The sequence below is a fragment of the Rattus norvegicus genome, chromosome 10 (assembly GCF_036323735.1).
Source record: "Rattus norvegicus strain BN/NHsdMcwi chromosome 10, GRCr8, whole genome shotgun sequence".
NCBI lineage: Eukaryota > Metazoa > Chordata > Mammalia > Rodentia > Muridae > Rattus > Rattus norvegicus.
In genome coordinates this window covers 33,990,547-34,134,725 of record NC_086028.1, presented here as the reverse complement: position 1 = coordinate 34,134,725, position 144,179 = coordinate 33,990,547, and the positions used below count along the sequence as shown (strand labels likewise).

The window sequence follows — 144,179 nt, the reverse complement described above, 5'->3', positions numbered from 1 at the left end:
ATGGCTTCTTGCCTTATTTATCCTTGCATAAGTGTTCCTCATGGTGTGTTTTTATGCACTTTAAATTAAAATACAATTGCATTACTTTCTCCTATTCTTTTCTTTCCTTCAGTCCTTCCCAGGTCACCTCCCTCCAACTCATTTCATGTCCCATTCTCAAATTGATGACTTCTTTGATTATTATTGGTATATGTGTGTACACACAATTTTGATCTGCATTTGTAAGACTCAGCTCACCATCAAACACTCATGGCACCATTGTTATCCTTCTGTACATGCTCCACCATGGCCGTCTCCTTCTCCTCCTCCACAGACATAACTGTTGCTTACTCTGCCCAGCCTCTTCATTCTAACATTATCCAGCATCTCATTCTAGTCTTCCCCTTTCTTAAAATGTGAGTTTCGGGATTCTATCATGTTCTTAGCATTTTCTAGCATTTAGTCAGTTCTTTGACATGCAAAAGATGAGCAAACCAATCTGCTTCCTGTTTTCACAGTGACACCTCATGTAGACCTTGGTGTCCCCTCATGGCTCCCTTCTTGCCCACTCCAAGAAGTTGTTCTTGATGTATCATCAACAGCTCTGACTTGGCTTCTACTCTTTGTCGCCTAGCTATGATGCATGCGCCTTATTTTGCATATTATTACCCTGGCATCCCAGAAGCTAAATTTTTTTTGAGGGGGGAAGCTATTAAGCCAATCTTTACACTTAATGAGGAAACCAAGATGTTTAGCGAGTTCCCTAATTTTATGCAACTGAAAAGTTCATAAAATTATTGTGCAACCTGCTGTGTATACGTGAGTGGGAGGACAGAGAAAGAAAGACTCAATTAGTGCTAAAGTTGCTTCAGTCCCACCTTTCCACACTCAAACCAGGGACACAACAGAACCTTGCATAACTGCCTTGTGCCATGCCTGGTGTTTTCTGGTTTTGTGTGTGAGAGCTGAAATGCCACCAAGTCATTATTCACCCACAATTCCCTATGCCTTACCTTTCTGGATTCTACTGGCATCAAAGGTGAGGTTAACACACCATGACACTGTTGTCATCTACCAGCCAGGGAAAGACACTTGTTACTTCGGACCTTACTCCATCTGTAAAGTGGAGAGCTTGAGGGAGAGTTACCATCCAGGAGAGGTTGTGATAAGAAGTGGTTTCTTCTTTGGGCTCTGCAGGTTGATGAGATTCATAACTTTGAGGGAAGAACCACCACCACCCCTACACTACCTCACTCAAACTAAGTTGGACCCACCTGGCTGTTTTACGACCACATGAGCTATTGGCCCTAAAACTGAGTCCTTTGATTCTGTCCTAGGGGCATTGTATCCTTTAACATTCACAAAAGGGAGAAGGTTTTTATAAGCTAAGTCTCTAGAGGCCTGAAGGCCCCAGTGAGGCAATTAGAATTAACCAACGGCCTTCCCAAGATCTGAATCACAGGCTTCTGTTTTTCCAATTTCCCATATACTGCTTAAAAATAACTGATTATTATTCAGTATCCTCAACAAACGCCAAAGATCAGGAAATACTAGCTCGAAGCAGCCTCACTTGAAATTAATAGGAACTGAACAGCCATTGCCTCTCCCTTAGAAGGAGCATGCTATAACCCCAGTGAACCTCTCTTTAGATACCCAACCTCCATCCTGTAGACCTTCAGGTTTTCAATCCTGAGATTTTAAAGTATTTATTATATTTCTTTCTTTTTTCTTTTTCTTCAGTGTTTGTCTGTTTGTGAGTGGGGTGTGTGTGTGTGTGTGTGTGTGTGTGTGTGTCTGTCTGTGTCTGTCTGTGTGTCTGTGTGTCTGTGTGTGTGCGTGTGTTTGGAGACCAAAAGACAATTCACAAGAGTGCATTCTCTGTTTCTGGTATGTTGCTCCCAGAGATTGAACTCATGTCAGATTTGGAAGCAGAAACATTTATCCTCTGCTCCCTATCCTGAATTCTTAAGAAGAGGCCAGAAGAGAAAGACCAGAGAATCAAGGACAACATATCAGACTTGAAAGCAAACTTTGAAGTCCTCGTCCAACCCACAGAGCTTCTCTGAATCTGTGTCCAAATGTGATCATGCAGCATGATTTAATGTCTCAGGGAAGAGAACCATGCCCTTACATGGTTTTCATCTCTTCCATTAGAAACTTGTCCTTTAAGCTTCAAGGCTTTCTCCTTCATTCTCACCTCCAGTACCACACGGAATGAAGCATGTTACAATTGTCCAACAAAAATGATGGCCAGTAAGAAGGTGGGTTGACAAAGTGTACCTCTAAGGCCAACTGGAAACACTATTCCAGCATCCATAAGAAAAGTTCATTAGGAAGGAACAGAATCTTACATACCCACAGACAGACAACATAAGCAAGATGTACAAAATCATACTCCTTTCTAAAGTCGGTACATTTGCATAAAATTGTCTGCAACCCGGTCCTCAACATGAAATCTCCATCCCTCCTCTCAGGGCTCTGAAGAAGAGGCACACAAAGTATAATAGCCAGAGGGAATGAGGACACCAGAGAACAAAGCCTTCTACATCAGCAGGGTAGATGCATAGAGTAACTCAGAGACCGAGGCAGCATATACTCAAGTGTCTGCACCAGATGGAGCCCTAGAACTGAAAGAAGAAATAGACACATGTCCTCTCCCCTAACCCGGCAGCTCTCTCCAATTGATAACCATTCGCAAATGAAAACTCAGTTTTCTTTAAGGAAGTCTCACTGGAGAAACAAACTGCTCTTAAGGGTGGCTGCATGCCTACCAGTAGATGCCGACAGAAAATGAACTCAATGGCATCTTCGGAGGTTCCTTGTCTTCTAGTTTAGTGTCAGGGTGAGTTTTTCAACTTTACCTTTTATTTATTTTATCATATATGTGTTTGCATTTTTTTCTCTCACAGATTTTTGGCTTTATATATATATATATATATAGGCTTTCAGTTTAGTGTTTTCATAGGATTCCTGAGTTTGTGAATGAGTGGGTCTCTGTTTTGTGTGCATCCTCTTGAGTTCCTTTTCTTCCATTTGTTTCTTTTGTCCAATCCTGGTGTGCTAGTTTTTGTTTTATCTTATTATATCTTATTATTATCCCATAGACGTCTGTTCATTTTCTAATGAGAGACAGAAACGGGGTGTGGATCTGGATAGGAGGGGAAATGGGGAGGAACTGGGAGGAATACAGGGAGGAGAAACTGTAATCAGGATATATTATGTAACAAAAAATCGATTTTCAATCAAAGAATTAAAAGACAAAACAAATCTGTGTACAAGATCTGCAAAAGCAAAGAACGTGTCACAAAGTTGCCTCATAAAGACAACAATCTTGTATCTGCTTTCTGGGATGAGGAAGCAGCTATCCCTGTCACTACAGGTTACACCCAATGAGCCTTACATACCAAAAATCATCACCTATACAGAAACAAATAGATATCAGGTTATTGGCTCCTGAACTGAGTACAGTGAAGCTGTTTTGTTTGGGGTTGAACACTGATCAAGAAGGAATAGAGTGAAAAATTGTTGACTATGAGTTGCTTGCTAGAGTTTGAACAGTTCATAGCCCCAGCCCCAGTACCACCTGTAAATCCACACCCCACTTTCTGTGCTAAAATTTTTGTGGCTTCGATATCTCATGAAGTCTGATTTGCATCTGGGATACATGCACAGGAGCAGTAGAGACCATCAGTAGAAACTCTGTGGTACAATAGCCTCTCAGAATGCCTAATGGGTAGAGTGTTTGAATTACACTCAGCACATATGTTTGGAGGGGGAGGTATTTTGAAGAGCCCAATAGCTCCATTTGATTGACGGCCTTCAAGAACAGCCGGTGGAAGGCAATAAAGTAAGAGGTCCCATTTTGCATGATTTGCCAGAGGAATATCTATCTGGTGGCATCCTTCTCAGAAGTATTCTGAAAGTATCCCAGGTCACCTGAGGGAAACTGACTCAGTGCATTTCCAGGAATGCTCTTTCACAGATGAATTGGGCCTGGGCACTCTGTTTGAGAAGCTGGCTGAGATCCTAAGGTTCAGTGTTGTACTGTGAGATACACTCCTACTGGTGCACAATTACTTCTGAGCAACAGTAAAGTATGCTTCCTTTGTCTTCTCCAAGGGAAAAATATTGTATTATCTTTCATTATTTGGATTGAAAACAAGTGAGAAGGACATTGATCAAAGATGCTCACAGTGTCTTGGTTAGGGGTGGGACTGTGTCTATCTCTCCTTCTCAGAGTTTGGCTGGTTTGAACCTGTGTGGGTCCTGTTCATGCTGTCACAATCTGTATGAGTTTATATGTGTGTCAGTCCAAAGCCTCATCCTTAACTAAGATGCTATTTGCAATTAATACTCCCTGAGAAAGGGGAAATCAGTTTTCCCAAAGGGGTGTTCCTGGGTATATCAACCACACTCCAAGGCAGACTTTACGCCCGGGAGAAGTTTGCCAACATTAAACATACTCCGTGGTGTGTGTGTGTGTGTGTGTGTGTGTGTGTGTGTGTGTGTGTGATGTGCACACTTTTTGTTTTGTTTTGTTTTTGTATTTTTGTCTTAATATTTTTGGTTGGTTGATTTGATTTTGAGTTTTGTTTTGCTTTGCTTAGAGAAAGAAAGAACACAGGTGAGTAAGAGGTAAGGAAGGGGCTGGAGAGATGGCCCAGTAGTTAAAAGCACTGCCTGCTCCTCCAGAGGTCCTGAGTTCAATTCCCAGCACCCACATGTCAGCTGATAATTGTCTGTGATTAATTTCAGTTCCACTGGATCCAACACCCTCACACTGACAAACATGCAGACAAAATACAAATGAATATGAAAAATAAAAAAATAATTTAAAAACATATTTGAAAAAGGGTGGGAAAGATCTGTGAGGAGTTAGTGGAGGAAAAAATATAATAAAAATATATTGTATGGGGGGAGGGCTGGGGAGATGGCTCAGCAGTTGAGAATACTGACTGCTCTTCCAGAGGACCCACGTTCAATTCCAGCACCTTCATGGCAGCTCACAACTCTCTAACTCCAGTTCCAGGGGATCCAACACACTCACACAAACACACATAGAGGCAAAACACCAATGCACCAACAAAAATAAATAAATCATAGACCAATGGAATTGAATTGAAGACCCAGAAATGAACCCACACACCTATGGTCACTTGATTTTTGACAAAGGAGCCAAAACCATCCAATGGAAAAAAGATAGCATTTTCAGCAAATGGTGCTGGTTCAACTGGAGGGCAACATGTAGAAGAATGCAGATCGATCCATGCTTATCACCCTGTACAAAGCTTAAGTCCAAGTGGATCAAGGACCTCCACATCAAACCAGACACACTCAAACTAATAGAAGAAAAACTAGGGAAGCATCTGGAACACATGGGCACTGGAAAAAATTTCCTGAACAAAACACCAATGGCTTACGCTCTAAGATCAAGAATCGACAAATGGGATCTCATAAAACTGCAAAGCTTCTGTAAGGCAAAGGACACTGTGGTTAGGACAAAACGGCAACCAACAGATTGGGAAAAGATCTTTACCAATCCTACAACAGATAGAGGCCTTATATCCAAAATATACAAAGAACTCAAGAAGTTAGACCGCAGGGAAACAAATAACCCTATTAAAAAATGGGGCTCAGAGCTAAACAAAGAATTCACAGCTGAGGAATGCCGAATGGCTGAGAAACACCTAAAGAAATGTTCAACATCTTTAGTCATAAGGGAAATGCAAATCAAAACAACCCTGAGATTTCACCTCACACCAGTGAGAATGGCTAAGATCAAAAACTCAGGTGACAGCAGATGCTGGCGAGGATGTGGAGAAAGAGGAACACTCCTCCATTGTTGGTGGGATTGCAGACTGATACAACCATTCTGGAAATCAGTCTGGAGGTTCCTCAGAAAATTGGACATTGAACTGCCTGAGGATCCAGCTATACCTCTCTTGGGCATATACCCAAAAGATGCCTCAACATATAAAAGAGACACGTGCTCCACTATGTTCATTGCAGCCTTATTTATAATAGCCAGAAACTGGAAAGAACCCAGATGCCCTTCAACAGAGGAATGGATACAGAAAATGTGGTACATCTACACAATGGAATATTACTCAGCTATCAAAAACAACGAGTTTATGAAATTCGTAGGCAAATGGTTGGAACTGGAAAATATCATCCTGAGTGAGCTAACCCAATCACAGAAAGACATACATGGTATGCACTCATTGATAAGTGGCTATTAGCCCAAATGCTTGAATTACCCTAGATCCCTAGAACAAACGAAACTCAAGACGGATGATCAAAATGTGAATGCTTCACTCCTTCTTTAAATGAGGAAAAAGAATACCCTTGGCAGGGAAGGGAGAGGCAAAGATTAAAACAGAGACTGAAGGAACACCCATTCAGAGCCTGCCCCACATGTGGCCCATACATATACAGCCACCCAATTAGACAAGATGGATGAAGCAAAGAAGTGCAGACCGACAGGAGCCGGATGTAGATCGCTCCTGAGAGACACAGCCAGAATACAGCAAATACAGAGGCGAATGCCAGCAGCAAACCACTGAACTGAGAATAGGTCCCCCGTTGAAGGAATCAGAGAAAGAACTGGAAGAGCTTTAAGGGGCTCGAGACCCCAAAAGTACAACAATGCCAAGCAACCAGAGCTTCCAGGGACTAAGCCACTACCTAAAGACTATGCATGGACTGACCCTGGACTCTGACCCCATAGGTAGCAATGAATATCCTAGTAAGAGCACCAGTGGAAGGGGAAGCCCTGGGTCCTGCTAAGACTGAACCCCCAGTGAACTAGACTATGGGGGGGAGGGCGGCAATGGGGGGAGGGTTGGGAGGGGAACACCCATAAGGAAGGGGAGGGGGGAGGGGGATGTTTGCCCGGAAACCGGGAAAGGGAATAACACTCGAAATGTATATAAGAAATACTCAAGTTAATAAAAAAATAAATAAATCATTTAAAAATATGGTGTATGAAACTTTTAAATAAAAATGCTCAAAAAATTTAAAAACATGCTCATAGATTAAGCTGGAGAAATGATTTAAGGCTAAGCTCACACCCAAAAAAGTGTCATTAATGATGACATTAAATCAAACTTATCTTCTTGTGTTACATCCTGCTAACCTATCTTTGCTTAAGATGAGCAAGCTATGGAGTATAAAGTCCTATCTGAGTAGGACTGGCATTTGGAAGGCAGAGGCAGGAGGATGTCTGTGATTCTGATGCCCTACATAGTGAGATAGCTTGCCAGGAAGAGAGAGAGAGAGAGAGAGAGAGAGAGAGAGAGAGAGAGAGAGAGGAGGAAGAAGAGGAAGAAGAGGAAGAAGAAGGAGAAGGGAGTAGAAGAAGGAGAAGGAGGAGCGAGGGGAAGGAAAGATAGGAAGTCCTACCAACACTTTAGATTCTTAAGCACAAACTCATGTTCTAAGTTGTCTGTGACAAGAAATTAGCAAGTAGGGCAAGCCATGATTAAAATGAGATACCTTCTGTTCTGAGCATGAAAATCTTTCCCACTCACTCCTAAAAATATATCCCAATGGAGATAAAATAGAAGAAATGAGCAGTAAGCAAAAATGGCTGTCCCCTGGGGCAGTTTTCTTCTTAATTGCTGTATAGAATTTCATGACATCAAAATTCTGCAGTTTGACTGTTATGTTTTGAGAAAGAAGTCATAGAATCATTTTTTATTATATTGTTTTTTTTCAGACAATGAGGCACGGAAGATGTGTGTGCAGAGCTCCAGTGCTTATGTGAAAGACTTTCTCAAGTTATTCACAGTCAAATCCTAGGAGAGAAGGGGTAGAGATCTTCAATACTGAAAGATATATCATATGACTAGAGCTTGTTTATTAAATGTAATCATTGACAATCCAGACAAGTATATGATACAATCTGATTGCACTCACCCTCTCCACTGTGTGTTGTGTGTGTGTGTGTGTGTCTGTGAGAGAGAGAGAGAGAGAGAGAGAGAGAGTTTGAGAAAAGATACACTAAGCTACTTTATTTTATATTTAACAAGAGGAACAGGAAATGAGAAGGTTTGTTGCATATACACTACACATCAAATGCTGATAATGATTAATATCATGCTCATTTTACCAAAAAGGAAACTGAAACTCAGAACTCCAGCAAGGTGTATGTGCAAATATATGTGACAGCAATTGCAAAGTCCAGGGCTTTTCAGCTTGCAGACCAAGGCCATCAGGGGGAAAGTATGGTAGTCTCAATGAGAACACCCCCCATAGGTACACATATTTGAATGCATGGTCTCCAGTTGATGAAACTCTTTGGGAAGGATGAGGAGGTGTGGCCTTATGGGGGGAGATGTGTCACTAGAGGCAGGCTGTGAGGTTGCTCCATTTAAGTAAATGAACCCATGACTAAAAGTCACATACTTTGTGAAATGGCAGTGTTCAGGGTCTGATCATTTTCTCCAAGTATCATAGTTTTGTTTTGGTTTTCTTATTGTTGTTGTTGTTTGGGAAGGCTATGCAGCCATCACTTACCAACTGTTGAGCAATGACCAGACAGTGACTTAAAACGAACCATAGTAACTCCTCACTTCCAAATTCCCACGAGGAAGGCAGCAAGCCCTGGTGCCTACTGAGGACACGCTTCTTATGTTTGACAGCTTCATAAGTGTACATCTAAATTTTGGTTATTTCATCCCATGTTATCTTTTTTTTATCCCCTTCTCTTTTCCAATGAAACTTTTCTTCTTCACAAGCCCAGAAAGATTGTTTCCTAGAGACCTATGGATGGGCTCAATTATCTTGGAGCCATTGCAGAAAGAAAATGTTTTGTTTTGTTTCATTATCTTTAACTACCTAGAATCTGTGCCTCTCCCTAGCACCTTCCACAGAGCCCCTTTCACATCCTTGTTCCTCAGGGTATAGATCAGAGGGTTGAGCATGGGGGTGACTATAGTATAAAAAAGGGCAACAAACTTTCCCTCATTCTCAGAATAACTGTCATTTGGTTGCAAGTATGTGTAGATGGTTGAGCCATAAAACATAGAAACCACAAGGAGGTGCGAGCCACAAGTCCCAAAAGCTTTTCTGCGGCCAGATATTGACTTGACCTTCAACACAGCCCTAGCAATGTGTGCATAAGATCCTAGAATCAAGGTTGCGGGAAAGACCAAGATGATGGCTCTAGCCACAAACATCTTGGCCTCTGTTCCAGCTGTATCTTTGCAGGCCAACTTGAGGAACACAGGCATCTCACAGAAGAAATGATTCAGCCGATACCTGCAGAGAGGCATGGCCATCATGAGACCTGTCTGGATCAGAGAGTTCACGAGGCCTGCAACCCATGATGAGATAGCCAAAGCCTGGCACAGAAGAGGGTGCATAATGGTTGTGTAGAGGAGAGGACGACACACAGCCGCATAGCGGTCAAAGGCCATCACTACTAGAAGCATACTCTCTGTGGAGCCCAGGGCAAGGACACTGAACAGCTGGGCCACACACCTTCCATAGGTGATGGTTTGGTCATGTCCCTCAATATTGATGAGGAGCTGGGGCACAGTGCTGGTGGTGTAGCAGAGGTCCAGGAAGGAGAGGTGTGAGAGGAAGAAGTACATAGGGGTGTGTAACCGAAGGTCCAGATGTGACAGAACAATGATGGTGGTATTGCCAAAGAGAGTTAAGGAGTAGAAAATCAAAACGTAGATAAAAAGAATGAGTTCTAATTGAGGCCAGTCTGAGAAGCCCACCAAAATGAAGCCTTTATCCAAACTGGCGTTGAAGCTTCCCATACCCTTTGTCCTGCACACTAGCAGAAGACAATTCAATGTATCTGATGAAAAAAATTGGATCAAGACATTGTTCGAAGCCTTTTCCAAGCAATCCTAAATCATCTATTTCATTATTCAATTCTATTTTATCCAGTGTCCCATTCCTAGTTTCTCTTCTATAGACTGAAGGTCTCGGGATTAGCAGTAATGTCCCCTTTCTTTGAACTATAGCTCACCTATTTGTCCCAAGACCCTTGAGTCTTGTGGATCTGATCTTGTTCAAAAGTAAAGGAGTGCTTTGAATGTCCAAGGCCTGCACACATACCATAGCATTCTCCGTTATCTTCCGTTCCTTCGCTTGATCTATTTGTTAGCTTCTTACAGATCTGAATCCAGGCTCAGGCAGATGGCGATCACAATGTTGACCCCTGGGTCCTCCTTGGCCTCCTTCTGCACCATGGATATTGTCAGTACCCACATCCTGGAGTCCCACTCACAGTCGCTGCCATCTGCCACAAAACACTGACAAGCAGTTTCATTTCTTTGGGGGGAAAATAGCAAGAAATGTGTTCCTTGTGACAAGTAAGAACAGTGCCCCTGCTTGACCTTGGTCCTTCAAATAAGATTGTAATTCAACTCCACAGAAAGGGGTTTTTCTTCTCTATCCAAATGCTCATTAAACTATTTCTTTCTAGCTCTCCCTGTTCACTTGATAACATCCATGCTACATGTGTCTGTCCCACCAGGAGCAACTCTGTAATCGAGGACAGACCAAATATAAAAATAAGTATTAGTGTTTTTCCACAAAAATAATGTGTAAACATTGTCACCTGCCTTTATGGTACTGAGGGTGACAAATGAGTGCAACTTTTTTTCTTTTCTTTTATTGGATATTATCTTTATTTACATTTCAAATGTTACCCCCTTTCCCAATTTCCCCTGCGGAAACTCCCTATCCCATCTCCCCCTACCCCTGCTTCTACAAGGGTGCTCCCCTACAACCCATCCACTCCCTCCAGCCTCCCCACCCTGGCATCACACCTTCACAGGAACAAGGAACTCTCCTCCCATTGATGCCTGACAAGGTCATCTTCTACTACATCTGCTGATGGAGCCATGGGTCACTCCATGTGAACTCTTTGGTTGGTGGTTTAGTCCCTGAGAGCTCTGGGGCATCTGGTTGGTTGATATTGTTGTTCTTCCTATGGGGTTGCAAACCCCTTCAGATCCTTCACTCCTTTCTCTAACTCCTCTACTGGGGACCCTGTTCTCAGTCTAATAGTTGGCATTTAAGATACACCATGCTTTTACCTTTTTATCTCATAAAATTGAGTTTCCTCTAAGCCTGCAGATTAATTGCAAACACACTAGTAAGCGAAGGAGGTATGATAGACATAAACTATCACTCTCCTCAAGACAGGAAGCTTCTCATAAACACATGAATTAAATTATATGAAAGCAAGCCAAAGAGAGAAAAACAAAGATGCAATTTCAAAGTCTAGCCCATGATTAGTGGGAAATGTTTTTGAATACTTACCTAGTTCCTTTTTCTGTCAGGTTTAACAAACCAGAATAATGTCATCAATGGTCAAGTACCTTTAGCTCAGGATCATGTCCCCACAGATCAACTCTATCATGGACCAGCTGTGCCTCCTGTTCTGAAATATATGCTTCTCTGAGTCTCAGCTCAGTTATCTGTAAAATAATAATAACAACAACAATAACAATAATGAAATGAAGAAGAAGAAAAAGAAGAAGAGGAGGAGAAGAAAAGGAGGAGGAGGAAGAGGAAGAAGAGGAAAAAGGAGGAGGAGGAGAAGAGGAAGAAGGAGAAGAAGGAGGAGAAGGAGAAGAAGGAGAAAAAGAAGAGGAAGAAGAAGTTGCTCCAAGCAATTTTGGTTGTGATTCCATGAAATATAACGTGCAATGTACATTACAAAACTGCATATTAATGCTATTCTGCCTTCAACAGTAACAGTTAACTCATGCAAATGAGGCTGCAAAACTCACTCTGCGTTGTATGGCCACCACTTACTGCACTAGCTGGAAAAATACTACCAAAGAAAATTACTGCCTGACTGACTAATTGAATGAATGGGGAAATAAATAAATAAATAAATAAATAAATAAATAAATAAATAAATAAATAAATAAATAAATAAATGTATAGATGAATGAATGTGTGTATTTGTAACCCTGGCACCATGTCTGGTGTACATAGATGTCCAGCAATCTGCACTGTTCCTCACTTGTTAGCACAGGGTTTTTATTCACTCAGACTGTATCCCAACAATAATGTTATATCATGGCATGTAGAAATAAATAGCATTTTCTGTTATTTTTCCATTTTTAAATTTTGTATGAATGGGTGTTTTGTCTGCATCTATGTCTGTTCACCCTGTTTATGCCTGGTGCCCACAGAGCCCAGAAGATGGCACTGAATCTCCTAGAACCAGAACTGCAGATAATTGTGACCCAAGGTAGGTGGTAGAAATTGAACCCAGCTCCTCTGGAAAAACAGAAAGTGCACTTAGCCATAAGCACAGGGATCCAACATGATAAAGCTCAGAGCTTTATATCACTGATGATCATTTTAATGAGTGAAAAACTTGGATAATTTTGAAGCAGGGGCATGAAGCTTAATTTTCAACTCTTGGTGTTAGCCAGCTAGATGCCGCACCCAGGACTGGCAATACCTACAAGGAACCAGAGGCTAAATTGGCAGACTCAGAAACTTAGAGGCTCCAAACCCTAAAAAAAATTGGACTTTAGGCTTTAGAAGCCAGCCTCATAGCTTCTGGGGTAGGAATTGGGGTTGACCCCAGAAGCCATGCTCAACTGATAGCCACCTGCAAATGAAAATTTAGTTTCTCCAAGAGAGTCACAGTGGGAGAAGCAACTACACTTGAGGGTAGCCACATGTCCAGCAGGAGATGGCCGACAGGAAATGAATTCAACAGCATATGAGGAGGTTCCCTGCCTCACAATGTCTTGTCAGGGCATTTTAAATTCTTATTCTTATTTTTATATTATTTGATGATTGCAGATTTATTCCTAGTTTTTATCTCACAGGTCCTTTGCATATGTATTATGGATTCCAGGTTAGTGTTTGAAGGAATTCCTGAGTGTGGAAATGAGGGAGTCTCTGTGTTTGTATTGATTTCTTGTGCTTGTCTTTGGCTCTTTTCCTTCTTGTTTTTGGTATCCTATTTTGATGTGTTAGCTTTTGCTTTATCTTATTATATAATATTCTATTATTATCTGTGAGAAGTCTGCTTGTTTTCTAACGAGAGAAAAAATGGGAGTGGATGGGATGGGGTGAGTGGGATGGGGTGGATAGGATGGGGTAGATGTGATGGGGGTGGGGAGGAGCTGGGAGGAGTAGAAGGAGAGAAAATCATCATCAGGATATATTATGTGAGGAAATAACTAAAAGGAGGAAAGAATCCCACCTATGTCTACAGACTGCCAGCTTAGTGCTCTGAGCTTTCACCACCAGTGGCCCTGAGGGAATTCTAAGAGGAGCCACCAAGAGGATGTCCACTGCTCAGGAAGCTAGGGACGAGGAAAGGGTCTAGCAGCTCTCTATTGGGGATTCTAATTTCCCCAGCACCCAACATCTTGCCTATTAAAATAAAAACAAACATGAAAAAGCCTGTTTATCACACATATACCCGGAACAGTAAATAAACCCAGTAGAGTGCATGCCTGTGTGGAAAACAGTAGCTAAAGGATCAGAAGTCGTGAACTTGAGAGGGAGTGTGGGCATGGAAGACGTAGGCGTGAGAAGGGGAGATAGAAATGATATAGGAATATCACTTGTTTATGAAAATCTCAACAAATACACATTTACAATAAAAAATAGTTTTTTAATTGTGTATGTTGATAATTGAGATTTATTTTTAACAATAACAACACTCTACTCTTTAATCATTTTATCTGTCTCCATCACAGATGGTTAGTTGAACTAATGGAAGATACGGAACTTGCAAACTTTTAACTAGGTCACAAGAATGTAAATGACAACTCCAAATAGCCAAATTGACTCTAAGAAAGAAAAACAAAGTCAGATATGTCACACTTCCGAGTACGTTACATAGAAACAGCAATTTTAAAAGCAATAAAGGACACATAGGCCACTGGGAGGGAAGAGAGAGCCAGAAACAAACCTTAATGCACACAGTCAACTGCTGTTCCTCTGGGCAGCAGGAGGACACAAAGAATGTAGGAGAGTCTCTCATGTAAGTAGTGCTGGAGCAATGTATTTACACAGCAAAGCTAAGACTGCCACTGTCAATCACGTGTCACAAAATTCAGTTCAACAATGAGAAAGCGGAAGCAGCCCTTGCAACATCATAGAGCCAACTGAGGGACACTGTGTAAGAGAAATAAGCTGCCAGAATTGGAAACAAAACTCGTATAACCTCAAAGTTACACACGACATGAAAGAATAATATGGTCATGTAAGAGAATAAAATATGACTGCTGCAAATTCAGCTCGGGTGACAACGAGAGGCTCCAGATCACAGGATACAAAATGCAAGATACATAGTCTTTTAAAGTGTCTAGCGGCCTAACGCTAGATATAAAATTGTACTCCCTTAGGAAATTGTACAACAGAAACAGAATACATACTCTTGCCATAATATGAATAGATGTTAGATAGAAAGATAGATACATAGATGATAGATAGATACATACATAGATAGATAGATACATAGATAGATAGATACATAGATACATAGATACATAGATACATAGATAGATACATAGATACATAGATGATAGATAGATACATAGATAGATAGATAGATAGATAGATAGATAGATAGATAGATAGATAGATAGATAGATAGATAGATAGATAGGGACAGAGAGACAGAGACACAGAAACAGGGAGACAGACAGACAGAGAATCAATGTAGAACACTGTGTGTTCACTCGCACAACCATAATCCTACTCAAAGGCACCTCCGATCTCCTGTGCTTGTTAGCATCACCTCAGTGTGCTCCAGCATTGCTCGGCACACGTTACATGCCACCTCAGAGGAGATGGTGATGCTCCATCAGGAGGGAATTTTTCTCTCAGTGGAACATGGTGATGGTGCCAACATTTGAGGTTGATGCAGGTGACGCCTGGTTTGTATGAGTAGAATGCCACAGTAAAGCCTGCACCACACAAGAGACTTTATCACCACCATGACACCCACAGGAATGATGTGGATTGAATATCAGCTGTGCTGAGAAACACTTTAGAGACAGGTTATGCTGTTCTCATCTGAGATGACTGCTTGCTCTTATTAAGTACTGTTAAAGCATTGTGCCTTCACACAGACTGTCCCATCCAACCTACTTTCTGATTTAATTATTTGCCTGCACCACCATTGTAGAGCTTTCTGAGAGTGCTGCTGTGTGTAGCATGTCTACAATGACCGTTTTAGGATGCAGGAGTGTCACATATAAGTACCAGAAAAGTCCCCAAGTCTGCAGACATTCTCTTGCACCAGCTTTCAGAGGTTCATAAAAAAACAACAACAACAACAACAACAAAAAACCTTGTAATTTCAATCAATCTCAGCCCTATTTAGAAAGTGAAATGTGGAGGAAGTCCACTTTCTTAGGATTTTGGACAGGTACATGATGCGTGGGCAAGAAGGGAGGCCCTGTACCATATACTCCATGAGAGTATCCCATCACTACTATAATGTGCTTGTTCACCTTCCTCTGTCTAATCAAAACCTTGATGCTTGCCTGCCCACTTGGGAGCCTTTATTTTTTTATTTCTTTCATTTTTGAAATTATAATGTAATTATATCATTCCCACCTTCCATTTTCTCCCTCGAAAACCTCTCAGATACTCATCCTTGCTCTCTTTAAAACTCAAGGCTCCATGTATTTATTAACTGTTGGGCATGCAAAAATATATTAATGTGGAATATATTCCTAGATATAACCTGATTGGTCTGTATACTACCACTTGAATGGCTGTTTTGTAGTGTTGGACACCAAATTAGAATTTTTAAAATTATTTTTGGATGATTCCTTCTACTTCTTAGTCTCCATGGCCCTGCTGAGAATGGGATGATCTTCAGAAGTAAATATCCAAGATCACCTGAAGTATCCTCTTAAATCTCTCACAAGACTGATATCAAGGACACCCTATGTGTCACCATAGGTGACCTTACCCTTTCTGCATTGCATTCACTCCTACAGTTTAAGAACCAGCCATTGCATTGAGGACACGTTACTAATGCCTCACCGTGTTTCTCCTCCCTTCCCTGGGCTCCTGACTGGAATACCTCACATCCACTTGGACCAATCTCAGAAAGAAGACCTTGGCATAACCTATTCCCTTGAGTCTTCCTCTTCCTAGAATGATTGCCCATTACTCCTCATGTGTACCCAGCATGAGGCTTCTGTAAATTCCACACAGTAAAAGCTGAATTTCACAGGCCAGGAGTGTGTACCTAAGAGGCTCCCCCCTAGATGGAACCGAGTGAGCAAATGGGCTGCACTAGGCTTCATGGAAATAACTCTATCTACACAGCTGAGGGGGGAGACGGTTCTCATGACAGAATCACACATAATAATCTGTAGACTCCTCCTAAAGGACCGGCCTCCGTAAATGAAGGAGACAACTCTGTCAAGTAAACTTATTGAATCCCACGATCATCCAGTGAGGGTAGGAGTTTCCAAATGACCACTTCTTTAAGAGTTTCCCAAATCTCACTCCAGCAAAGGGAGAACGTAATGTCAGGCTGATATAACATGTTCCTGGCTGGCTGGGAAGCCATCTAAGATTAGCAGAGGATACCACTATCTTTTCATATATTTTAAAAAGTATATTCTCCAATTCTTCTGTGGTGGGCAAAGGACTATGATACCAACTAGTTATCTAAAAGCATCCTGCATGAGAAATGAGTGCTTTCCTTGAATATTTGAGATTTTAAAACCAGATGCTTTAAAATGGTGAGGTGGTTTATACATACTTTTAATATCTCTTATAGAGAAGAGATTGTAACCTTTCTTTGTTCTCCACAAAGCATAATGAGGGCCGTGGTCTGAAATATGACAAAGGTCAAACGGTGGCTAAATATCAAGAAAACTTGAGAAATACAAGTAACAGCAGTCATAAAGTGCACATTTTTTACTTTTAAATTGTCTTTTAAAATGTGAACGTTGGGGCTGGGGACTTAGCTCAGTGGTAGAGCGCTTACCTAGGAAGCGCAAGGCCCTGGGTTCGGTCCCCAGCTCCGAAAAAAAGAACCAAAAAAAAAAAAAAATAAAATGTGAACGTTATTGCTAGTCTCTATAAGAAGACTATTTGCAAGTTTGATACTGTAAGAGGTCTTGACTGAGATTACCAGGAGCCTGTGTTCATCTCCCTCTGTGGGTGACTGGACATGTGGAAATGTGTCTGTTCATTGGCCTCCATAAATACTAAACCAGTTTGCAGTGCTAGGAATCAACCCAAGGCTCCCACATGCTTGGCAAGGCCTACCACTGACTTCCACTTTCAGTACTAAAGTACTTCATATCAGAAATGATAAAAATACATCCTTCAACCAATGCACTGAATTGATGGTATTGCCTGAGAATATAGGAACTGACTTTGAGCAATAGGGCAAACATAAAAGCAAACAATAAAACAAAACAAAAATCAAAGCAACAAAATCTCCCCAAAACCCCTATCTGAAGAGAGGAGAAGGTTCAGCAGACCCTTACTGAGCACCTTCATTACTAATGCATTCATCTTTCAACTTGAACTCAGTTCTCTTTCTCTTGCTACACCTCAGGATGTACCCTTCTCACCAGTCTCTGGAGAACTAACTCTCAACCAAAGCTGAGCAGGCACTAAATCGTCCTTGTCCTCATTCTGTATCAGTCTGCACTTCTACACACAGCATCATCCTCTCTTGCCTACAGCATCACGCACTGAAGAGAAATCACACCGCATTCACGCTATCCCATAAGCATAATATTCAAGACTCCTTTGTGACATTTTAATAATAACATGCAAACATCTTGTAGTAAAAGACCATGAAAGAAGATGGGTCTAGTTATCTTAATTACAATTCCAAGTCTGAATGAATGAATTACATTTTAAATTCTGACACCCCACAGAGAACCCTACCTCCTCTCCCATGCTCTGCCTCTTGAATAAACAATTCTTCATTTACTTTCATCAGCTCTGACCATGGTTCGGGCTCTGTCACCTGCTTCTGGTGTCTATAATTTGCTTTGCATCTAAGATCCTAGACATCAAAGAAACTGACTTTCAGAAGAGACCATGAATCCAGAGTATCCCACCCAGTCAGTACTCACCACAGTTCTGGAAAGAAAACTGTGGGGTTGACTTCCCTCAATCCTGCTGGCTTCTAGATAATATGAAACCCAGGTCACACTGGTGTCATCCAGAAGTGTGTGGGAAAGACCTGTTTCTCTTTGGTCCCAACTGCATCTGTGGTACTGAAGGCTGAATCTCAGCTGTGTTGCTGGAGAAATTGTGCTTGTTTGAGGCCAACACCTCCAGCAGGCTCACCTGCTGAGGCCCATAACTAAGGAGCAGAGGAGAGCCTGTACTGTTCTCTAGATCATCACCATCACCAACTCACCCTAGACAGGAGCTGGCATATCTTTCAATCTGACCTTAAAGCAGACTGTACCTTGGGCCTGCTCTTGGGACATTACCTGGGCCTCCTTAATTAAAGTAGAAACATGACTGTTTACTCAAGTGTGGCCTTTGAGATCTCTGGAGGCCATGAGCATATTATAATTAACTGACTGCTTCCATATCTGTGCTCTTCAGCTCTCTTTATCCCCCATACACTGCCTAATCCAAGGTGACTCATCCAGGTCCTCAAACTCATGTTTTAATATAGCTTGTGAAAATCTATGTTATCATATTCCTCATGATTTCCCAACTTTGACCCAAGTCTAATCAGCCTTTCCATCAGACCACATACCAGATCTCACATAACTCATCCATGTTCACCATAATCTAAATAGCTTCTTTTCATGGAATTTTCATCTAAGTTTGTTGCCATGCTTGGGGATTGTCTTTCCAACCAAACATTTCCGTAGTTAACAATCTGACGGTTTGTATTGCTCTTACACAAATTCTAGTTCGTACCTTAGTACTTATTTTATACCCTTGTTTTGTCCACAACAAATTTAAAAATTAAAAGCATTACTTATTTTTTAAATTACTTTATGTCAAATGGACTGTTTAGGCAACAGATAGCCTATGGCTGTGTTGTAAGATTCTGGAAGAATTTAAATCCTGACAACAGATCACAGGAGAAATAGAAAGCCTGTCTTAAGGTGCACAGATATCCTCAGATCATCTAAAATAAAGGAAATAACAGTCACAGATTGTTTGCTGAGCCCAAGATCTTTTTAGCAGCCAATGGAATTTAAGGGCCACAGTGTTAGCTTATAGCCTGTCAGGTCTGAGGGTCTACCTCTAGAAGCAGGCATACCAGGTCAGGATACTGACCTTGATCCTGAGCATCACAAGCTAGCCCAGCTAAAAGCATCATGGGAAGTACAATGCCCAGGAGTCTTGTGTCAGTCAGATAACTCAGGAAGAAAACAGTTGATGGGGTGGTTTCTTTGACCCATGCTGTTGTCCCCAATAATTAAATGATTTGTAGAACTCTTGAATACTGTCTATACTGTAATGCACTTTGCTATCATTTCCTTTTTTTTAATATCCCATTGGATGTTCAACACCAACTGGCACTCATTTGAAATGGACAATATTGGGCCTTCAGATAGCCTGTTCACTCCCTGTAAAAGGGTTTCATCACATATTGCTAAACTCTTGAGCATCTCACTGACTCATAAAAGCATCTGTAAGAACTCTACTGATAGAACTTATAGAGCTAAACAAAACACCACAGGTAACTGGAAAAGACATGCCCAGAGCCCTTAAGTTTGTGGGTAAAAATTCCTATAAGAAAAATGAGTTACGGGGTTGGGGATTTGGCTCAGTGGTAGAGCGCTTGCCTAGCAAGTGCAAGGCCCTGGGTTCGGTCCCCTGCTCCGAAAAAAAGAATAAAAAGGAAAAAAAAAAGAAAAATGAGTTACTTCTCTATGACTTTTGGCCAGGAAATGTACTTGACATCTCTTAGACTATGATGCTATTGCTAATGGTGTTGGTGGATGCTAGAAATAGACAGTGTCACGGTTTGAATATGCTCAACCCAGGGAGTGGCACTATTTGGATGTGTGGCCTTGTTGGAATAGGTGTCTAACTGTGGACATGGGCTTTAAAACCCTCATCCTAGCTACCTTGAAGTCAGTATTCTGCTAGCAGACTCCAGATGAAGATATAGAACTATCAGGTCCTCCTGCACCATGCTGAAGAGTGCTGCTGAAGGGGAGTGGAACCAGCCCAGGAGAAAGGAGTTTGGAACACTCATGTACTCACTTTGATGATAATGGACTAAAACTCTGAACCTGTAATCAGCCCAATTAAATGTTGTCCTTTATAGTCTTGTCTTGGTCATGGTGTCTGTTCACAGCAGTAAAACCCTAACTAAATCAGACAGGAAGTCTTCATTGCTGAAACCATCAATGCCTTTGGCTGTCAGACATCAAAAAATAAAGCTAGGACTAAACTGGTAGCTTTCTCCCTGTTAGTTGCTTTTTATAATGATAGAAGGCACCACATTGGCTTCTGGAGGTGAATTGTCCTCAACAGTTTCACTCAACTATGGACCCCATGTGCCACATTACCAAAATGTCAGGCAAGCTGTGCAGTCAGGTGCAATAATAGCACAACTGTTACAGGTGAACTGCTTTTCAGTTGACTTGGAAGTCACCTCGTAACAGGAACCTCAAATGTACTATAAGCCAGACAAAGGAGGTCAGAGGTTTCGATGGAGAAGCTACTGCTATTATATTGTAAGTAATATAATGCGAGTACCAAATTACACTGAGACACACACACACACACACAGAGAGAGAGAGAGAGAGAGAGAGAGAGAGAGAGAGAGAGAGAGAGAGAGAGAGAATCTATGTGCATACCTATGGACCATAGTTACTATTAGCTTTAATTGTACATGGAGGGAGACTTCTCTTTTGAAAAGAAGATGCCCAAGTATCTGAAACGATATGACTATGATTATGGCATGGTGGACTAACAGTAAATCACAAATGGAGAAAATTATCAAATATTGATATCACCCTCTTCAAGGTTCACTGGAGATGAGGATACAGTAGGAATGTAAGCACCAAAGAAGAGGTAGGATTTCTTCTAGTGATTTCCTCTGCACTAAAAAGTTTCCTCTTCAAAGGTAGAGGGTGGTTCTCTAAGGCTCAGAAAGTAAACAAAACTCACAAATCTCAAGAAGTTCCTGACACTAACAAGAATCACAAGGGCCTTCTCCAAGTTTACACAAGCAGAAACAACTACTTCAGAGTAGAGACTCTGTCTTACTGGATGAGATACCTGTAAGTCAGGCAGAGAGGCCCAGAACTGTGGCTTTCCTAAACTGTGTTGGGCTTTCTGGTAATGCAATTGCCTTTCATCATCCCCTCTCCTGTAAGTAACCAAAAATCAAATCCTTGGTCTGCTAATGTAGAGTTGGGGGAATAATTTGTTTGATTAGTTGCTCTACCTTAGTTCCTAACTCTTTTCTCACATCTGCCCAGGAAAAGTCAGGAAACATCTTGCGAGGTGAGAACTGTATTTTTTCATTGATGAAGGAATTACACAAAATATAAATATAACAAAACTCATGATGTTGAGTAAAGATTAATGATAAGGCATGCAAAATGAGTTACAAAAACAAACAAAATAGATGCAAACTCATCATGATGCAATAGGATTGAGTTAACACAAAATGTATTGCATTTATAAAAGTTTATTAACAAAGATACCTGCACTTTTAGACGTACAAACACCATTTAAATGCATGGAAGTAAGAAAATGGATGGAATTCTGGTGGTTGAGTTAAACAGAGGAAGATGAGTGAAATGGAACCCCAAATCAACTTTTAGATGGATACCTGGTCAAATGATATAGAGTAGCTTTTTCCCTTGTTTCTTTAAATTTTTATTTGGTAATTTTCTTACAAATATGTATTTTTCTATATTAATTTTTGCATCTGGACATATAAAGAGTATCAAATTGTTTAAATTTTTCCTTTTTAGATTCTGCTAATCTAGCATCTGGAATTATATTAATTATTGAGTTCTTGGAATTTTGTATACACATATTCCCTCATCACATTGATGACAGGGAAGGAGTCTCACCAGTTGGCACAACAGATACTCACAGTTCTTCTGGGGGAGCTTTGCTGCCTTGCTTTACTGTAGCAGAAATGGTTCTGCCTTCTCCAAGAGGAAAAACTAGCCCATGTCTCAAGTTCACATGCTAAGTGAAGCAGCTTGGATCAGGATCGACCTGTTTCTTCCACGCAAAGAATGGATAGCACTTTAGGAGGCCTTAAAAACAGGCCCTGAGTTATGATGGAAGTTAGACAGGGTCACAGTACATTAGGAAAGTGGAGCGATATCAAGGTCACACTTTGAGCTGAGGCTCTACACCAAGCATAAGCAGGTAACCCGACACAGACACTGTGGATTTAAACTCTTTTAAAGGTCATAAAACTGTGAGAGCAAAGTGCTGTTGAGGGACATGGGAGAAATTGAAAGAGGGACTGGGGGTGGATTTGATCAAAGTACAGTATCTGAATGTATGGATATTAAATTAAAAATGAAAATACAAAAAGGAGAGATAGAGTGAACTCAAGCCCTCTGCCTTGGGTCACAGTGTCCACCGTATAATACAACACAGGTATGTGACTTTGAGTGTTGCAATTCAAAATTAAAAATCCTCTGACACTCAGACTTGCCATGAACCCAGTCCCTTTCCACAGGCGCTCACAAAATACACTATTCCCAGTCTCCTCCTGTGGAAAGTTGTATCTGTGTCTGCATGTATCCTTGATGAGCAGTGATGACAGACACTAACCAAAGAGAAGGAACATCCCTACTCAAACTCCCAAAGGAGGAAGGCTCTAAAGCCCTATGTCTGCTGAGAAATGTTTTTTTTCAATTTTTAAGATTTATTTGTTACACACACACACACACACACACACACACACACACACACACACACTCATGTATGCAGGACTTGATTATGTTCTTCTACCATGTGGACTATAGGCATCAAACTCAGACCCTCGAGGTTGGCCACCAGTGCCTTAATCCACTGAGTATCTTGCCATCCTAGGACTGATTTTGTTGTTGTGTTGTTGTTTGTTTTGATTTTTTTGTTGTTTTGTCTTCTATTTTCAGTTTTTTGACAGTTTCATGAATGTGCACAATTCATTGTAGATGTTTTGACACTCAATTTCCCTCTCTCACTTAAACCCTCTGAACTACAGAATAGAAACTGTTTTACTGGTCAGCTTTCCCTTCCTACACCGTGGCTGCAGCTCTCCCTAGCACCTTCCACAGAGCCCCCTTCACATCCTTGTTCCTCAGGGTATAGATCAGAGGGTTGAGCATGGGGGTGATGATGGTATAAAAAAGGGCAAAAAATTTCCCCTTGCTCTCAGAATAGCTGTCCTTGGGTTGTAAGTATGTGTAGGTGGCCGAGCCATAGAAGAGAGAAACCACCAGGAGGTGGGAACCACAAGTCTCAGCAGCCTTTCTGCGTGCAGCCACTGACTTGACCCTCAACACTGCCCTAGCAATCTGAGCATAGGAGCCTAGAATGAGCATGGCCGGCACTGCGACAATCACCACTCTCGCCACAAACATCTTGGCCTCTGTTCCTTCGGTGTCTTCACAGGCCAACTTGAGGAACACAGGCATCTCACAGAAGAAGTGATTCAGTCGGTGTCCACAGAGAGGCATGGCCATCATGAGTCCTGTTTGAATCAGAGAGTTCAAGAAGCCTCCTACCCAGGAAGCAATAGCCAATGCCTGGCAGAGAACAGGGTGCATCATGGTCGTGTAGTGCAGTGGACGACACACAGCAGCATAGCGGTCAAAAGCCATCACCACCAGGAGCACACTCTCTGTGGATCCCAGAGCAAGAGATATAAACAGCTGGGCCACACACCCTCCATAGCTGATGGTTCTGTCAAGTCCATGGAGGTTGATCAGGAGCTGGGGCACGGTGCTGGTGGTATAGCAAAGGTCCAAGAAGGAGAGGTGTGAGAGGAAGAAGTACATGGGAGTGTGTAACCGAAGGTCCATTCGGGAGAGAGCGATGATGGCAGTGTTGCCAAAGAGAGTTACAGAGTAGAAAATCAAAATATAAATAAAGAAGATGAGTTCTAGTTCAGGCCAGTCTGAGAAGCCCACCAACATGAAGCCTTTATCCAAACTGGCGTTGAAGCTTCCCATACCCTTTGTCCTGCACACTAGCAGAAGACAATTCAATGTATCTGATGAAAAAAAATTGGATCAAGACATTGTTCGCAGCCTTTTTCAAGCAATCCTAAATCATCTATTTCATTATTCAATTCTATTTTATCCAGTGTCCCATTCCTAGTTTCTCTTCTATAGACTGAAGGTCTCGGGATTAGCAGTAATGTCCCCTTTCTTTGAACTATAGCTCACCTATTTGTCCCAAGACCCTTGAGTCTTGTGGATCTTTCTTGTTCAAAAGTAAAGGAGTGCTTTGAATGTCCAAGGCCTGCACACATACCATAGCATTCTCCGTTGTTATCTTCCGTTCCTTCGCTTGATCTATTTGTTAGCTTCTTACAGATCTGAATCCAGGCTCAGGCAGATGGCGATCACAATGTTGACCCCTGGGTCCTCCTTGGCCTCCTTCTGCACCATGGATATTGTCAGTACACCCATCCTGGAGTCCCACTCACAGTCGCTGCCATCTGCCACAGAACACTGAGAAGCAATTTCATTTCTTTGGGGGGAAAATAGCAAGAAAAGTCTTCCTTGTGACAAGTAAGAAGAGTGCCCCTGCTTGACCCTGGTCCTTCAAATAAGATTGTAATTCAACTCCACAGAAAGGGGTTTTTCTCCTCTATCCAAATGCTCGTTAAACTATTTCTTTCTAGCTCTTCCTGTTCACTTGATAACATCCATGCTACATGTGTCTGTCCCGCCAGGAGCAACTCTGTAATTGAGGACAGGCCAAATATGAAAAAAGTATTAATGTTTATCACAAAAATAATAAACATTGTCACCTGCCTTTATGGTACTGAGGGTGACAAATGAGTGCTACTTTCATGTAAGATACACCATGGCTATTGAAAAGTGCTTTTATCATTTTATCTCATAAAACTGAGCGTCCTCTAAGCCTGGAGATTAATTGCTAACACACAGATAAAGGCAGGAGGAATGATAGACATAAACTATCACTCTCCTCTAGAGATGGATGCTTCCCATAAATACATGAATAAGAGCGAGAGAAACAAACACGCGATTCCAAAGAATCTATCAAGGACCAGCTGTGCCTCCTGCACTGAAGTATATGCTTCTGTGAGTCTCAGCTTACTTACCTGTAAAAACAACAATAATGAAAATAACTGGCTCTAAGCAGTTTTGCTTGTAGTTACATGAAACAATGATTAATGTATATTACAAAATTTTATTTGTTCTCACTGTTAACAGTGTTCTGCCTTCAACAGTAACAGTTAACCCATGCAAATGAGACTGCAAAACTCACTCTGCATCGTATGTCTGATTCTCACTTCAGTAGCTGGAAAATAACTATCAAAGAAAATTACTTCCTGACTGACTAGTTGACTGACTGAATGTATAAATGAATGAATGTGTGTATTTGTAACCCTGGCACCATGTCTGATGTACATGGATGTCCAGCAATCTGCACTGTTCCTCACTTGTTAGTACAGGGTTTTTATTCACTCAGACTGTATCCCAACAATAATGTTATGTCATGGCATGTAGAAATAAATAACATATTTTCTGTTATTTTTCCATCTTTAAATTTTGTATAAATGGGTGATTTGTCTGCATCTATGTCTGTGCACCCTGTGTATGCCTGGTGCCCACAGAGCCCATAAAATGGCACTGAATCTCCTAGGACCAGAGCTACAGATAATTGTGACCCACTAGTTGTGTGTTAGAAACTAAACCCAGGTCCTCTGGAAGAACAGAAAATGCACTTAACCATAAGCACAGGGATCCAACATGATAAAGCTCAGAGCTTTATATCACTGATGATCATTTTAATGAGTGAAAAACTTGGATAATTTTGAGGCAGGGGCATGAAGTTTAATTTTCAACTCTTGGTGTCAGCCAGCTAGATGCCGCACCCAGGACTGGCAAAACCCACAAGGAACCAGAGGCTAAACTGGCAGACTCAGAATTTAGAGGCTCCAAACCCTAAAATAATCGGACTTTAGAAGCCAGCCTCGTAGCTTCTGGGATAGGAATTGGGGTAGACCCCAGAAGCCATGCTCAACTGATAGTCACCTGCAAATGAAAATTTAGTTTCTCCAAAGGAGTCACAGTGGGAGAAGCAACTACACTTGAGGGTAGGCCACATGTCCAGCAGTAGATGGCCGACAGGAAATTAATTCAACAGCATATGAGGAGGTTCCCTGCCTCACGATGTCTTGTCAGGGCATTTTAAAATCTTATTCTTATTTTTATATTATTCGTTGATTGCAGATTTGTTCCTAGCTTTTTATACCACAGGTGCTTTGCATATGTATTACGGATTCCAGGTTCGTGTTTGAAGGGATTCCTGAGTGTGGAAATGAGGGAGTCTCTGTGGCTATATCAGTTTATCATGCCTTTTCTTGGGTGTGTGTGTGTGTGTGTGTGTGTGTGTGTGTGTGTGTGTGTGTAACACTAAATAAACCCAGTAGAGTGCATGCCTGTGTGAAAAACAGTAATTAAAGGATGAAAGGTCGTGAACTTGAGAGGGAGTGTGGGCATGGAAGACGTAGGCATGAGAAGGGGAGATAGAAATGATTTAGGTACATCACTCATTTATGAAAATCTCAATGAATACACATTTACAGTAAGAAAATAGTTTGTAAGTGTGTGTATGTTCACAATCGAGGCTCTTTGTTAACATTAACAGCACTCTACTTTGGAACATTTTATCTGTTGTCATCGAAGTTGGCTAATTGTGATAACGGAGGATACCAAAGTTGCAAAACTTTTAACCAGTTCACAAGAATGTAGATGACAAGCCCAAATAGCCAAATTGACTCTAAGAAAGAAAAACAAAGTCAGATATGTTACACTTCCGAGTACGTTACATAGAAACAGCAATTTTAAAAGCAATAAAGGACACATAGGCCACTGGGAGGGAAGAGAGAGCCAGAAACAAACCTTAATGCACACAGTCAACTGCTGTTCCTCTGGGCAGCAGGAGGACACAAAGAATGTAGGAGAGTCTCTCATGTAAGTAGTGCTGGAGCTTTGTATTTACACAGCAAAGCTAAGACTGCCACTGTCAATCACGCGTCACAAAATTCAGTTCAACAATGAGAAAGCGGAAGCAGCCCTTGCAACATCATAGAGCCAACTGAGGGATACTGTGTAAGAGAAATAAGCTGCCAGAATTGGAAACAAAACTTGTATAACCTCAAAGTTACACATGACATGAAAGAATAATATAATAATGTAAAAGAATAAATATGACTGCTGCAAATGCAGCTCGGGTGACAACGAGAGGCTCCAGATCACAGGATACAAAGTGCAAGATACATAGTCTTTTAAAGTATCTAGAGGCCTAACAGCATAAAACAGGTATAAAATTGTACTCCCTTGGGAACTTGTACAACAGAAACAGAAACAGAATACCTACTCTTGCCATAATGTGGATAGATGATAGATAAATAGATAGATAGATAGATAGATAGATAGATAGATAGATAGATAGATAGATAGATACATAGATACATAGATACATAGATACATAGATACATAGATACATAGATAGATAGCTACATAGATAGATAGCTACATAGATAGATAGATAGATAGATAGATAGATAGATAGATACATAGATAGATAGATAGATACATACATACATACATACATACATACATACATACATACATAGATAGATAGATACATACATACATACATACATAGATACATAGATAGATACATAGATACATAGATAGATACATACATAGATAGATACATAGATACATAGATAGATACATAGATAGATAGATAGATACATAGATAGATACATAGATAGATACATAGATAGATAGATACATAGATACATAGATAGATAGATACATAGATACATAGATAGATACATAGATAGACAGACAGACGGATGGATGATGGATGGATAGTTAGATAGATAGATAAATAGATAGACAGACAGATGGATGATGGATGGATAGATAGATAGATAGATAGATAGATAGATAGATAGATAGATAGATAGGGACAGAGAGACAGAGACACAGAAACAGGGAGACAGACAGAGAGTCAATGTAGAACAGTGTGTGTTCACTCGCACAACCATAATCTACACAAAGGCACCTCCGATCTCCTGTGCTTGTTAGCATCACCTCAGTGTGCTCCAGCATTGCTCATCACACGTTACATGCCACCTCAGAGGAGATGGTGGTTCTCCACCAGGACTGAATTTTTTCTCAGTGGAACATGGTGTACATTTTTAACTTTTAAATTGTCATTTAAAATGCAAATCTTATTGTTAGTCTCTATAAGAAAACTATTTGCAAGTTTGATACTGTAAGAGGTCTTGACTGAGATTACCAGGAGCCTGTGTTCATCTCCCTCTGTGGGTGGCTGGACATGTGGAAATGTGTCTGTTCATTGGCTCCCATAAATACTAAACCAGTTTGCAGTGCTGGGAATCAACCCCAAGGCTCCCACATGCTTGGCAAGGTATCTACCACTGATTGCCACTGTGAGTACTAAACTATTTCATATCAGGAATGATAACAAATGCATCTTTTAATAGATTCACTGAGTTAACGACCTTGTCTGACTGTATTGGAGGTACCTTTGAGCAAAAAATCAATCAAGCCCACAAACAACATAACAAAAAAGAAGACAAGAAAAACCTATGTCAGAAGATAAGAGAAGTTTCAGCAAATCCCTTACTAAACACCTTCATTACTGACACTTCTGTCCTTCAACTTGAACTCAGTTCTCTTTTTCTTGCTACATCATGCACTGGAGAGAAGTCACACCACATTCACTCTATCCCATAAGCATTTAGGGTAATATTCAAGAGTCCCGTATGAAATATTCAATATTAACACACCATTTTGCAACAAAAGACCAGAAAAGGACATGAATCTAGCCATCTTAATTACAATTTGATGTCTGACTCCCAACACAGAACCCTACCTCCTCTCCCATGCTCTGCCTCTCTAATAAACAATTCTTCATTTACTTTCATCAGCTCTGACCATGGTTCTGACTCTGTCACCTGTTTCTGGTGTCTATAATTTGCTTTGCATCTAAGATCCTAGACATCAAAGAAACTGACTTTCAGAAGAGACCATGAATCCAGAGTATCCCACCCAGTCAGTACTCACCACAGTCCTGGAAAGAAAACTGTGGGGTTGACTTCCCTCAATCCTGCTGGCTTCTAGATAATATGAAACCCAGGTCACACTGGTGTCATCCAGAAGTGTGTGGGAAAGACCTGTTTCTCTTTGGTCCCAACTGCATCTGTGGTACTGAAGGCTGAATCTCAGCTGTGTTGCTGGAGAAATTGTGCTTGTTTGAGGCCAACACCCCCAGCAGGCTCACCTGCTGAGGCCCATAACTAAGGAGCAGAGGAGAGCCTGTACTGTTCTCTAGATCATCACCATCACCAACTCACCCTAGACAGGAGCTGGCATATCATCCAATCTGACCTTAAGGCAGACTGTACTATGCCTGCCCCTGGGACATTGCCTGAGACTCTTTAATAGAAGTGGAAACACGATTGTTTACTCAAGTGTGGCCTTGGAAACCTCTGGGGGCCCTGAGTACATTATAATTAACTGACTGCTTCCATATCTGCTCTCCTCAGCTCTCTTCATCCCCCATATACTGCCCAATCCAAGGTGACCCATCCAGGTCCTCAAACTCATGTTTTAATATAGCTTGTGGAAATCTATGTTATCATATTCCTCATGCTTTCCCAACTTTGACCCAAGTCTAATCAGCCTTTTCCATCAGACCTCACATAACTCATCCATTATTCATCATAACCTGGATATCTTCCTTTCATGGAATTTTCTTCTAAGTTTGTTCCCATGCATGGGGATTTCCTTTCCAACTAAACATTTCGTAGTTAACAATCTGATGGTTTATATTGCTCTTACACAAATTCTACTTCATAGGTTAGTAGTTCTTGTTTTATACCCTGGTTCTGTACACATCAAATTTAAAAATTTAAAGCAGTCTTTATGTTTTTTAATTACTTTATGTCAAATGGACTGCCTAGGTGAAAAGTTGACAGATAGCCTAGTGCTGTGTAGTGAGCTTCTGGAAGAATTTAAATCCTGATGGCAGATCACAGGAGAAATTTTAACCCTGTCTTAAGGTGCACAGATAACCTCAGAGCATGTAGAATAAAGGAAGAAATGGCCTCAGGTTGTTTGCCCAGTCTAGAGCCCTTTCAGCAGTCAATGGAATTTAAGGGCCACAGGGTTAGCCTGTAGCCTGTCAGATATGAGGGTCTACCTCTAGAAGCAATCATACCAGGTCAGAATGCTGCCCTTTGGCTGGAGCCAGCCTGAGCATCACAAGCTAGACCTGCCAAAACCATCATGGAATGTACAGTGCACAGTATCAGCCTTGTGTCAACCAGGTGCCCCAGGAAGAGGACAGTTGATGAGGTGGTGTCATTGACCCATGATTTTGTCCCCAATAATTAAGTGATTTGTAGAACCCATGAATGCTGTCTGTACTGTAATGCACTTTGCTATCATTTCCTTTTTAATATCTCACTGGATGCTCAACACCAACTGGCACTCATTGATAACGGACAATGTTGGGCCTTCAGAAATCCTGTCCACTCCCTGTAAAAGAGTTTCATTACATCTTGCTAAACTCTTGAGCATCTCACTGACTCGTAAACTCTCTACTGATAGCACTCAAAGAGTTAAACGAAAACACCACAGTTGAGTGAGAAAAAGCATTGCCAGAGGCCTTAAGGTTTGAGGGTAAAAATTCCAAGAAGAAAAATGAGCTACTTCTCTGTGACTTGTTAGGTAGGGAAGGTCCTTGATTCTATGAGGATAGACTATGGTACTATTGCTGGCGGTGTTGATGCATGGTAGAGCTAAACAGAAAGTTCTTGTTGTTTAACACATAAATGCTTTGGCAGTCAGTCGTGGAAAAAACAAAGATAGGAATAAACTGGTCGTTCCCTCCCTGTTAGTTGCCTTTTGGAATGCTAGAAAGCACCACATTGGCTTCTGGAGGAGAACTGTCACCAACAGTTACACTCAGCTATGGACCCCATGTGCCACATTACCAAAATGCCAGGCAAGCTGTGCTCATGGTGCAATAGTGGCACAACTGTTACAGGTGAGCTGCTTTTTAGTTGAATTGGAGGTCACCTCATAGCAGGAACCTCAACTATATTATAAACCAGAGAGAGGGGGTCATTGGTTCCAGGAGAGAAGGTGCTGCTATTGTTTTTTAAATATTATAATGTGACTATCAAATTACATTCTAACAGTGTGCCTCTGTGTGTGTGTGTGTGTGTGTGTGTGTGTGTGTGTGTGTGTGTATACTTATAAACCATTGATACTATTAACTTCAATTGTCCATGGAGGGAGACTTCTCTTTTGCAACAAGAAGTACAAAGAAGTACAAAGCACATTCATAAGTGTCCAAGCTTCTGAAATAATGTGACTATGATTATGGCATGGTGGACCAATAGTAAGTCATAAATAGAGAAAAATCAAATAGTGATATCACCCCCTTCAAGGTTCACTGAAAATGAGGATACAGTAAGAATGTAAACACCAAAGAAGAGGTAGAATCTTCTTGTAGTGATTTCCTCTGCACTGAAAAGTTCCCTCTTCAAAGGTAGAGGATGGTTCTCTAAGGCTCAGAAAGTAGACGAAACTCACAAATCTCAAGAAGTTCCTGAAACTAACAAGAATCACAAGGGCCTTCTCCAAGTTTACACAAGCAGAAGCAACTACTTCAGAGAAGAGACTCTGTCTTACTAGATGAGATGCCTGTAAGCAATGCAGAGAGACCCAGTCCTATGGCTTTCCTATACTGAGGTGGGCTTTTTGGTAATGCAACTGCCTTTCAGTCTTCCCCCACCCCCTGTAAGAAACCAAAAATCAAATCCTTGGTTTGCTAAGGTACAGTTGGGTAAAATAACTTCTTTGATTTGTTGCTGTATCTAAGTTAATAGATGTTTTCTCACATATGTCCAAGAAAAGTGGCAAAACACCTTTCAATGTGAGAAGGGTACTTTTTCATTGATGAACTACACAAAATATAAATATAACAAAACTAGTGACACAGAGAAAGGATTAAGATAGGTATGCAAAGTGAAACAAAAAGTATGCAAACCTGCAAAGTGAAACAAAAAGTATGCAAACACAAACAAAATTGATGTGAACTCATTATGATGAAACAGGATTCAGTTAACACAAAATTTATTGCATTTATAGAAGTTTATTCACAAAGATACCTGCACTTTTAAACATAAAATCACCACTTAAATGCATGAAAGTAAGCAAATGGATGGAATTCTGGTAGTTGAATTAAACAGAGGAAGATGAGTGAAAAGACACCCCAAATCAACTTTTAGATACTTCGTCAAATGATAAATATAAATAGTAGCTTTTTTTGCATGATTCTTTAAATTTTTATTTGTTAATTTTCTTACAAATATAGATTTTTGTATATTAATTTTTGCATCTGGATATATATAAAAAACCAAATTGTTTGAATTTTCGTTTATCGGCTAGTCTTGCATCTGGAATTGCATTAATTATTGAGTTCTTGGAATTTAGTATAGACATATTCCCTGTTCACATTGATGACAGGGAAGGAGTCTTGCCAGTTAGCAAAACAGATACAGTTCTTCTGGGAGAGCTTTGCTGCCTTGCTTTACTGTAGCAGAAATGATTCTGCCTTCTCCAAGAGGAAAAACTAGCCCATGTCTCAAGTTCACATGCTAAGTGAAGCAGCTTGGATCAGGATCGACCTGTTTCTTCCACGCAAAGAATGGATAGCACTTTAGGAGGCCTTAAAAACAGGCCCTGAGTTATGATGGAAGTTAGACAGGGTCATGTTACATTAGGAAAGTGGAGTGATGTTGAGGTCACACTTTGAGCTGAGGCTCTACACCAAGCATAAGCAGGTAACCCGACACAGACACTGTGGATTTAAACTCTTTTAAAGGTCATGAAATTGTGAGAGCAAAGTGCTGTTGAGGGACATGAGAGAAATTGAAAGAGGGACTGGGGGTGGATTTGACCAAAGTACAGTATCTGAATGTATGGGTATTAAATTAAAAATGAAAATACAAAAAGGAGAGATAGAGTGAACTCAAGCCCTCTGCCTTGGGTCACAGTGTCCACCGTATAATACAACACAGGTATGTGACTTTGAGTGTTGCAATTCAAAATTAAAAATCCTCTGACACTCAGACTTGCCATGAACCCAGCCCCTTTCCACAGGCGCTCACAAAATACACTATTCCCAGTCTCCTCCTGTGGGAAGTTGTATCTGTGTCCACACATATCCTTGCTGAGCAGCGATGACAGACACTAACCCAGAGAGAAAATCCCTACTCCAACTCCCAAACATGGAAGGCCCTAAAGCCCCATGTGTGGCAGAGAACATTTTGTTTCAAGTTTTATAGTTTATTTGTTACACACACACACACACACACACACACACACACACACACACTTGTATGGAGGACTTGATTAGGTCCTTCTACCATATGGACTATAGGCATCAAACTCAGACCCTCGGGTAGGCCACCAACTGCCTTTATCTACTGAGCACCTTGCCATCCTAGGACTGATTTTGTTGTTGTTGTTGTTGTTGTTTGTTTTGGTTTGTTTTTTTGTTTTGTCTTCTATTTTGTGTTCTTTGACATTTTCATGAATGTGCATAGTTAATTGTAATTGTAATTGCTTTGACACCCAATTTTCCTCTCTCACTTAAACCCTCTGAACTACAGAATATAAACTGTTTTACTGGTCAGCTTTCCCTTCCTACCCCATGGCTGCAGCTCTCCCTAGCACCTTCCACAGAGCCCCCTTCACATCCTTGTTCCTCAGGGTATAGATTAGAGGGTTGAGCATGGGGGTGATGATGGTATAAAAAAGGGCAACAAACTTCCCCTTGCTCTCAGAATAGCTGTCCTTGGGTTGTAAGTATGTGTAGGTGGCTGAGCCATAGAAGAGAGACACCACCAGGAGGTGGGAACCACAAGTCCCAGCAGCCTTTCTGCGTGCAGCCACTGACTTGACCCTCAACACTGCCCTAGCAATCTGAGCATAGGAGCCTAGAATGAGCATGGCCGGCACTGCGACAATCACCACTCTCGCCACAAACATCTTGGCCTCTGTTCCTTCTGTGTCTTCACAGGCCAACTTGAGGAACACAGGCATTTCACAGAAGAAGTGATTCAGTCGGTGTCCACAGAGAGGCATGGCCATCATGAGTCCTGTTTGAATCAGAGAGTTCAAGAAGCCTCCTACCCAGGAAGCAATGGCCAATGCCTGGCAGAGAACAGGGTGCATGATGGTCGTGTAGTGCAGCGGACGACACACAGCAGCATAGCGGTCAAAAGCCATCACCACCAGGAGCACACTCTCTGTGGATCCCAGAGCAAGAGATATAAACAGCTGGGCCACACACCCTCCATAGCTGATGGTCCTGTCAAGTCCATGGAGGTTAATCAGGAGCTGGGGCACGGTGCTGGTGGTGCAGCTGAGGTCGAGAAAGGAGAGGTGTGAGAGGAAGAAGTACATAGGGGTGTGCAATCGGAGGTCCATTCGGGAGAGAGCGATGATGGCGGTGTTGCCAAAGAGAGTTACAGAGTAGAAAATCAAAATATAAATAAAGAAGATGAGTTCTAGTTCAGGCCAGTCTGAGAAGCCCACCAAAATGAAGCCTTTATCCAAACTGGCGTTGAAGCTTCCCATAACCTTTGACCTGAACAAGAACCCAAAGGCAATTCAGTGCATCCTATGACGAATAAGGGTTCATACGCCGTTTACAGTATTCCTTAAGCACTGCTAAACCACGAGTTTATTACCTGCTCTGGTATCCAGCCCACTTCCCTCCAACCTCCCATCCTCACTTTTCTCCACTGTAGCCAGACAACCTCTGAATTGGGAATGATAGCATCCTTGTTTGATCCCTATCTCTGGTGCCTCTTTAGTTCCTAGATTTAGCCAAGCCTTTCAGTCCTATAGAGTTGATATTTCTCATACTTGTTACAGTGAGATTTGGACCTAACCCAGCACCATGGAAATTGCTTTAAAACAGTGAGAAGGGGCTTGTGGGAAAAGCAAAAGTAAGGCACACGTCACCACCCCCCCCCGACATCTACAGAACCCCCTCTCTTGCTCAGAAACATCAAGAAATTGTCAGGCTCAAATGTGTCTCCTTTATTGTAAGACTACGTCACCAACTTCCTGTGCCAGCACGAAGAATACAGTATCTGACCTGTCATCCAGTAATTTTATTACTGGCTTGGAGATGGATTAGTGGCACAGAAATTGTCTAGTATTTGGGAAGCTCTGGTTTTATTATCAGGACTGCAAACATATTTCATTGTTTATGGAGACCATTCATACTCAGAGGCACTCACGAACACACAGAGACATGAAGACAGACAGTCACCAGCTTCTGTGATGTAAGGCATCCGCCGTACCAGATATGTCAGTGCGTAAATGCTTGGTGCTTGATAGAGGGGATTAGATCTGCACAGTGTCATTAAGAGATAATTTAAATGGGTAACAGTATATTAAATCTAACCCAATTTCCCCGTGTTTGTTTGCATATATAACCCTCTCCGCCGTCTCTGGAGAGCAACCTCTCCACTGAGCAAGCGCTGAATCATCCTTGGCCTCATTCTGCGTGAGTGTGCTCTACACAGCCAATCCTGTCTTCATAACAACACCAAGGCCCACTCTAGGGTTTCCTGCAAATACACATGGTGGTCTTCAAGACTACCTTATGAAATATTTAATAATAACTCATCAACATTTCATAGTATATGACCAGAAAATAAACCTGGGTGGTGGTAGTTCATATCTTTTATCCCAGCGCTCAGGAGTTATGGGCAGGAAGATCTGAGCTTGAGGTCACTCTGATCTACAGAGCAAGGTCCGGGACAGCCAGGGATAGACGGAAAACCCTGTCTTGGAAAAGAAAAGACAAGAAAATAAAATGAGTAAGGTCTGCTCAATTGAAATTCAAAGTCTGCGTGAATACACTGCTTTTTAAACACTGATTCCCCACATAGGACTTGACCTCAAATTAGGAAGAATCACCTTCCACCCTCTGCCCCTTGGTAAAGTGTTCTTCAGTGAGTTTCAACACTTTTGGCCATGGCTCTGCTTTCTGTCTCCTGGATCTGGCGTCTTCAATTTGCTTTGCACTTTAAGTACCGGGCACCTCAGAAATTGAGTTTTGAAAGAACTGTGAGCCCTGCACAGCTCATCAACTCTGTACCCACTCAAGTTCTGGTAAGGAAAACACTTGTGCTTACCTGCTCCAGTTCTGTCTGGAAGATGACGGGAGACTTGCTCCTCTCTGGTTCTGACTTCGGCTGTGGAGGGCTTGAGGCCCAGCTGATCCTAGCTAAGTCTTGCTAATCTGTGTCTCTCTGCCCCAAGCGTCTCCCCAGCCAGGCACACGGCTAAGAAGACTGAACTGTCCTCCACCGCACTCCGACTCACCTAACAAAGACTAGGAAGGACCTGGCATATTATTAAGCCAACCTTTCCCCTCTGGACACTACCTGTGGCTCTTTAATAACAGTGGCAACAGAATTATTTGTCACCTGTGGCCTTTGAGACCTCTGGGCCCCAATGTGGCAATTATAACCAACTGGCTGTTTCTCCAAGATGTTCTCACTGTCCTCAGGTCCTACAATTCCCTGAACTCCCCGCACACTGCCCAATCTTAGCTCCTCTGTTCCCCACTCGCTGCCCAGTTTAAATCAACCCATTCATGGTCCTTAGAATGCACAATTTCACTTGGCTCATGCAACTTTATATTGCGAGATCCTTCACATATCCCCAACTCAGACCCTAATCCTGGTAGCCCTAAAATTAGGTCATACTCTGTGTCTCCTATAAGCCTACCGTGCTCACCACAATCCAGGTGTCTTATTTCTATAGAATTCCAGTCAAAAGCTCACGTTCTCGGTTACACACATCATTCATGCAACTAAGCATTTATTCCTTTGAGGAAGACTTTGACCTTTCAGGGGCTCTTCAAATTCCATATGAGTTTTAGAGTAGGTGTCTTTCTTTTCTGCTGATAAAATATTTCTCCATTTTCGTGGAAGTTGAATTAAGTCCGTAGAGTGCTTTGAAATGGCGTTTAGCTTTCCAATCTATGGTCATGAGATCTCCATTTAATTTTGTTTCTTTTACTACCGTTTTACAAGTTTTCATATACTGGTCATTTACTTCCTTAGTTAAATGAATCTCTAAATATTTTCTTCGTTGGAGGTAAATGATTTTCTTTCTCAGCACAGAGAGAGAGAGAGAGAGAGAGAGAGAGAGAGAGAGAGAGAGGGAGGGAGGAGAGAGAGAGAGAGAGAGAGAGAGAGAGAGAGAGAGAGAAAGAGAGAGAGATATTCACATAGACATACACAAAAAGATACAGATGCCAACACACAAGAAGCATCTTCCTAGCTTGAGGGCGTCTGTTTTGAAATGTTAGCAACGTTAACCTAAAAAGGAGAGAGCAGAGCTGAGGATATGGCTCAGTGGGTGAAGGCATTGGCTCCCAAGACTACTGACCAGATAGAACTGACTCCCATAAGTTGTCATCTGATTTCCACAGGTGTATGGTGGCATGCACATGCCCCCTAACAAGTAAATAAATTTTACAAGATACATAAACACCTTTTTTAAAAAGAGAGGGTTTCTCTAAGTAGCCCTGGCTGTCCTGGGACTCGATCTGTAAACCAGGATGGCCTCAAAATCAGAGATCTACTACCGCTGCCTCCCCAGTGTTGGGATTAAAGGCGTGTTTAATCACCACCAAACAAATAAACTACTTAAGAAACCTATAGCAGAGTGAAGACTAATGTGACAATTCTAGCCCCTTCCCCTGTCTTAGCTAGCTAGCTTCTGCTGAGCAAACTGCTCACAGGGAGCAGAGTACAGGGAAGGGCAAAAGGCCTGTTTATTTGTGTCTTATTGTTTATGACACCTGTCATCCAGTTATGAAAGGGGAGCTTTCCTGGGTTATCTCCCATCTGGCCTGTGCCTGTCTTCACCACACAGGAAACTGCTTCCCACTCTTCCCACTATCGTCAAGCAGCACAAGGGAGTCCCTCCTTTGCAGTTAGGAAATCAAAGGCTTGACAAGGTCAAGCTATGTCTGGACCACCCAATTCTCTTTTTATCCCATGCAAGCCTCCATCCATCCATCCTCGGGAGTTATGCCTTCTTCAGCATCCCGGAACACCTTCCGACCCTTCTGACTGAAGACTGCATTGGCAACCCAGGTCTGAATCCTGCAACTTCCTATCTAGTTCAGCTCCAATGTGAGTCAAACCTCCTGGTAAGACACTCCTTTCTTGTCAGTCAGCTGCCATTTGTTCTCCTTTCCCGTTCCCACTCACCACTCAGGGTGATCGGCAGAATTTGGGCAACCGGCACCGAGGACTTACTGGACACATACTCGTTGCCATGAAATATGCTCGCAAGTCTGAGCATATTACTTAATCTTCCCAATAACCCAGCAGGAAATTCTTTCATCTGTGAATGATGAAGATGAGGCTCTGAAAGGCTGACTTGCCCAAGGCAGAATTCACAACTCAAACCTGTCAACCTCCAGAACATGCTTCACTTGCCCTGAGCTACGCTGGCTGGCTCTGCCCCCTGAAAGCACTCTGAAGACCCATCCCAGACACGATAACAAATGAGGCAGCGGGGCAGTGCTTCCATCTCGGCAGCCTCGCACCCAGCCCAGCTTCCAGGAAGGCTTTAATGCCTCACTGTGTGACTCAGCCAGAGAACCTACCAGCACTGAGCCCCGAAAGCTGACAGAGTCGCGTGACTATCTATCCAGTCAGCTATCCAGGTAGAGGAAAGGGTCTAGACTGCGGGGCTTCTCAACCTTCCTAATGCTGAGACCCTTTAATACAGTTCCTCGTGTAGTGGTGGCCCTTCGTTGCTACTTCGTTACTGTAATTGTGCTACTGTTATGAATCTTAATGTAAATATCTGTGTTTTCCTGTGGTCCTAGGCGACCCTGAGGAAGGGTCATTCAACCCTCCAAAGGAGTTTCAACCCATGGGTTGAGAACTGCTGGTCTAGGGTGGGGAAGGTACCAGGCATTAAGCCGATGCAGGGAGAAAGGTAATTCCTGGCATGTTTAGATGTTGGTCTAGGTAACCATACCCAAACCAAAAGGTCAGCAAAAGGTCTGCGTGGGTGTTGGGTAAAAAAGGAACCCAAAGTACATCCACTTCCTGGCGTTTCGGTGGTGATTGGATGAGACAGAAGAGTCTGCGCCGTCAACGTCAGTTCGCATGTGTGGACGAAAGTCAGTTCAGGCCATGCTGACCTGCCTTCACTCAGATCCTTCTAAGTTCTGCCACTTAATGTCACCTGCACAGAGGCAAGACAACAGGCACCGCCTTGCGTCCAATATGGCACCCAAAGCTCAGCCTGCCCGCGGGGAGGAAAGGCCTCACTAAGAATATCTGTAGACTTGCTAGAGATAGAACTCCAGCCTGGACACATTCTATGAGGTGAAATGATTACAAAAGAGTCTAATCAGTTTGTTCCTGAAAACCGGAGGGCACCCTGGGCTGCTAGAGAGAGGGTTTCCTCATTCCCCGTTATTGCAAAATATATGAAAAGCTGAACTTGCCTATGGGAGAGTTTTGCGTTTCCTGTATAAAGGTTTTGTTCAAACTGATGATAAATTGTGTATATAGGTTAGGGTGTAGTTCACTTATAGAGCCAGCTTATGCAGCGTCTGAGGTCAATTCCAGGCATAAGTTAGTAAATCAATAAATCCTGTGTATGTGCAGAATACGGTAAAAGGTTATGACAAAAACTAATTCTAGGACCTAATATTTGCCACAGATTTTCCTAAAGGCAAGTAGTGGTTAAGAATTAAGTATGCAGTAGTGTGCAGTGAATTTTCTTATTATGAAATACCAGCAATTAAAGAGGTAATTAGCCACATTATGGTATTTTTTGAAAAATTAAACAACATGCATGAATGGCAATAGAACACACATGCTAACACTGTAGTAGAGTGATTTGCTGTAGGTTTTTTTTTGTTGTTGTTGATTGTCATTGCTGTTTGTGTTTTCCTAGATGAGGTCTCTCGGTGTAGTTTGGCTGTCCTGGAACTCCCGCTGTAGACCAGGCTGGCCTCCAACAGTTTGCAATAGCTTTAAGCAGAAGAAAAAAGGGGAAATTTTCAGAACAAAAAGAAATTTCTTTTTAATTCAAAGTTTTAAAACCCACTCGTGGGTCCTGGGAATTGAACCCAGGTCCTCCAAAAGAGCCAGTTCCTAACCACTAAGCCATCTCTCCAGCCTTTTCATTTTCGTTGTTATTTGATGTTGTCAAGTCTTACCCTTTACAGTCATCTCAAATGGCACTGCACAAAGTGATTTGATGGGTTAAAAGGACAAAACAACAAAATTCCTCATAGAAGCATCAAAAATTTGAATGAGGATAAGACAGCCAAGGGCGTGTTTCCACCCTGGCCCAGCTAACAAGGAAGGTAAGAATTGAGTCCAATAGAGCCTGGTGTGAGCGATTTGGGGATGAGCTGAGTTCCAACGTCTTAGAATGTCTGTAAGGGAGGCCTCTGATAAGGCCGGCAGTCATCAGCAGAGATAAGGGTTGTGTCTCTTTTCCCAGAATCCCCAGTTGGAAGCCACTAGCAGCGAGACAAGTCAGCTGAGGAGAGCAGTAAACTAAACACACATCAGTCCATTGGCAGTTTGGGTTCCCAAGGGAACAGCAGAGCGGCTGGCTGCGGTCCCAGTGAGGGGAAATCCAGGGACACACAAAGCACATCCACCAAGCAATCAGCTGCCGGTCCCCATCAACTCGTTTAGAAGTGGCACATTCCGCTGACCCAGCATGTGCTAGGTCAAAATATTGTTTTTCTCTGTCTGACAGCTTGACATGGATTTGCTTCTGCAAAGGCGAAGTTTGCTAAGGACTTAGTGAGCAGTCTGAATGTGCTTATAGACACTGGCACTTTTGTGCCTGATGTGGGAATTACATAAGCCATGATTTGGGGGATGGGGGTTGGTTTTGAGACTCTCACTATGTAGCCCTGGCTGGCCTGAACCTTTCTACACAGATCAGGCTGGCTTCAAACTCACAGATATCTTCCTGCTTCCTTCTCCCTCCTGCCTTCTGCTTCCTGCTTCCTCCTACTTCCTCCTGCTTCCTCCTGTTTCCCCTGCCTCCTGCCTCCTGCTTCCCCATTCCTGATGACTCCTGATGACTCCTGACTCCTGACTGCTGACTCCTCCTGCCTCCTCCTGCCTCTGCAGTTCTGGGATTGAAGGCACACACCTCCATATTCCAGCACTGAGCTGTTTCCTATCTCTTCTTACTAGTTATGCCTGTGTCCCTAAGAATTCCCATTCTAATTCATCAACACTGAATCAGCCTCCTTGAATCCAAGCCAAAATAAGACCGTTCTCAAAAACCCAGAGTAAATAGAGTGACTCTTAGAAAATAACTTTTCTTTTGTCTGATTTATTCCTTGTGGAGAAAAGGGAAATGAATTGAGAAAAAAATATATGTATATGTATATATATATATATGAATATTTACCAAATATATATATACACCATTTTTACCATATACTATATTACTTATACACTATTTACCATATATATACTAGTTTGATTTCTCTATGGAATCTTGGTTGTCCTGGAACGCATTCTGTAGGCCAGGCTGGCCTTGAACTCTAAGATCCACCAGCCTCTCAAGCTCTGGGATTAAAGACCTGTGCCACCACCACCCATTGATGTATTTTTTAAATTTCATGTGGCTTCTCCCCATCTCGCATCTGTATCAGTTTCTGACTTACATTTGTAAAAATGTTTTAGTGTTCATTGCAGCTTCTTTTCTCACAAGGAGAAGAACCATATAATTAACTCCGCAACAATAACTGTATTCACTTAAGATTTCAATTTTGATTATGTGCTTCTGTGTCTGTGCACGGCATGGGCGTGTAGCTGACTACAGGGTTCATGGAGTCCAGAAAAGAACATTGGATCCCCTGGAGCTGGAGTTGCCAGCAGTTGTGAGCCAATCAATGAGATGCTGAGAAGGGAACTTGGTCCTCTGCAAGGTCAGGACATGCTCTGAACCACTGAGCCAACTTTCCAGTCCCCAAGACATCTTAAAATTCTTCAGAGAAGTGGTGAAAGACAAAAAATGTTACCGATGGTTAAAGTGGGTGACCTTTTACAAATCTTTACCACGTTGTCTCTAATGTGCAAACCTTTTGTTATGATTGAGATGCAGGGGAGAAAGCAGGTTGTTCCTCTCTAGACTTTGAAGGTACTAAAAACCTCCTGATACCATGGTTAAAAATCAAAGCTGCTGGGTACCTGAACCTCAAGGATCCGGCATAAGCCTGCTGGTAATAAACCTTTGAGGGCAGTCAAGAGTCGGTGGTTAAATTAATGTTACCTTACCTTGAATTGTGTGCATTTCTTGCCCCCAAGGGGAACCCACATTCCACTTGAATGATAGGATTCCATCAATACGGTTCTCAACCTCCGCTCTGATCGATTTTTACACTATGTGTTGATAAAGGGTGGGAGGCAGAAATTGTTTCCAGGCAAACTCAGCAGGGACATTGACCTCCCAGCCCCACAGTGGGGTAGCCTGTGCTTCCAACAAGAGACATGCTTTCCCTCTCTGTTCTGAGCTGACGACAGGATTTGGGGGAGAGAGAGTACAAAGAAAAGCATAAACCAGTGAAGGGAACCGGGTGGACGCTGGTGTTCTCCCCTGTGTGAATGGAGACTAGACACGTAGGTGGCCCTCTTACCACCAGATCGCAGACTATTCTTCCTGCTGGCTCACTGTGTCAGCACGGCGACAAACAATTCCCTCTTACTTCCTCCTGACAGGTTTGTCACAATAACTACAATAACTTTATTCATTTATCCCCAGAGAAAGAATTGCTCCTATTCTTGTATACCAACAAATGGAGGGGCATGACAGAACAACTCAGCGTCTGTGAAGTACGGTTGCTGTTTGAACTGCCTGGGAAGGCATTGAGCATCCTGCCTGCAGAAAGTGTGTAGCATCCTGCCTGCGTCTTCCCAATCAATAGCTTCTAAGTGATGTGGCCAGGGTCTTTTTTTATCTCTCTTTGTGAGAAAAAGAAAATATTTTTTTAAGTATTTTAGAATATCAGTCGTAGAGACCTATAAATAAACGGGGATGCTTGACTGTGCTAATTTGCAATAGGGCCAAAGTTGATAGGTTGAAAAATATCAAGAGTGACTTGTATCAGAAGTCCTAGAAGGTATGACGTGTATATAAGACAAGATGTAATGGAGGGAGGGGCAAGAAGGACTAACTGAAGGAGGAGGGAAAAGTAGGTACCTGTGCTAGGGAAGAAAGGTACTGCCTTCAATGTGTGGCCCATCTGACTGAGTTGTAGAGCTGCCAGACCAGGAGGGGAGACAGGCAGCCATTATAATGAATAGAAGTCCTGGGGCGTGGGTCATCAGTATCTTCAGCATTTTCAGAAATTCTTGAGTCTGCTCAATTCAACTAAACCTCAGGAGAGACTTGGCAAAGAATTCCCGTCTGGTGTAATTCTACAAATCACCACTAGAGGGCACTCCTGCCTAATGAAGACCAAAGTCGGACTACGTACTTGTATACTTAGGTTAAAACTTAATCTAGTAAGTGAAATCATGAATGAGTTCCATTTACTTCTAATTTTCTACACTTTACAATGGTATCGAAGTTAACACATTACTTATATGATTACTAAAATATTTATAAGTAAAGAACTATAGCGCCCCAGCATCATCTAATCAATAAATGGGGTGTTGATCTGGATAGACACTACCCCAAGGAAGACTCAAATGACCAGCAGATACTCCAAAATGTTTGAAATGTCAACATCCTTAGACAGCAGGAAATGCAAAGTAGAATTCAGCTGTGCCACTCCTGCATAGAGACCTGAAGGATTCTGGGTCTACATACCTCAGAGACACCAGTACATCCATATCTACAGTAGCTGAGAAATGAGGCAGCCTGGAAGCCCGTCAGAAAGACGGGAGATGTGGTGTGCGCATACAATGGAATTTCATTTAGCTGTAAGAAAAACAATTTAAAGCATAACACTCAAGGTGAAGTAAACAGAGCTGGAGAGTGTTGTGATACACAAAATGAGCCAGGCTCAGAAAGACAAATACTGTCTTTCCTCTTGTGTGGAACATTGACTTAAGTGCGCGCATGCGTGTGTTGAAAGTAAAGAAGACCATGACCTGAGAAAGGAGGAGGAGACCTTAAGGGGAGGGATAGTGAGGGTAATGGAATAGGGCAGCCTTCCTAACGCTGCGACGACCCTTTAACACCGTTTCTCATGTTGTGGAGACCCCCAACCATTAAATTATTTTTCGTTGCTACTTTATAGCTGTAACTTTGCTACTGCTATGAATCGTGATGTAAATATCTGATCTGTGGGATATCGGATATGTGACCCCTGTGAAAAGACCGTTTTCCCCTTCCCTGGGGGTCATGACCCAGAGGTTGAGAATCGCTGAGCTCAGGGCCCATGAAAGCTGAAAAGAGGGCGATTTGAAAGGGGGCAGAGGGGTGGGTGAGTGAAGCAGAGAAGGGGGAAGAGTAAGACCAACAAATGTCATGCACGACGTGTGAGAATGCCACAGAGAAAACCAGGGCCCCATGTGTGAATTAATTTTAAAAGTTATTTTTAAAAGGCTTGTCCTGTAACCTCCTATTTGATGGGACAGATAGAGGAGCGCGGGTATAAAGTGCACGTAGCTGGCATATGACAAAGTATTGATTCTTATATTATCTCAGTGGAAGAAATGTGGGTCACTAATCTTTCCATTTCCCTATGAGTTTAAAGTCTCATAACAAAAGCTTGAAAAAATAGTTCAAATATAAAATTGGAAAAAGTTGGGGGTGAATGAAATCATATCCATATCCATTAATCTAAAGATAACTTCTACCTTCGTAAGAGAGTGAACATCACTGAGAACACCCTTGGGATTCTAATGGGTAAATGTCTGGAAATTCTTATCCTCGAAATATTTATTTAAGCATTCCATTCTGGTTGCAGAGACTTCTCCATTTCAAGGACAGAACACAAAAGCCAAGGACTCCAACCAGCTACTATCTCAACTTATCAAATACTTTCAAACATTAGCAGCTAAAAATAGCCATGACTTTTGCTAGTCGTGGGTTAAGAATCGAGGAAGGGCTGGCCGGCTAACTGTTGCTTCACACCAAGTTGTAGTAGATATTGGACCGGGCTTGGAGTTTCAAAAGGCTTCACAGGACTAAATATGGAAGATGGTTCATTTACACAGCAGCAGATGGCTCCTGCCCACCAGTCATCCCATCTGGCCTCTCTAGTGAGGTGGTCTCAGAGCAGTGAGATTTCTTACAAGCATAGCTTTCAGCCCAAGGTTCTAAGCCAACGGTTCTCAACCAGTGGTCACAACCCTTTGGGGCTTGCATACCAGATATCCTGTGTATCAGATATTTACATTACGATTCCTAACAATAGCAAAACTAGTTATGAAGTAGCATTGAAATAATTTTATGGTTGGGGGTCAGCACCACACGAAGAATGGCATTAAAGGGTCGCAGCTTTACGAAGGTTAAGAACCACTGTTCGGAGCAAACCAGGCAGAAATCACATGAGCCTCTTCGCTTTTGTTGCTGGACATCGGGCACCCTCCAGAAGTCATAGGTAAAAGGCTTGGTCCCCAGAGTGGTGTGCTGGGCAGTGAGGGAGCCTGTGGAGATCTACGGTCACAAGGAGTTGTGCTCCCCAAAGGGAGCTATAGGACCCTGGACCGTCTCATCCATCTGCCTCCTGGCTGGAGATGCGAGCCCTCACACTGACCTGCATCCTACCTCCAGGCAACAGAATGGGCCAGCTGAGACTTGAACCTTCCAAATCACGAGCCAAAATAGACCTCTACTTCCTAGATGGTCTGTGTCTACTGTTTCGCTATGGCGGCCTAAAGGGACTAACGCACCGTCAATAGCCTACGTGTATACACAACTTAACTTCTGTTGCAGCCTTGGGTAGGAGGGAAGCAGCTACCCCCAGTGTGTGCTTCTTTTCTTCTGGGAAGGAATGGAGGGTTATGGTGAGGTCTTGCCACTCACCCCAAGGCCTGCGTGCTTCCTTTTTCCTAAGTGGCAACTTTGAAATATAATTATATTCCCAAGAGGTATCTGGCCGTCTCTCCATACTCACAAATACTGCCTGCCTGCTATCCTCCCCCTCTTCCGCATTAACCGAACACACCAGGGTCGTGCTGAGACTCTGTTCCCCACTTTGCCTGCAACTATGAGACTCGAGCTAAATTCTAGTGAATGGAATGTGTGCATGTGCGCATGCGTGCGCATACATGCGCATGTGGCAGGGGTCATATGGGCACTGGTGTCAGTCTGTGAAGAGCTGCTTGGCCTCCATTCCCCTTTTCTCCTTCGTGATGCCTAGCTCCATCTTGGAAGGCGAGCCTAGAGCCGTATGTTGAAGATGATTCCTTGGTCCATCTGTCTGCCTGTCAGCCAACATTTCTGTAGATGTTGGCCTTTAAGAATACTACTCTTGTGTGAAACTGAGAAAGGCTCGCCACCATGACAGACAGAAGCACAGAAGCCAGTACTGGCTGCAGGAAGTTTAATTTTGCCTTTTCCAGGTCCGGCAGGATTCTTAATGTATAACCTTCACTCCCTTTCTCCCTTGGTAAAGTTTAACTAAAAATCAATTTAGCTGGCAATTTCTTCTGCAATCTCTCCCGCTGATAGCATGCCCGTGTGATGTTAGTGCCCATGAACCTTTGATCGGGCACTGACTGCAGGCCCTCCTCTGGCCTGCCTTCCTTTCTCTTAGCCTAATGTGTGCGGCAGCTGGAACTCTTGCAGCCAAGGAATGGAGGCCTCGCGCTAAGGAGGGTGAGACAGACATAGAAGGTACCCGAGGCCCTCACGACAGAAGCCCTACGCCAGGCCTACATCACCCCCTTCTCCTTTGTTTTTTAAGATTTATTTTAGTTGTATGTGTGTGTGTCTAAGTGTTGTGTATGTGTGTACCACACGCATGTAGGTCTCCTGGGGAAGCGTGAGAGGTCAAATCCCTTGAAACTGGAGTCACAGGTAAGTTTCCTGCTTTTTAGGTGCTAGGAACTGAACTGGCTTGGGCAGTAATTTCTCTTAACTGATCAATCAGCCATCTTTCCAGCCCCTAACTTTCATTTCTTTAGATCTGTATTTCTTGCCGTGGGCAGCTCAAGCCAGTTCTTAGTCACTTCCAGTTTTAGTAGAAAGAGCCTCACTTCAAATAAGCAAAGGGTGGCGGTGGGGCAAACCAGACCTACCTCAGTGCCATGTGGTCCCTCGAACAGCCTCAAGGCTACCGCTCACTTCCTTTAGCCTTATGTGAAGGCGTGAGGCCTACAAGTGGGGGAACCAAGATGACCACTGGGAAAAGGAAGGAACAGATTTCCACAGGACTCTCTTCGTGTCACTTCCACATATTAGATCACCTTCATAAGCTTCCAGAAGATACTCCTGACCTCGTAGACAAAGTGTTGGCAGGACCACTGTGTAATCCACAGTGAGACACCCAGTGCGCCTGATGCAAACTCCATCACATCTGTCTGATCTGTGCCACCGGGCTTGGTCTCTGAGCCTCAGGAAGGAGAACTTGATCCCTCAGCTGAAAAGGCCTCTAACCTCTGCTTCCAAATACAAATTCCCTGCAGTTTGTCCAGGCTTGGCAAATGTGCTGGGTGGAAAACAGGGCCAAGGACTCCTGGGCAGCAAACCACTTGCCCCTGCTATACAATTCCCACCTGGAAGACTGAAACCCGTATTTCTTTAAAATGAGGCTAATACTATGTTGCATAAATTAGTTATATAAACTTATATAAGCTAAGCATTTGCAGGACTTTATGGATTTGTTGATAAATAAGTGCCCTATTTGTGGGAGAAGGAAGTCTGGAAGGATTCCGCACCACAGTGTAAATCTGGTAAAGAACTGGGCTGCCTTGCCTGGCCTCAGTGGGAGGATGTACTTAGTCTTGTAGTGATTTGTCAGAGGGGATGGGGAGGGAGAAACGGGGGGAGGCTCTATATGAGGGCATACTGGGAGGAGAGGGGTCATTGATATCTGGATGTAAAGTGAGTGAATAAATTTTTTAAAGTCCAGTAAAAAAATAAGAGTATAGCTGTTATTACAATCTGTCTTATCTTCATAAAACAAGTATGTAATACGGGGAGAAGACATTCTTGGTAAGAGTTTTCAACCGAACATGGAAGTTACTCTCTTAACTCCTTCCTCTCAGCCTTCCCTAAGAGCATCAGCTCTCCTGGCAACTCACCCAGCAGGGATCAGATGGGGAAGTCTATCAGAAGCCTTGCCAGAGGCCTGTAGACAGACCACCTTGTGTCTATATGGATGTGGCACCAGTCAATAATAAATCTGATGGCCTATAGCTTAGGCAGGAAATAGGAGGTGGGACATCCAGGAGGCAGAAAGGGTTCTGGGATAGCGCCAGGCTCGCTTGAGATTCGCCCAGGAATGAGTGATGAGACAGATGTGTGATGCCTACGCTCAGGTAATCAGCCATGTGGCAGAATGTAGATCAGAATAAATGGCTTAAGTTATGAGCTAATCAGAGAAGCGCCTAGGCATATGGCCAAGTTATCTGTAAATGTATATTGAGCCTAAGCCTTACTTCTGGAAGCATTGAGCTGGGAGAAAGAACACCTAACTTCTACAAAGGCCACAGCCAATACATCTGTCTATGCTGAGGCGAGTCAGTCCACAAAGACGACGTCAATGGGACCTAGATAAGAGGCAAGGGCATACGGAAGGCAGATTTAGCAGTTCTGAAGCCCCCGGGGTCACGAATGGGCATAAGAACCTCAGAGTGACCGTAGAATCTCTAATGTGAAAGGCAGCAGAACTCGATGGTATTTATCAGCTTGCACGGTCTTTTGCAGCGGGCATGCCCACTTGATTTCCACAGAGCATTGGGGTTCCTAGTCAACTATGCACACATGAACTTCAAGAGCATCTTAACAAGCAGCTAGCAGACCCTTTGGGGGCATACTTCAAAAGCAGACAGAATATGAAGAGACCTCCAATTTCAAGGAAAAAAATGAGAAGCCCAGGCTGTTTTTAAGTATCTATGCAGCCTCAAGTTATCCCCTGCCTCCTTGTCTATTTCCTGGGCTCACTCTAACCCAACCAGCATCCAGGGCAGACCACCGCTGCAGAGTCTGGAGTCTGGTATCCCCTGCTGCCTTAGGGTCAGATGAGGCTGGGAGGGGTGTTGAGGAAGGCACTAAAGGACAGAATAGTATCTATCCCTTATAGAACCAGTATCTTGGCTGTTTACAGAATGCATCCCATTCTAATCCTGGGTCTGCCCAACCGTCCCTATGTGCCTGATCAAGCTCACCTCCACTGTACCTGCCTCTCCTTCGGTGAGACCGCAGCAGCACGCTACCGGCAGTGCTCAGAACAAAGCATTTGGCCAGTGACTGCTAAATACATTAAGTGCTGAGACCATGAAGTCCGGACAAACTACTTCCCACCCCATGGTCAGGGATGATGCGCCTTCTCCAATCGGTGTGTTTGTAGCTACAAACAATGGGCCATCTCCTTTTAAAATCAAAATACATGTTAAATAATCCACCTTAGAGCAACAAGGGGAGACAAAACCAAGGCCTCAAAGTGGGAAATGAATTCCACTCTACACTCTGTATCCCTAAGCTCCCAAACAAGGCCACTAGCTCCCACTTCTTCCCTTCTGGATAGAGCTACCACCAGTGGCAAGATCCAAATTTGATTTCATGTCGGTGCCTTGGTTTTCAAGAATCAATGTGTTTAAAATAAGGGGGTCAGGGGAGGGAGGTAGCCCAGATAACAGAGTTCTTTCAATGCAAGCAGGAGAACCTAAGTTCAACTCAGAACCTATGTAAAGACGCCAGTTGTGGCAACACCAGGAAGATGGGAGACTGGTGGGTCGGTCCCTGGGTGGATCATTGGCCAGGCAGCCTAGTAATAACGGGTAAGCTCTCTGCCAGCGGGCGACGTCTCAATAAGGAACATGACGGTATTCTGAGGAATGTTCTAACTCCCATAAAAAGGCATACATTTGTACACACAGACTCACACACACACACACAGAATAAAACTTCCCAGAGAGATTTCTGCCTATGATATGAGTGAAGCTGCAGTAAACGCCAAGAGTGGGACAGACATGCTCCAGTTGTCAGTATAAATGGTCTTCTCACTATCACAACCGGGAGCCTTAAGAGCCGCCACACAGCCTGGCGCGAATCTACTGCAAACCCTGGATTCACGGGCAGCCTGTGGACTTGCCTGTGCCAGCGAAGGGTGTGTGGCATAACTTGGAGGGTTAAGATGCTGGAGTTTTGTTACTTTGGTTTTGCAGACCACGTCCCAGACCTACTTGCCAACTGAGGACTCTGTGAGCAGGTTGAGATTAACAGCAGGCCTGCAACCTAGGACCCTCCGCACAAGCTAGCCTTGCTACCTCATCTGCCCCTGCCCCCTCGGCCCAACCCCATCCTATTTTTCTTGTCATTCTCTTTCCTTGAGGTCTCCACTTGCTTTCCCACCTGTCTAGCTCTTTCCTGTAGACTTTACTCTCTCTCTTCTCCTCTCCCACCCCACCCCCTTTTACCTCCTTTCCTAGGACACACACACAGACACACACACACACACACACACACACACACACACACACACACACACTTTTCAGACAATTCAGCCTTTACTTTATTTTTGAAAATAATTCTGTAGATTCCATTTTCTTCCATGAAACTAAGATCAGGCAACAAACAAAACACACAAATTTCTTTCTCTCTAGCCTGCCACCTGCCCCTCGGCCTGGGAAGATGTGGGAATGCTTAGGAAGGGCCACAGGTGTCCTGGTCTCAGCTGCTGGTGACTTTGCTGAGATGGCCACCAGGAACAAGCCCTGTGGGAGGAGGCTGTACCAACCCCAGGGGAAAGAGGCGTGGAGCCCACTGTCCCCCACTAGGCTGCCACTGAATCCCCCTAAAGAATGCAAAGGGAACTAACTTTCAGAAGTGGGGGGCCATGGGCAAGAAGAGGGGTGCCCAAGTGTAGGCTTTCCGCCTGTCATTGTTCCTGACAACTGCTCCACCACGGGAGAGGTCTTGCTTTAGCTCCTACTTTCCATCTCACAACACACTGCTCCACTGCAGGACAAGAAGAGCACTGGCAAAGTCGGCAGGAAGAGAAGCCAGGAGGCAGTGACCCCGGCAACCCGGCCATGCAATCTAACTCTGACAGTGAATCCCTTTGGTTAGTCTCAGTTGGCCACAAATCTATTCCTTCTTCCATAATCCGGCCCCACCCTGGGGAAGGTGGAGAAAGTGGGGAAGGTACATAAAGTGGGCTCATGTACTAACAGGAGCCAGATCAGGGTGGAGAGGCCTGGTCAGGAGAGCTGGAGTGGCCAAGCTCTCCGCAGATGCCCTTGGAGAGAACTCAGGACACTACAAGCCTGGTCCAACAGGTCCAACCCTCCCCACACCACACAGTGGTTTCTTGTTCAATATGCCCCGAACATACCACACAGTACTCCCTTGACAAGAGGAGTATAACCCTCATCTTATGATTTGTGCACTAGAATGCCACTTGGGGGAAGGCCAGGACAAAAAGGGAAGATCTATAGATCCAAGAGGAAACACTGGCAGAATGGTATAGCCCAGGGCCTGCAGGCTGCCTCGGCTCATCATACGGCAAGGAGACCCAGGAGGGAAAGGCAGGTGCCACTAATTCCAGCTAGGATCATAGCCATTCCATGTCTCTGGGGGTGCCAGGTGGACACGCCGACCCCGGAACTGGAAAGTGACAATGCCACGGTAGCCAGCTCTGGGGACACCAGACTTGAGGTCGTCCATGACACCCAGGGCCTTAGCAAAGGCCTTAAAGCTGTCTCTGCTAGTGTACTGTACCCGCACCTCCCCCAGTTCCTTCCGATCATTGGTCCTCACTTTCTCCACCTGCAGCTGGGGGGCACCATAGACCTGGGCAAGGAAGTCCCGGTCATAGGCCTCCCGCTGCAGGTACGACAGGTCCAACTGGGTGAAGGGCACGAACTGCTGGTTCAGCTTGATGAATTTAAGATGCTGGTCAAAGAACTGCCCATGGCTCACACCCTTGCGACCAAATGTCATAGTTCTTGAAATTTCTGGACGAATACAAGCCCGCCCCTTCCGCTGCTCAGGTCTGCGCATCCAGTCGTCCCAGAAGGCCTTGGGCCACTTGGGCTCTAGTTCTGCCCAGAGATCAGCCAACAGCAGCCATCCAAGGCCAGGAAAAAAGTCTGTTCGATAGAGCAGCTCAGGTTTGCTGGAGTCCACCATCTGCTCCTTACCATTATCATTCCAAGCCGACACACACCAAAGGGAGGGGTCTGCTTTCAGCAGCGGGTAGGTGGCCTGGAAGTACTCGAAGAAGTCCGGCGCCACTTCCAGATCATCCTCCACTACCACAGCAGCCGGGAACTTGAACTTGTTGAAGATCTGGCCTAGCGCCCAGCGGTAGTGCCTGGCAATCTTGTAGTAACCCTGGAACTTACGGTGGTCTGGCTGCACGGCAATGTTACTCAGGTCTGGCTGCCGGATGTGTGTGACAGCGGTGCCATAAGAAGCAATGACCTGTGCTGTCTCTTCATGCCCACAGTCTTGACTGACAATAATGGGGAAATGCTCAGCAGAGGGCCGATAGTGCAACAACTTATCCAGGCAGCGCCGGACAGTGCTGCGGTCACAGGCAATGACCAGAATGGGGATCACAGCTGGTGAGGGGGTCCCAGGCACACGGGGCCAGGCTGGAGGGGCCACGGTGGGAACTCTCCACCTCTGCCTCCACAGAGAATAATGCTCCTTGATCTGCTGCAGTAGTCCCCGCTGCCGCTCCAACTCCGCCTCGGCGTCCTCGGCCAGGTGGATGACCTCACGGGTGAGGCTGGCAGGGTCATCACCAAGGGCACTGTCTGAGGGCAGCCTGCCAGGTGCTGGGCGTGTCCAGAAGAAGAGGAGCAGCAGGGCATTCCAGCCCACAAAGATGATAGCACCCCAAAGCACAAGCCCTGCAGACTGCTTCTTCAGCATCCTGGCCCCCGCAGGGGAGGGCAGGCAAGGGGGCGCTCAAGGCTGCCTGTGGCTTGCCTGGCTCAGTTCCCCCGCAATCTAAGGGTTTATTCTTCTAGGCTGAGAGTGGGAAGTAGCCATGTACCTAAGGAGGAGAGAGAGAAAAACAGTTGTTACCACAAGTTTGTATAACTAACACAGCACTGGGGAGAGGCTGGGCATAGGTGAGAGACTGAGGAAGGAGAGGGTGGCTGACTGCAGGATCAAGTTGACATGCTCCCTCCACCACTTCTAAATGAGCTAATGGGTCCTCAGAAAATGGTGTAACTTTGACAAGGGGGCAGAGAATGATGCTCGTGGACTAGAGCCGAAAAATAATGTAACAAAATGAAAAACTCCAACTCCTGGTTCCCTTGCACATAGGTCTCATTTCCTGTCTCTCATCCAGTCTAGTTCAGAAGGAGAGAGAAGACCATTTAACCCCCATTCCTCAAGCAAATTGCACTAAAATTACTGATTTTTTTAAAAATTAAATGTTAGAATTGACTTAGTAAAGAAACACAGTGGGAGAAAACATTTGTCTCTCTGTGTCTAGGTCATTTTGTTTGATACAATGATGTCAGAAGTAAAGCTAGGCTGCCTACAGCACTCATGTTTACAGAGGCACTTCCCACAATATCCAAGTTATATAATCAGCCTTGGTGTCAGTGACAGATTAACAGATACACAAATGTGGTTTAGCTACACAATGGAACAGTGTCAGCCAGAAAGAACACAATCCTGTCAAAAGAACCAACGATGACAAGTCATTGTGTTCATCAAGTTAAGCAAAAGTCAAACATGAAAAAACAAGTAACGCATTTTGGTAACACTGTGTTAACTGTAGTAACACTGTGGTAACAGTGGTAACACTGTGGTAACTGTGGTAACACTGTGGTAACTGTGGTAACACTGTGGTAACTGTGGTAACACTGTGGTAACTGTGGTAACACTGTGGTAACTGTGGTAACACTGTGGTAACTGTGGTAACACTGTGGTAACTGTGGTAACACTGTGGTAACTGTGGTAACACTGTGGTAACTGTGGTAACACTGTGGTAACTGTGGTAACACTGTGGTAACTGTGGTAACACTGTGGTAACTGTGGTAACACTGTGGTAACAGTGGTAACACTGTGGTAACTGTGGTAACACTGTGGTAACTGTGGTAACACTGTGGTAACTGTGGTAACACTGTGGTAACTGTGGTAACACTGTGGTAACTGTGGTAACACTGTGGTAACTGTGGTAACACTTCAAAGTAGAGAGGACAAGGTGATGCCACACTTTAATTCCAGTACTTGGGAGGAGGCAAGCAGGTCTCTGAGTCTGAGGTGGGTCTGGTCTATAGACAAGTTCAGACACCCAGGGCTACATAGAGAAACCAACAAGGGGTTGGGGGTGGGGGGGAGAAACAAAGTAGAAAAGATCTAGATTATTAGAGAAAGGAATGGAGCCTGAGGTCCAGGAAGAAATGCAAAGGGGAAATAGAGAGGGTGGGTACAACCAAAGCAAAATACACACATCTGTCTGACAGTAATATATTAATTTTAAAAGCCAGGGTATACACAATTTCAATGGTTATTAATCAGCCAATACAAGTAGACTAAATGAAACAAGTGGAAGCTGAAATAAAACTGTTTGATGAGATTGTAAGGGTTTCTAGAAACAGTTACACTATAATCAGTGGTAAAAACAACTAACATACAAATATACTCACATCCACTCTAATAACCAGGAGTAATGGACAGTTAAAATCCCATGAAAACAAGAATACTTAAACTTCAGCATTCAGAAACTTGTATAAAGCAGAATTACGATTTCTGAAAAACAATTCAACAGCTTTTTCCTGGGTTAAGCCATACTGGACCATCAAAAACCTCAATAAAAACGCGTCTGCAGAGGCAGGCAGATCTCTGTGAGTTTGAGGCCAGCTTTATCTACAGAGTGAGTTTCAGGTCAGCCAGGGGGCTATGAAGTCAGAGAAACCCTGCCTTAAAAACAAAAAAACAAAAAAGCTTTTGTATAGAGCTACAAAAAAAAAAAAAAAAAAAAAAAAAAAGAGCTCTCACCAGAGCTCTCAAAAAGAAGCAAACACATTAGAATATCTAGGGAAGTAGTGACAATGAGTGTTGAGGAGGGGCCTGCTCAATAAGATATCAAAACAGTACCCACTGAAGGTCGGCGGTTAGATGGTTATAAACAAGAAGACTGTCTAATGGACTACAACAGGGCTGGAATTACTACACAGGCATTTGGGAAAATGCAAAATTATATCAATATTCAAGAATAATTACCAAGTTGCACCACAATTTTAAAAAAAAAAATTAAAAGCAAAATAAAACAAAACAAAGACACAAAGTAAAGGACAGGAGGAAACATGCTGCACAGAAAGGCTTTCTAATTATGACTCAAAATCTTGGTGTAACAAAAGAACGCTGCTATTCCTTACTTGAAGGACTGTTACATGGGTAGAAATAGAACAGGAAAGTCAAAGAGCAAACTGAGTGCTTCTGCAGCACCAATCACAGATACACAATATCACACTAGGGGGAAATTTAAAAAAAACTATGGAAAATGAACCAGTAACGGTAACTCATAAGATCTACAGTCCTTAAACTTATCAAAAATGTTCAACTTCAAGCATAAGCAAAATGCAAATTAAAATTATATTGAGATGATATTACTCATGAGACTGACAAAAAAACTTAAAAAATTAAAAAATTAAAATCTGATTTAAGTCTCTTAGCAACTCCTGAAGTTCTCAATTTGGGGCTTGAGGAAACCAGTGAGGTTTAGGTGAGTGGATATACGCATTGTCTTGATTATGGTGATAGTTTAATGGGTGTATATGCATCAAAACAAACGCTACCTTTTAAATACATGTGTTTACTGTGTGTCACTTTCACTCCAACAAACCTCTTCTTACAGAAAAGACACTAAGGGTCTGAGAGACGGCTCAGTGGTTAAGAGCACTTGTTGTTCTTAAAGACCAGAGTTCAGATCCCAGAGCTCACAGGTGGCTCACAACCATCTACAAGTCCAGTCCCAGGGGATCTGACACCTTCTAATCTTCAAATAAATGCTTACATACAAGGAGGCAAAACAGACACCTAATATAGAAAAAATAAATTAAAAAAATTTAAGTCACTAATCATAAAGTAAAATTGGATGCAGACCATATGTTAAAGGGTAGATAGAAGCTGATAGCCATTGGGGTATGTAAGAGAGAATATTCCAATTCTCAGGGAATACACACTGAAATAGTTAGAGGTAAAGGCCTATGAAAGATGCCCTCAAGTAGTTCAGAAAAGAAATTACCATAGCTACACAGACTGAATTGAGCAAAACATTACCAACAGGTGAACTTGAATAGTATCTATATGTCACTCTGAAGGACCATTTTTATTCCTGAAACTTCTTTTTTTCCAAGTAAGTTTCTTAAAAAAATAAAATAAGGCAACATGGAGTCCATCTCTGAGTAACTTCACACACTAGCATTGCCCCGGCTGGGCACGTGCAGTAAGGGAAGTAGAGATGAGCATGTTTACCTGGAACCCTCAATCACATACCTGTTCCTGCTAGACTCTTGGAAGGGCCAGGACTCCAGAAGCCTTGCTCTGCACCTACCCGCATGCTCTACTCTAGCTAGGACCTCGGATCCCACATCTATTCTCTACAGCCCTGTCTCTCCAAGCCCCTGCCTGCCCCCACCATTGGTCTTCCTCCTAAAAGCAAACACCTCCCCCCCACCCCCACTGCATACACACACACATTCCAGAATGCCATATAGCGGAAACCTTGGGCCATTTCCACTCAGCTATGTCATTACACTACTTTCATGGGTGTCAGTCCACTTCAGAATGTGGTCAATGTTAAACTTTCCCTGAATTCCCATGGCCAGGATTTCAGGTACCCCCAACTTCCTGCTTTCTAAATAGGTGATCAAGTAGGAAAAAGTCTTTAAAACAAAAGGTTGGGAGAAAGACAAAGAAACAGAGCGAAAGGAATTACCTGTCTGTCTTCTGGGATAGGGGCGTGTCCTTGACTTGTCACTTCAGGTCTCCCTGCAAGTTCTCAGAATGGTGGCAAATCCTCATGCCTACTTACCCATCATGTGACTTTACTGTCAAATGATATCGTTTTCACTGGATGTTGAAATAGGTGCAATGCACCCAACTAGCGTGCAGATCAAAGCAAGCCTGGATTGCCTGTCAGCAGGATTTTTAGCAAGTCTACAACCACTTAGAGTGGCTGGACGGCCCACAGAAAAACCTCTCTTGGGCTCTTCGTATCTTCCTACCCTCCTCCTCAGCCCTTCTCCATGAACTCCCCAACAATACTTGATTCTTTTGCCACGAGAATGCACAATCCCCTGCTGAAGGCCTAGCTGCCTCTCCACACAGACCCATCAAGAGTCCCTGTGTCATGTTCCTACATGCTCTTCAGGGCAGGGCGTTCATCCATGTCCGGATGTCAGTAGTGTATGAACGCAGTGACCGTAAGCGGTGCTCTCTACAGCAGACGCCATGTCTAGAGGTGTGATTCTTGGCTGGCGGGGTGGACAAGCTCCTCCAGGGAAACCTGCTCAGAGTCCCCTCAGGCATCATATGAAGTTGGTATAGACTTATAAGTAATAATAACAATAGTAATAATAAGCAAAGCCAGACACCCAAGAAGCAAGGTTGGCATCCGCCTGTGCCTTTCTCCATCTGTAAGCCTCCATCTCCTCACCTCTCAGATGGAAAGAGAAACTGAATACCTCAGGAAGTTGCTTCAAGGACTGGATGAGATGATCCACAGCGTATTTAAACAGTACAGCTATATAACAAAATAAATGCCAAGATATTCTTTCTTGATGCCTTCAGATCATAATAATGCACCTGCCCGTCACCATCCACACCAGTGAAACCGGCCAAAGACAACACAAGTGGGACCAGGGCCATGAACTGCCAAGCTACTTCAGCATCTGATGCACCTGCGACCTAAGCAGCGTCTCCAGTGTGGGTGCCACAGGTGCAGAACCCCACCACTGACACTTCCAATCCACAATGCACTGAAAAAAAGTTTCCAAAACCCATTTGATAATAAAATCTCATCGCCCCTCATTTGGTAGCATCTGATCTAATTTGATGTGAGGCTATTGATCCTCTCCATTCCACTCGGTGTCTATTCACATTTCGCTACAGACAGAAACATGGTAGAGCATGGTGCACTGTTCTGATTTTATAACAGAGTACACACACCAGATTGATTTTTTCTTTAAGAATTTCATGTAATGTATAAATTTTGATCGTATTCACACATACAGAGAGAGAGAGAGAGAGAGAGAGAGAACCCACCCACCCTGTCCTCTTGTTTTGCACTCCAATGTATGCTGCCCATACACTCATGGGTGTGGAGCCATTCCCTGGAACGGGGTGGACCTACCAGGAGCGACATGTGTTTTCATTACTTTTTCATTCATTTAGATGACTTTCACAGCTCCCCTCTCTCCTCTCCTGCCATTCCCACCCTACCATCCCCTTTCCCTATTCCTTCCTCCTCTTCTCCTCAGAGAAGGTGCACCCCTCTCCTCCCCTCCCCGCCCCCGGGAAACAACCTGCTCTGGCACATGAAGTCACATCAGGACTAAGCGCATCCTTCCCCACTGAGGCCAGACAAGGCAGCCCGGCTAGGGAAAGGGATCCAAAGGTGGGCAAGAGAGTCTGTACCAGAGAAGTACCCACTCCAATTGTTATGGGACCCACATAAAGGCCAAGCTGCACATCTGCTACCAATGTGTAGGGGGCCTAGGTGTAGTCCACGCATGCTCTTTGCTTGTTGGCTCAGTCTCTGTGGGTCTTTTTGTGCTGCAGGAACCACATCTTTGAAGAAAACTCAATTTTCTCTCCCGCTGAAGCCAGCAGCTGTCCACAGCTCCTGTCAGGGGTTGGGGCTCACAAACCCCTTCCCACTCCGTTCAACCTTCTAACTTCAAAATGTAAGCAGCCCCAGAAGCCTCAGTTACGCCTGGGTTGAAAGTTACCCATTCACTGCTGACAGTTAACCTGAATTATTTATTATGAACACTGTTTCAAGATGGACCCTCGGATGTAGCTCCCCAGCTAACCTGACCTACCTGTGGCTTTTCTCTAAATAACCTTCTGATAGCAACAGAATCTTGAACACATTAGTATCAAAAGCCATCAGAAGCTGTCACTGCCCACAGGGGGGGGGAATTAAAACATCTTAGTTGGACAGAAATGGGCTTCACAACAACATATTTTCATCCCCATACAATCTCATTTCCAACCATGGAACATGGATGAAATACAGTATGTTATTTACTTCCCCAGTAACTACTGTTGTAGACTGTTGTCTTTGCTCCTGAAATGTTACCCAGTACCCCACCTAAGAACATTCACATTTAGGCCGGTGACATGCCAGATACAACCACGCCCCTCATGACTGCTCTTCACTGCACTCTCTATATCGTAACGTATCCGAGACCATGCTTCCTTAGCTCTTACCTCACTCTTTAAGAAAAGCGGCTCTGTGTCCTCTACGCCTGCTCTGGGGCTTGGTCCATGTGCACAGTGTGATGAGAGATTGCATGAAGGACCATTTGTAGCATTAACTAAAGCAGGGAGAATGAAGATAGACACAGCAACAAAAGTGAAGAACTGTGCTTTCCAGAGATGACTGCCACACCTCCCCTCCTGTAAGCTCCTAATTCAAAATGATAGATATTCTTTCCTTGGGAGGGCGGTTCCACATTCCCTCTTTGATTCTGAGACCTAGGACTCCGGAAGTGAAGCCCTGTGACTGCAGTAAGTCATCCTAAAGGACAAGACAGCTGCGTATGACGGAGCACACCTACAATCTCAGCGCTCAGGAGGCAGAGGCAGGAGAATCCAGGCTACAGATCAGGGCAGGACATTGAAGGCATTCCAACTGATAGAGTCAACCACAAAGTATGAAAGGGAGCCAGCCCCACCAGCCTGCAACACGAAAGCCCACAAAGTTTGAGATGACTCATAATAGCAGTCAGTACTGAAATCAGAGAAAATGGAACGGATACCTGAGAAGCAGGCGAGCTCTTCTGACCTGCTATTCAGGTCCTCAGCCCCAGTTTAAGACTGCCGTACTTACACCCACTTCTTACCAGTATTTTTTTTGGCAAATAAATTATTTCAAACCTGATTGAGGTAAAACTGCAACAATTATCTGCTTCCTTATCCAATGTCAACAGCTGACGAATTTAGAAAGTGAGGCAGTACAGAGAGAAGGACCTGGCTGTTTTATATTGGGACCTCTGGTTGGAAGACTCAAAAGCTGAGGCTAGCCTCCTGTAGATGCGTGTTCCATAACACATCTGTAATCTGATATTGATGTTAACTGGGACACTGGCTAGAACACCATCGTGTGTTCCTTCCATGTGGCCCAGTCTTCCTATGAACTCAGTGGCTGGGTCCCAAAGAGAAGGAAGTGCTCCAAGATTCAACAACAAGGTCAGTGAAGCCTGTTCTTTAGGAAGCCTTGGCTCACTTTTGCTTTAATCAGACCCTATGGAAACTACTAGTCCCTACCATTCCTAGGAGACAGAATGAGGCTGCAGAGCTGGCTTAGCTGTTAAAAGCACTAGCTGCTCCTCTATAGGACCCAGGCTCAACTCCCAGAACGTAAATGACAGCTCGTAACCCTCAATGACTCCAATTCAAAGGTCTCTTTAGGCCTTTGAGATCCCCAGGCATGTAAGGCTGTACAGACAGACATGAAAGTAAAACATGAATGCACACATTTTTTTTTAAAAGAGAGAAATGAAAATGGAAAATCCTACCAGTGAGTGGGAAGAGGACAAAGTTAAACTACAACGATATGTGGAATGGGAGATTTATAAACAAGGCTATCGGAAAAAAATATTTTGCCATATTTTCCTTTTAAAAATAGAATATCCTAGACTGGGCATGGTGGACATGTTTGATCACAGCACTCCAGAGACAGAGAGGCAGGTGGATCTCTGTGAGTTCAAGGCCAGCCTAATCTACACAGCAAGCTCCAGGACAGCCAAGGTGACATAGAAAAACCCTGTCTCAAATAAGTAAATAACCAAACCCAAACAAACAAACAAAAAAAGCAAGCAAACAACAGCATACAATATTTATCATCCCTGACCTGAGTTTTTAGTAACTCGTTTCTAAGATTTGCCTGTAATGTACACACTCAAAACTTGCTTTCATTTCGAGGAGATTAGCGGGTGGACCCACATCCCAAATTTGCACCACGCTGGGGTGAGAACTGAGTCTCAGCATCCTGGGGCCTACTCCCATTCTAATCTGAAGTACTTCCTAAGAGCAGATTCCTTTCTACATAGTGCAAGCTTGCCCACAGCTGATGATTCTCCTGCCTCAGCCTGCAGAGTTCTGATACAACAAGCTGCCAAGACCAGATCCAGCTCCTAACACTCTGGACTCCATACTTGCCTCTCTCTGTCAAAAGTGACAGGTAAACAGCAATGGTCAACTCCAACCAGGAGCGGGAAAGCAACTGTTATCTCTAGCCTTAAAGCTGCATCCCGAGGCGAGGCGGAAGAAACGTTAAGGAACTGTCCCCTCCTGTCTCTGCTTTACCCGTAAGATAAAAAGCACAGCTCAGAAGTGCAGAGCACACAGTACCCATTACAGATAACAGCTATCTCAGCGAATTACTTTCTGTTGTTATACTCTGTGTGATAGACCAGGCTCCATAATTTCAGAGGGACAGAGGAACTGAGAAGAAGACCGAGCAGATGTGCTAAATAATTCAAGGATAAAGAAGGTAAGACCTAGGAGGGATGCAGGCTCTTCACCTGGGGAACTGGTCAAAGAGATGCAGTACAATGCTACACAATGCCTGGCAGGCGCGCCAGGCAGGAAAGCCCTGAGTCAGTTACTTAAAGAACCACTGCTTCAGTTCCTCCTCTGGAAACAGACAAACTGACTTTAGGATGAGAATGTCAATACCCTGATGTCCTACGTAGAAAGTTAGTTTAACCTGTTGCAATGACACGGAGTTTGAACACACTGTAATAGAGCCTTCTAAGAAACAGAAGCAGGGATGTAATATTGCCATTACTGGTGATTTCCATACTAAAAAGCCAAGGACTGGTGACTGGAAACAGGAAGACCCTAGAATCTAGAACACTCTAGTCTAAATAGTATTAGAAATGAAGACAATAAAGCTGGCCAACAATATTCTCAAGCACAAGAGCCATTACAGTAGTAAAGGTTAAGGAAAATAAAGCTTCACCAGAAAGCCACTCTTCCATGGAGACACGACTGGGTGGGCCACAGTCCCACTGAACCACATTTTGTAAAATGGGGGACTCTATACCTCTTGGGAGCCCCCTGTTCCAACTATATTAGCAAGGAGGCTAGGAAAAAAGTTTTCTTGCCAAATTACATATTTTAACATTGAGTCAAATTTTCCTTGTGTCTGAGCAAAAAAAAAAAAAAAAAAAAAAACCAGCCTTGGTAACTAACTACTCTGGGGTGAGGTTTGCACAAAGTCCACTTTCTACTCCAGCCCCCCACTTCTTCAGGGCGACCCCATCTCTCCCTTGCCCGCACCCACGGTGCCCTCCAACCGAGTTTCACAACAGACTCCTCCGGGAGAAGCCACCCTCCCTCCAGCAGCTAAAGGCCGGGAATCCTGTGGCTGTGCGTTAAGTTACCACTTCCCCACGCGGGGGAGACTGCGCGCTGCGCGGCCCCGGGCGGGCCGCCACTCTCACCGCCCCGGCTTTAGAGCACACTCGGGACTCAGACCTGACTCCCCTAGCTGTGCGGCCTCCCTCCTCCAAGCTCCTTGCCCTCCTGGGACAATCCCCAGGACTGAAGACGCTGGCGTCCCCGGCCCAGCTCACCCGATCGTCTCAACTCACCCTGCCCGGATCCAGGCTAGCCCCGGACCGGCAACACCCAACGCTGGAGCGGCCTCCTCCGGTCTGGCTGGCCTTCCTGCTAGCAAGCAATGTGGTCCTTCCCCGGGAGGGCGGGGCGGCGCTCCCCTAGCCCCGAGGCCCCTCTGTTGGTCCCCGCCCTGCCGCGGGCGAGTCCGCGCTGGCCCCTCCTTCCGGGGCCTTCCTCTACTGCTGACTTCCTGATCACCGGTCAAGATCTAAACAACGGGATTTCCCAAGTCCCCAAACTTAAGAAGGCAGTGGTAGCAAAGATGTTTGGGGGCCCTTTCCCTCTCAGTCGCAGCTCCTGTGTAGATGAGCCAACCCCACTCACACCCTCAGGCTTGTCCTGTTCAGATTTTTCCCAAGTGTCCCTTGTACAGCCCAGTGAATCTAGAGCTTCACCAACTTTGAGGGGTACAGCACTTGGTGGTGTTAGAAGCATTTCCTCAGCAAAAAGAGCGTTCACTAATCCCAGTAAGAACCTGGGAACCATTCTCTATATGCAAGGGAAGTTGCAGGCTATTAATTTGAAAAAGGCAGCAAGAGAGGGGTGAGGGTGTGCAAGCAACAAGTATGAGATGCAAAAGGGAAGCTAGGGAGGAAACACCTGCTGCCCAAAGTGGGTAAGAGCCAGCTGGCCGTTTCATTTCTTTCTTTTTCTTTTTTCTTTTTCTTGGGGTGGGGTGGGGCGGGGGTGGGGGTGGGTGCCCCATTATGGGTGGGGAAACCAAAGTTAGGCCTGTGTGCGGGGGTAGAAGCTCAGTCCTAAGGAGGGAAAGAATCACAAGCTTTTGTGGTAACCCTAAAAGTGAATAGGGGAGTGCCATGTAACCCCTGCAACTGTATTCCTTTGTACTTCAAAGCAAAAGAAACATGGAGAGAACTGGGAGGAACAGGGAGACTCATCAGGAACCGGCTGAACAGAGTTCTAAACAAGGAATACCTCAATCAGCTTCAAGCAGCCTGAGAGGGAAAGGAAAGATGAAGACCAAGAGCTTCTGGGCCTGACTTGGATGTCAGCAGTGGCCCCAGAGCACAGACTGTTTTTGAGATCTAAGCCCTGCATAATTAGCAACTCAGAGCAAGCCACATCTCACTGGTTGGACCGTTTTGTTTTTTGGTTTTTTGTTTTGTTTTGGTTTTTGGTTTTTTTTTTTGCTTTTTTTTTAATCCGAAAGTCTTCGAATCCATACCTTCCACTCACCTCTACTATAGTCTCACTCCCTCCCACACCCTGCTGTGCCTGAGCCTTTGCCTAAGCCTTGGCTCCCACCACCCTTGGATCTCTCACCCAAGAGGGGAGCAGGAAACCACAGGCCACTCCCCAGAGGGTACTGCCAGTTGATTACTTGATACACTCAACCTCAGCCAGACCCTCCTACCCACAGACTTCACCGGGTGTTCCAGAGCCCAAGGTAAGGAGGACCTGTAGGTATGTGTTTACAGAGTGATCATTCACTAACTTGTTCCTACAAGACACCAGGAATGATGCAGAAAGTAGGGAGTGTCTTAAGGGCTCTGTGGGCAGAAGAGGACGTAAAACAAAATTGTAAGGAGACACTAGGTAGAGTTGCCCTTCTTTCTAAGCCTGCTTTCTTGACCTTTTTATACACTCTCCCAGCATCTCTGCAGAGCACAGAATCAACCCGTTCTTCAGAGGAGTCTGAGGCTCTGCGTCTATGTAAGCTGTATATGTATATATGTCTATGTATATGTAAGTTGTCACAAGTCATGGCCAGATTTTAGATGTAGGCATTCCAGCTTCCAAACCTGGCACCCACGTCCTTGAGAAGGACTGCTGAGATGGCTTTGTGCCCATGTGACAGGGACACAGTGGGGCAGTGGAGAAACCTTTACCTGAAGTAGAGGAAAGGGCTGGCTGACACTCAGTGAGGAGGACACACCACACTCGGGTGTGTGGGTGTGGTTTGGTGTGTGGGTGTGGTTTGGTGTGTGGGTGTGGTTTGGTGTGTGGGTGTGGTTTGGTGTGTGGGTGTGGCGTGTGTATGCCCACCACTTCCAGTTTAGCTGACTGCACAGACTGTGACAGGAAACTCAAGCCCATGTTTATGTACTTCAGGCCTCTTTAAGGGACTTACAACCTTCACACTCAGTGCCCAAAGTGTGAGAAAAATGACCAAGTTCCCCGGCAGTGTGAAAAGTTGGGAAACTGGTCTGTAGATACCCAAAACATAAGGAGCACAGATCGCTATCCTGAATAAACACATACATAGTGGGTGCTGAAGATCGTAAAGACTAACCAGGCCAGGCCATGCCAGATTGATTTTCCTGCCAAAGCAGTTAGACAGGAAGCCGGTCAGAACACAGTAACTCCCCACCACATCTATCTCTACAGACCTTTGTTTAAATTCCAAGGCTCACAAGATGATCCCCAAATGCAAAAAGGCTACCCCCCCCCCGACAAAAAGGGTACAGCATAGAATTGGGATTGGGTAAGTTTTTACACAGGAGTAATAGAAAGCATTTGGTCTAAGTAACAAGAACATGTCAGGACTGAGACCTCAGGTTCTACAGAGGTTACACTGGGGAAGAAAGTAAGAAATGGGAGCTGGGTGTCTGGACGCTGGGGATGAGCCTGGGATCAGATTATGTGCAAATGGAAAAACAGGAAGATCAAGTCACAGGATAACAGAGAATTAAGACGTCATATACTTGCCTGCCTACTGTTCCACCACCAAAAAGTAAAAACTTCCAGGAAATCGCCCCTCACAAACTACAACTTAGATACCTGAAAGTGTTTACAGTTTGGAAAGGATTCATGCTCTGAATGTCTGAAGAGATCTTGGCTTAAAGGCATAAGAGGAAGCAAGACCAAAGTGTTAAACTAGCATTTTAGTATCCTTTGTCATTCCTCCTAACATGTCTGTCCCAAACCAGTGATACGGAAAGGAACTCAAACTTATTAACAGTAGACCACTGAGCAATGCCTCTGAAACCCTTCATTAGCTACCTGCGCTTCCTTTTAGAATAAAGTAAGGTCTAAATAAATCCAGTTAAAAATCCCCATACAATGTGTGATTAAATTTATCACCAGTCCTGGCTAACAGCCTGACCTACTTGAGTGTGGTACCCTAGCACTCTGGTGACCTCATGAGAAGGTTTGAAAGAAATGTCTGACAGAAGAGTCACCAGGCTCTGGCAGGTGAGAGACTCTAGCTCAAGTTAAAGAGGAGAGGACTTACCAGAGAGGCTGTCAGGGCACCTAGTTTCTCTCTCCCTGGCAGGCTGATGGTGAAGTCAACTCAGCCCTCAACTGCACAAATGCTATCAACATATGCCATACCCCTTAGGTGAGCTCTTCCAGCTCAGGGCTTCCACGGCTCCTCCCCAAAGTAGAAAAACATGCTCTTCCTTAAAGGCAGAAAGCAGATAACAGACCTGACACTTTGGATAGCATACTCACAATCAATGTAACACACCTCGGTGGGCCAGGAGGGTCTCCTCAGTAGGATGAAGAAAGTCTTCTAGAACATATCACACCCTACAGGTGGCTAAGGAGGCATTGCCATAAGAAATCACGATTCCCCTACATAAGCAAAGATTGGCAACTGTGCATTTATTGAGGGAGAAGGGAGGGTGACACATCCAACTACGATTCATGCGTAGAAGCCTGGTCTGTCCAGACAAGAGAAAGCTCGGAGCCAGAAGACCTACTCAGGGCAGACAGCCCAGCCTTCAGGCCACTGAGAAAAGACAGGGACTCCTATGACAAGAAGAACAGTCATTGTCATCGGTGACTTCGACGTCTCTCTGTAATTGACTTGAAGGCTCAACGAGTCTAGCTAGCCTTGGCCAACACACGCTGCCTCAAATTCCTACTCAGTCCCTTGCCTTTCGCTGTTGACTTTACCACTAGGAAAAGCAGGCACCTTAGTATAAGTAAACTTTAAAAGAAAAAAAAAAAACATTCAAGGAAGGAGCAGGTGGGTACTTAGATGACTAAGGACAAACTTGCTTGGGTTATGAACAACCTAAAGAGAAATAAAAGCCCAAGAGATATCAGTTTGGAGGCAGTTGTCACTGCCTGACAGCAGACTGGGATATGACAGGGGAGAAAAGGTCCAGCACCCACTCCAAGAAATACTTAAAACGTCTATCTCCAAAGCTCACAGGATCCCTCAATTTGTTTCCCTAAACCTGTCCACCTTTATATAGCATGATGAAACAATCGCCAGGCGGTCTCCTTTCATCAGTTATGTCTGCTATGGCTCCAGCCAACATGTTCAGTCAATACAAGAACGAACTTTCATCCAGGGCTTTTCTATGTGTTACAATAAACAAGAAACCAGGAAAAGTCAATGTTGCCGTTTTATATGTACAAGGCCCAGGGTACTTTCAAAATGCAAAATTATTCCGTTTGTTCCTAGTAGCAACCTGACTGAAATATCTTCTTGTGTGAAAAGAACAGGACAGAGATAATTATCATATCTCAAGTTGCACATTGACCAGGAACGTCTGGGCTAGACCACGGATTTTACTGTTCCCCAAACTCAAGCTCTGTTTTTTTGTTCTTTCCATGAGATTTCGTGACCTAAGCTTTCTTACTGGGGAGGAAGGAAGCGAGATCATTTAGTAAGTTATCTAACCATTTCCTATCCTCCAGCTCCCCTCTCCACCTCCCTTGAAAGTCTTATTCTGTTAACAGATTCCCAAAACAGAGCAGTCAGCACCGGCCAGAGTCATCCACTTCAGCCTTAGTCCAGACGGATTTGAAATCCTATTATCTCACTGGAGGAAAGGCTTTTAAAGGTAACTAATCCAACAGTCCTCCAGAAGCCTGATTTCCTTGCAGGCTCTCCTTGACCTAACCTCACAATCCTTTACCAGCTATTCTCTGGAGCCTCAGTAAGGAACGGGAAAGAACGACTCTGCCACCCCCTGAAAGAGTGAAGTAGGGTGCCGCTTCCTGTGCACCATCAGGATAAGGGTTTGTTCTCATCAGGACACAGGAGGTGCCATGACTTCCGACATGGCTGCGTTCCCATTCACATTTCCTGCACAGCAACAAGGCGCTAAGTGAGACAGTAACAAACTTACCTTTCTTTTCTTCTCTCTGTTGCTTCCCTGGAGATCAACGCGCAACCCCCCCTCCCACCCCCCTGCCTAATACTTCATTTCCAAAACTGAGAATCAGATCCACCAAAGTACAGCTTCTCTCCACTTATCCAAGTCCAAGGTCCATGGCCGTGTGGACCGTGATGGGGAGGAGTCTGGGGGGGAAGGGGTGTGTCCGGGCCCCTCCCCCCCCACGGCTGACTTCAGTGTCCCTCCCAGGTGCGCGTTACATCCCTTCATCCAGCTGGCTTTTAAAGCTCAGAGGCTAGTGGTTGACAGATTCCAGGGACTGTGGCATCCCTTGCTGAGGCAAGAGAAAATCATCCACTGGTCCACTTGTGTTCTGCTGGGGATCAGAAGAAACAGGCTTTAACACCGACACGGCCCAGGCGGCTGATTTCTGTGTGAACCTGCGGAACATTTAAACAGTATGACACTCTAATCTAATACATGCACAAATGGACTTCTAAGACTTCCATATTTACTACACTCCTTTACCATGTTCAGTCAACAAACTCTAACTACTCCACACAATTTGTATATAGAGTATATACTGTATCCCCAGCATTTCGAGCATGTGTGTTTATGTGTTTGTGATATGCCTATTCTCAGTACAGAAATGTTAACCAAAAATACTGTCAGTATGGGAAGACTGTCTTCTAAAAAAAAAAAAATACAGAAAATAGGGTCTACTGTTCTCTAAAACACCACTTACTAATCCTATCTCTCAAGCTCCTCTGGGAGTTCAGTGTTTTAATCTCCTACCTCCTGTCAACTGGACTAAATCCTACCCAGACCTAGCCTCAGGCATTCTCTGCAACCCTCACCTCCCCCACTGTTTCCAAAACTATGCCAAGGATGTAATTCCCAGTTTCTTTCAAACTCCTTCACAGGGCCACTCCTGAGAGCACTCTCCTGGAATATTGGAGGCCTGTGTCCTGCTTGTAGTAGCCCTAATTTCTCAGTTTGAGAGCCCTCCCTGTTGCCCCATCCCCTATGAGTGTGTACACACACACACACAAACACACACACATAAACACACACACACACATAAACACACACACACACACAAACACACACACACATAAACACACACACCCCTCTTCCTGTAGGGGCGTGGCAGACACATGACACCCCCCCCCCCGAACTTAACTCCTCCCACCCTTCCCTCCCGAACCCCGCGCTCACTGCTCAGCTCTCAGCGTTCTTACAGCACGGTGACACTGAGACCCTCCCTATACTCAGAAACCTCCCTTCCGCTGCGGCTAGGACTCAGTCCCTTACTGCAGACTGCAGGGGCTCCTTACCTGGGCCCCGCCCATCGGTCCCGGCTGGGAGCCTCGGCCCTCCCGGCTCCAGATCCAGGCCGGGGCCGGGTCCCAGCCGCCCGCAAGCCCCACCCCCTCGACCCCCTGCGGCCCGGCCCTCCCCCTCTCGCTCCTTTTCCCCTCCCACCAGGCACCGCAGCCACTTCCGCCTGTCCTCCGGAAGTAGGTCCTGGGTAACCGCTGGTTCCCCACTTCCCCGCCCCATTCGCCAGGTTCTTGCCCGCCCATCACCAACGCCGCCAGGGCAGCACCAGTTCTACAGGGTTCTCAAGGTGAAGGGCCGGCGTGGCTGAAGGGCCCGGTGAATATGTAGCGGAGGCTCAGGGCCGGAGCGGTACTCCGGGGGGCGGGGCGGAGGCTGAGGCCTAGAGGGGGAGTGTGCGTCACTCAGTGCGGCGCGGGAAGTAGCGCGCTTGCGCCGCCGGTTCTCCGACCAGTCGCTCACTTTGATGCTCCTGCGGCCGGAGGCGGCAGGAACTAGGGCTGGAAGTGGAGGCGGAACCTGTGCGGGCTGCCCTGCCTCTTACCTCAATGCAGGAAGGTCGCCTAGCAACTGTCTAGTTGAAGTAGCTTCTGAGGTCACGGACCCTTTTTAGGCCTTCTAGGCACTCTTTATGCTAACAGCCAGTAATCGACAGCCTGTTATGACAAACCAGTTACTGAGCTGAGCTTCCTGAGTAACAGTGCCAGAAAAAGTTTTAATCATCACAATTGCCCACTGTCTCACTGGATGAGGTAGGACATCTCTAAAAGGAAGGAGAGCGCCCGGTTACTGTTTACAGAGCATGAACTGTGCTGAGCTCTTTATAACTAGTAACTGAATATCCACAGGTCAGACTTCCAGATATGGTGTACAGGAGCCACAGAGTTTTAACAGAGGTTACAGAGATGTTAGAGCTGACCCAAATCTTACCGGATAACTGACCAGATCTGTGACACTTGGTCACGTGGTCATGCCTCTAACAAGTGCCACCTGACTTAAAAAAGAAAACCTACTCTTAAGGCTGGAGAGAGGGATTAGCAACTAAGAATTCTTGCTACTCTTACAGAAGACCTGAATTTGGTTATCTGCACCTACATGGTTATTTAAAACCATCTGTGACTCCAGTTTGGGGGAATCTCATACCCTCTTCTGCCTTGGGCCACAAGGTATGCATACAATTCACTTTTATGCATTCAGACAAAAATTCACTCACATAAAATGAAAATCTATTAACTGTACTCAGAACCACTGGACTTAAAAGACCAAATTACACAGTTGATTTTTCTGGAAACATAATACCCTTTACATGTAAGGATTCTGGTTTTATTTTATTCCAGTTCTGCTAGCCACCAGGTATGATACGTGGAAAAGTTGCTAGACCTTCTGTACACCAATTTTCTCATAACTACACTTGGAATAATGAAAGTCCCTCACCTTGCTTAGTGTGATCATTAAATGAATTAATGCATGACAAGTGCTTAGAACTTCCCAGTTCTGTGTCCTAAGGGCTCAAAATGTCTGTAACCATTCTTATGATTTGTGCACAAACATTTCCATGTAGTAATTTTGTTTTGTTTTGTTCTTTTTTAAAATAAGGTTTCTCTGTGTAGTTTTGCTGTCCTGGAGCTCACTGTGTAAACCAGGATGTCCTCAAACTCAAGAAGATCATTCTGCCTTTTGGCCTTCCTGTAATAATCTGACTGTTTTTAAGAATATCTTTTATTTATTAGATAATTTCACACATGTATACAGTGTGTCTTGATCATGTCTACTCCCAACTCTTATGCTTTCTGGGCCCTCTGCAGCCTGTCACCTTCCTACCTCCATTGTCTTTCTGTGTGTTTCTTTGTAACTCACTGAGTCCAATTAGTGCTGGAATGTTTGCTGATCTTGTTGGCTTGATCTTGAGCAGGTGACTCAGAATACTCAAATCCAGTCAGAAAGTGCTAGATTACCCCCATAAGCTCCATGTCACTATTGAACCAGTGAGCCTAATTATCAGACTCTGTTTCAGAAACAGTCTTATGAAGGGCATGATTTGATTTCTTATTTAGTCTCCTTTTTCCTGATCATCCTGTCTTCCCAAGACTCCCTTATTCATAATCTCTCTCTGAAAGTTTAATTTATTAGTCATCACACCATTTTCTACAGTCATTCCCTTCAGTAATTCCAGGTGGTGAGGGTAGAATTTTCTAGAAGACTAAATTTCCCTCTATTCTTTTTTTTCATGTTCTTTGTAGCTTTTAAAAAAACGTTGATTTAGCTGGCATTTTCACTTCAAATGTAAAACAACAGAGGACAACAAACCTAGACACATCACAAGAGCTGAGGTGTAAAGCTAGAGACCACATAAATGCTATGAAAAATCTGAGTAAAATCAGAATATTAAGGAGCATCTTGGGAATTTCACCCTTTGGATAGGATTGAGGCTTAGAAAGTGAAACCTCTTGACTCATTTCACATGAAAGGTCTATTTACTCTTTTGTGTCTTTTCCTGACTTATTTAATCCTTAAATTATGATTTTTAACTTAGTCTACTTTGGACCCTTCTCCTAGCTAAGTCACATACTTCTTAAGAGTAGACATCCTATGTACCTTAAAACCCTCACCCTATATTTGTTTAATTTAATAAATATTTTACTGGCCCGCTCAGATGCTGTCATCTTTGTTTGTGGGCTTAAGAGATTTGGTTTCCCCATCACCAAGGTAGGATATGGAAACCTAACCTTTACCTTGCCAGAAGGTCTCATACAGAACTGATGGAACATGAGTGTGGAAGAGAGTCTTTTAAAACTAGAGCTTATAAATATCTATCATAGTTGGGAGTTCACAGACAGTAATCAGAAGTGCCAAGGTGCTGTGTACACTGAGGTTTGCCGGGAAACACTTGCAGTGCTTTTCCTATTTGCAAAAAGAGAGAGACTTGAGCATCTGCTCTCTGTTGTCTATGACCTGCCTTCTATTCTTGAGTTCTTAAAATGTAAGTGATAGAATAGAGAAAGCCAAGTATTTCTTAAACACATTTCTTTACTCATATAATATCTAGCTATTCCATACCTGTTTAAGTATGAATTTGCTCATTTCTGTGTTTCCTTAGACTGGCCCAAATAGGAGCTGCTCTAATGATACACAGTGAATAATTGACGTCTCGGCTAAGGACACTGACTTTTCTAATACTAACTTTATACTTGTGTAGAAGTTTACAGAAGGGAGAAGTTAGGAGAGGGGATAGACCAATCAAGCAACACCATCAGAAACAGGCACACATTTTGCCTTCAGAACACTTTAGTTCATGTGAAGAGGGGGAGGGGAACTCATTCTCAGAAACTGACAAAAATGTAAAAAGAGGTAATGTGAAGAAGTGTGTAGAGGACTGGACAGAGTTCATCACCAGCATTGCCTTGAAGGATAATACCTCAGGTTTGAGAGAAAGAAATACACCCTTTATTTCAAATACAACAAACTCGAGTGAAAATAGTTGTGTTTCTTAAGTTGCAAGCTGGTTCTGATTCTTAAATTCAAGAGCTTGGTTCTGTTCCTGAGTCCAGTGAACAGGGTATCATTTGCCCTGATCGAATCACTTCTCTGCTTCTCTAAAACATCTGCAATTTGAAGAAAATAATGGCAACTCATAACCTTGTCATTCATCTGTTTTGAAGTATCTTTTTTAAAAGCCAAAATAACCATTTTTAATTGTTGAAATATTTATGTGATTACTGTCTTAAGCAATAGTCTTTATTAAGCATATAGAGAAATACGTTTGCTAATCTTCCCCAGGACAATTTCTGTTCTTTGCTAGGTGTATGATACATTCTTTTCTGTCTTTACTCTGAGACAAAAATGTTAACCATATCAGCCCTCTCAGAGCAAACACTAAACTCCTTCAGAACAATGTGAAAACATAAGTTAAAAGTGGGTCAGCAGTCCAGATTGTGAGGTGGAAAAGCCACAGGCTACATAACAGTTCAGTGTACCATAGTGCCTGCCACCTTATAGTGGTCTCACTGATATGTGACTCTGTGTGTGTGTGTGTGTGTGTGTGTGTGTGTGTGTGTGTGTGTGTGTGTGTGTGTTGACCGATTTATTCCTAGGAATTATTAAATAGCTTGCTTTTTCAGATGATTGGCCTTCTCAAGCTTCCTTGCTTACATTCTGACATGCTTTTTGAGTGGTTGAAAAACACCTGCAACTTTGGTAGAGAATGGGCCAGAGCTCTTCAGCTATAACTGGAGGAGAATATCCCTGGAGGTTGGGGTGTTGCTTTCCTTTCCTTGGGTTAATATTGGAAACAGCCTAGCTTCATCTCACGGAAGAGATTGTTGGCCTGAGGCACCCAAAGACTTTAGACCCAGCTCCTTTCAGCCTTAGATACTGCCTCTCCATTTCCTGAAGTTACCAGATTTTATTACCGATTTAAATGCGATCCTCCTCGAAACTTCATTGTGTTTTTTTCTTGCTTGTATTAAAATTCACTCTGGACTAGTTCCTTTCTACATTCCTTAGATCCATAATAACCACAGTAATAACCAGAAAAGACTTGGAAAACTGAGCAGCATTTGAACTCAAGGCTACAGGGACTAGGGTGCTCTTATCCTCTGTGCCATAGCTCTTCCAATACAGGCTAGACTCCTCCTCTCCCACATTTCCTTTTTCCACACATATAAGACTGGAGCAGTCATGGAAGACACTTGGGTTCTAGTGATTCACTGTGTAGAAATCTTCCCAGGACGAGACTATGGAATGGAATCAAAGCTAAAAAACAGGAGTAGAAAGAGAAAAGAATCTAGATACCAGGGAAGAAGCAGAACTTGAAGCTAAAATATGAGTGAGTTTTACTGCCTTCAGGAAAAAAAATTACTAGAAAATAGAATGCAGCCAAGAAAACTTTTTAAAATTGATTGCACATTGCAGAAATCTCAACCAAGAGAGCCAAATTTGTGAAATAATGGAAAATAGAAAATAGGTAATCCAAGAACAAAATATACATTGTCCTCCCATTAAAAAGTAAGGAGACGTGGGAGAGCAGGGGTCTCCTGTACAGGGAGAGCTATGGCAAAGATGAGAGCACACTAGTCCCTGCGGCCTTGAGTTCAAGTGCTGCCACATCACAAAGCTTTGTATCGATGGACAGACTCTTGCCCCCTCAGTGCCCACGTTTCCCCACTTGCCAAATAGGAAAGTGGCCAGTGAGGGCTGGAGAGATGGCTCAGCCGTTAAAGGCTAGGCTCACAACCAAATATATAAGGAAAGTGGCCAGTGAGAAGTGCTATGAAAATGAAGAGTGGCCAGGAATGATGCTGTGTTATACAAAATTCTAGCTTCAGTTACTTGAAAGAAGGAACTTTTAGAATAACTGTACTTGCTAGTTTCCTGTGTCAACTTGACACAAGCTGGAGTATTCACAGAGAAAGGAGCCCCAGTTGTGGAAATGCCTCCATGAGACCCAGCTGTAAGGCATGTTCTCAACTAGTGATCAAGCGGGGAGGACCCAGCCCATTGTAGGTGGTACCATCCCTGGGCTAGTGATCTTGGGTTCTATAAGAAAGCAAGCCAGTAAGTAACGTCCCTCCATGGCCTCTGCATCAGCTCCTGCTTCCTGGCCTGCTTGAGTTCCAGTCCTGACTTCCTTTGGTTTGATGAACAGCCATGTGGAAGTGTAAGCTAAATAAACCCTTTCCTCCCCAATTTGGTTTTTGGTTACGATGTTTGTGCAGGAATAGACTTAAGACAATAACCTTATTAAATTCTAGGATCCCATAGATGAGCACATTGTCATTGTAGAATCTATTAGTTGTTTTAAACTGAACTTACTGTCTACTTTGTTTTCTGGATCATTCTTAGGTAGCTTTCATGTATTTAATTAAATCTTGTCTTTCAGTATGATTTGTGGATGTAGGAACTTGGGTCTTGGTCTTGTATGTCTCTTAAAAAGCTAAGTACAGAGAACATAATCATAATAGTTATTGGATTTTTAAAAAAAAATAATTTGGGATGTGTCTGGTTTTTGTGCTTTAATTTTAATGCCACTTTGAAAGAACCAAGTGAACCTGGTTGAAGGTTCCAGTAAGTTAACAGAAGGAACAATTTAGGAAAGGGATATTTTAAGCCACCTTCGATTACCTTCTTCAGCTGGGGTAAAGAGAAGGGCGAAAGAGCATGCCCAGTGCCTCATGGTGGGGTCTTGCATCAAGCCAGAAACTGGAAGATAAGAGTATAATCTTGACCTCTACGCAAACCTCAGTTTCTTTTCTACAAAATGAAGATACTAAGAAAGGAACTACCACGCACTGCTGTTCAGAACATCATATAAAATTCATGTACAAAGTAGTCCGTATATGAGTTTTGGCTGTAATCACTTTTTTTTTTGCAAGAGATAAATCACACTGTCTCAATATGAAAGTCTGTACATTTGGAGAACAGCCTTTAGGATGGCAGAACCTTCATAAGGCCTGAAAGTGTTTCCAGGTCCCCTTTGACATTTATGTTGCACCATATTATATATATTGCTTGTTGAAGCTATATTTCTAGGACCCAGATCCATCTCATAATGCTAATCTAAGCAAAAAGGTGCTAATTTCAGGGTACTCATAACTCCTAAGCTTCCTGTGGCAACCCAGGATGAGATCTAATTTTAGTAAGAGAGCAATATTATTGATCATTCCGTCTTCCAAAGTCTGCTGCATTGGGCACTGAGGGTGGCTACCTTCTAAAACTCTACTAGCTTGGTTTCATGCTCATAAATAGCTCCCCACCACTTCAAAGGTTGCCAGGAGCCACCTAGGAGAAGCTAAAAAGTAATTTTCCTAAAATTGTTCCACCATGGACTGCAAAGTTATGATGTATTCCCTTTTTTTTTTAGGCAAGACCTAGGAGATTACATTTAGAAAAGATTCCTGCTATTAATATGCTTTTCCTGTTTTCATTAAATATATATAATAATCACCAAGTATTAGCCCTCCCTTTTGAGCAGATTTCTACAGAACAATGCAGTCTGTCTTGTAGTGTTGCTATATAGACAAAAAATGATTTTTTAATTTTTAATGATTCTATAAAATTTCCTAAAATTATTAGTAATCATAAGCTCTTTTATAATAGACCTGTTATTAAGTTGTTTCTGATGTCAAAACTGCAAAGAGAACTCTGCCAGTCTTCAAGTGTCATCAGTTAATTGCTTCTGAGATAGAAAGCAGACATCTACATCTTAGAGAACATTCCAAGAGGTTGTAAAATGATTAACCAAAGGTCATAAAAAGGGAACTAATAATTTATTGTATGTGTAAGGACAGGGTTTATCTACAAAACTTCATTGATAACTTATAGTCAGTTGTTCACTCTCCATGAATCTGTAGAGCTAGTGACAGATAATGTTTAGCCAGATAATTACTCTTAATAGATATGCATGTAAACATTCTCTGTTATAAACTTCTTATTCAATTTATGATTTGAATTTAGGTTTGAACTTCTAGTGAACTTTTGTTAAAAAGGAATGCTTGGAATAACCATGTGACCTGCTCTTCTAAAAAAGGTACAAAAAAAAAAAAAAAAAAAACTAGGAAAGATCACATTGCATAGCATTGGGAGCAAGGGCCTTATTGTTAGAGAGCAGGAGAGAGCAAGGTTAGGAGAAGAGATCAGAGAAGAGCATCTTTGGAGAACTTTTAAGAAAACTTTTTTAAGAGAACTTTTAGAGAGAGAACTTTGTGAAGAAGAAGAACTTAGAAATAAAGATTAAAATCGCTTTTTAAGGTGTCCCTTTTTCTTCCTGCGATTTTCATTAGCAGGCTGAGAATCAGAGCCAAGAAGTTCCTGCAGAGAAGGGACAAAGGCTACTTTTTCTTACCCTCCTCTGCTTTACTATGAGTGCTAAACATCAGACATTGCAGCTCTGGCCTTAGAGGAACTCAGACAGGCAGGTCAGCTACAGTAGCAAAATGACTTAGACTTAAGATAGGTAAATGTTTTATTAAACAGCAATTCTAAATATCTCCCAAGACCAAGTCTTGCCCCATCAGACACTCTTCCTCCCTCAACTACCTTCAAGAGAGAACCAGAAAGAAGAACTTCTGGGGCTAACCACTGGCAAAAAGCACTTTTATCTTGGTAAATACTACATTTTAACATCTTAGCCAAAAAAATACAATTAAATAGTACCAAGTACATTCATACTTGTGTGTAACGAATCTCCAGAATTGCTTTCATCCTCTAAAACTAAAACTCTGATGGTAGGCCCAAGCAAAGAGCCACTATTTACTTTATATCCGTTGATATGGCTGCTCTGTGCACTTCTAAATTTTAGTGAGATTATGAGTTCATACCTTCAATTATCATATGTATGTTGAATGCCTCACATATCTACCTCCAGTCCAGATGTCTTTACTGAAATCCAGACTCACTGGAAGGTCTTCTAGCTAATGTCATTTCACCATTTCTTCCTTAGGGGCTCTATTCCTAGTCCTTTAAGTGGCCTTCTAACTTAGACTTATGTGACATAAGTAATCTATAATTCTCAGCCTTTCAGAAAATACTAATAGCTTTATACTCATTAATTCCTAATTCACTGGATTCCCACAACTCTTAGGTTTGCCCTTCTAGCCCATTCATAGTTTTATAACACCTGATGACCTGCAGAACCACTCTACCAGGGATACCCAGTGCCACTGGGACTTGGGAAAGTGACCTTTTTTGGACTCTGTTTCAGTGTTTCAGCCCTTCCCACCTACCTCCATTCTCTGCAGACTCTCTTGGTGCAAAACCATGGTTCTCCTAGTTCTTTCCTGCAGCCCCTTTAATTCTTCTTTTCTAGCTTAGTTCCATTCATTTGTGACACCTGCTGACCCACAGAAAAGCTCTCTACTAGGGAACTCCCCCCAGCCATCACTTAGCTAGAATCCAGAATGGGCAGCAGCCAGAACAGAACATCAGCCCAACAAAGATGAGACCCTATATCAAAACCAAGAAACACTTCAAACTCCAGATGCCTAGATTACAGCACATAATAGTAATTAATAATAATAAAACTATGAATGACCAAGACATATGCTTTCTAGCAACTCTATTGCAGTTAGGCCCTAAGAAAAGCAGTTCAGCTGAAGCATGGGACTTCAAAAATAGTTACTATAAATATGTTAAGGGCCATAAAGAATATATTTAAATGTTTTAATGAAGGTTGTGAGAATATACATAAAGAATTGAATGAAATGATGGGGGAAAAACTCAAGACAGGAAAGTAGAATTTTAGCAAAAAAGAGAATCATTAAAGAAAACCCAAACTAAAGTAAAACTGAAAATGCAGAACTCAAGATGTCAAGCAAAAACCTCAGAAGTAAGCTTCAACAACAAATTAAAAGACATGGAAGAGAGAATTTCAGGTCTTGGCAAGTAGAAGAAATGGAAGCTTAGTTAAAGAAAATGTTAATTCTAAAAGAAACAGTCAGAGAAAATACTAAATCTAAAAATAATTCCAGGCTAAAAATAACCAAGTTACAGATAATTTCTGCAGCTTATCAGAGCTCCATAGTTAGGACTTGTTCAGACTCTACTCCAAGATTCTGTATGTGACTGTAAACCAGTCTGCTGCCTCATAATTATATAGAGAGTTGTAGATTGGTAGATGTTTCCTGAAAGACCACACTACCCATAGCCTGCATGAATCATAAATCTTCCCTGGAAGCAAACAAAAATATCTGATCATTTCTTGCCTTAGTTTTCCCAAAATTGCCACATGGTAACTCTGTTAGGTTTGTGTCAATTTGACACAACCTAGGATCATCATCTGGGAAGAAGAAACCTGGATTGAGACAATGTCCCTATCAAGTTGACCTGTGAAAAAGCTTGTTGGCATTTTCTTGGTTAGTGATGGATATAGGAAAACCCAGCCCACTAGGGTGTTCCCACCCCTGAGCAGTTGGTTCTGGGTTGTATTAGAAGGCAAACTGAACAAGTCAGTAGGTGGTGTTTGTCCTTGCCTTCTGTTTCCATTCCTGCCTAGAGTTCCCTTTCATGATAGATTACCACTGTAAGCTGAAACAAACCCTTCCCAAGTTTCTTTTGGTTATGGTGTTTATCACATAGCAAACTAGAACAGTTATAGTAACCAGAGGAGAATTAAGACACAAAGTTCAGGAAAACGTGATAGCAGGGAGGGCTGGGAGAAAAGAATGGTCCTGCTTCCTGGATAAACATGACCATCATTACCAGCCTTCATCTTCTTCCTTGGTAAGAAGCCATTACACCTCCAAGAGAAGATCAGTGTCACAGAAAGCACAGTTTATTTACTATCCCAGTGGTTTGGCTGAAATGGTAAGACAGTTTAGAAGTCTCAGTGCATTAACATGTAACCTTTGTTTCATGCAAAGACTCCATGGTGAGACTTTGCTACATAGGACCTCAGAAGATTTCTGTTCTTACACCATGCTGTCTATGAAGCCAAGGAGAGCCTGGCAGGGGACTTCATTGTAGTTTACCCCCTTTTTATTTCCTGCCTCAATGTTTTTTCCCTTCAGTTGCTTTCATAAGACTGTACAACTCACAATGTATTAGCATATAAACTATTGTTCACATTTCTGTTTCTAGGCAAAGGCACTTTTCCATAGAAACATAGCAGTTCCTTTCCCAACCAAATTATTATTACACATCCCTTGTGGAAGATTCTAAATTATTGGCTTCCTGACATGGTGCCTATGAAATGTTCTTGGAAAACCGTTAAACCCAGACCTAATCAAATCTTTAGACTTCATTTGAAGGGTGATAGTACTTAAACATAACACTGGAAAGCAACAGATAAGTCAAGAATATGCAGCCTTCTCCCCAGATTCTTCGAGGGGATTCCATACCATATGTTAAAACCATAAAGTAGGAATTGTGGGGGAGATTGATCTCCAAATGGAATCCTCAGAACTTGGCTGCATCATAGATGAAAGTTCCATTAAAATCTTTAGAAGACAATTATAAAAATTTAAAAATGACTTAGAGAGAATGGTAAGATAGTTCAGAAGGTAGGGGAGCTTGCCACCATACCTGAGAACCTAAGTTGGATTTCTGGAACCTACATAGTGGGAAAAGTGACTTCCTCAAGTTGTCCTTTAGCATCCCCACATGCAGTATGGCACAAGTACCATGCACATACACAGCTTTAGTGACTTGTATATTAGTGGTGGTTACTAATAGAATAATTGTTACGTTCCTTTGATATGATAGTAGTATATAACTCTACAAAATATTGTCTTTATTAGGTGATTCATACTGAAGCAATCATTGTGCTGTATCTACTTTATATTCTCAAAGTATTTATATCCTTGTGTTTGTGGAAGGAAAAAGGGAATTTACATTTTGTAAAATATTGGCATTACTGAATGTAAGTTGAAGTCTTTTATAGTTCCAGTCTATTGACACCTAACTGCTTAAAACTTTTCATAGCCAAAAGTAAGAAGACAAATACCCTGGGGAAAGTGGGTCAACGTTAGGATATGCCCTTGTGGGAAGAAATGTGTTAATCATTTTCCTCAGCCAGTTTCATGTTAGCAGCCAATATGAGATCAGAGGCTATTATGTACCTCAAAGTGGATAGTCACACCCAAATTGCTATCCTCTCAAGAGTCTTTTACCTTTCCTGTCCGGCAGTTAACCAGGTAGGGGGAAAAATCAGTGTCATTTCTGCATATACAAGTTCTTTGTTGGCAGAATAATTAGCAAGGAGTTCAGAGAGTTCCTTCTCATAAAAAGCTGCATTCCGTTTGAAGGAGTTGAAAGCAATGAAGCTCTTCAGAGAAATTGTTTTTTACAGATAAATTTCAAGTGATGATACATACAGCCTCTTAGTGACACACGTGGATTAAGTAATATTCTTAAATGCACTTCAGGCTTCTGATATTAGCACTACATTTTTGCTCAAGGTGGAAACTTTCCCAACCTAGTTTGTTTTGACCTAGTTTTCCATCATTTACCTGGCCTCAATCCCCAAGATTCTTCCAGGCAAATAGACTTCTGCTTTGTCCCTGAACATCTGACTGACCAATCTGTACTCTTTCCCATTACAGATGGAAAGCATGCGTGTGTTACACTTATGCAGCCAATCTGGCCACCTATGCTCTGAACTCCAAAAGGATATTCTTCAAGTAGAGTTCTTTTCTGTTTTGTCTTGGGAGCAGCTTCTCTCATGGCTGTGAAGTGCTTACAGTTCACAAATGTTCGTTCTTCCTGTGTATATTAAAAGTAACCTTGTAATCAAAGGCTGAGCTCATGGCAAGCAGCCCCCAAATTTTAGTGGCTTATAAAAACATAGACACTCAGTAGTCCCGTGTCAGCAGCAGCAGCACTGCTTAAGGGTATGGACAAATTTAGAGTTGTCTTACTTACCTCTGATTCTCTTCACCAATGGTTACCCAACTGAGATTCAACTCATGAAGGTGGCAGGAGTGTCAGTGGCAAACAGAAACAAAAATCCTTGGATCACATCAAGATCTTAGATCAAAACTGACACGCTATCACTTTTGCTCACATTCCGTGGGTCAGAGCCCAACATCGATGAGGTAATTGGTGAACCTTGCAAAGGGCTAGGAGAGAGAGAACTGTAGGCAAATTTACCTTAGCTTCCCTTGAGCTTGGTTTGTACTTGCAATTAAGTTCTGGCTAAGAGAATGTAGAAAGATGTGATACACTGCCTCTTGCCCTTGCTGGTCTAAGACCTGTCTTCTCCTGCATGCCAGCTAGGGACATGTAGAACTACAGATACTGATGTCATGGCTATTCTGCCAACCCTACCTCTATCCTGTTACAAGTATCTTATTCATAGTCCTGGGGTTGTGCATTTCAGTTACAGTGCCTTAGAACCATCATTAATTTATAGTTCATTCAGGAACTATTCACTAGGGGTCTTTGTGCCATAAATCATGCTTGGCCTTGGAGAAGTGACAATGGGCAAAACCTACTTGGCTATTTTGTATCTTGAATGACAAATCTTGACATGAATGAGTTGTATTGAACTTATAAAGTTGTATAGAATTAAGTCTCTAGTAATGCAAGGAAAACTCGACACACAATGTACAAGATCTTTGGGCTGTAACAATTTTGACTTACTATGTGTGACAGTATACTATGATTTCACAAGATGTTGCTGCAGAGAACTTGGTGAAAGGTTCACAGGATCTCTGTAGTCTCACATCTACCTTAATATGTATAAGCTCAAGCCAAAAAAAAAAAAACCAAAAAACAAAAAACCCAAATACCCTCACGCCCTTGGTTTCATGCCTATGCCCTAGAATTAAGTTATAAGACTAAAATATCAAAAAGGTCATTGATGATAACTTGAACTGGTAACAACTCAACTTCACCCATGCAAAAGACAGCAATGCCCTGACATAGTAGAGTGGTTATTTAAATGAATTAAGCAGAGAAATGCCAGGCAAGAATACTTAGCCTAAACCATGAAGCAAGGGCAATACAAAGTACCTTTCTCTTTAAATAAACATCCATATAATTTATCACCCAGCCAGAGGCCCTTGAAAATAGTCACATTGAAACAACTTGTGCAATGAACTATGTTGGCCACTCTACCTTTAATACATTGTATTGTTCTTTGTTAGAGCAACCTAGCTTCTTCGACTAGTATGGACATCAGTGACTGTTTTGTAAGCTGAGGTAAGATATACAAGTGTGGGTAACAAATAATTCCCAAACTTAAGCAGCTTAAATGTACCCAAATGTTTATTTCTTGCCCATACAAAAGATAATAAGGTGTTTGTAGTCTTGTGTCTATTTAACTAATTTGGATTATAACCTTCCTGGGTTGTTAGAAACTGGAAACAAAAACCAAAAGGGGGCATGATTTTAGGGGCCAATCCACTGGCTTCAACAAGACAAGTGTTCATCTTGTTCTCCTTCAGATAACAGTTCACAGGTGAGCAGGTGGGTGGTCCAGAGCATTGGTTGAAGTGCCTCATAAGGTTATCTCGGCACCAGTGTCACTTTTCCTCAGCAGTCTATAGCATCCACAGTTCAGTGAGACTCGTTGGCAATTTAGGATGTCCATAATTTAGATCTAGATACTAAATTATGATATTCTAAGTTACAATTTGTTGCAACCACTAACTAGAATTAGTACTTAAGCTCTATGTGGACAGATCTGTTTCTTTCCATGAGAATATAAACTGTGCTAAAGGCTAGGCTGCCTTGGGAAGACTTCAGTGTTGTGACAAACCCTCTGGGACAGGATAGTAAAGATGAGATGTAAACATGCAGACTGTTATTTCCAGAAGCAGTGAGTAGGGGCTAGTGTAACTATTGGTTTCCTACACAGTACTGAAGGCCTCAGTGAGAAGGCTGGATAAATCAACCACACTGTGACTGTAACTAACAGCTGAGTAACTAGGAAGCCCTTAGAAAGAATGCAACAAGATATGTGTATTTTCACAAGAAAGTGAGTCACTATATAAATGCAAATGTGGTAATGTCATATATGCTAAGATTCCTTTTGTTAGAAAATCAAAACCATATGTTTGGAGAGGAAAGTGCCCATTTGGAGGCATGGTGCTGAGCAGCAGTTAAGAGCAGTGCCACGCTGCTGCTTTAACTTCCCCCACATGTAGTCCTAGTGATGCTATGGCTGTTTCAGGAACTAAGAGAGGTTCTTGTTTGAACAAATTCCTAGAAATATAAATGGGCAGATTATTAATTTAGCTCCTTCCAAAAATTATGTAATACTTGAGTTTAAAGTGATTGTATTCTAACAAGAAGGGAAGGAAATGTTGTAGCTCTGGCTGGCTCCTACCTTCCTAGGCATCTCAGGCAGCAGAGCAGAGTTCACTGTTGGGAATTTGTTTCTTTTCTGCCACAGCTGCCATCTTACTTTCCTGAAACCTTTCAGTCCTTGCCTAATCAATGAAGAGCTTGGTCTAAGCATTGTAAAATCAGCATATGGTCTCTCCATCTCCAGTCTACCTACGACGTTGTAGTTATGGAACTGGCTGAAAGAATACGGTCAGGAAGGTGAGAAGTGAGCTAAGGGTGCCCATGTAGGCCCCATAGGGGATGGCATGAAGCTGCTTAGTCACTGAGACCTTGCTCTGTGAAAAAGTCGAGAGTTGATATTTGTCCACTGTCCTGTGCTCCTGGCTGACTGCTGAGACATAACAGAGACTGGAATGAACTTCAGGGCACATCCTAATTTCTCCTAACTGCCTCAGCCATGATGGGACAATCAACTTCAAGGTAAGCTGAAGATTTGTGAGGACAAAAAAGACTCAGAACATGCCCTTTCAAAAGTTCACCAGGGTTAGCTAGTGTACTAGTCTATTTTCTGTTGCTACAACAAGGTAATTGATGCTGTATACATTATAATGCAGTCTATTTAGCCCATAATTTTAGCAGCTGAGTCATTCTAAACAGCATTGTGCCAGGGTCCTACCGAGGATTACTTGGCTGCATCACAGCATGGCAGAGAACCTGAAAGGGAGTCAGCCATGTATAGAAGGAATAAAATGCTTTAGGAATGTGTGGTTAGCACTGGCTTCCTAACAGCCTGATATTTTAAGAGCTTTAGTAGCTTCAGGAGACCAGTATTAGGTCTCCTAGGGCCCTTTCTAGGGGTGATGGCCATTACAACTTAACCACTTGCTACTAGATTGTCTCTTCTGTTTCCACTATCTTAACACCCCTACACTGGGAATGAGGGTTCTGGAACACACACATACACACATACACACACACACACACATACACACACACACACACACACACACACACACACACACACACACACACACGTTGTGGTGGGGTGGGAGGGTCTTTAAGTTATTTCCAAGCTGTAACAGCTAGTTCCCAGAAAAAATCCAAAGGAGATAGTTTCCAGAGTTCTAGATATGGGAAGAGGTGAATGGAGAGCTCAGTAATGACGCAACTTTCCCCATAAAAGTAATTTTTAGAGTTCTTGTTAGCAGGAGCGAAATGGCGAAATTACAGGAAGAATAAAGATTAGTCAGTGTTGCGGTTATAGAATTTCTGTTATAATAACAGGCTTGGCTTCATCTTTGATTTAAAAGAAGCATCCTGATAAGAAAACAGGAACATTGGACATTCCTTGCCTTAGGGTTGTTTGTTTGTTTGGGTTTTTGTTTACTTATTTTAATGGTATAATCAGAGAACAGAGCCTAGGAACAAACTGCTCAGTAAGTTATTTGAGTAATTTAGAAAATAGAAATTAAAGACACCAATCTTTTTCTTTTCTTGATATAGGTTCTCACTATGAAGCCTTATCTTGGGACTGATAATGTAGACCAGGCTGGCCTTAAACTCATAAAGATCCACCTGCTTCTTCCTGAGTGCTAAAATTAAAGGCATGTGCCACCATACCTGACTAAAATACTGAATTTAAATGACCTTAAGATGCCATAACTATTAATACATAGTAAATTTCCTCTATCTCATATATTGTTTGAAAAATGGTAATTTTTGTGTTAGAGACAAACAGAAACAAAATGGGGAGAATGACAGTGACACCCACCCACCCCACCCCAGCCAACCCAACTTTACTGAGGCCAACAGACTTTAAGAAGGATAGATTTTGTCCAGTTGAATTCACTTTAGAATCTTGATTTTAGAACAAAACATAGTTAGTTCTTGAGCTAAATTCCTTATTTCTCAAAAGTAATAAACTATCAAGAAGGTCTGTGAGCTGTGAAAGAATTCTGTAGGAAGTAAGGCTAAAGGTCACAATCTTCCAGAGTGTAACCAGATTCCAAGAAGGAGAGGAAAAGTCACTCGTAAGTACTTGGGCAGAGAAAATCTAATGTCATATATATCAGCGAGTACCCAGAAATCAGCTTCAGAGAAAGGAAAGTAACAAATACTATGACTGGGAAGAGGGCTCAAGTCAGTAAATTGCTTGTCTTAAAAGCAGGAGAACCTGAGTTTGATCCCCAGGAGCCACATTAAAAACAAAAAGGCTAGGAATGGTAGTATGTGCTTGTAGTCCCAGGGCTGCACAGGCTGTCAGGCAGATCCCTGGTACTTGCTGACCAACTAGTCTATCTTACTTGGCGTGTTTCAAGCTAGCGAAAAACCTTGGCTCAATAGAAGATGGACATTTAAGAATAATACCCAAGATTGCCATCTTCCCAAAACAACAACAAAATGAAAAAAGACATACAAATTTCAAGGAAACTAAAGCTAAGTTTATGAGACTTCTGTTTACTATAAAAGGGAAGCAAATTAAAAGCCTGCAACAGCAGGGTTGGGGATTTAGCTCAGTGGTAGAGCGCTTGCCTAGCAAGTGCAAGGCCCTGGGTTTGGTCCCCAGCTCTGAAAAAAAGAAAAGAAAAAAAAAAGCCTGCAACAGAAACATAAAATTTCTAACTGAACGCTCAATATGTATATTTAGTGGCAGATTAAATGGCTCAGAGAAACCAATGGACTGGAAGACAAATTTGATCCAGAATGAAACTTGGAACAAGGTGGAAGTCTGATAGATGGGAATAAAAGGCCAAGAGACACAGGAGATCAGCGAAAAGGTGATATATATATTAATCCTGGAAGGAAGAAAGAAAAGAGATTAATATCTCAGCACTAGTTTACTGAGACTTAAAGCCACAACTGCAGGAGCACAAAGAAACCAAGATAAGATAACATTTGTCCACACTAAAATATGTTGTAATTAAAGTCAGGTAAAGACAGAGAAACAAACCTTAAGCCTTTAAAAATATGCTAAACAAATACATGGCCAGATGGTTTGATGTGACAAAAAAAATATGAGACCTATCCAAGAAATGTATAATAACAATATTCTAAGTTAGGTGTGGTAGCAAATACCTGTAATCCCAGAAGCTAAAAGGCTGAGGCAGGAAGGCAACAAGTTATAGGCTAATCTATGGAGCAAGCTCTAAAAACACATTTTAATTTAGACTAAGACAATATGATTTTCAAACTAGAGGGGAAATAGAATAATTATAAAAGAATTGTAATAGAATAATTCTGATATAATCTAAAGACAGGAAATAACTGAAACCAAGTGAAATTAAAAATAGTAAGATTTAAATCTAAAACAATAAGCAATTATGCATTAAAAACATTCCTGTTAAAATGAATTTTTAGACTGAATTAAACAGTACTGTAGGCCATTTCCAAGTAGCACATCCAACATATGAAAAAGCACAGAAACACTGAAAGTAAAAGGATGGAAAGAGATACACCATGCATCACTAATTGGAAAGAAATGAGTCTACTAATGTCAGAGAAGAGACTAAGCAAAAGGCATCACTAGAATCAGGTTTTCCTCCATAAAGTTTCAATGAGCCTGTTCTGTATGGCATCGGTAAAGTGAAATCCTCAGTAAAGGACTAACTCAACAAACTACCACTCATTAGTAACAGTGATGTGTGATACATTACAAAGTTAACCTAATGACTTCATGTCGGCGACTATACCCAGCATCCGCAGAACCTTTTCCAATGATGTAAGCATCATTAAAGCAGTGCAGGCTGGGCCTAAAGCAAGTCTCAGCATAATTTTAAGGACGGCAAATACAGACTGTTTTCTGAACACAATGAAATAATAAAATGGTACCTGGGACACCCATATGTTAGCATGTCTAAAAATAAACTCCTAGCCCCTTATCGGATATATGCTATAATTTCCTCCTTTTCATCTCTCACTTAGATTATTTATATTGGGGGCTCTTGTTTAGTCACCCCAAAAGTTCATCAATTTTCCTACACTTGCGAGCCAGCCTGGACTTTGCTGATCACTGTTGTACTGTTTTGTCATTAATGTTTACTCTCCTCTTCATAGCTTTCAGCTTTTGAAAATAAGAACATTCGTCAATTTAACAGTAATGTTTATATAGTAATTTTTTTTAAGTTCCAAGGCAGTATTACTAGAGTTTGAAATAAAAACAACAGGAAAGGTGAGTTGAAAGTCTTGGCAGCTGACAAGGAATGGAAGAGATGAAGAGAGCGAGCCGTGCCTATAGAATTAGTGCCCAAGAAAGCAGGCAAGTTTAGCAATGGATGGCCCAAGGCAGCTAGCTGTATGGCAGAAGTGGGGGCACTCTGGGGAAAGAATAAGAAAGACCACAATGTCAGGGCAGTATGCTTGGCCTTTTGACAAATATGCAAAAAGAAAGATGGAAAAGGGAAGATTACACTTTCTGAGTTAGAGCTCAGGGGGTGGGGGGTGGGGCGAGCATGCAGTGCCATGTAACGGACTCTGGAAGCAGCTGTTTGTATGGTATTTTTAACAGAAAATGCAGGCTTCATTGGGAATGGTAGTAGTACATACTTCCAGCACCTAGGAACCAGAGGCAGGATTGCAAGTTAAAGGCCAGTCTCATTTATAGAGCAAGTTCTAAATCAGCTAAGCAAACAGTGAGAGCTATTTCAAAACAAGGATGGAGATGGCTCAGTGTGTAAAAAGTGCTTGCTGCCAAGCCTAATGGCCTGAGTCCAGTTCCCAGTGTTAGCATTCTGTCTAAGCTCTGCCCCACAGTTACCTGGCAACAGCCAGGTATGCCTGACACTATCAAAGGGGCTGCTTGCCCCACCCTCTCTCTTGTTCTCTTGCTCCTCTCTTGCTCTTGCCTTTCTGCCCCCACTCTCCCCATTCCCTTCCCCTCTCTCTCTCCACGTGCTCATGACCAGCCTCTACTCCCTCTCTTTCTCTGCCTTTCTCTGCCTCTACTACCCTCTTGCCTCCCCTCCCCATGCCATGAATAAACTCTATTCTACACTATACTGTTATCTGGCTGGTCCCTCTGGGGGAAGGGATACCTCAGCATGGGCTGGCAGAGACACCCCCTCCCTCAACACCTCACCACACCTCCACAGAACATATCCCCCCTCTATCTTTTTAAATACATCACACAGGACATCCACATATGTGTGTGGTGGGTGGGGCGAATGTGAAAGCCAAAAGACAGTTGGTCAGGTTGTTAGGCTTGGCAACAAGTGCCTGTGCTCACTGAGCACTTTGGCTGCCCCTTTTCACTATTCCTTAAAGAACTGTGTTAGTGGGTTCCCCATCCATTTTACAGGTAAGAAAATTGCAGGCAAGATAGGAAACAAACTCATAACTGTTGCATTGACTGAAACACTGGTCCTAAGTGTGTATCTGAGACCACAGGAACTGTGCCCTCCTCAGAGTCCCTGAGAACCCCAGGATCTCCCCTTATCTTTTCAGATTTTAATGGGCACTTACTAAAAACAGCCATAGTTAAGATGGTGAAGACTTTGGCGCTCACTGATTCTTCTTGTATAATCTCTAGCAGATCTGTGAATAACCGAGTTTAAAAAAAATCACAACTACAATAAAAGCCAAAAAGGAGGAAGGGTGAGGCATGGGAAGCAAAATGTACATAGCATGGGTGTCTAGGTTGCTTAAAGCTGCCTCAGGCTGGAGGCTCTTCTTGCTAAACCCCTCTCTCAAAGACAAAGCATGCTTGCTCAGAACAATAGGCTGGTTATTTAAAGCAAGATTAACACTGAGAAAAAGCTTGGTTTCCTTACCTCTTTTCTCATTTTATCTGAATATGGCATGGACCATGGGAATTTCCTTGAGTTTCAGTTAAGAATTGTCTACTATCTTCTATCTTCTATCTTGAAGATCCAAAATGCCTGGATAAGAACCACTACTTGGCCAGCCTTTCTTGATACATCCTCATTTACATTACTTTCACTTCAGGTACTCACTCTTTCTCCATCTACAATTACACTGACTTTTCTTTTTTTTTTTTTTTTTTTCTTTTGGTTCTTTTTTTTTCCCGGAGCTGGGGACCGAACCCAGGGCCTTGCGCTTCCTAGGTAAGCGCTCTACCACTGAGCTAAATCCCCAGCCCCTACACTGACTTTTCTTATCTCACCTCCAGGAAGACGGGTTCACTTTCAGACTAAGGTGCTTCTCCTTTCCAGAATTCGTACCCCACAGTGTAGTCCCAGGAAAGCAATGATGAGATTCAGTTGTGTCTGCCTGCCTTTTCTGAGGCCTTGTCTTCTTTTCTGAGGAGGGACTCAGATCCACCTGCTTCTACCTCCTGAGTGCGGGCTAGATGAGATTTTTAGAATTTACCTTTTTACATTCTTTGGGATTTTCTATTTGTAAACTTCACAAATTCTAGAAAATTCCCAGCTCAGTTCCCCTTATTCCTTCTTTCATCGTTCTCCTTCTGAACTATGATTAAACGTTAAAAATAACTCCATTCACTGAAAAACAAATCCCAATAGAGCTTCCCAGACACCTACATTCCCATTTTGAAGCTACATTTTAGGCAACTTCTTCACATATCGTTGAGTAATTGTTTTCTCATGTGTTCTATTGCCAAGAGTTTCTTTAAGTATTATAATCATCTTTAAGAATTTTTATAAATATATTGCATTCACTATGGCAAAACTATTGGGTATGTTTCTTTTTGCTGGATTTCACTTATATTGTCTTTTCCCAATATATCTGTTTATCTTTGCTTGCAAATTATTTATGGGAGCTGGACAAAGAGGCACATACCTTTAACCTCAGAACTCTGAAAGATAGAAGCAGGATTGTGATTTTTTTTTTTTTTTTTTGAGGCTAACCTGGGATAGTGACTTTGCTACAAAAGGAAAAAAAAAGGGTGTGTGTGTGTGTGTGTGTGTGTGTGTAGTGTTAAAGAGATTAAATTGAGCTAGTTCTCTTCTGTTTGTCTACCATGTCTCAGGCTGTTACTTAGATCTGAGTAAAACCAGGGATATTTTCACTTTTTCTTCTACCACTCTACCTATTATTAACAAGGTCATTGTCTCTCTACACTCAGAGGGAAAGGGTTAGCTCTGACTTATTTTGCTGTAAGCAACTTAGGAACCCAACTTTAACTTTTCAAAGGTCTCCTATTCATCACCATGGTGGGACTGATTCTGAATTTCTCTGACCCAGAGAGCATCAGTATTCCACAGAATATGGTGGGACTGGCTCTGAAGTTCTTAGCCAGAGTCCACAGAACAAGTTGCATTTTACCTTATCATAGATCCCATTTTTAAAAGGTTTATATTATTTTTTCAGAGAGAGAGAGAGAGAGAGAGAGAGAGAGAGAGAGAGAGAGAGAGAACGATAGATAGAACTCATTAAAGCCAGAGGCATTGAAAACCCTTGAAGCTGGAGTTATGGAAGGTTGTAAACTTCCCTAGTGGGTGCTGAGATTAAAGTAAGGTGGAGTACTCATGTATGGTATTGGTGCTCCTTATTATAAAGGAGGCTCAAGAAAGACCCCTTGATCTACACATAGTGCAGTAAGGTCCCTTCTATGACCCAAGAAATGGATTCTAAACAGATTTACAAACCAAAGGTGCCCCATTATTACACTTGTCACCCTCCAGGATTGAGAAATAGTTATTTTTGAAATTATTCCCTTTACAGTTATTTATAGCAGCCAAATGAACTAAAGACAGTATACTATGTGCCTTTAAAAAACAGATTTTCATTTTCAGTGGGAAATACCTAAATATTGTAGCCCATCTTTACCAAAACCGAAATGTTAGTTTACATTGGTTTTTCATCTCAGATTTTAAACTTTATCTTTAGCCTATTAACACTTGTCTATGACACCTCCTATGCATATGTGACTTTATAAACATCTTGACCATATTCCTAGAGAAAAGCATTTTAGGCCACAGGTCTTCCATATTCCAGTTTACTTTTCACCATGCCAATTCTCTCTTACCTTGCTAACTTTAAAAATGTATTTTGATTCACTTACAAGTTAAGGTTTTTGCTTTTTGTCTTCTTGTGTATCATTTACTAGAAAAAAGCAAAGATGATCACTAATCTCTTCATATCCATAGACTGGTCCAAGCAGGCTAAGTCACATAAACTCATTGAATCTGCAGCATGGTGTCCATTATGGGACAACCAGGAGACCCATACACATCTGAGTTAAGCTGAATTTATCTCACCCTAGATATAATATTCAAGGCCAAGCCAAAAAGCCACTAGCCTATTTATGTCTTGTCTCTGACTCTATGGAGGTTGTAGTAGTTGTCCCCAGCATGCAGTACACTGGGGTAATCAAGATACCAATCTAAAAGGAGGCTAAAGAGAGGTCTTAGCAGTTAAGAGTACTGCTCTCAAATGCAAATTCGGCTCCCTGCATCCATTATCAGGTCAGATTACAACTACCTAGAACTCTAGCTCCAGCTGATTCTTCCAGCTTCCTCAGACGCAAATTCACAAGCACATAGCCCCACACATAATTAAATATATATTATATATAATTTTTAAAGTGACCACAGAGCCAGAGATGTACCTCACTGGTAGAATTTGCAGAATATGCAAAAATTCATTTTGTCTGATCCACAGTATCACAGGGCTCACAATCTTTTCTATAAGGTGGCCAGCTTCAACATTTTTACTTTTGTCATCCCTGAAACTAAGCAGTGCCATAGATCCAGTTGGAGCTTACATGGGGAGACACGAGTGTGAAGGGAATAGGATTCAAGCCACTAGCTGCTTTGGGTATAGGCACATGGAAACCTCAGGATTGTCTAATAAGCTAGAAGTAGTCTTTAGCAAATGCAACCCCTTTCCTCAATGGCTACTGGAATGGATAGTCTGTGGTCTTTCTGCTCACCACAAAACAGCCACTCAGGACGATTACTGAACTGTTCTGATGTCTTTATTCAGGATAGTCTAATTCCTACTCCTCAGAATAGCCCAATATCCACATCTCTTTTCCGGGTTGGCTGATTTTCTCTTAACACTTAGGTGTGTGTGTATTAGTGTGACTTTGCTCATAGTCTTAACTAATTCTTGCTCCCATCTTTCAATACCTAGGGCCCAGGACAGTAGTTTGTACCTAGCAGATTCTCCACAAATATTTGCTGAGTAAACTACATGTACAGATAGGATCAAATTAACCAGTGTCTCATGCAGTATAACAGTCCAAGTATGGACATTCTACTGCAGAATTGAGTGGCAAAATTGTATTCTCCCTTTTTTCACCTCATGTGTCAAAACCTACTGGTGGGAATTTGGAAACAGAAACAAAGTACTCTGTAGTGTTCCCAGAGGGAGACATGGGAATTATTTAATTAGAGACTGGAATCCTCAAAGTGATGGATATGGCTAGAGATTGTCTTTTGTAATGATTGTAGGTCCTGAAGTCAGAACAAACTGAGAGTTCACCTGGTACTGATAACTTCTCCAATTACTATGGGTGGAGCTCAACTCAGAAGAATCTGCTTTTACTATTGAAATGCCTAGTCTTTACTGCTATAGTTACTAATATTTTATATTAAGTTCTGTTCCTAATGAATTGTATGGTGACTGATCACTCATATAGCCTACCCACTCTAACAAATTATAATCCGGACTAATATCACAATCAGATTGCTTACCCAGAAGATTTGCATTATCTTCAAAAATGTATCTATTTTCCCCTGAGATAAGTATGATCTAACTTCTGGTGAATTCTAAGATACTAGTTTAGTAGATGAATATTCACAGATAAGACAGAAGCTTCTCTGGCTTAGATTCTGTACTACTTACAAGGGAACACACAAATGGCTCTCTATGTTTGTCCATCTAAAATAAGTCACAGCCTATTTACATTTGAGGCATTTATTATACCCCCCCTTACCTTGCCATAACTATTCAGCCTTTATGGCAAAGTGAGTTTTGAACATATTCATATTTTACAACAGACAATATACACATGTATGTAGTACATAAAATTTTTACACTTTCTGAAACAATATTGGTTTTTTTGTTTTTTGTTTTTTTTTTTTTTTGGTTCTTTTTTTCGGAGCTGGGGACCGAACCTAGAACAATATTGTTTTTAAGACATGAATTTCTTCTTAATTACTGGTACTTATTTAGCTCTTGTAATAAAATGCCTTCCTTTGAGACTTTTTTTTAATTCATAGGAGTCCCTGAATTTTTCCTGTAAGGTGCAAATTCATGTTGAAGATGTGTTCCCTTACTTAACTGAAGATACTGAAATCCTTCCGCTCTCTCAGTATATGTGAATGCCACCTCCCAGGTCATCATTTATTATCTCTATTACATATTAAGGGAATTGATTTGAAACTCTAGTCTTACCAGTTCAGTTAGTATAATAGTATACTCCAACTAATATGCATTTTAAAGTGATTATGTCACAGATTTGACTATGCCTTTTCCTAAGACATCTAAATTGTTTCAGAAGTTGTGATCTTCCTACCACAAACCATTATTGTTAAGTCTATAATTTCATGACTACTAATAAACTGATATTCCCTGAAACCATCCTCTCCCTGAATTTGCCTATTAGAGGCCCTTCTTGGATCTTTTTTCCACTGACCAAAGTATAGAGGTCAAAATTATACCAACTTTCTACATTCTTATTCACTTATTTATCCAAATAGGATCTTTGTAGTGGTGAATAAGATTTCTAACTAAAGACCTTTATCTTTATGTTCTATGTCCAGACTACATTTTTTAAGAGTTCCATCACTTTGAAAGGTTTTATATCCAGTGGTATTTTATATTCCTAAAGGGCTCAACTATTGTGACACTAGAACTGTTCCTGCTATGACTGAATCACGTGGAAGGAATTGCTCATGATCACTCAGAATTCTTTCACTCACACTATGATTATTATAAGCCATGACTAAAGACCTCAGAAATTCTTACATTCATAAAGTTTTTCTTCTATTTGATTCCTTTGAGACTTGGCAGGCTCTGCCTCCCACATAGGCATCTGCATCCTGGTCCCATCCAGAGCATTCCCTCCCTCATAGTAGATCCTCTTCTGGAATGTGCCACTGTGACTTTCCATATTTGCCATATTTAAAGATTCCTCCCCTGTATGGATTCTTTTGTGCTTGGTAAGGTTTGATCTGATATTAAATGCCTTCCCACAATCATTACATCGATATGGCTTCTTTCCAGTGTGGATCCTTTTGTGCTGGTCAAGGACGGATCTGTAATTGAAAGATTTCCCACACTCACAATTATAGGGCTGCTTTCCACGGTGGACACTTTTATGATTGATAAGACTTGAGTGTGAAATGTATGCCTTTTCACATTCATCACATCCATAGGGTTTTTCCCCTGTGTGGATCCTTTTATGTACCGTGAGGCCTGAGCTGTTCCTGAAGGCCTTCCCACACCAGTCACATATATAAGGTTTCTCCCCTGTGTGGATCCTCTTGTGTTGGGAAAGAAGTGAGCTGTAGCTAAATGATTTCCCACACTCAACACACTTGAAGGGTTTTTCCCCAAGATGGACTCTCTTATGGCTTATGAGAGTTCTGCTTGAGAAAAATGCTTTTCCGCATTCATCACATGTATAGGGCGTCTTGCCAGGGTGTGTACTTTTATGGTTAATAAGGCTTGAGTGTGAGATGTAGGCTTTTCCACATATGTCACACTCATACGGCTTCTCCCCAGTGTGTATTCTTTTATGCACTTTAAGGCTTGAGTTGTTTCTGAAGACCTTCTCACACCTGTCACATTCAAAGGGCTTCTCTCTAGTATGAACTCTTTTGTGTTGAGAAAGGAGTGAGGTGTAGTTAAATGATTTCTCACACACATCGCATTTATAGGGCTTTTCTCCAAGATGAATTTTTTTGTGGTTTAGAAGGGTTCGGTATGTGATGAAGGCTTTCTCACACTCATCACACTTAAAGGGCTTCTCCCCAGGGTGTACACTTTTATGATTTATAAGGCTTGAGAGTGAGATGTAGGCTTTTCCACATTCTTCACATTTGTAAGGTCTCTCCCCTGTGTGAATTCGTTTATGTACTTTAAGGCCTGAATTGTTTCTGAAGGCTTTTCCACACTCATCACACCCAAAGGGTTTCTCCCTTGTATGAATCCTTTTATGCTGTTCAAGGGCAGAACTGTAGTTGAAAGATTTCTCACAATAGCTGCATTTGTAGGGCTTCTCCCCCAGGTGGATTCCTTTGTGATTTTTAAGGCTTGAGCGTGAGATATAGGCTTTCCCGCACACATCACACTTATATGGTTTTTCCCCAGTATGGAGCCTCCGATGGACTTTGAGACCTGAATTGTTCCTGAACGTTTTGCCACACACATCACATACATAAGGTCTCTCTCCAGTATGAATGGTCTTATGCTGAAGAAGAAGTGAGTTATAACTAAAGGACTTGCCACAGTCTTTACATTCATGGGCTTTCTTGCCAGGATGAATGCTTTTATGGACTGCAAGGCCTGAACTATAGCTGAATGCTTTGCCACAGATATCACACTTGTAAGGTTTTTCTCCTGTGTGGATCCTTTTATGCACTATAAGGCCTGAGCTGTTCCTGAAGGCCTTCCCACATTCATCACATTCATAAGGTTTCTCACCAGTGTGGATGACTTTATGCTGAATGAGGAGAGAGCTATAATTAAAAGATTTCTCACACTCATCACATTTATAAGGTTTATCACCAAAGTGGATGCTTTTATGATTTAGGAGTGTTCTGCAAGTAATGAATGCCTTCCCACATTCATCACATTCATAGGGCTTTTCACCTGTGTGGATCCTTTTGTGGACCCTCAGGCCTGAACTATTACTGAAGGTTTTCCCACAGATATCACATTCATAGGGCTTCTCCCCTGTGTGGATTCTTTTGTGGACTCTCAAACCAGAACTGTTCCTGAAGGCCTTTCCACACTCACCACATTCATAGGGCTTCTCTCCGGTGTGGATCCTTTTATGCTGGTCCAGAACAGAACTATAATTGAAGGATTTTCCACATTCATCACATTTGCAGTTCTTCTCCCCAGAATGGGTGCTTTTGTGGTTTATGAGGCTAGAGTAGGACATGTAGGCCTTGCCACACTCATCACACTTATAGGGCTTCTCCCCAGTATGAATGCGCTTATGGACTCGAAGGCTGGAGCTGCTCCGAAAAGTTCCCCTACAGTCGTCACACTCATAGCGCTTTTCTCCAGTGTGCATGATTTTATGTTGTACAAGACGAGAATTGTACTTGAAGGATTTTCCACACTCATCACACTTATGTGATTTCTTATCAGCAGCAGAATTCTGCTGTGGAGTAGGGTGTAAGCTTCCATTAACATTCTCTGTGTGTTCACCTTGTTCAGTACATTTTGGTTCCGTGGGGACAGTCTGGTGCATGGTATCTGTACTTGAGTAGAAACTTTTCTCAGATGTCTCGTCATCCTGTTCTATTTTTACATTTGCTGTGTTCTTAGGTTTGTCAATCTTTTCTCTGATGCTACTTTTGTCTTCCTTCATTATTTTCCATTTAGGTCTTTCCAACTGCTTCTCTACCCAACCAAAAGTGTCATCAATATTAGAATTCTGCATATGATCCTTGTGAAAAATTTCCACATTTGGGCACTGAGAGTCTGCACTTGAATTGTTTTCATTCTTTTTAGCTGAGTCCTCATCCTCCATGCTTGTCTTCAGATGTGACACTAGACCAAGAAAATGAAAATGACATGTTTATTTAGAAAAAAACCCTGAACAATAACAATAGCAAATAACAAAACTAACTTATCTATTTGACAGGTATTTGCTTATTAATATGTACCAGGTTCCATTTAAAAAATAATCTTTAAATATTTTTGAGTGTTTTGCTGGCATGAAGGAAATGTGTTCCATGTTCATGTCTGGTGCTCAATGACTTCGGAGGAGGTAGTCAGATTCCCCTGGACCTGGAGTTAGGCATGGTTGGAGGCAATCATAGAGTGTTGGGAACTGAACCTGGGTCCTCTGCAAGAGCATCAAGTGCTCTTTAACTGATATGTAATCTCTCCAGCCCCACAGACACCATTAATTATTGGGGCTATGATGGGGGACATTAAAACTAGAGTCAAGATTGTTAATGATCCAAAGAGCTTTTTCATTTCTGTGTTAACCTAGCATGAATATATGATAAAAATGGGTTCAACTGATGCATTAAAACCACAGCCAAAACCAATCAGTTTCAATGTGACCTCATAGAAAAATAAGAAAAAAAGAAGTCTCTGAAAAGCAGATGAAACACAAAAAGAAAAAAATGTTGGAACAACAAAGACATTACTTTTTCTTTGAAAAGTTAATCAGGAGAGAGTAGGAAAAACTGAAGAGAAAGATAAATCAGTACCCTAGAAGAGGGATAAGGCAGGTAGTTGTAGTTATAAGATTATGTGGACAGTGACTAAGAAATGAGAAAGAAATCTAAAGCTACTATACATCAATCTGGCCTTCTTGACTTTTCTGTGTAAGGAAACACTCTTTGGAAAGTGGCTAATCATAGAAGAACTTATATGCTCCAGCCTGCCAAGGAATACAGTTTTCATTCCTATTTATGAATAAATTAGTCATATAGAAGATTACAAACAGCAAAGCATAAAGGCTCAATCTTGTTATTCTTGCACTTTGGAGGTTGAGTCAGGAAAGTTACTGCATGTTCCAGGACAGCCCGAACTATGGTGTAAGATCTTTGTCTCAAGGATGGTGAAACAAAGATGGCAATACCTCAAGCCACTAAGCAAAGTAATTGGCCCTCCACAGCTGCAGATTTTGCATCTACAGATTCAGCCAACCACAGACCAAAAAAAATTCAGAAAAACAAAGTTACATTTGTGCTGAACATATACAGCTTTTAATTTTTATCATTATTCTCTAAATAATATAAAGATTCACACTGCTTTTAGGCACAGTAATTTGAAAATGCTTTAAAGTACACAGGATGATATGTAAAGGTCATATGTAAATACTGTTGTTTTAAATAAGAAACTTGAACATCTGTAGTAGACTTTGCTATCTGTGAAATATTGAAACCAACCTCTCACACAGATCAGAAAATGACTAGAATAACAACTAGGTTCAAATACCTACTTATATGACCTTTGAGATAGCTATTTAACTTCTTTGTATAGCAGTTTCTTCACCTGTAAAATGAAAGTTATAGTGTCACTGTGAATATTGGATGATAGCCATCTAAAACCAGTAAGAACAAACTTGTTCCTTGGTCAGGGCAAATGTTATTACTATTTATTTTATCATTATTAAAAGTTAAGCTACTGATCACAGTTAAAATGTAAGGGTTTTGGAAAAAGCACATGATTCTAAATAAATTAATGAATTGAATGAATGAATGAATGATAAACTTCCCAAAGCAGACTTTAATACTCAAGCAGGGATTCTGTTCTCCTAAAGGCACTTTACATGACTGGTACCCAATCAATATCATTTTCTGACATACTGACTGCTAAAAAGATACTGTTCAACCTATTTCAAGAAAATGAAGCATTATAGTCAGATAAAATGTGATCTTTCCCTCTTGCCTTGCATAACATTTCAGGACATTATCGTGGAATTCTGTGAATCTTACTTAGAAAGCTATGTATGTAACTGTGTGAGAAAAAAAATGGTCAATAAAAGAAAAATACATGCTTTAGAGTGAACAGATATAAAGAATCATACTACCAACTTTTTTTATAGGAATAATGACCACTTATAAGAACAGAAAATGCTAGAAATTTAGGAGACTATTTAAAAGATGAAGAATCACCCAGCAGACATTAGAGCAAAAGTTGGTTCATCTGAGGAAATAGTATATAAAATTAAGTCCCAAATATGAGGTAACTGAAGAATGGTAGACCAGACTAGTTCCCTGACTCCCTGTATTACTCTGGGTAGAGCGGCCCACAACACAAAACACAGAACTGGTAAGTGGGCTACAGCAGTTCTAGAAACTTTAGCTGCAGCATACCTTATCTATATTCTGCCATTCCCACATACAACAGATTTTCCATCCATTTACTTCTCAATTTTAGCCCTTCCATCTCAACTTCCTCAGAAAAAAAAATGTTAAGGTTCCTACAGCCATAAAAAACAATTTCCCAAAATAAAAAGTTGCTAGGGAAGAAAAAGAGCTGTGAGCAACTACTAGCTGTAGTGACTATTAACATATGCTATAATTTAAAATGTGCTTTTATAATTTAAATGTGTTACTAGTATATAAATAGACATCCAGAAATTATTCCAACTACACACAGAAATTGATGATGAGGATGGTATTTCTGGGGGAAAGACAGTTTTTAAAAATAGTGCAGCAAATATAAAGCCATCTGGGGAATAAAAAAGATAAAATTAGATCTTTTATATCACACAAAGGGATAAACACCAAATGGAACAGGGCTCTAAATATAAAGAAGCTCAAAATAATATAACAGACACAAGAATAACAAATACTAGAAGAAAATATGAATTAATGACCTGGGTAGAGAACGCTTCCTAACCTTAACCAAGATGCAATACAAGACTGATGTTTAACTACATGCAAGTACTTTAATAATAAAAACAGTACAAATTTCTACCTCCACTCCCAAAAGAAAATGGCAGAAACACTGTCAAAACCGTGGTGAGAGGTGAGGGAGAAAGTTACTCTCCCAAGCAACTTTCCATCTTCCAGCTTTTCAACCACAGTAGAGAAAGGGTTGTCAACATAACAGCTATTACATGTTGGAGACACTAGTTTTCCAGGAACATCTTGTTTCTGACTCTTAGAAGTCACTTTCCTAGGCCCTTTCCCCAGATATTACTATGGAATCTGCAAAGTCTGGTAGAAAGTAGAAAGAAACTTGAGCATTCTCCACAGTCTGTTTTGGGGTGAACCAGTCCTGGGGCAGGGGTGCTGGGTAGAGAATGAACATGCTGACCAAAGCCACGGGTCACCTGCCTTCAGGCCCTAAGGTTGTATGACAAGGTGTCTGGGTCTGTCCAAAGCTTGTTTGGCTCACCAAGAGCTATTGATTTTCCAAGCCTAGCAGTGAGTGGCACAAAATCTCCCTGGAACAGAGCTCTCAGCTTAAAGAGACACTGAAGTAGCAGGATCAGCAGCTCTAATGGTTATTGGGACAAAACATTTGTCATTAACTGGAATACACCCAAAACAGAAATCTAGCAAGTCAAGTTTCTGTGTGCCTGGAAAGACCAGGCAGTTTAACCCTTAAGCCAAAGAACTTAATATCCTGATCTTTAAAGCTCACATCACTGTTCTGTACAAGACCATTCTGATTCCCAAGTACCTGATAACACTTGGTAGTTTATCAAAGATCAGCCCTTAGAGAAAAATAAATGATATTCCAGAGGCAAGAGTAAATCAAACTCTAGCACTATAGCTGTTCTTTTTAGTGAATGGCTTCTTGGAAGCAAAGCTGGCTCTGGTCATCATGTTCATTCTATACCCAGCACCTCTATCCAGGACTGGCTTATAGACTTCGGAGAATGGTCAAATTTCTTTCTGCCAGACTTTGCAAATTCCATAGTAATATTTGGGGAAAGGGCCTAGGAAAGTGACTTCTAAGAGTCAGCAACAAGATGTTCTTGGAAAACCAGTGTCTTAAACATGTAATAGCTGTTATGTCATCAGCCCTTTCTCTACTGAGGTTGAAAAGCTGGAAGTTGGAGATGTTTGATCAAAATGACATGGACCGGTCTTGATTGGGTTTGGTGGTACTCAAGGAACCACATGAATTAAAAGAAAATAGTGAATGGCAGTTGTGAAATCATTGAGAATTTAAACTCATTCCAGTTGTTTGAGGAGTCTTACAGTGTCAAGGCCAATTATTGTACTAACTCTAGGGTAACCCCTAGTCAAACAATGTAGATATTAGAAACCTAGAAAATCTGAGGTGCTTGAATTACAGTCTTGGAGGCCATGAAAGTACTGTCCATTCTCAGAAACATCAGGACCCATACACAATAAAATGTGCCTTGGTTGAACTTTCAGAAAGAAGGGAAGAGGAAGAAAGAGAGGGCGAGAAAAGAGAGAGAGGAAGAGAGGGACAAGGAAAGAGAGAAGTGGTGGTGGTGGTGGTGGTGCTGAAAGTAAGCTCTATATGGATTGGCTTCTAAAGAAAGAACAGAATAAGATTTGATTCCTTCCAAGTCATAAGGATTCAGAGTACTAGGTTCTCTGCAAAGAAAGAAGTCCTAAAGAAATGCCTACTACTGGAAATAAAGCTGGCAAAAGTTTAAGAGCCCATTGCCACTTTCTGTTGTCCCTTTTAACACTGTTCATATGGGGATTACCAGAAAAGGAGGAAAGAAACCTCAGTTAACAGTAACTATTTTGAAAGAAAGTAGAAACATTTCTTAATTCACTCTCTTAAAAAAGATAACCAATCTAGGTTGGTTAGTCCCCCATCATTTCATCTCTTTGCCTGTAGGCAGCCTGAAGTTGGTAGAGATTGCTGATCATAGCAAACTCCTCTCAGATGTGAAGGAATAGAGTCAAGCAGCTTTTCTGCAGACCATCACACATCCTCAAGTTCAGTGACTGTGACTTGACAACACAATCATGGTATACTCTGAGGACTTAGTTCCTTTCCTTTCTAATTTTAAAATAAGGAAGAAAAAGCATCAAGTGATATTTTGTAACAGAAATAAGTTGTCGATATGGTTCAGTTTTTTCCTCTAAAAAATAAAATTTAATTTACGTCTACTAGAAACAGCTTCCTGGTGCACAGACTTCTATGACAAACACTGTTATTTGAAAAGTAGAATATTTCTGTGGTCAAAATATACAATGTTTTCAAGCTAGTCAGTTTCTGTCAGCTTCCTTAACCTTTTGATTGCCCTTTAGATGTTCTCTCTCCTTTTTTTTAAAAAAAGATTTATTTACTTATTATATGAGAATACTATAGCTGTTTTCAGACACACCAGAAAAGGGCACCAGATCTCATTACAGATGGTTGTGAGCCACCGTGTGGTGGCTGGGATTTGAACTCAGGACCTCTGGGAGAGCAGCTAGTGCTCTTAACCAATGAGCTATCTCTCCAGCCCTAGATGTTCTCTTAATCTGGGCTTTTTTATAGTAGTCTACAATAATTATTTTGTTCAGTGAATATATAGGGTGTTTCACACAATAACTAACCATGCCAATAGTGTTTTTCCTTTAAAAATAAAAATCAAGACAGTCATTAAACATGTAAAAAATAAGTATATCACTAATAAGAAAAATATTCATCAGAACTTCAATAGTGTTTTTCACATGTTACACTGACCAATGTTCAAAGCATGACCATATACCTCTGTTGATAAGACACTGAAGAAAACAAATATTCTTGTAATAGATTGCTCGGAATCTATTATAAACTTACATAGTGCTTGTGGTGGGAAAACTGTGCTAACACACACATTTCCCCTTCAATTCACAAGTAACAATTCTAAACATACACTTCTAATACCACAAGTGTGTGTATACTCATAAGAACATGTGTATTGATTACAGAATTATTACTACACAAATTTTAACTGAAAGTCTGGGAAATTACCTAAATCTCCAACACAAAAGACTAGTTACATAAGCTCTGTAAGTATTACATAGGAGTATTAGAAAAGTAGACTATCTAATTGACGAGGTAGTAATTCCCAGGATGTACAGTATTATATTATCAGAAAGTGAAAAAGTGAAGATGTCAAGAAAGGAAGAAAGAAGAGTAGTGTATGTGCTTATCCTTATGGTGATACCACGAAACAATTGATATTTGCAAAGGGTGGAGAACAGGGAATAAGAGAGTGGGGAGGTGTAGTGACACTGATTATAGCACTGTATAGTTTTATGGAACTTATGGAAGTCTAATAGTGTTCTGCATAATCAAAGAATAACATGAAATCAGTTAAGATGAGGGAAAATTGCTAAACAGGAAGTAAACAAAATAGTGAACGCATCTGTGTTTCACAGGGACACTAAAACCATAGGAAGAAAATAAGCAAACAAAAAAGCCTAATCTATATAACTTAGGAACACAGCATTTGATTTCATACTTGTCTGCATTCAGTCTTCTGTAGGCTGGTGGGGAGATACAGGGGAGAATTCCAAACAAGTTGAATTATTGTTAGTAGTAGGCGCAAAACAATTCTGAAACAACTTGGAACTCAACTGTGACTTTTGTTAGGAGCCAGGATTCTTATGGGAAGGAAGACATACAAATATGGGATAGGAAAAAAAAAATCAACAAAGAACTTTATATAGATAAATTAGAAGCACTGTGTAAACTCATCATTTCTAGACAATTTATATGTGTATATAAGTATGGACATACATACATTTTTACTTCTTCATAGATATATCCCTTAGCTCTGGTTGCCAGCGAGCCAAAAAGGAAAATATCACCACAGTGATATAAGCACTTTAAGTTTTGGTTTCTTCTATTCAAAAGAAAGTCTACAAAAAAGTGGCTAGGAACAGAATTGTAAGAGGAACTGTGTCACCAGTATGGTGTTTACCAGTAAGGAAAGTACAGAAAGGTGAGGCGCTCTCTAAGACCACAAAAGACAGCTTGAACATCCAGCTTAGGAACAGTAAGTTAGCATAGTACTTACAAGCCACAGAAAACAGGCCTGCACCAATCCCCACAGATAAAAAAGCCAGGAAAAAAGGGAGACCTCTTGATTACAATAGAATAAATTAGCATTCTATAACTATCAGAGTAAAAAATTGATAAAAAAAATTCACCAATGAATTCTAAGTCTGGGGAGAAATTCTGAAAAAGAGCGGGCTATTTTCTGAATTTAAATACTTCTTCTCAGAATGCTTATTAGAGAGAAAACAGTAATGATGCATGAAATCAGGCAAGCTTTGACAGATGTTCTACATTAATATTTCTAGTGAGAGCAGAAAAATATCATATGCTTCCTGAGAAGGACAGAACCTATGAGAATTTATTATATGAACTGAACCACAGGAAAATAGGTTAATTCAAAATGAAGACTATTCTATTAAAAGTGTTGTGGAGTGGGGGTTGGGGGAGACGTATTCTTCAAACCTATGTAAGACAAAGAGAAGTTCTAAAAATGTTACAAGCTAAAAAAGGCCGAACATTTCTTTTTAAGTGGCAGAGCTGGGTATGGTAGCAAACCTTTTATCCCAGCACTTGGGAGTCAGAGGCAGGCAGATCTCTGTGAGGGCAAGGCCAGCTCTACATAGTGAGATCTAGGACAGCCAGAGCTACACAGTAAGAACCCTTCTCAAAAAGCAAACAAACCCAAAGAACAACAACAACAGAAGTGTCAGCTGACAAAGTTGGAAAATAAAATATTAACTTTTTTACTGAAACTGACAACTGTACTGTAGTTAGGTAAAAGAATATACCCATCCTTCAAGAAATATATTGAGGTGGCTCACCAGGCCTTTCGATATGACAGGAGTAACCTGGAGAAACAAACAAATTTCCACAATTTGTCTACTGATCTCCATGGATGCTGTGCACACATGTATACATACATACAAACACATAACTGAAATTTAATTTTTAAATAAAAAACCATATGCAACAAGGTATCTACAGTTAATGGACTATGATATATTAATTATCCTCAACTTAAAATATTTATGAGAGCAAGAGGAAAACATTAAATAAAATACTAACTATGGGTGAATATGAATAAAAGTTTCTTTCACTATTTTTTAATTTACTTTTATGTGTATGAATGTTTGCTTATATATATGTGTGGCTAGTGACTGAAGAAGCCAGGAATTTGATACCCTGGAAAGGAAGATAAAGACTATTGTGAGCACTTTTAGGTGCTGGAAACTGAAGGACCAGTGCTCTTAACAGCTGAGCCATCTTCCATCACCCTTTTTTTGCTATTGCTATTCTTAGAATTTTTCTGTATATTAATATTCTCAAATAAAGTTTTAAAATATCTACACTTAGAAATCTGTCCGTTCTACTTCTATGTGTTACTCTCACCATCTTTGTTTAGTGACAATCTCCAAGCCTCATCTCCTCAAGTGAGTTTCTCTAACTCAGACCACACTGTACCAGATTTTTCTAGATAAGGTTCTTCCTTCGCAGAGTTGCTGATCCAGATGCTCCCAATTCTTTCATTTTATCTTTCCTCTTGACTCTTACCACTGGACAGACAGCTATATATGACCTCCATCACTCTTAAAAGCTGTTAGAGGGGTTGGGGATTTAGCTCAGCGGCAGAACGCTTGCCTAGCGAGCGCAAGGCCCTGGGTTCGGTCCCCAGCTCCGAAAAAAAAAAAAAGAAAAAAAAAAAAGCTGTTAGAAATTTATCTTTGGCCCAAATCCTTTTATCCAAATACAGATAGTTCCTATTATCCACCCCACTGTCCTCTTTCCCTAAATCAGAATCTTACTCTTCTACTTCTCTCGTCTACATGCAAAAAAATCCTGTTAAGACTGATTTGATCGTATGAACATCAACTTCTAGGCCTTCCTTCAGTCCTCCACAATTCTCATCTAGACTACTACTCTCTAGAATCTCTCTGCCTTCATTCTTATCCTCATCCAATTCTTCTCTAACAGCAGTTAAGAATTTTATAAAATGCATATTTGATCATTTTCTGCTATAGTTTAACACCTATTAAAACAAAATTCATGCTTAATTGCCAATATAATATTAAGCAGGTGTTTTCTTAAAATATTTTGTTTTGTTTTTGAGACAAGTCTCACCATGTTACCAGGCCTAGCCTTGAACTTGAACTTGAACTTGAAGGTTTAGCTGGTCAATTATCTGGGATTACAAAAGTGTGATGCTGTTCCTGGCAGAAGGACACAATAAGACCGTGGAGACACTGTCTTTATGTTACAGTGTATTAATGCCATTATTGTGGGGATGGGCTCCTCATAAAGAACTCTTATTAAGGCTCTCTCTGCTTTTCTGTTGTATGGTGCCTTCCACCATGTCAAAACAAAGCAAGAAGTTCTGAGGAGATGCCATTTCTTTCCTCCCCACTGCTGGGATTTCAGATATATGGTGTTACAGGCTGATTCTTTTTTTTTTTTTTTTTTCCTGGAGCTGGGGACTGAACCCAGGGCCTTGTGCTTGCTGGGCAAGCACTCTACCACTGAGCTAAATCCCCAACCCCGATATATGGTGTTACAATGCTAGACTTTTCACATGGGAATCAATCTGAGCTCTGGTCCTTATAATTATGACAAAAAGCCATCTCTTCAACCCCATCATTAATTGCTTGACAGACTGAATTATTTTCATAATCCTTAGTCACTTTATTTCCTCAGGGACTGTATGATTGGCTAGTAACTGGTCTCAACTGCATGAACCACAAATACTTTATTTGCCTCTCCAATCTTGTCAGAAGCCAAAGTTTCCTTAACTCCCTGTTTGGGTACCGACTATTTGGCATATCCAATAGTTCACTCAATATAGGCAAAAGTACATCTAGACAGCAGTGGCATGAATGCTGTTAGCATGTAATGCAACTGTAAACATGTAGTAAGATACACTGCCATCCTTACCAACACACTGGGGTACATTTGAGGACCATGGTTATCTAAGTGAATGGTACACAAGGAACTTAGACAATGACCCATAATGATTGGTTCTTTCCCTACCCACAGGCTCTGAGATAGTCCAGAATGAAGGGATCTATCCTACAAAGCATGAGCACAGATAGGGCGCAAAGTGGGAGGCTAACCTCTGCCATGAAGGACTAAAAACTTTAGGAAAGTACACTTTAGACATCCGGAATATAGAGCAGCAAGTGAAACCAGACAGGTAAGTAACAAGGGTGCACCCAAGGTCTGACTCAAACACAAGAGTATTTACTCAGGAGTTTCAAGTAAAGGAGTAGCACAGGCATTATAAAATCTGGGACTGGGGAAACTTTTCTATAAAGGGCCAGATAAGTATTAGTTATTTTAAGCCCTTTGGACCATATTGTTGATTACGAACATTCCATTTGAAGGGTATAAGCCCTTCTTGGCTTATTGTAGACAAATGACCCAGTAGTCTGCCTACTGCTACTAGATAATATAAAAAAAAAAATCAAAGCTAAAATAGGCTGTTATGTAATGATATTATAGATGTTAGGAGTACATATACACTTTTAATGACAACTAAAATAGAGTAAAACAAAATCCAGTGTCAGAAATTTGCTTTAAAATGCTTCAACCAAGAAAAATAAATAAATGGATCAGAATCCTCAAACTATGGGCATACAATTTATTGTAATACCTTTACTTGGCTTTTTTTCTTGAGACAGCACTGTCTGGCCTTGACTCACAGAGCTCCACCTGCCTCTGCCTTCTGGCACTGCTGCCACCACCACCACTAATCAGTGGGAGAACAGAGAACCAAGAACTAGAGTTCCAAGAGGAAGTTGTTATAGGTAATACAATCAATAGGAGGGATGTGGTGGCCATCATGTGTCCCGTATAACACAGAACCAAAAGATCTCACTTTCTCAAAACTAGATGGGCAATCTCTTGAGCCAGTTTTTCATAGCATGACCTTAGCTGTCTAGTAACATCAGTGAAAAAGCCAACCACAATAAAGTCTCTATCCCTCATAAGTTACTTAAGACTTACAACCTCTGGCTATTTCTGTGCTTGTTTGAATACTACTACTAGATTCTACAAAAGTGCATGCATATATGAAGAACCTTCACTTTACTACCTGTTCTGGACTGTGAGGAGTTATTTCTCAAAAGTTGAGACAACTCACAAGAGGGCACTCTTGGTTTAGTGGAAAATGATTCCTACAGTGTGGCTGTAAGAAGAAACGGGTGCAATACACCTGCAGCCACTCTACATTTCTGGATTCCGACTGTATCCCACAAGGTAATACCCTATGTATCTCATGTGTGGTCCAGGGCTTCTGTACTGTAAGCTCTGAGGTACTGTATTTGATGACTAGAGAACGTGGGAGAACGTGCAAACGGAGGCTAGAGCTATAAGCAATACACTGGAAAGAATAGGATTTGTGCTGCAGTCATTTTTGCATTTAACTTATGAAAAGCATATGCAAATGGTTAACAAGATTTGTTTCTATTATTTAAACATTAGGAATAAGGACTGCAGGGATTTTTATAATAGAATATTCTCATAGTAGCGGAGGAGATACTTTTAGCTACTCCAGAAATAAGGGAAGTCAAAGAGGACAGTGGAGAGATTTTTCTGAAGCTAAGGGCTCACTCAGAGACTAGCTTGAAGCAAGTAATATAGTACATTGAAAGACTGATTGTAAAACAAAACAAAAAATACTTTATTAACCTCAGTCCCTCTTAATTTCATAATCCTTATCCTAAAATAGATTCATTCCACATAATACTATTTGACATAAAAACACTAGAAACAACTCAAAGATTATCAACTGCAGTCTAAAGATTTATCTAAAATATCCTTTAAAATGGCCAATCTACTACAGGTCTGTAACATAAACAACACACTCATTTGTTTCCTTATAGAATTCTGTAAAACAGATTCAATAAAAGAAACAAGGAAGCAGGATTTATTATGCTACCACCTGTCTGAATAAAAGAGGAACGACATATATTTGCTAGTATTTGAATGAAGTCCTTGAAGTCTACTCAAGAGCTTAACAAAAGTGTTTACCTTTTAAGGTAGAGCCTAGGACAACCTTTGAGAACAGTAAAAGAAAATCTTGTTCTCATATTTTGCATTAAATTTTTGTTCTTAAAAATCGTATTTTAATGTGGTCACATGAACATTACATAGTCAAAAATTCATACACACACACACACAGACAAGAGCTTCAGACGTACACAAATGGTTCTGGCCATCTAGACTGACCATCATTAGCCCAGGGACGTCTCCACCTGACCTCTTTATCTTTCTTTTACATCACTGCCCCAGGATTTTCCAAAGGATCACTTGAGTTCTGGTGCCTTCACCTGCTTTTCCCTAAGCCAACACTTTCTCAGTTTGCTGTGGTGGTGGGTGGTCGGGGGGGATGGCCTTCTCTGGTCGCACCCACTATTGATGACTTTCTCCTGGGAGAGGCCCCGGAAGTGGACAGTCTGCTTCCACAGCCGCAGGTGTTTCTCGATACCTCTCCACCACCAAAAGAAAGGGGAAGGGTGACCGAGTCAGGTCACCTCCAAGTCTCAGAAACAAACTTAACCGCAAGCAGGGCAAATTTTTAGGCGCTAATAATCGGGGTTCTCCTCCCTCTAAACCCGAAATGGCCATGACAGTCAAGGAACCCCGGAACGGACTCTGGCCCTTCCTTGGCCCAGGGCCTGCTCAGATGGCAGCCTGCCCGCGGGGCTCGGGCCTGGGCTCTTCCTTCCCCTTCACTCCAAGAGGACGCTTCCCAATGCGTGTGGAGAGTCACGCTCTTCCCCAGGACCCGCCCGGGACCGGAGGGCAAAGAAGGGAAGGGCGGGGCGGGCCGGGTAGAGGCGGGAACGCCGGCAGCGGGACTCACGTACTGGCTGTGGCGGCGCCGCGGGAGCCCGGCCGCCGGCGGGACAAAAGCGCGGACTGCCCGGCCGGAAAGACCCGCGCCGCAGGGGCACTTCCGAGGCCGCTCTGGGAGGCTGGAGGACTGACTCGATGGTCGGGCTCTGTTAGCACACGTGACACGCAGTTTGCGGGTGCTCTGTTGGCCGCCTAATCAGGGTCTTTCAGCACGGATGTCCGGAGAGGAAGGGGTGCTCTAGTTGTCTTGGACTTTTATTCCAATTCCGGGGTGGATTGGGGGCGGGTAATGAAATAATCAAGTGGTATGGCAAAATAGATACTTCACTTCCTGCTTGTGAAGCTGAGCTCATAGTTAAGTGAGGCTGGGGAGATTCTTGGAGGGAGTGCTGGTTCCTGAGAGAAAGCGGAATATGAGGGTCCCATACCCCCTATTTCTAAAAGACCCCCCCCCCCCAGCCAAGGCCCTTAGCTGAGCTTAAATTTCCAGGAACCCTGCCATTTAGAGACTGCAGAAGAAAAGTAACCCTCCCTCTCCTAGATACCCAGCAGCTTCGTGTTCGGTTTCAGACCCAGGACTAGGGACAGAGATGTGTATCTGCATATCAAAGCAGACCTGGCCTCCAGGTTTTCCCAGCATCTCTCAGTCCCTACCTAGCATACCCTGCCCCCAACCCTGAACTTCCCAGCCCGGGGCTGGACTGCCCTAACCACTAGAGGCTCCTCCTTAAAAAGTCTACACGTTTTGGCCTCTCTCGCTCTTTTTCCTCTTCCTTATTTATCTGAGTGCACAACTTTTCTCTCCCCCAACCCCTTCCTCGTGGCGACTTTCCTGGCCTCGGTCCTTGGGGCCAGTAAACTCATCCCCCACCCCCCAGAACATCTTCCTGCCTTTAATATAATCTAATCTGGTTTGAATTGGCTCATTTCACCAGGGGCGGAGAAATAACTTATCATTTCGAAAACGGCTACCTTTCCCATTCTGGTTCTAAGAAAATCCCCTTCGCCCTCCCCCATCCTTAACTACAAAACTCCAGTTTAAAGCCTGTAATCTGTACCAGTCTATGCCTGTTTTTCGTATCTTTGTGGGCAAGCCCAAACTCACCTCATTGACTTGGAAATGGAGAGGGAATGGAAGTTTTAATGCTCTATCCATCTCCAAGGAGGCCAAGGCAAGTGGAAAGAATGCTATGAAGTCCAGCAGAGTAGGACAGTTGTGGAGCCTAGGAAGGAGCAGAGTCCTAGGTTCTTGTCGGGCCAGGAAGCAGCAAGTTTTGGAGAAGAATGTGGGCAAACTGAGGATTGTGTGAGGATTCTCCTATAACCCAAACAATAGCAGAGACACAGTTACAGAGTGCTTGAACTGTGACCAGTGCCACTGAAGATCCAAGTGTTGAATTACATTTCATTGAAATAGCCACATAAGTGCTAGGACCCCACTTATGGGATAGTCCAACTCTGGGAAAAGTTTTGGGCGGTTCTTTCAGTTGTCCAGAAGAATCCATAGTCTAAATTAAAGGCTATCACATTAGGCTGGCCTCCTCACATTCCAAGATTTTGGAATTTTTTGTTGTTGTTTTTAGACAACTACGTATAACCTTAATTATATCCGGGCGCCTGGATCAACAGTTCTCTGCACCCAAATCCCATGGGAGGGAGAGCTAAACCTTCAGAGGGGCAGACACGCCTGGGAAGCCAGAAGAGACTGAAAGAACCTCGCTCAAGTCTCGGGGTGGCGCGCCCCGGGAAACATGAGAGACCGATCTTGATATAAAAGCAAGAGGCTGTTTAATAATAATGGAGCTCTGAGCCAACGCGTATCTCAAGCAGGAGACAGAGGAGTCGACCCTGAAGCTCAAAAGTCAGGGGTTTATGTAGGGAAGGCTAGGGAGTTTGGCGAGGTTACACACAATTGGGTAATTTCTGGCGCGGCTATAAGTGATTGGCTCATTTAAACATGGCAGTGAGATTACAGCACAGCAGGAGAGTACGTATTGACTGGAGCGTACAGGATTTTAGGAGCTAGGCGCGTATCAGGGTTTGAAGGACATCTGGTTAAGGTGTGACTCTGAGTAAGCTGCGGGAGGTGCCTTTCTGCCAGATGGTTTGGGCCAGTCCTGGTTCCTGCATTCCTTTTCTTTATCTTTATGGTCTGTTAGTCCTAGCAGCAGGGCGGGGCTGCCGGGACTTGCTTTTCACAGTATTTAGCCCTGGGTTCGTGGATTTTGAAACTTATTATTTTAATTTTATTTTTTTAAACCTTAAATCTGTATAATTTTCCTTTCAAGACTACACTCTGCCCACATTTCTGACTCCAGAGGAAAACACCCAACACCATCTGGGACCCCAGTGGACTGTGGCCCTGAAAAGGCAGCACAAGCCCTCCTGGTTGCCGCCATCACAGAGAGCTCAAAAGCAGTCCCCCACGAGCAGCTTGAGCCACAGGACCACAGGTAAGACAAACTTTTCTGCTCCAAGCAACCTGCCTGGATGACTCAGGACACAGGCCCACAGGAACAGCTGAAGACCAGTAGACAGGAAAGACTATATGCCCGAAAGCAGAACACTGTTCCCATAACTGGCTGAAAGAAAACAGGAAAACAGGTCTACAGCACTCCTGACACACAGTCCTATAGCACTGTCTAGCCACTGAGAGAATTAGCAGAACAAAGTAACACCAAAGACAATCTGATGGCGAGAGGAACCAAGCACAGGAACCAAGCAACAGAAACCAAGACTACATGGCATCATCGGAGCCCAATTCTCCCACCAAAGCAAACACAGAATATCCAAATACACCAAAAAAGCAAGATCTAGATTTAAAATCATATTTGATCATGATGCTGAAAGACTTCAAGAAAGACATGAAGAACTCCCTTAGAGAAATGCAGGAAAACATAAATAAACAAGTAGAAGCCTATAGAGAGGAATCACAAAAATCCCTGAAAAAATTCCAGGAAAACACAATCAAACAGTTGAAGAAATTAAAAATGGAAATAGAAGCAATGAAGAAAGAACACAGGGAAACAACCCTGGATATAGAAAACCAAAGGAAGAGACAAGGAGCCGTAGATACAAGCATCACCAACACAATAGAAGAGATAGAAGAGAGAATTTCAGGAGCAGAAGATTCCATAGAAATCATCGATTCAACTGTCAAAGATAATGTAAAACAGAAAAAGCTACTGGTCTGAAACATACAGGAAATCCAGGAGTCAATGAGAAGATCAAACCTAAGGATAATAGGTATAGAAGAGAGTAAAGACCCCCAGCTCAAAGGACCAGTAAATATCTTCAACAAAATCATAGAAGAAAACTTCCCTAACCTAAAGAAAGAGATGCCCATAAACATACAAGAAGCCTACAGAACTCCAAATAGATTGGACCAGAAAAGAAACTCCTCCTGTCACATAATAGTCAACACACCAAATGCACAAAATAAAGAGAGAATATTAAAAGCAGTAAGGGAAAAAGGTCAAGTAACATATAAAGGCAGACCTATCAGAATCACACCAGACTTTTCGCCAGAGACTATGAAAGCCAGAAGATCCTGGACAGATGTCATACAGACCCTAAGAGAACACAAATGCCAGCCCAGGTTACTGTATCCTGCAAAACTCTCAATTAACATAGATGGAGAAACCAAGATGTTCCATTACAAAACCAAATTTACACAATATCTTTCTACAAATCCAGCCCTACAAAGGATAATAAATGGTAAAGCCCAACATAAGGAGGCAAGCCACACCCTAGAAAAAGCAAGAAACTAATCATCTTGGCAACAAAACAAAGAGAAGAAAAGTACAAAAGCATAACCTCACATCCAAATATGAATATAACAAGAAGCAATAATCACTATTCCTTAATATCTCTCAACATCGATGGTCTCAACTCCCCAATAAAAAGACATAGATTAACAAACAGGATACGCAATGAGGACCCTGCATTCTGCTGCCTACAGGAAACACACCTCAGAGACAAAGACAGACACTACCTCAGAGTGAAAGGCTTGAAAACAACTTTCCAAGCAAATGGTCTGAAGAACCAAGCTGGAGTAGCCATTCTAATATCAAATAAAATCAATTTTCACCTAAAAGTCATCAAAAAAGATAAGGAAGGCCACTTCATATTCATCAAAGGAAAAATCCATCAAGATGAACTCTCAATCCTAAATATTTATGCTCCAAATACAAGGGCACATACATACATAAAAGAAACCTTACTAAAGCTCAAAACACACATTGCACCTCACACAATAATAGTAGGAGATTTCAACACCCCACTCTCATCAATGGACAGGTCATGGAAACAGAAATTAAACAGAGATGTAGACCGACTAAGAGAAGTCATGAACCATATGGACTTAACAGATATTTATAGAACATTCTAACCTAAAGCAAACGGATATACATTCTTCTCACCACCTCATGGTACTTTCTCCAAAATTGACCATATAATTGGTCAAAAAACAGGCCTCAACAGATACAGAAAGATAGAAATAACCCCATGCGTCCTATCAGACCACCACAGGCTAAAGCTGGTCTTCAATAACAATAACGGAAGAATGCCCACATATACATGGAAATTGAGCAATGCTCTACTCAATGATAACCTGGTCAAGGAAGAAATAAAGAAAGAAATTAAAGACTTCTTAGAATTTAATGAAAATGAAGGTACAATATACCCAAACTTATGGGACACAATGAAAGCTGTGCTAAGAGGAAAACTCATAGCGCTGAGTGCCTGCAGAAAGAAACAAGAGAGAGCATATGATAGCAGCTTGACAGCACACCTAAAAGCTCTAGAACAAAAAGAAGCAAATACACCCAGGTGGAGTAGAAGGCAGGAAATAATCAAACTCAGAGCTGAAATCAACCAAGTAGAAACGAAAAGGACCATAGAAATAATCGACAGAACCAAAAGTTGGTTCTTTGAGAAAATCAACAAGATAGATAAACCCTTAGCCAGACTAATGAGAGGACATAGAGAGTGTGTACAAATAAACGAAATCAGAAATGAAAAGGGAGACAGAACTACAGAATCAGAGGAAATTAAAAAAATCATCAGATCCTATTACTAAAGCCTATATTCAACAAAACTTGAAAATCTGCAGGAAATGGACAATTTCCTAGACACACAGGTACCAAAGCTAAATCAGGAACAGATAAACCATTTAAACAACCCCATAACCCCTAATGAAATAGAAGCAGTCATTAAAGGTCTTCCAACCACATGTGGCCCATACATATACAGCCACCCAATTAGACAAGATGGATGAAGCAAAGAAGTGCAGACCGACAGGAGCCGGATGTAGATCTCTCCTGAGAGACACAGCCAGAATACAGCAAATACAGAGGCGAATGCCAGCAGCAAACCACTGAACTGAGAATAGGACCCCCGTTGAATCAGAAGAAATCAGAGAAAGAACTGGAAGAGCTTGAAGGGGCTCGAGACCCCATATGTACAACAATGCCAAGCAACCAGAGCTTCCAGGGACTAAGCCACTACCTAAAGACTATGCATGGACTGAACCTGGACTCTGACCTCATAGGTAGCAATGAACATCCTAGTAAGAGCACCAGTGAAAGGGGAAGCTCTGGGTCCTGCTAAGACTGAACCCCCAGTGAACTAGGCTGTTGTGGGGAGGGCAGCAATGGGGGGAGGGTTGGGAGGGGAACACCCATAAGGAAGGGGAGGGGGGAGGGGGATGTTTGCCCGGAAACCAAAGAATTATTATTAAGTATTAAATAAATTAAAATAAAATAAATAAAGGTCTTCCAACCAAAAGGAGCCCAGGTCCAGATGGGTTTAGTGCAGAATTCTATCAGACCTTCATAGAAACTTCATACCAATACTATCCAAACTATTCCAGAAAATTGAAACAGATGGAGCGCTATTGAATTCCTTCTATGAAGCCACAATTACTCTTATACCTAAACCACACAAAGACCCAACAAAGAAAGAGAACTTCAGACCAATTTCCCTTATGAATATCGACGCAAAAATACTCAATAAAATTCTGGCAAACCGAATCCAAGAGCACATCAAATCAATCATCCACCATGATCAAGTAGGCTTCATCCTAGGCATGCAGAGATGGTGTAATATACGGAAAACCATCAACGTGATCCATTATATAAACAAACTGAAAGAACAAAACCCCATGATCATTTCATTGGATGCTGAGAAAGCATTTGACAAAATTCAACAGCCCTTCATGATAAAAGTCCTGGAAAGAATAGGAATTCAAGGCCCATACCTAAACATAGTAAAAGCAAACCAGTCACTAACATTAAACTAAATGGAGAGAAACTTGAAGCAATCCGACTAAAATCAGGGACTAGACAAGGCTGCCCACTCTCTCCCTATTTATTCAATATAGTTCTTGAAGTTCTAGCCAGAGCAATCAAACAACAAAAGGAGATCAAGGGGATACAGATCAGAAAAGAAGAAGTCAAAATATCACTATTTGCAGATGATATGATAGTATATTTAAGTGATCCCAAAAGTTCCACCAGAGAACTACTAAAGCTGATAAACAACTTCAGCAAAGTGGCTGGGTATAAAATTAACTCAAATAAATCAGTAGCCTTCCTCTACACAAAAGAGAAACAAGCTGAGAAAGAAACTAGGGAAACGACACCCTTCATAATAGACCCAAATAATATAAAATACCTCAGTGTGACGTTAACCAAGCAAGTAAAAGATCTGTACAATAAGAACTTCAAGCCTCTGAAGAAAGAAATTGAAGAAGACCTCAGAAGATGGAAAGATCTCCCATGCTCATGGATTGGCAGGATTAATATAGTAAAAATGGCCGTTTGACCAAAAGCGATCTACAGATTCAATGCAATCCCCATCAAAATATCAATCCAATTCCTCAAAGAGTTAGAAAGAACAATTTGCAAATTCATCTGGAATAACAAAAAACCCAGGATAGCTAAAACTATCCTCAACAATAAAAGGACTTCAGGGGGAATCACTATCCCTGAACTCAAGCAGTATTACAGAGCATTAGTGATAAAAACTGCATGGTATTGGTACAGAGACAGACAGATAGACCAATGGAACAGAATTGAAGACCCAGAAATGAACCCACACACCTATGGTCACTTGATTTTTGACAAAGGAGCCAAAACCATCCAATGGAAAAAAGATAGCATTTTCAGCAAATGGTGCTGGTTCAACTGGAGGGCAACATGTAGAAGAATGCAGATCGATCCATGCTTATCACCCTGTACAAAGCTTAAGTCCAAGTGGATCAAGGACCTCCACATCAAACCAGACACACTCAAACTAATAGAAGAAAAACTAGGGAAGCATCTGGAACACATGGGCACTGGAAAAAATTTCCTGAACAAAACACCAATGGCTTATGCTCTAAGATCAAGAATCGACAAATGGGATCTCATAAAACTGCAAAGCTTCTGTAAGGCAATAGACATTGTGGTTAGGACAAAACAACAACCAACAGATTGGGAAAAGATCTTTACCAATCCTACAACAGATAGACAGGGCTTATATCCAAAATATACAAAGAACTCAAGAAGTTAGACTGCAGGGAGACAAACAACCCTATTAAAAATGGGGTTCAGAGCTAAACAAAGAATTCACAGCTGAGGAATGTCGAATGGCTGAGAAACACCTAAAGAAATGTTCAACATCTTTAGTCATAAGGGAAATGCAAATCAAAACAACCCTGAGATTTCACCTCACACCACTGAGAATGGCTAAGATTAAAAACTCAGATGACAGCAGATGCTGGCAAGGATGTGGAGAAAGAGGAACACTTCTCCATTGTTGGTGGAATTGCAGACTGGTACAACCATTCTGGAAATCAGTCTGGAAGTTCCTCAGAATATTGGACATTGAACTACCTGAGGACCCAGCTATACCTCTCTTGGGCATATACCCAAAAGATGCTCCAACATATAACAAAAACACATGCTCCACTATGTTCATAGCAGCCTTATTTATAATAGCCAGAAGCTGGAAAGAACCCAGATGCCCTTCAACAGAGGAATGGATACAGAAAATGTGGTACATCTACACAATGGAATATTACTCAGCTATCCAAAACAATGACTTTATGAAATTCATAGGCAAATGGAGGGAACTGGAAAATAGCATCCTGAGTGAGGTAACCCAATCACAGAAAAACACACATGGTATGCACTTATTGATAAGTGGATATTAACCCAAATGCTTGAATTGCCCTAGATGCACAGAACACATGAAACTCAAGAGGGCTGACCAAAATGCGAATGCTTCACTCCTTCTTTAAAAGGGAAACATGAATACCCTTGGCAGGGAATAGGGAGGCAAAGTTTAAAACAGAGCAGAAGGAACACCCATTCAGAGCCTGCCCCACATGTGGCCCATACTTATACAGCCACCCAATTAGACAAGATGGATGAAGCAAAGAAGTGCAGGCCGACAGGAACCAGATGTAGATCTCTCCTGAGAGACACAGCCAGAATATAGCAAATACATAGGCGAATGCCAGCAGCAAACCACTGAACTGAGAACAGGACCCCCGTTGAAGGAATCAGAGAAAGGACTGGAAGAGTTTGAAGGGGCTCGCGACCCCATATGAAAAACAATGCCAACCAACCAGAGCTTCCAGGGACTAAGCCACTAGCCAAAGACTATACATGGACTGACCCTGGGCTCCAACTGCATAGGTAACAATGAATATCCTAGTAAGAGCACCAGTGGAAGGGGGAGTCCTTGGTCCTGCCAAGACTGAACCCCCAGTGAATGTGATTGTTGGGGGGAGGGTAGTAATGGGGGGAGGATGGGGAGGGGAACACCAATATAGAAGGGGAGACGGAGGGGCTAGGGGGATGTTGGCCCGGAAAACGGGAAAGGGAATAACAATCGACATGTAAATAAGAAATACTCAAGTTAATAAAGATAAAAAAATTAATTATATCCGGATTGGGACACTTTGTTCAGAGAGGGATCATAAACTCTAAATAAATCGTCTTGATTAGGTGATTTTTATTGTGGATGATTTTTTTCCTCCATGACTTGTTATTCAGCAGATACTTCTTTGGCCTTGTATATCCCCCCTCCTCTCTCTCACACACACACCTACACACAAACATATAACCATAGGCACACATACACAGACTCATAGAAACAGACAGACACAGAAACATAGACACAGACAGACATACACACAGACATTCAGACAGACACACACACACACACACACACACACACACACACACACACACAGCCCTTTTCAGCATTTGCCCCTTGAAACTGCTACCAAGACAGCGTCTAGACACAGATTACCTGTTGTAGAACTACTATGCATTTGGTGGCTACTAAACCCATGAAATATGGTTGGTCTGAACTAAGACACATTATAAATGTAAAATTGACACTGGATATATCCAAACTAAGAAAAAAGAGAATGAAAGTATTACTTTTATGCTGATGACAAGCTGGAGTCATAATAATTGGGTTCTATTTGTCCCCAGACAGCTGGCTGAGAGTTCCCACCAGAATGGGAAGCATGGGTGGGCTTTCAAGTGCTGGATCTTGGGGATTAAACTTCTCTCAGTGTGTTCAGCCAGGAGCTCTAGTGTCGCAGTCCCCGTGCAAGCTTTGGCTATCCACATGTTGGTAGTAGTCACTGTTATAGCCCTTTATCTAGGGATACCTTGGCCCTGAAGATGGTGCCTGGCATCCTTCTGATGGTCAGACGCAACTTCTCCTCTTTGGCCTCTTTTTGCCTTTCTTTATTCAGCATCAGGGCTCCTTCTTGTCTTCTTCCTGCCACCCCTGTACTCTGGCTAGTCCCAAACTCTCCAGTTGTTCCTCACCTGTCAAGCAGGTGACCAGCTGTCTTAGTGCTTCCAGTTTGGTCTGCCAACTTCTCTGCTGTCGCTGCCTGTGTCATTCCACTGTTGCCACTCTCTGACGTCCCTGCTGCTCCCTTCTGTGTTATTAACCCACTACTAAAAGCAGGCCAGATCGTTAAAGAGCGTGCTTTCACCGAGCCAGCTGTTGCCACATCAGGGGGGATGGAACAGGAGAGTGTCAGTAAATGGGCCTGAGCCGCCTGCATATATAGCCCGAGAAGAGGTTGTTCAGACTAAGCACAGCTATTATTTGGGGGGCAATCGCAGCCTTGCTTCTAAGCACAGCTACTTTGCCAGATCACCAGAGCAACTGCCTCCTCTAACCAAGGTGGAGAGGGATGCATCTAGAATTTACTTATGCTCGAGATAGCAAGAACACTGTGGTAGATGATTTTGAGTAGTCCTAGTGAGGGCTGCCTCGGCCAACCTGCTATACTTTTCTCAGGGTGTCCATATAGTACTTTTTATAGGTACTGACATAAGGACAGGGGACTTGACTGTTAGACTGTTTTTGCTCAAGGAAGCCAGGGAAGAAAGAGCAGCAAGGGAGAGTCAGCAGCTCCTTATTAAGTAGTCACATCATTCCTTGACTCCAATGTATATGCGCCTAACTAACTCCAGGAGGGTGAACATTAGACGGGCTGCTTTCAATACAAGTGTAAAGAATTTGTTAGTAAGTGATCACAACAATTTAAACACCCACTTAATAGAGTTTAAAAGTTATTACTGTCTCTGGTAAAGGTGGGTCTCACACTCAGTGGACTAAAATATATCGTTGAAATGAATTTCATATGTCCCCTTTCGATTTAAATGTACCAACTAGAAAATCAGAGATTTCATACATGAATCCTGCTACATATCCATTGGAAATGAACAGGCATCTTCAGAAAGCCAGTTAGTGTTGCAACAGTAATGTCCCGTTTACTCTGATTAGGAGCAAAACCTCAATTCATCATGTAAAACTTGAAACAAGGAGGAAGCAATTATTTGCCATTGGGCTGCTGCTTTAGTTAGCTTTGCAGTGCTGTGTGATAAGGCACCATGACCAAAGGCAACTTAGTCCATCATCTACCTTACAGATTGTAGCCCACCATTTTTTAATTGAGGTTTCCTCCTCTCAGATGATTTGACAAAAACCCCAAACGGGATAGTTACCTAGTGACAACCACCACTAACATCGTTTTTTTGTTTTTTTTTTTGTTTGTTTGTTTGTTTTTTTGGGGGGGGGAGCTGGGGACCGAACCCAGGGCCTTGCGCTTCCTAGGTAAGCGCTCTACCACTGAGCTAAATCCCCAGCCCCTAACATCGTTTTAAAGATCCTCTCCCACCACCACTTTTTTTTTTTCTTATAAAGGACAACATTTAATTGGTGCTGGCTCACAGGTTCAAAGGTTCAGTCCATCATCATCATGGCAGGAAGCCCAGCAGTGTCCAGACAGGCATGGCACTGAAGGACCTGAGATGTTGATCAGATGTTGATCTGAATGCCAACAGGAGAAGACTGTCATCCAGGCAGCTAGGAGACAGGTCTCAAATTTCACCCCCACAGTGACACACCTACTCCAACGAGGCCACATGCCCTAATAGTGCCAGTCCCTGGGCCGACAAACCACCGCACCACATTATCTACAGAGTGCAGCAGGTGATGGGTGTCTGACTGGAAGCTCAGAGCCTACGGTCTTATGGCTTTGGCCCTTAGCTCAGCGATGGCTGGCTGGAGTAAAAGACCGCCTGACACACTGCCCTACAAAGCCTCTCTTTAACATTGTTTGTCTGTATTTCTCTAGCCAACAGCTTGTATACGTTAGAACATTTCCTATAAACCATACAGCCAGCATATGCTGAAAACAAGTCACATAAATGCTCTAACCTTTTGAGGATAGGCCCTGGGATTTTATGAGTAAAGGCAGCCCCATTCTGAACTGCCGCCACCGATCTCCGCCTGTATCTCCCGTCCATACCTCATGCTTGGTAGGCATACAGATGTGGACTGACCACTGTCTTCCCACAGCAGCTCTGACCATTAGAATCCCTGATTTCTTAATGATCGTAATACATTCTTTGTCACCTATCTCTAAAAACTGAGGTGTTGTTTAAAACCGATCATTTTCCTTGACCAGTTTCTGAGTCATACTGACCCTTCCTCTGTACATCAGTTAGGTTGTTCCTTCTCGTATGTCCCAAGTCCTGCTGAAGGATGACTCTTTAGAGACAGTTCATGCTGCAGATATTGCTGTGGTAGAGAACTTGCCCAGCACTCCACAAAACAAGTTTGGTGGTCCACACCTATAATCTCAGAACTCAGAAAGTGGAGATTGGAATTTCAAAGTCATTCTGGGCCACATAGCATATGTGAGACTATCTGGGCTATAGGAGACTATTTGGAGAAACCCCCTCCCCCTAAAAAGAGAAACCAAAACAAGCTTAATCTCATTCTACTGTTAATCTCATGTCTCTGTTCAAATATTTACAGTGATTTCCAACTATTAATTCATCTATAACCGCTGTATCTTTGTCCTGTTTCTATGCTCCTAAAATGTTATAAATCTCAAAATACTATAATTGTTTCCTTGAATATTTAATATCTTTAAAGAAAGAAAAAAATAGTCCTTCATTTTACCTATGTTTTTACTCCTCATTCATTTCTGTAGAAACAAAATTTCAGCTGGACCCAGCAGCATAGCCCAGGCCACATAGTGAGATCCTATCTCAAAAACAATTCGAATATGATCCCTCAGCATTTAAAAAAATTTTTTTTCAGTTACTACTGTACTTTATTCTGTTCAACCAAATCACCATGTTACAAAAATAGCAAGCTGCCATAATAAAAAATAAGGCTCCTCTATCCAGCACCAGATAGCATCATTTTACTTTCAAGCCTAGAAATTGCACACTTGTATATAAACCAACCGAAGATGAGGATTGAGAGTTCATCTTGGTGGATTTTTCCTTTGATGAATATGAAGTGTCCTTCCTTATTTTTTTTGATGACTTTTAATTGAAAATTGATTTTATTTGATATTAGAATGGCTACTCCAGCTTGCTTCTTCTGACCATTTGCTTGGAAAGTTGTTTTCCAGCCTTTCACTCTGAGGTAGTGTCTGTCTTTGTCTCTGAGGTGTGTTTCCTGTAGGCAGCAGAATGCAGGGTCCTCGTTGCGTATGCAGTTTGTTAATCTATGTCTTTTTATTGGGGAGTTGAGGCCATTGATATTGAGAGATATTAAGGAATAGTGATTATTGCTTCCTGTTATATTCATATTTGGATGTGAGGTTATGTTCGTGTGCTTTTCTTCTCTTTGTTTTGTTGCCAAGACGTTTAGTTTCTTGCTTCTTCTAGGGTATAGCTTGCCTCCTTATGTTGGGCTTTACCCTTTATTATCCTTTGTAGTGCTGGATTTGTAGAAAGATATTGTGTAAATTTGGTTTTGTCATGGAATATCTTGGTTTCTCCATCTATGTTAATTGAGAGTTTTGCAGGATACAGTAACCTGGGCTGGCATTTGTGTTCTCTTAGGGTCTGTATGACATCTGTCCAGGATCTTCTGGCCTTCATAGTTTCTGGCGAAAAGTCTGGTGTGATTCTGATAGGTCTGCCTTTATATGTTACTTGACCTTTTTCCCTTACTGCTTTTAATATTCTTTCTTTATTTTGTGCATTTGGTGTTTTGACTATTATGTGACGGGAGGTATTTCTTTTCTGGTCCAATCTATTTGGAGTTCTGTAGGCTTCTTGTATGTCTATGGGTATCTCTTTTTTTAGGTTAGGGAAGTTTTCTTCTATGATTTTGTTGAAGATATTTACTGGTCCTTTGAGCGGGGAGTCTTCACTCTCTTCTATACCTATTATCCTTAGGTTTGATCTTCTCATTGAGTCCTGGATTTCCTGTATGTTTTGGACCAGTAGCTTTTTCTGCTTTACATTATCTTTGACAGTTGAATCGATGATTTCTATGGAATCTTCTGCTCCCGAGATTCTCTCTTCTATCTCTTGTATTCTGTTGGTGAAGCTTGTATCTACAGCTCCTTGTCTTTTCTTTTGATTTTCTATGTCCAGGGTTGTTTCCATGTGTTCTTTCTTGATTGCTTCTATTTCCATTTTTAATTCCTTCAACTGTTTGATTGTGTTTTCCTGGAATTCTTTCAGGGATTTTTGTGTCTCCTCTCTATGGGTTTCTACTTGTTTATTTATGTTTTCCTGGAATTCTTTCAGGGATTTTTGCGATTCCTCTCTGTAGGCTTCTACTTGTTCTCTAAGGGAGTTCTCCACGTCTTTCTTGAAGTCCTCCAGCATCATGATCAAATACGATTTTGAAACTAGATCTTGCTTTTCTATTGTGTTTGGATATTCCATGTTTATTTTGGTGGGAGAATTGGGCTCCGATGATGCCATGTAGTCTTGGTTTCTGTTGCTTGGGTTCCTGCGCTTGCCTCTCGCCATCAGATTATCTCTAGTGTTACTTTGTTCTGCTATTTCTGACAGTGGCTAGACTGTCCTATAAGCCTGTGTGTCAGGAGTGCTGTAGACCTGTTTTCCTGTTTTCTTTCAGCCAGTTATGGGGACAGAGTGTTCTGCTTTCGGGCGTGTAGTTTTTCCTCTCTACAGGTCTTCAGCTGTTCCTGTGGGCCTGTGTCTTGAGTTCACCAGGCAGGTTTCTTGCAGGGGAAAAGTTGGTCCTACCTGTGGTTCCAAGGCTCAAGTTTGCTCGTGGGGTACTGCCTAAGTCCTCTCCGCGGCGGCAGCAACCGGGAAGATCTGCGCCACTCTTTCCGGGAGCCTCAGTGCATCAGGGTTCCAGACGGCGTGTTTGGTGTTTTCCTCTGGCGTCTGGATGTGCGCAGAGCGCAGTCTCTTCTGGCCTCCCAGGCGCGCCCGCCTCTCTGAAGGTTCAGCTCTCCCTCCCACGGGATTTGGGTGCAGAGAACTGTTTATCCGGTCTGTTTCCTTCAGATTCCGGAGGTGTCTCAGGCGCAGGGGTCCTGCCGCTCCTGGGCCCTCCCCTACGGGAGCCCAGAGGCCTTATACAGTTGCCTCTTGGGCCAGGGATGTGGGCAGGGGTGGGCAGTGTTGGTGGTCTCCTCTGCTCTGCAGCCTCAGGAGTGCCCACCTGACCAGGCGGTGAAGTCTCTCTCCCACGGGGTTTGGGAGCAGAGAGCTGCTGCGGGCCAGGATCCGTGGGTGTGGGACTTCCGGTAAACACAGGAAGTGCACTTTTTTTTTTTTTTTTTTTTTTTTTTTTAACAGAGTCTTACTCTATACTTCTGGCTGGCCTCAAACTCACTCTGTAGACCAAGCTGGCCTTGAACTCACAGAGATCTGCCTGCCTGTAACCCATACTGCTGATATTAAATGTGTGTGCTACCACACAGAGACGGATGTTTTTGTAGAGTGTTGCAGTCATACTACCGATGCACTTTTTAAAAATGATTTAAAATATAGCCTTATACATTATGATTTCCCATAATGCTGTTTTCTGTGCTGCTCTGTTGAGTTAGAATCTCATTAACCATTCTCCTCTTGTTCATGGATAAAGTGCTTCCTAATTAAGTGTATAAAAACTAAGTTAGGCCGATAATAAACAATACTGTGCAAAGGTTTTTCTGTAAGCTTCTTGGAATAGTTGATAAAAAGAGGACATTATTAAGAGTCTTAAAATAAGGACAGTAGGGATTGAGGTACTAGAGAGCGTAACAGGGGAACACTGAAAACAATGAGAGGGTCAGGAGAAGACGCTACCAAACCATCACTATCATTATTTCCTGTTGCAGCTGGATAAGGAAAAAAAAAACATAAAATATAAACATTGCAAAGCAAGCATATAATTATCCTACTTTCAGATAATGAGATTTTATTTTTATAGACCCCTAAGGGAATTAACTTGGAAAACCAGAATAAACAATAAGACAACACTGTAAAGCATGTGTTTTCAAAATGAACACAAAGAAAGCAATAGTTTCCTTATGTATAAACTATAATTCTAATAAATGAAGCAAAAGTACATTTATAGTAGGAACCAGCAAAAAATGAGATAGATACTAGCAATACATGTGCACAACCTATAGGAAGAAACTTAGCAATGTTCCCAGGGACGCAGAAGTGCACCTGAACTTATGCAAAGTTTCTTGGATTCCAATGAGAGGAATGACTCGGACTCAGGATGGTGCCTTTTTGTCATCTGTAATGACTCCCATAGCTTCAGCGACAACCTTCTTTGCAACCCACCATCGATTCTGAAGTTCACATGGACAAATATGAAAATGCCAGAAAATGCCTCAGAAAAAGAAGTAGAGATGAGGGAGGACTACTGAAACTTAACAATAATTAAGTGGGCAAGGCACAAAAATGTGATTACTGGAGTTCGGATCTGCAGCACAAGTGTAAATAAAAAGACAAACATGGCAGGACAGGTGTGTTTGTACTGCAGCACCCAGATACAGAGACCAGCAGCTCTGTGTGGCTGGCTGAACCCGTGAGCGTCAGGCTTAGTGAGGAACCTTGTCTCAAAAGTAAGGTTGATTAGCGTAGACGTAGACAGCCATTGTTGATGTCTGCTCTATCCACCCATGCACACACATGTGCATACACATGCATATCCATAAACAAAGTTGTCTTTTGGGTTTTTGTTTGTTGGCTTGCTTGCTTTTGTTTGGATGCTTGGTTTGGTTTGGTTGGTTTTTTGAGATAGGATTTTTCTGTGTAGCCCTGACTGTCGTGGAACTCTCTTTGTAGACCCGGCTGACCTTAACTCACCAAGATCCATCTGCCTGCCTCTGCCTCCCGAGTGCTGGAATTAAAGATATGCACCACCACTATCCAGCTCACTCACAAAGTTTAAAGGAAAGAAAAAAGGTCCAGGCTTATCTCTTCCTGAGGCCTATTATACAAAATCTACTCTACAACTCCTGCTTAGCCCCTGGTGGCTTGCTGAAAGTCTTTGGTGTCCCTTAGCACATGGACATGCCATCCTAATCTCTTTGTCTTCACAGTGTCCTACCTGCATTTGTGTCTCTGCGCACATTTCTTTTACAAAGAAACCAGTCATGTGGTAACCTTTTTCACCATGACTTCAATTTAGCTGCTTATATCTGAATCAGATTAGATTTTTGGGTGTTGGAAGCTAGAATATCAAGGTATGAACTTTGAGGGGAACACGTTCAAACCAAAGCACCATACTCCATTGTGAAGAAGAAAGAGGGGAAGCTCTTTATAAAGTGGAACGAGCCAGGTGCTGTGGTATAGATCTGTAGTTCCAGCTGCTCAAGAAGCTGATGCAGGAGGATCATTTGAGTCCAGAAGTTTGAGCAACATAGTGAGAAACGCTTCCTCAAAACAAACAAGAGACAAAAATTACAAGAGTATCAAAGAAGGATGTGTCTTAAGAAACCAATATTTAGGTGCTGGAGAGATGACTCAGCGGTTAAGAGCACTGACTGCTCTTCCAGAGGTCCTGAGTTCAAATCCCAGCAACTACATGGTGGCTCACAACCATCTGTAATGGGATCCAATGACTTCTTCTGGTGTGTCTGAAGACAGTGTACTCATATAAGTAAAATAAATAAAATCTTAAAAAATAAATTAATATTTAAAAAACCCTCCAATATCCCAGGCTTTAATACTCTGTAATTTATATAAGAAGGGTAAATAAACACGGTGATAGTTAGTTGGGTAGGCTCATAAAAATATCCCAAAATATTTGCATCGGAAACAACTAAGACTGGCTGAGCATGAGGAGGGGCCTTGGCTACTTAAAGATACATGTGGGAAGGAGAGTTTTCAATGCCTGTCCCAGACTTTGAACTAGGAGACTATTTTATCTGTTTATTCAAATTTCAACATAATGAGGTAGCTGGGAGGCATGAAAGAGTTCACCTCCTCTAATTATACCAGCTTACTCCATACCCTACCCATAATACACAGTATAACTAGAGTACAATAGTCACAAAAATATGAGTCTAGCCCATACTTGCATACATGACACAATGCCCCCCATAGATAGATAGATGATAGATAGATAGATACATAGATAGATAGATAGATAGGTAGGTAGGTAGATAGATAGATAGATGATAGATAGATAGATAGATACATAGATAGATAGATAGATAGATAGATAGATAGATAGATAGATACATAGATAGATAGATAGATAGGTAGGTAGGTAGATAGATAGATAGATAGATAGATGATAGATAGATAGATAGATAGATAGATAGATAGATAGATAGATAGATAAATGTAACAGCTATTTATTTTCTAGAGTAGTTGACCTTTGCTTTCCTAATTTTGAGGGCGAACTCTTGGAAAATGACACCCTGGTCCAACGCGTTTCTTTTCACTCTGTTCAGGGCTCTGGATTTCTCTTATGACTTCATAACTAAGTAGCCTCAGGTTGATAACATCCTTGCATCTTAGTTTCCTCATTTGGATAATAGACAGTGATAGTAGCTGTGTCATAGGATTATTGTAAAAACCAGGTTGACATATGTGAGGCACTTAAGACAGGGACTGTCATGTTACAAGCATTGTAAAAATATTAACTTATTTCTGACTTCAGTTCTCTCTATGTTTCTGTCTCTATGTCTGTCTGTCTGTCTGTCTCTCTCTCTCTCTCTCTCTCTCTCTGTGTGTGTGTGTGTGTGTGTGTGTCTGTCTGTCTGTCCTCTATCTGCAGAAATCTTATGAAATTATATAAGACTTAGGTCCTGCCAGACCTAAGATACCCAGAGTAGTCAGTGGTAGACTATTCTCTTAACTTTGAGGTCTTGTGACGTATCATGGCATCATGGCCTGGTTTGGGTTGGGCTCAGGAATGAGTGGTTTGCTCTGGAATCTTGGCAGAGCCACCAAGGCTGATAATCAGTCTTGTTACAATCCACCTTGACAAGTATCAATTCAACCAGGCATGGGATCCCCAGCAAGACACCGTCTCTCTAGGGACCACTGCAACAGGAGAAAGAACACTGCCCTCTAGCAATTCAAGGGTTACTTTTAGGACATAATAAAAAAGAATTGGGAAAAAAAAGCCAGGGAGCCCATCTCTGTAAATGTCATTAAGTTTATAAAAATCTAAAACCTCAACTGGGCCAAGAATTGAGGAAAAGACTGGGGATCTCATTTGTGAACTATAGCTTGTTCTGTTACCTATCTCTCCCATCATGGTACAGGCCAAGTTCCCACTGTTTCCTGGTGCCGAGATCTAGGATTTGCCTTTGTTGCCTACATCAGGCTAATTCCATAAGCAGGGGCCAGCACGCACCCTCCCTTTCAAATTCATTTCTTCTTGTTATCTGAGACTGATGATGGAGAGCAGGGAGAATCCTTCCTCTCCTCCCACTACTGCTCACTCGGATGAGAAGCAAGGTGACTAGGGACGCCTCTGTTGCTGGGATGAAGGTAGCCATGAGATTTGTCAGTTGCCTTGTTGTTTATTCCGTTGGTTTCCAGCCATACTGTGTTCTGCTTTCTCCCTGCCACACTCCTGCTACTTACTGTGTGTGTATTCTTAGGCAGAGGAGCAGGGAGACATGAACCTTACACAGACCCATGTTCTTAGTGCTTATACTGTTACTCTGTCATCCATTTATCCACTCAGCGAATATTTATCAGACTTTGGGGTAAATATTTATTAGACCCTGGGGTATCACAGAAACAGTGTGTGGAATTTCACCCTCCCACAATGTTACTTATGTGTGTCTCCACCTGGCACACGTCTTACTCTTGTTCACTCAGCTTAAAAACCACTTATTTCACACAGAAGGTGCATATGTCACTTGCAGGAAGTCCTGGCCGGATAGCCATTCTCACCTGTCTTTGTTAGGGTTTTTCTGTTGTGAATAGACACCATGACCAAGGCAACTCTTATAAGGACAACATTTAATTGGGGCTGGCTTACAGGTTCAAAGGTTGGTTCACTCCATTATCATCAAGGCAGGAACATGGCAGGGTTCAGGCAAACATTGTGCAGGAGGAGCTCAGAGTTCTTCATCATCATCCGAAGGCCACTAGGAGAAGACTGGCTTCCAGGCAGCTAGAATGAGGATCTTAAAGCCCACATCCACAGTGACACACTTTCTCCAACAAGGTCACACCTACTCCAACAAGGCCATACCTCCTAATAGTGCCATTCCCTGGGCCAAGCATATTCAAACCACTACATCACCTTAGTGCTAACTTAGCAGTAGCTCTATAGTTTGCACCTTCCAGAACAGAATGTTTTCACAGTTGACTTCCAATTAGAAAGAGTCCTGTCATTCCTTTCATTGTGTCTTCTTTAAACCTGGCTCAGCTTCACCAACTTCCATCATGAGAAATGTCAGTGGTGGCATCCTGCTGCCCTGCGAGTCTTCAGAAAGGTTCCCTCAGCCCATAGTGAAGTGGAAGGATCATGTAATTTACTCCCAGAATTCACTTTTGTGTAAAGACATGAAACGCCTATTTCTTGTGGAGTCCTCTCTCATGATTCAAGAGAATGTTGTGAATGCATCACGGCCCATTCAGAACTCCAGCCTGATCCAGAAGGAGGAATCCAGAGTATAACAAGGAGGTGAGTTGGGAAGGGAGAATGAGGGCCAAATGCAAATCTAAGCCAAAGGAAAGTATTTCACAAGTGTCTTATAACTGATGGTGACCGAGTCAGTCTTCCTGCAGAGGAACATCTGTTTAGTAGAAAAGGAAAAGTATCACAGACCAGAGGAGGACCTCAACAGGGATGTGTCTGGGAAAGAAAAAAAAGATTTAAGAAGGAAAAAAACCCTGCCACTGTCAGATGTATTTCATAAACAGAATTCATTCACAATGAAAAACACTGACATCTAAAATATTGATCTCTCATGATATTAATACATCTATAAAACATGTAAAACAAGTGTGGCATAAAATAAGAAAATTGGGTGTGGTGCTCTCTCTAAAAGTGATTGCATGCACAGACTATGATACACTGTAGAAATGTGAATTCGTAAGCCTGACCTAGTGGGCAGTTTTATTAAGAGTGGTGCCCCTCAGGAATGATTTTGAGGCACAAGCTGGACCTTTATAACATTATATACACTCACCAGGTGGGCTGCATGTGGTGACTTTCAAGAATTTTCGAGGGATTGATGCCATTCAGACAGAGCTCAATAATCACCCTGCAGTTACACTAAGTGACAACAAGGAGGAGAATTTTTAAGTCATCTGTTTGAAAAATACAAAAATTCTAAAATAACCGAAGGAGTCATTAAAATCATAGTGGTAGTTTATCAATTCTCAGAATCGGACTATAACAAAATGGTATCCATCCTTCAAATTGAATTATAACAAAAGGATATCATTGGTTATGAAAAGCAGCTAATATTGCTTTCTGAGTCAAAGTTATATCCCTAAGTATTCATGGTAGAAGTGGAAAGACTGTAGAGATGTGTGTGTAGTTATACAAAGAATGTTGGCTTTTTTATACATGGAAATATTTTTTATATTTGTAGTTAGCATTTAAACATCTTGAAATGTTAATTTTTTTGGAACAAGCTGAAAGGGAAGGGAGGATGGAAACCATAAGGACAAGTTCAAAGTAAGATGGCGAGGAGTACCAAGAATCCCCCTGAAGCCTGTTGCATGGCCCTCCTAATATGTCAGCCACGGAGGTACACGTTTGCTATTCATTCACTAGAGAGGCCAGATCATGAAGAATTAGGAGTTTTCAAGGTAAGTCTTAGATATATAGCAAACTTGAGGCCAGCCAAGGCCACACAAACTCCATCTCACAAAAAGAAAAAGCACAGAATTCTATGGTTACCAATGAGCATCCAGCAACAAAGATCAAAAACCAAGAGAATGGCCTGATTGCATTGCACAGGAAACGAGGGAGGAAATACAGATGGGGTGTGTGTTTAAACTGCTTGAAATAACTTCACGTTTGAATGTGGCTGACCAGACATGTCATGGAAACAAAATTACAAAATAGAAATCTGAGTCAAAGAAAAACATTTCACAATTGCCTTGTAACTCCCGTGAGCTTTTAAATCAGTCTTGCTTCAAAGATGACACCAACGTCACACTACTTTTTTTAAAAAAATGAAACCAACCAAATGTTTAAAGAGAGAAATAGACACCCTCTTCCATCAGACTTTTAGAAAGCAGAATAAAAATGTTAGATCCACCGTCGGATTAATATAATGGTAGTGCCAAAATAATCAAGAGCAGTGCAGAAAGAGCTAACACCTTGGCAAGCTTACTACAAACAAAAAACGTGAAAGAATGTCAAAATTTTGCCTATCCAAATAAAAAAGTATGCACGATTATAACATAGGCAGTGGCTGAGTAGTTTATTTTGGAATGTTAAGTTAGGGCAACACAAAAGTACAGGATATTATAACACACAGTGACTGAGTTGAGTTTATCTTGGAATGTTAAGTTAGGTCAACACGAAAGTGCACGGTATTACAACACACATGACTGAGTTGAGTTTATCTTGGAATGTAAAGTTAGGTCAACATGAAAGTACCCAGTATCGTGACACACAGCGACTCAACAGAGCTTATTTTGGAATGTTAAGTTAGGTCAACCCTGGGAGAGATGGAAAAGAAATCCTTACTCCAAATAGTTCAAAGAATAACTCACGTCTGCCTCATGAAGGTCTCTCCTGCCTGGCAATCCAAGTGGTTCGCTGGCACTGAGCAGGAGTCTGTGCAGAATCTGTCAAGGCCCAAGATGCAGGCCACAAAACTCAAAAAGGTCAACAAGCTGAAGGGCCCAAGTGAGGACGCCTCACTTCCACTTGGGAGGGGGAAGAAAGAAACCACATGGGGGCAGGGAGGGAGCGACAGGGGAGGAAGAGGGGATGGGTGGGGGAGAGGGGAACATGATCTGGTATAGTGTGAGAGAAAAGGACTGAAACCCGAGGGCTAGCAGAAAGGATGGAAACATGTGACCTCAGGAGGAAGGAGGTTGGGAGGACCCTCTAGAATATACCAGAGACCTGAGAAGTGAGTCTCAGGACTCAGGGTGGGGGGGACCCTAGATGAAAGGCCCTGTGGTGGGGAGAGGGAACTTGAGCCCACCTCCAGCAGAAAAAGACAGGGCATCAAGTGAGAAACGGGGCTGCTATCCCACAGCCAAAGCTCTGACCCATAATTCTTCCTGTCTGAAAGAAATGCAGGGATGGAAATGGAGAAGAGCTTGGGGAAAAGAAGGTCCAGCGACAGGCCCAAAGTGGGATCCAGCTCAAGGGGAGGCCCAAGACCTGGCACCATTACTGAGGCTATGGAGCACTCACAGAAAGGGACCTACCATGACTGCCCTCCAAAAGACCCAACAAGCAGCTGAAAGAGTCAGATGCAGATATGTGCACCCAATTAATGAACAGAAGCTGCTGACCCCTGTAGTTGAATTAGGGAAAAGCTGGAGGAAACTGAGGAGGAGGGCAACCCTGTAGGAGGACCAGCAGCCTCAATTAATCTGGACCTCCGAGATCTCTCAGACACTGGATCACCAAACAGGCAGCATACACCAGCTGAGATGAGGGCCCCAACACATATACAGCAGAGGACTCTCAGGTCTGGGTTCAGTCAGAGAAGATGCACCTAACCCTCGAGAGATTGGAGGCCCCAGGAAGTTTAGAGGTCTGGTGGGCTGGCTGGGGTGGGGACATCCTTGTGGAGATGGGGACAGGAGGGGTGTGCGGGCGGTGTGGGGGAGGTATGGGATGTGGAACTCTTGGGTGTGTGTGTGTGTGTGTGTGTGTGTGTGTGTGTGTGTGTGTGTACTGGGAAGGGAATAAAATCTGTAGTGTAAAAATAAGTAAATAAATTTAAAAGGGGGGAGCAAGAAGCACTGATCCCTAGACTCCAGGAGGAATAACAGTGCTTGAAAAGGGAACGGGCACACAGAGAAAGTCACCAATGTGCCCCAGTGAGACATTTATGATAGTTCACAGTAAGGGGCAAGCCAAGACTGAGGGAAAAGAGATGCACGCAGGGAGAGGAACTTGGCCTGTCAGAATGCCCATCAGAAGCAGGAATTTGGAGCAGAATCTTGGGAAAGACATTCCCCTCTCCCACTCAATTAATCAATACTTAAATGAGTACACAAGCTTTTGTGAAAATTTGGACATAGGTATGAGTAAAATAAAAAGCCAATCACCTTATAATTTTTTAGGATATATTATTACTCAGTAATTAATTTTCCATCCTCCTCTCAGCTTAAAACTTCCCAAACAATATACCCTCAACTACTTTCAAAACAATGTATGGCCACGTCGTTTGGGAGCACTCTTCTGTACCCGTTACTATAAGGATTGGCTCTGTTCTTCACGGTGCTTTCCAGAGACTCAGTTAAGTGCTGTAAGAAACATAACACCTGAAGCACAGAGAGCTCTTGGTTTATTAAATAACACTGTAGCAAATACGGTAGTTCATGGAATTAATCCCTCTTTTTGTTATCAATTATTTATCCTTCCTCCTCACCGCCTGTTGGGATGGTGAGTGATGCATGAAATCTATGCGTGCTGTAATTCTCTGCAGTGATCTGCAACTCCTTATTTATAAGAAAGTATAGACTTGACAGCAATAATGACAGATCTTTCTTCATATATACATACACATTTATATACACATATAATATATGTGACAGTGATCATAAAAAAACGAGGTCACGGATTTGAGGGGATTAGGAGGACATATGAGGAGTTGGAGGGGAAAGGAGGGGGAAAATACAGTAGTCATGTATGTAATTTTCAAATAAAAATTAAAGGAAAAAGGAGGGATATGTTACGTTAATTTCTTTTTTTAAAATTTTATTCGTGAGTGTGTGTGTGTGCGTGTGTGTGCGCGCGCGCAATGTATTCGTATGAGCATGTCCACAGCACAAGTGTGGAAATAGAAGAGAATTTGTGGAAATTTGTTCTCTCGTAACACCCTAGGATCTAGGCTTTGAATTAAGGTCATAGGGTTTGATGGTAGGCAGTATGACTCAGAGCTGTCTCGCAACTCAATGCTGTGTTCTTTTGAAATCTCATTTTGTCACTTCACATAGCATCTAATGTATAATTTTGTCTAAGCAAGTGAAACAAAGTACAAATAAAAAATACAAATATTTGATAGAAATAGTTCTTCATATTATTTAACCTAAACAAAAGTTTTGCTTAAGTTAAACTAACTTTCTTTTTTTTCTTTTATTAGACATTTTAAATTTTATATTTCAAATGTTATCCCTTTTCCCAGTTTCCCTCTATCCCATCCCCCCTCCCCCTGCTTCTGTGAGGTTGTTCCCCCACCCACCCACCCCCTCTGGCCTCCCTGCCCTGGCAATCCCCTACACTGGGGCATTGAGCCTTGGTCCTCACAGGACCAAGGGCTTCTCCTCCCAGTGATGCCAGACCAGCCCGTCCTCTGCTACATACGCAGCTGGAGCCATGGGTCGCTCCACGTGAACTCTTTGGTTGGTGGTTTAGTCCCTGGGAGCTCGGTGGGGGGCGGGGTCTGGTTGATTGACATTGTTGTTCTTTCTATGGGGCTGCTAACCCCTTCATCTCAAGAAGGACAGATCTTAACTTACTGATAAGGAGCCTGCAGCAATGGTTTTCAACCTGTGGGTTGAGACATTTTGGGGGGGGGGGTGTCACATATCAGATATCATGTGTATCAGATACATTATGATTCATAAGTAGCAAAATTACAGTTATGAAGTAGCAACATAAACATTTTATGGTTTGGTCAGCACAACTAAGGAACTGTATTAAAGGGCTGGAGCATTAGGAGACTTGAGGGCCACTGGCCTACAGGCATAGTTGTGCCTCTCAAATGCAGGCTGATTGTTCCACACTGGTAATCATTGGCAGATAACATTAGCACGTTAATCAGGATCTTTAGATAAGCAGTATCCTAAAGATCTTCTTTTAAGGTCTTCTGAAGGGATCCCATTACATTTAGGTACCTAAAATGACATCTAAAAATCCCGTAGAGATTGCTTCTAATGTTCTTGCAAATGGATCTTCAAAAGGACAAGGAGCTTTGTGTTTTTTATACAAATTCCACACACTCCACACAAAGAAGACTGTACCTACCCCTGGTTGTACGCTCAACAGTCTGAGCTCGCCATAATCAATCAGCTTTTATTAGATGTTTCTTGGCCCCTGAGTATTTTAACTGACTCTGTGTATTGTGCTCAAACTGTTTCTCTTTTAGAAACTGCAAGCCTTAACCCTATTACTAATGTTTCTTCACAGTTATTTCTCTCCTTTCGGATGACCGTAAGACAACCAGACAACTTTCATAACCTATATTCATGTTCAATCTAATCTGCCAGGCCCCTTAATATCTGCCAGTGCTCAAACCTATGTACTAACCTGCTCCCACCTCTGGTGCTTTATTCTCAGGCTGCTCAAAAATCTCCTGAGCTTCATCAAAAACAGGAATCATCCTTTTATCTAGCGAGCAAGCTTGGCAGATCGTCCTTCTTCTTGCACACTGCTGCCATCTGCTGGCAGGATTTATGCTCGCGGGTAAAAACCTAATAACCTTTAGGCAGACATTATATCTCAGTATCTGGGCGTTTAAAATATGTCCGTGTAATAGTTGATACTTTTTCTAATGCGACTGTTGCTTCTGCTTACGAGGGTGAAACAACCTTAGATGCCATTAGCATTTTCTTTCTAAGGCTCCCACTACAGCTAGATTCTGACAATGGTCCTATTTATAAAGGTAAATGTTTTAAGAAATTTTGTTATGGGCTGGAGAGATGGCTCAGTGGTTAAGAGCATTGATTGCTCTTCCAGAGGTCCTGAGTTCAATTTTCAGCAGCCATATGGTGGCTCACAACCATCAGTCATGGGATCTGATGACCCCCTTCTGGTGTGTCTGAAGACAGCTACCCCATACACAGAAGAAAAAATAAATCTTTTTTTTTGAAAGCCCCCATTTTTTAAAAAAAGAAATTTTGTTATTCATGGAATATTAATCATGTTCCTGGAATCCCTTACAATCCACAGGGGCAAGCTATTGTGGAAAGACACCATCAAATACTTAAGTGGCAAATTTTAAAAATAGAAAAGGGTTTTATACGCCCACCGAAATCCCCACATAATATGTTACATTAAGCCATCCTATCTTTAATTTTTTTAAAGGAAAATACTTCTGCTGACCAAATAATTTTCCCTAAAGGAGATGAATCCTAAAGGATGTGTTGATTGGAAATTAATCAATGGAAAGGTCTGGGTGTCCTACTAACATCGGGGTGAGGTTGTTTTTGTTTCTTCCTAGAAAATGAATAAAGTCCCAGATGGCTTCTGCTCTGGTGCGTGAGACCGGGACAACATCCCAGCCACCCATAGACGAAGGGAGCATTGGAAGGCAGCACACAAAGCCACCATGGGAGACAGCCCAAGAGGAGAGCAAGCCAATGACCTGGGGAGACTTCAAGACTAACTCATCAAGCCAAGACCTCAAGGAGACAACAAGGACACAATACTATTGACATGGAAAATGATGGTCTTATCTGTTTTTTATTTGTTTGTTTTTTTATTGAGATTTCAAATGTTATTCCCTTTCCGGGTTTTCCTGTCCATAAACCCTCTGTTCCATCCCCCGTCCCCCTTCTTCCAAAAGGGTGTTCCCCCACCCAACCACCCCTACTTCCCACCTCTCTGCCCTGAAATTCCCCTCCACTGGGGGTCCAGCCTTGGCAGGACCAGGGGTTTCTCCTCCCTTTGATGTCCAACAAGGCCATCCTCTGCTACATATGTAGCTGGAGCCATGAATCTGTCCATGTATAGTCTTTGGGTAGTGGTTTAGTCCACGGGAGCTCTGGTTGGTTGATATTGTTGTTCTTAAGGAGTTGCAAACCCCTTCAGCTCCTTCAATCCTTTCTCTAACTCCTCCAGTAGGGACCCCATTTTCAGTTCAATGGTTGGCTGCAAGCATCTGCCTCTGTATTTGTCAGGCTCTGGCAGAACCTCTCAGGAGACAGCTATATCAGGCTCCTGTCAACATGCACTTCTTGGCATCAGCAATATTGTCTGGATTTGGTGGCTGTATGTATATGGGCTGGATCCCCAGGTGGGGCAGGATCTGAATGGCCCTCTCTTCAGTCTCTGCTCCAAACTTTGTCTCCATATCTTCTTCTATGAATGTTTTTGCTCTCCCTTTTAAGAAGGACTGAAGCATCTGCACTTTGGTCATCCTTCTTGAGCTTCATGTGGTCTGTGGATTGTTATCTTGGGTAATTTGAGCTTTGGGGCTAATATCCATTTATCAGTGAGTGCATACCATGTGTGTTTTTCTGTGATTGGGTTACCTCACTCAGGATGATTTTTTTCTAGTTCCATCCATTTGCCTATGAATTTCATGAAGTCATTGTTTTTGATAGCTGAGTAATATTCCATTGTGTAGATATACCACATTTTCTGTATCCATTCCTCTGTTGAAGGGCATCTGGGTTCTTTCCATTTTCTGGCTATTATAAATAAGGCTGCTATGAACATAGTGGAGCATGTGTTTTTGTTATATTTTGGGGCATCTTTTGGGTATATGCCCAGAAATGCTATAGCTGGGTTCTCAGATAATACTATGTTCAATTTTCTGAGAAACCTCCAGACTCATTTCCAGAGTGGTTATACCAGCTTGCAATCCCACCAACAATGGAGGAGTGTTCCTCTTTCTCCACATCCTTGCCAGCATCTGTTGTCACCCGAGTTTTTGATTTTAGCTATTCTGACTGATATGAGGTGGAATCTCAAGGTTGTTTTGATTTGCATTTCCATGATGACTAAGGATGTTGATAATTTCTTTAGGTACTTTTCAGTCATTCAATATTCTTCAGTTGAGAATTCTTTGTTTAGCTCTGTACCCCATTTTTAATAGGATTATTTGATTATCTGGAGTCTAACTTCTTGAGTTCTTTGTATATATTGGATATTAGCCCTTTATTGGATGTAGAATTGGTAAAGATTTTCCCCAAACTGTTGGTTGCCATTTTGTCCTGATGGCAGTGTCCTTTGCCTTACAGAAGCTTTGCAATTATATGAAGTCCCATTTGTCGATTCTTGATCTTATAACATAATCCATTGGTGTTCTGTTCAGGAAATTTTCCCAGTGCCCATGTGTTCGAGACTCTTCCCCACTTTTTCTTCTATTTGTTTGAGTGTATCTGGTTTTATGTGGAGGTCCTTGATCCACTTGGACTTGAGCTTTGTACAGGGTGATAAGAATGGATCGATCTGCATTCTTCTACATGCTGACCTCCACTTGAACCAGCACCATTTGTTGAAAATGCTACCTTTTCTACACTGGATGGTTTTAGCTCCTTTGTCAAAGATCAAGTGACCAGAGGTGTGTGGGTTAATTTCTGGGTCTTCAATTCTATTCCATTGATCTACCTGCCTGTCGCCATACCAATACCATGCAGTTTTTACGATTATTGTTCTGCAATACAGCTTGAGTTCAGTGATGGTGATTCCACCTGAAGTTCTTTTACTGTTGAGGCTAGTTTTTACTACCCTGCTTTTTTTTTGTTATTCCAAATGAATTTGAAAATTGCTAGTTATTTTTGTTGTTAGAGGCGGAATTATGTTTTGTGGCTCTCTTCTTTTGGGTTTGTTGCAAAAAGATTGCTTTCTTGCTTTTTCTAGGATGTAGTTTCCCTCCTTATGTTGGAGTTTTCCATCTATTATCCTTTGTAGTGCTGGATTTGTGGAAAGATATTGTGTAAATTTGGTTTTGTCATGGAATATCTTGGTTTCTCCATCTATGTTAATTGAGAGTTTTGCTGGATACAGTAACCTGGGCTGGCATTTGTGTTCTCTTAGGGTCTGTATGACATCTGTCCAGGATCTTCTGGCTTTCATAGTCTCTGGTGAGAAGTCTGGTGTAATTCTGATAGATCTGTCTTTATATGTTACTTGACCTTTTTCCCTTACTGCTTTTAATATGCATTCTTTGTTTTGTGCATTTGGTGTTTTGACTATTATGTGATGGGAGGAACTTCTTTTCTGGTTCAATCTATTTGTAGTTCTGTAGGCTTCTTGTATGTTTATGGGCATCTCTTTCTTTAGGTTAGGGAACTTTTCTATAATTTTGTTGAAGCTATTTAATCCCTTTAAGTTGGGAATGTTCACTCTTTTCTATACCTATTATCCTTAGGTTTGATCTTCTCATTGTGTCCTGGATTTCCTGTATGTTTTGGGCTAGGAGCTTTTTCTGTTTTACATTTTCTTTGTCAGTTGTGTCGATGTTTTCTATGGTATCTTCTGCCCCTGAGATTCTTTCTTCCATCTCTTGCATCTGTTGGTGATGCTTGCGTTTATGACCCCTGATCTATTTCCTAGGTTTTCTATCTCCAGCATTGTCTCCCTTTATTATTTCTTTATTTTTTCTATTTCCATTTTTAGATTCTGGATGATTTTGTTCAACTACTTCAGCTGTTTGGTTATATTTTCCTATAATTCTTTAAGGGATTTTTGTGTTTCCTCTTTAAGGGCTTCTATTTGTTTACCTGTGTTGTCCTATATTTCTTTAATTTTTTAAAGATTTATTTATTTTATTTATATGTGAGTATACTGTAGTTGGTCTTCATACACTTCAGAAGAGAGCATCCTATTACAGATGGTTGTGAGCCACCATGTGGTTGCTGGGAATTGAACTCAGGACCTCTGGAAGAGCACTCATTGCTTTTAACCACTGAGCCATCTCTCCAGCCCTGTCCTATATTTCTTTAAGGGAGTTGTTTATGTCCTTCTTAAAGTCCTCTATCATCATCATGAGTTGTGATTTTTAAATACAATTCTTGCTTTTCTGGTGTATTGGGATAGCCAGTATTTTCTTTGGTGGGAGAACTGGGCTCTGGTGATGCCAAGTAGTCTTGGTTTCTGTTGCTTAGGTTCGTGCACTTACCTCTTGCTATCTGGTTATGTCTGGTGTTAGCTAGTCTTGCTGTCTCTGACAGTGGCTTGACCCTCCTGTAAGCCTGTGGGTCAGCACTCCTGGAGACTAGCTTTCTCCCAGTTGGGTAAGGAGAGCTGTGGGATCGGGTCAGCTCTGGTCTCTCATAGAAACCTGAACGATCCTGTTCCAGACTCCTCCTCCATTCCTGTGTCTATAGGGCTCCAGGTAGGTTCCTCTTGGGCCAGGAAATATGATCTCCCCTGGAGACATGGTGGTCTTCCCTGGGCTCTCAGGATTGTTTGTCCACACTTCTGAGAGTCCAGCTTTCTCCCCCATAGGATTGGGGTACAGAGAGCTTTGGGAATGTGTCAGTTCTGGGCGCAGACGGAAACTGGAAGGATCCTGTCCCAGACTACTCCTGGGTTCCTGGGTTCTGAGGGCTCCAGGCGGGTCCCTCAGATCAGAATTGATGCTCTTATCTTTGTTCATTGTCAGTTTGTTAGTCCAGAATCCTAATGCCTTTGTCAGGGGCGGTAAAAGGCACCCTTGTAATAGGGGACAGCATAACATTGTTTTACCATGTTAAAGATTGTCTTTACTCTTTGGGACCAATTGTCTGGATGAAAAAAATGTTACATAAACATTGAATCATATGAATGGAGGATAATGTGGAGGGACTAATCTAATTGATAAGCCCAGGTATAATAATATGGATTTTAGCATTATTAAGGGCTCTTTAGAAAACTCTGTTAGTGGAAATCATAGTTGTATAAAGATGAAAAATGGACTGTCTGATGTATTGCTTACCAAAGTTGATATTATTGTAGAATAACACTGTCATCGGTGGTTTAGAAAATAAACTCTGGCTTCATTTGGTGACTGACAGTCAATGAGAGTAATCTTTTTGCATCAGAGGTGACCCATCTATTCCTGGGCTCTTTAAAATATATATATTGCATAGGAGTTACTCATATGCACTGGAATCCCCCTGCACCAGTGTCTCTGGTATTCCCATCAATGCTGTTTTTTTTAAACCACACTGATTATGCTTAAATGTACTTATATCTCTGCTTATTGTAATTCCACCTCTAATTGTACCCTTCTCTCTAGCAAACAACTGCCTTTGGAATGCATCTTTGTGTGTGTGTGTGTGTGTGTGTGTGTGTGTGTGTGTGTGTGTAAATCTACACATACTACCCTTCTTGTGAGTTAAATGGTGTTATGTGGGATAAGCCATATTACATCCATTTTTCAGTAAATCTTTACAATTGATCAATAGAATTAAGAGGCCTCCTCCAACACTAAGTTGTGATGATTCTTTGCATCTATTGGACCCTGTAATGGCTGCATCTACTGCAGCTTTCTTATTACCAGTCCCAGGAATGATTAGTGGAATACAAAGAGAGTGGTCTGTACGTTTAGTAAAACTACCAATATTATAGCAAAAATTTTAGCAGAAATTAACCCAGAGATGGTTGAATTGGAAGCCATGGTTTTACAAAATGGTGCTACTATAGACAGTTTGTTGCTGAAAACAAACAAAATTTTGGTTGCCAACAATTTCCTGACACATGTTGCTTTAATATGTTAAATTTCTCTTGTATTACAGAAGGCCAAATTCACGATTTGCATAAAGAGATAAAAGCTCTTAAGTGATCTCTGAACACCCATCATGTTGAGATGGCTTTCCCCTTTCCTCGGTCCTCTGTTATCTATTCTTATAATTATTTTATGCTTGCCTGTATTAGTTATACTAGCCATGAAGACAATGCACTCAACCTTGCCCTCTATTACAACCATAGTTTTCCTTTAAAAAAATAAGAAGGGGGAGATACAGATGCACAGGGCTCCTTGTGCTCACAGATAAGCACCAGGGGAACCTGGAATGTTAAACACAGGATTGACTCTTCAAAAGAAGAAACACATAACCCATTAGCTGCACAGGAGGCTGGGAGCAGACATAGTTAATAGGCTGAGACCCCACGGGGTCCTCCCCGAGACTCTTATCATAAAACTTGTCTTTTCTCAGTCAATCTATGGAGTCTATTTTTGTGGAAGGCATCACATGCACCTTAGACAGATTTTCATCACAGTCACATTTATTTATGTGCTGTGCAGACATATGCCTAAAATAAACTACTTGGGGAGTAAAACTCCCAAGAAGTTTAAACCAGTAACCAGCTGCTTAGTTGTGTTGAACCAAACTGCCTTCTTGTGTCCTGTGGATGGATACCCTGATGGCTGTGATGGTCTCAGAGACCCCGTGCATGAAGACTGAGAAGAAAGAGGCATGCCCATTGGAAGGGGTCAAGTCCAACCATCAGGCACGAACTCGGAGCAGGATCTTGGGAAAGAGTGCTGATGGATAGGAAAGACACCTATAGGATGTCATGCTCATGAGCAGAGGCTGTAGTGGACAGCTTTGCCCCCCTGCTTGGTGGGAGATTAGTGGGTGAGAATGCAGAGAGAGGGGGGGGACTGGGAAAGCAAGAGTAAGGGGTGAAGGCTAAATGACTGGAGAGACTTAAAAGAGGAAGGACACACTTCATATAACCAACTCAAGAGAAGAGTGGATTCTCCATCTCTAGTGGCCTCTCTTCTATGCCCACTCAGCTCTATGTAGAGTGCAGCTTCACTAAAGAAATGCTTGTACCCCACTCTTTCCAAGCTGTGTATGAGCACTATTGTAAGTCTGCTTGTGGCGATGTTCCCAGATGATTTCCAAGCAGG

At 42.2% G+C, this 144,179-nt stretch overlaps 5 protein-coding genes and 1 long non-coding RNA gene across 19 annotated transcripts; 1 reads left to right on the top strand and 5 right to left on the bottom strand.

The window, feature by feature from the left end:
* Positions 1 to 8,813: 8,813 nt before the first annotated feature.
* Or2y1e (olfactory receptor family 2 subfamily Y member 1E) lies at positions 8,814 to 9,749 on the bottom strand. The gene has a single exon (NM_001000000.1). The coding sequence runs from the start codon at positions 9,747 to 9,749 to the stop codon at positions 8,814 to 8,816; it is 936 nt and encodes a 311-aa protein (NP_001000000.1).
* A 13,413-nt stretch (positions 9,750 to 23,162) lies between these two features.
* Positions 23,163 to 24,098, bottom strand: Or2y1h (olfactory receptor family 2 subfamily Y member 1H). Its single transcript, NM_001000788.1, has one exon. It carries the CDS (start codon positions 24,096 to 24,098, stop codon positions 23,163 to 23,165), a length of 936 nt encoding a protein of 311 aa, NP_001000788.1.
* A 9,789-nt stretch (positions 24,099 to 33,887) lies between these two features.
* Or2y1g (olfactory receptor family 2 subfamily Y member 1G) lies at positions 33,888 to 34,823 on the bottom strand. The gene has a single exon (NM_001000001.1). It carries the CDS (start codon positions 34,821 to 34,823, stop codon positions 33,888 to 33,890), a length of 936 nt encoding a protein of 311 aa, NP_001000001.1.
* Positions 34,824 to 50,892: 16,069 nt separating this feature from the next.
* Positions 50,893 to 70,178, bottom strand: Mgat1 (alpha-1,3-mannosyl-glycoprotein 2-beta-N-acetylglucosaminyltransferase). 10 transcript variants are annotated; one of them, XM_063269940.1, is made up of 4 exons: positions 70,076 to 70,163; positions 68,285 to 68,712; positions 59,814 to 59,920; positions 50,893 to 53,409 (listed from the first exon to the last, which is right to left on the bottom strand). In XM_063269940.1, the coding sequence occupies exon 4, from the start codon at positions 53,283 to 53,285 to the stop codon at positions 51,942 to 51,944; it is 1,344 nt and encodes a 447-aa protein (XP_063126010.1). In that variant the 5' UTR covers positions 53,286 to 53,409; positions 59,814 to 59,920; positions 68,285 to 68,712; positions 70,076 to 70,163; the 3' UTR covers positions 50,893 to 51,941. The 10 variants fall into 10 exon arrangements, with proteins under 10 accessions (XP_063126010.1, XP_006246246.1, XP_006246247.1 ...); XM_006246184.5 differs by lacking the exon at positions 70,076 to 70,163 and adding an exon at positions 69,610 to 69,743 and having other exon boundaries at positions 63,206 to 68,712; XM_006246185.4 differs by lacking the exon at positions 70,076 to 70,163 and adding an exon at positions 69,610 to 69,743.
* A 144-nt stretch (positions 70,179 to 70,322) lies between these two features.
* LOC134480779 (uncharacterized) lies at positions 70,323 to 97,990 on the top strand. Its single transcript, XR_010055596.1, has 2 exons — positions 70,323 to 84,817; positions 85,841 to 97,990. It is a non-coding gene; the product is annotated as an uncharacterized LOC134480779 (long non-coding RNA).
* On the bottom strand, positions 94,162 to 115,359 carry Zfp62 (zinc finger protein 62). Of its 5 annotated transcripts, none has more exons than XM_039087164.2 (3): positions 110,096 to 115,359; positions 99,399 to 99,451; positions 94,162 to 97,990 (listed from the first exon to the last, which is right to left on the bottom strand). In XM_039087164.2, coding segments are annotated over exons 2-3 (2,775 nt in total). In that variant the 5' UTR covers positions 99,400 to 99,451; positions 110,096 to 115,359; the 3' UTR covers positions 94,162 to 95,216. The 5 variants fall into 5 exon arrangements, with proteins under 5 accessions (XP_038943092.1, XP_006246250.1, XP_038943093.1 ...); XM_006246188.5 differs by having other exon boundaries at positions 110,737 to 115,359; XM_039087165.1 differs by having other exon boundaries at positions 110,127 to 110,726.
* Positions 115,360 to 144,179: the final 28,820 nt, after the last annotated feature.

Excerpts from the sequence above, each read along its gene's own strand:
- Or2y1e (NM_001000000.1), bottom strand. The coding sequence starts at position 9,749 with ATGGGAAGCTTCAACGCCAGTTTGGATAAAGGCTTCATTTTGGTGGGC.
- Or2y1g (NM_001000001.1), bottom strand. The coding sequence starts at position 34,823 with ATGGGAAGCTTCAACGCCAGTTTGGATAAAGGCTTCATTTTGGTGGGC.
- Mgat1 (XM_063269938.1), bottom strand. The coding sequence starts at position 53,285 with ATGCTGAAGAAGCAGTCTGCAGGGCTTGTGCTTTGGGGTGCTATCATC.
- Or2y1h (NM_001000788.1), bottom strand. The coding sequence starts at position 24,098 with ATGGGAAGCTTCAACGCCAGTTTGGATAAAGGCTTCATGTTGGTGGGC.